The sequence below is a fragment of the Parus major genome, chromosome 1A (genome assembly GCF_001522545.3).
Source record: "Parus major isolate Abel chromosome 1A, Parus_major1.1, whole genome shotgun sequence".
NCBI lineage: Eukaryota > Metazoa > Chordata > Aves > Passeriformes > Paridae > Parus > Parus major.
The window spans coordinates 56,872,966-57,016,387 of record NC_031773.1 but is presented as its reverse complement, the minus strand read 5'-3'; the positions used below and the strand labels follow the sequence as shown (position 1 = coordinate 57,016,387).

The 143,422-nt window shown below is 43.4% G+C and overlaps 5 protein-coding genes across 14 annotated transcripts in view; 2 read left to right on the top strand and 3 right to left on the bottom strand.

The window, feature by feature from the left end:
* Positions 1-20,422, bottom strand: part of ITPR2 (inositol 1,4,5-trisphosphate receptor type 2) — a 241,806-nt gene extending 221,384 nt beyond the window's left edge. For both annotated transcript variants that reach the window (XM_015628084.3, XM_015628085.3), the window contains exon 1: positions 20,145-20,422. In XM_015628084.3, coding sequence (XP_015483570.1) covers positions 20,145-20,236 — 92 coding nt within the window. In that variant the 5' untranslated portion in view covers positions 20,237-20,422. The remainder of the gene's footprint in view (positions 1-20,144) is intronic.
* A 35,560-nt stretch (positions 20,423-55,982) lies between these two features.
* INTS13 (integrator complex subunit 13) lies at positions 55,983-74,186 on the bottom strand. The gene is made up of 17 exons (XM_015629084.3): positions 73,705-74,186; positions 72,378-72,609; positions 71,386-71,460; positions 70,436-70,638; positions 70,090-70,170; positions 68,207-68,297; positions 67,079-67,207; positions 65,378-65,462; positions 63,659-63,748; positions 63,101-63,190; positions 61,958-62,136; positions 61,030-61,200; positions 60,501-60,655; positions 59,323-59,553; positions 58,263-58,402; positions 57,477-57,612; positions 55,983-56,700 (listed from the first exon to the last, which is right to left on the bottom strand). Exons 2-17 carry the CDS (start codon positions 72,600-72,602, stop codon positions 56,661-56,663), a joined length of 2,121 nt encoding a protein of 706 aa, XP_015484570.1. The 5' UTR covers positions 72,603-72,609; positions 73,705-74,186; the 3' UTR covers positions 55,983-56,660.
* A 958-nt stretch (positions 74,187-75,144) lies between these two features.
* On the top strand, positions 75,145-86,435 carry FGFR1OP2 (FGFR1 oncogene partner 2). 7 transcript variants are annotated; one of them, XM_015628052.3, is made up of 6 exons: positions 75,145-75,269; positions 78,200-78,336; positions 79,484-79,601; positions 80,494-80,636; positions 83,628-83,741; positions 84,087-86,435. In XM_015628052.3, the coding sequence occupies exons 1-6, from the start codon at positions 75,266-75,268 to the stop codon at positions 84,222-84,224; spliced, it is 654 nt and encodes a 217-aa protein (XP_015483538.1). In that variant the 5' UTR covers positions 75,145-75,265; the 3' UTR covers positions 84,225-86,435. The 7 variants fall into 7 exon arrangements, with proteins under 7 accessions (XP_015483538.1, XP_015483539.1, XP_033370412.1 ...); XM_015628053.3 differs by having other exon boundaries at positions 75,152-75,269; positions 78,128-78,336; XM_033514521.1 differs by having other exon boundaries at positions 75,158-75,269; positions 77,809-78,336.
* Positions 86,436-89,039: 2,604 nt separating this feature from the next.
* On the bottom strand, positions 89,040-107,425 carry TM7SF3 (transmembrane 7 superfamily member 3). 3 transcript variants are annotated; one of them, XR_004497533.1, is made up of 14 exons: positions 107,113-107,425; positions 101,363-101,565; positions 100,971-101,125; positions 99,041-99,191; positions 97,796-97,916; positions 96,903-97,074; positions 96,428-96,605; positions 95,060-95,146; positions 94,572-94,652; positions 93,711-93,863; positions 92,500-92,597; positions 91,717-91,879; positions 90,506-91,248; positions 89,045-89,447 (listed from the first exon to the last, which is right to left on the bottom strand). XR_004497533.1 is itself a non-coding variant. In XM_015628049.3 (13 exons), exons 1-13 carry the CDS (start codon positions 107,400-107,402, stop codon positions 90,986-90,988), a joined length of 2,115 nt encoding a protein of 704 aa, XP_015483535.1. In that variant the 5' UTR covers positions 107,403-107,425; the 3' UTR covers positions 89,040-90,985. The 3 variants fall into 3 exon arrangements, 2 of the variants coding, with proteins under 2 accessions (XP_015483535.1, XP_015483537.1); XM_015628049.3 differs by having other exon boundaries at positions 89,040-91,248; XM_015628051.3 differs by lacking the exon at positions 101,363-101,565 and having other exon boundaries at positions 89,045-91,248; positions 107,113-107,243.
* Positions 107,424-112,352, top strand: MED21 (mediator complex subunit 21). The gene is made up of 4 exons (XM_015628047.3): positions 107,424-108,386; positions 108,631-108,745; positions 108,965-109,065; positions 111,621-112,352. Exons 1-4 carry the CDS (start codon positions 108,345-108,347, stop codon positions 111,795-111,797), a joined length of 435 nt encoding a protein of 144 aa, XP_015483533.1. The 5' UTR covers positions 107,424-108,344; the 3' UTR covers positions 111,798-112,352.
* The last annotated feature ends 31,070 nt before the right edge of the window (positions 112,353-143,422 follow it).

Genomic DNA, 143,422 nt, shown 5'->3' with positions numbered 1-143,422 from the left:
CCAGTCCTGCAAACACAGGTATGAATGTAAATCCTGGAAAACGATCTAAGGGCTTTCTCCATTTTGTAACACAAACAGCAATAATCCAGCAGACCAACTCATGTCACACAATGTAAAAATGTGAGTGGGAAACACTGCTCAACCAAAATGCTGACACTTTAAGCATTCTGCAGTGCGTTTCACACAGGAGATGTAAATTTCACATGCCTAAGTTTTTGGTTAAACCCCAGTTTTTCAGACAATACAGATAACAAGACCTCGATGTTACAAACTCTGTTATATGTCAGGATACCAAATGAAGAAAGGAACTCACCTCATTTCAGAGGCAAACAACGGGGACAAGCCCAAATTAGCGTGAACACAGGTAATTCCACTGAAATTAGTCAAGCAGCCCTTTCCTGCAGCAACTCAGCACCTGACCCAGTGCTTTTCATATCCTTCCTTTAGGGCACCTTCCTTCAGCAGCCCCAGGAGCTGTCTACAAGGCCAAGCACACTCACACAACACATCCTGAGCTCCCCCAGCCACAGCCCCTTTCCATGAGACGTGCAATATCCTGGCACTGCGTGCAAGCCTGGGCTTTACAGGAGGAACATGAACCCTTCCTGACCACCTCCTTGCCAAGGAATTACAGGTGCTGCCTGGTTTTGCCTTCAGATAAAAACAGCATAACCACCAACAAGCTTGTAGCCAGCATGCAGCCCCGATCCCAAAATTCTGCTGCTAGTTTCAGCCTTTACTTCTGCCCCTGGGGACAATGACTTGGGTTGGCAGGGATTCCCTGAATGAGGTCTGATCACCCTTTGATGTGTTCAGCTCTCACTGGTGGCAATGAGAATCGTGCAGGGAGATACCTCCACACCAACACATGCTCCAATTCTCTCAACAAAGGATTGTATGATTTTTATTTTAATTTTGCAACAATAAATGTTTACAAATCTTTGCAGCTGGGACGGGTATTTTTTGGATGTTCTCTTTGCTCTTCTCTTTCTTCAGCAGTAAGTTAAAAAAAAACCTTCCAAACAAAAAACAGCTGAGAAATCACAGCAACTTTATTTACTTTTTTTAAAACCTAGAAGAGCCAGTTTCCTGCAGGGAGAGATCATTTTGGGAGCTGCTCCAGATTGTCTCAGAGCTGCTTTCCCAGTTGCTGGGAGCAGCTCTGGGAGTCCTTTGCCACACCTACCCCCGACCTGTACACACTCGCTTGGAGAGTCCCACGTAGCAGCACAGAGCAGAAACCTGAAGAGGAAATGCATGGGAATGCTCTGGCCACAGCAGAAGGAGCTGGGAAGTAGGAGAGTCACAAAACAGCAGCCACAAGCAGGGTGGCAAAACAGTCACTTCTGTGCAAGTGGACAGGTGTGAAGTTAAAGGTGGAAAAGGAGCCCATTCTACTTTTGGGAACTTTCCATAATCATAAAGCAGGAAAATGACATAACAAGCAGGTTCACACCTCAAAACTGTTTTAGACCTTTCTCAAACCAACCACCAATCAGGCTGGCATCTCCCACAAGGAGGCTACACTCAACAACAGCCAATCTCACGTGCCCAAGGACTCTCCCAGGCTCTGAGGCACAGAAAATCCCACAAGTGCCCAGCATTCTAACCAGTGTGGCTGCACACTCCAGGAGGAGCTTCCAGGACCCTTCCAGCCCCATCCCTCCACAAGGTCTGCGAACAGTGCAAAAATCACTCCAGGAAACACTTATAGCAGTACAGGCTATTGCATCCAGCACCCCAGAGCACACAAGAGCAGATGTCTATTTGTTACCACAGATTTTTTTTGGTCCACCTGAGCTCTCAGCAATGACTCTGCTGAGCACCAAGAAGCTCTGTCTCTCTGGCTGTGCTGTCAGCTGTCAGTCAGACCACCTTCTAAAGCGTGTCTTAACAACAAGCTCTGTTACAAAGAAATGAGTTTGGCCTTTTCCCTTCAGGCCCTCCAGTTCGGCAGCATTCTTTTCAGCTGAAGGAAATGCTTCCAGGTGTCCTCGCACAGCTTATCCTGACACCTTAACAGAGGAAAAACACCTGCAAACAATCACTTTCTACTTGGAAAACTGGAGTCTTTTATCACTTACATACATTTACTGGGAATTAACTGGCAGAGAAACAAGGAAATCAAGTTTTCTAGAAAAGCCTGAACTTGGTGATACAATAAGTGGAACAATGATATCCACTTCATTTTTCCTTTGTAAGTGCAATCCTACTGTACACACATACACTTATCAACACTCATGCTACAAATCCCACAGAATTCATGGGTTTTAAAGATGCAGACTGTTTGACCTTGGAAAAAGGAGCATGGTTCCTCCTTCTTGATCAGTATCAAACACAATCTGGGCACACACAACGCACCTTCTCCCTCCTGTGCCAAAGTATATACCTCAGAAAGCAAAGGCAAGCCTGCTCCAGGGTTACACCTAACTCCTGTTGCAAAAGCTCTTCAAGCAATCCACTTGAGAAGAACTGTGATGCTATCACAAATTTTATTCCAAATCATGCAATCTTTGGTATCTTTTCGATTGGTCTCCTTCCTGATGCTGCATTGAGAGATATTAAAAACCCCTCTCCTTTCACTGGAAAGGAAAAGATTGTGTGTTCCTTGCTGTCACCACTGCCCTGAAAAATGTGAAAAATGGCCTCCAGCTCTGAGAGCTCAAAAACCAGGAGACCAAGAGAACAGATGCACACATGACTACTTTTTTTTTAAATCTCACCATTTTTCAAACCCCTCTCTTTTGTTTCTGGGGGATCTGACTCATAATTTTCAGAAGCAAACAGGAAGCACTGCAGACATCTCCAAGTATTTCCTCTCTCCACCCTTCCACCCACCCCTCTTGTCTTTTACATAATTTCTGGAGACTTTATTATTCCTTTTGCTATGTTAACAATGAAATAGCACTTTCCTACACCAGCTCCAGTGCACCAAGGTGCAAGAGACCCTCCTTTGCCCTGTTCCAAGGGAGAGATGTACTTCATCCCCTTGACAGGACAAAGCAGGGCTTTCTGTGCCTGAGGAAGCCAGGCCTTGGGAGCTGGCAGGAGCCAGCTGTGGGGAATTCAATCCCACTCCCCACAGCACAACGGGACCTGGAGCAGAGAAACAGGATGAAGAAGTGTTAGAAGGTAATGTGCTGGGAAAGCCTTTTTACCTCACTCCATTTATTACAGCGCTTCCTTTCATTGTATACATGGGAAAAAAATAACATTTCCCCTTCTGCACTCACCGGCAGGACCTGTCAGAGCGCCGGGCAAGCAGCTGCTTGGCAGGCTGGGCAGGAGGCGTAGCAGAGGGACAGCCTTGGGATCAGCTCCTCTGCACGCAGAGAAGAGCCCTGGCTGCAGCATACTGGGTTTTACTTTGTCCTGAAAGAAGTTCTGGATGCCCTCACACAACGGAAAGGGCAAAATCCAAGGTGTGGGAAATGGCGATGGGATGGCATAGGGTGCCAAGGCACGAGTGAGTGGGACAGAAACAACATGAGGGACGACAGGAGAAAAGAAATTACCTGGTTTGAAGAAGAAGACCATGCAGCTCCCACAAGGAACTGGAGCAAGGTCAGAATGTGATGGACTAAGTAGCCACCATTCCTTATTCCTGCATGACCAGCTCTCAACCAGGATGATGGGGACAATGCAGAAATGCAATGGAAAGCCACCAGTTTCCCTTTTTAGAGATGTCAGCTCTCTCTGGCCAGAGTAAACAAAGTAAATTGGATACATTTTAGCAGCTCTTCTCAGGAAGAAGGCATTCTGCTTTTCAGGGTGCTTTGGGTATTCCACCTCTTTGTGTCAGTGCAAGGTCTTAAATGCAATCACAGGCAAGCCTGAGACCCTGAGGTTTATTTTCATGACACCCTTGCTCCCACTGAGACTTTGTAGCAGCAACTACTGCACACTCTCCCTGCAAAGGGAACCTGGACACAAAAACAAGTGTACCAAAGCTCACACCTACTTTCAAGTTAAACTAATTGGTACAAGCAGGCCCCATTTAAAAAGTTCTAATCTAACACAGTGCAACAATATTTAGCACAGTAAAACTATTCTAGCCTTTTTCTTATCATTCCACAAAGTTCTCGGACACATTATCACAAGAGCTTAACCCACTGCCTGGCACATTAAGATTAAAAACCTGCCCACTGCCTCAGCTACTATTCCCAATTCATTTGTGCATAGTAAATAATACTCCACAGCTATAAGCTGATCTGAAAAGATAGCAGAGCACCCCACCCAAAAATTAGCTCCATTTTTATCACCTCCCCAGATTTTATGACCTAATCAAAAAACCAGTTGTCTATCGCTGTGGTGCAGCTTTGCATACGGTTATACAGTTCCTTCTCCAAGTCAAACAGCACCACATTGTCTGGGATAATCTCATCCACTCACATAAACAATTAGTCTGCTATATTTTGATTAACACTTCCGTTTAAGAGGACATTGAGATGCTTCAGCCTGAGTGGCAGAAGGTCTGGCCTCCTGTTCAAACAGACGTGCTCTTCCCAAGCTTCCCCCCTGACTGGAAATCCCAGCTGCCAGCCTTGCCCCAAGCACTGCTCTGGAGCAGAATTCTCCACTATTTTCTGATTTGACAGATGGAAATAAAACAGCATACCTGACACTCCTTTGAGTTACAGGACCCACAGATCACAACATTCAATAAAAGAACTAAGTTGACCCAAACTCAGGCAAGGGCAAAAATAAACATTCATCTGGGTCATTCATTTCACATTACAGCCTTTCAGAGCCTGAGGGTCTCTAAGCAACAGTCAACCCCGTTAGCACAAATCATCTACTAAATTGCTTAAGTATATGAGCTCATATTGCTTAGATAGGGCTGAGAGACACTCACATAAACTGTTTTGATGGGGAGCAGTAATGTGAAGCCACTGATAAAAAACAGCTTTCAGAGTAAGTGTACATCCACAGCCTCGGTGGTTTGAAAAACTGTTCACCAAGGCAAAAGACACAACCAGCTCTGATACCACAGTTTACTCACATATAAATTCTTCCATCAGTACAGTGCCCTAAATAAGATGTCAGAAGTTACCTGCTCTCTTTTGATCCATTAAGATAGAACCTAAATATTATCATATTTCTTAAAAAAACTGAAGCAGAGACGAGGATTTTTTCCACTGCATGTATATGCTGCTTGCTACTCTGGTTACTTAAAAGGACTACAAATTATTCCTGTACCTCACATTGTGCTGTTCATCTGGCTGGACTGCAACTTTGTGTCAGCAATTATGTGAGTTGGAAGGGATCTTGAGCCTTTGTTCCTTCTTTTTTCTAACCTTTAATCTGAGAAGGTTTTAGAACATGTTTTTGTTTATTTTTACCTTTCAAGTTTAATTTTTGTCATAGGAAAAGAGCACCAAAAATACCTATTTGTTTGTGTTTAAAGCCCTGTGTTTACACAACAGAAAAACTTGTCTCTAACTTGTCATCCTGAAATTAGAAAAAAGTATCACAGCACTTAACACACCAAAGTTCTGCTAAGTTCCTGGCAACTAACTTTGAAGAGATCCTGTCATAGCTGTAGAGCAGACTTTCAATGGCATTTAAATTAAATATTCTGCTGACTTACTCTGGCAACACATTGCCAGAAAACAGCTGACCAGAGAGTGCTCCGTTCTCTATCTGCAAGGGATAGCACAAATATCCAACTTCCCCTCCTCTCAGCACACTGTAGCCAAGGTGGAAGAAGTAAAATGAGACTTCACAGCACTCCCTGTAATCCCCTCTAGGCAAGACCCATTTGAAAGCAGCTGCTGCCACATTAGGGCTAATATGAATCAGAAATCCAGACACACAGAACTTCATCTGGACACCCAGGTGCCAGTTTAAGGTGGGAACAGCAGCCTTCAAAGAGAAAATCCCTCATCCCCAGACTAGGACCAAGCCACATGGAGCGAGCTACCAATATTCACAATGCACAGGAAAATCCTCCTCCCTCTCCAACTAGATTAAATAACCCACACCTCATTGCATTCACAATAATTCAGTCCCATTTTACATGGAGAAGGACTAAGAACTCACAGAAGGTGTTTAAGGTCCACCCTACAAAACAGATCCATATTTCTTTTGGCTGCAAAAATCAGGGAGAAAAAACTTGCACCAATTTTTTAACAGAAACAATGAGTACCTTCAACAGTTCTTAGGAAACAAGCATTCAGATTTGATCCCTCAAGCTACTAGTACATAAAAACAACCAAAACCCAGCCAAAACACAGAAATTCCAAAGCTCCTTCAATGGGTAACATCATCCACCAACACACATACCCACAGCCAAGATGTAGAGACCATTCTGACAACATCTGAAGATACTTAAAGACATTTCATCACTCAGGCAAGCCTGTGCATACAGAATCTTCGTTATCCTCAGAGGACTGAAGTGATTGAAAAGAAGAGCTGACAAGATATTTTCAGTCCTTTCGGGCTAAAGGGGTAAAATTCCTTTAGTTCTTCTATGACCTCTGCTAAACCAAGATAATAAATGAAAAGCAGCTACTGAAAAGAAAGCTCTCTTTCACCTCAGCTTGTTGGAAATCTTTATTCTTGATCTGGCCATGAACTTGGTTCTTCTTAGTCTATGCACTTGTCACATACTCTAACAGGGTAGACTATTTTAACACATATTTCAAGTACATAGTAAAAGGAAGCATAAAGGGCGATTGGAACTGAATTCTCCTTGATTCATTATGTCTCACTCAAATCCAGTCAATCCCTGGACTTCATAAGCTCGCCTGTAAAATTCCATCCAAGAGATGTTCATGTTACCAAACAGGCTGGAACAAGCTTTTCCAGCCTAGTGTTTGATCTTCTACACAGTCCACATCACCCCAAAAGTTCTTAATAATGTAGAGATTTGCTTAATATTGGAACAAAATAACTTTTGGAGTATGATTCATATTCTCATCCACTCCTGTTTTAAATTCCTCAAAAGCACTGGGACACAGTGCCCTCATTTCCTTGAATCTATAAAATAAGAGAGTTGAAGGTAGAAGTCCATAATGATCCTTTCTACCCACACCCATCAGCCTCTGGGTAGATTGTGTGTCTTTTCTGGAAGCCTGCAGTCTCAAAGACTTAGCAAAATACTTGGAATTCCAAGTTCTCCTTTGATCCACAGATGATTTACTCTTGTTTATACATCTACAAAAGTCATTCAGCCAAGTTTCTCCTGTTTGCAGTGCCCTTTGGTGCCTGACTTCACAAGAACTGGGTAATTTTGTTAAATAAACCATGACCATGCCAGTGGACAGTCATAACTACCAATTCTCTAGCAGAAAAAACCCTCAGCTCCTCAGCCATGCAATACAGAGATGCCTCCAAAGGACACTGTTGAGCTGGACTCTCTCTTTTATCTGTCTTGCCAACGTCACATTTCCTGCACCGTTTTCCACTTCCTGCTTACATGCCACCAAATCATACATTTTGCAAATCAGCCATGACTCTTCCAGCACCCACAGTTTCAGCAGTTTAAAAGCCATGATACAATTTCTGAATGAATACAACCAACCACCTGTGTGCTACCTCATTGCTAAATTCCAAACTTGCCTGATGAGACCAAGAAACCTTGATCTTGCCACTTTGAGAGGATGCTGCATTTTCAGATGATAACAAGAGCCCAGAGGTTTCACAGCAAGGACTCCTGTGAAAGTTTTTGGCTGATCTGATATCTGTTCCTGGAGGAATACATATGTCAGGTGAGTGATTCAGGAGGTTTTACACCTTATTCAGAAAGCTTTGCAAGTTATGAGAAGGAAAGAAAAAGTAATGCTTTTTTTCATCAGTCATTCCTTGAAACAGTTCCTTGATCTTCTGCCTAAGGCCATATCTAAGGCAAAGAGTTAATTTGGGTGAGGCATCAATTACCCCCAGACCTGTGAGCACCCGTGAGAGCACAGCCCTATTAATTCCTACAGCAAAATGTGTCGGCTGCCCTCAAGATGCCTCAGCATAGTACTGACCACGTACTTCTTCCTCAGATAAATTACAATGAAAACATCTGAAATTTTAAGCACCAAGAGGAGTTCTCCCCAAAGAGTTTTAAAAATTCTGTCCAACTTTGTCACCTTCTAAGCCACCCCTTGCCTTCTCATACCTGTGCTTCCACAGCTGAGTAACTGATCTGCAAGGCCATTCCTAAAGTCAAGTCTCTGCTGAGGCTCAAACACAAAGCAATCCAAAGCTCCCCTTTCCTATATTTTGTGGGAAAATAGATCAGAACCACTGCAAATATATTTCTGACTGACAGGGTGACCCCACCCTGCTCTTTGAAAGTGGTTTTATTTGCCACTCATTTCCCTAACTTGCCTGGACAGTTTTTAATTGTTGCCCATAAAAAGTTTCACTTTCAGCTGCAAATCATCACTCAAAGTGTCACTAGGAAACCTCTTTGCTTTGACTCCTCCTGATGCACCCAGCTCTTTTTCCAGATGGCATTTTTATTACTGCTTTAATTCTACCCCCAAGGCTTCCAGTTCTTGAATTAGAAATAATATCAATTCTCTCTGGTCTCTTTTCTTTTCTGTGATTGATTCTTGCACTATGGATCTATATGAACAACAGTCAAAAATTTACACATTGGAAGCTGGACCCATCCCATGATACCAGATTATTCTTAGTCAGAAGCAATTATGTCAGTTCTGGAGACTTAAGGGCTGTTTCTGCCATAAGGAAAAGTTTGAGACGGTGATTTTTTAAATCAGTCATTTGGAAATAGTTTTATAGAATCATTTAGGTTGAAAAATACCTCTAAGATTGTGTAGTCCAGTGAGTCCAAGAACTTGTGAATTCTTGTTTTCCTGAAGCCAGGACATATCAAGCAGCAGGAGCTTCTTTGATGGCAGTTTTCAGAGAGAAGAGTGCTCAGTGGCACACTCATTTTACTGCTCTTGGGTCAGCAGATTTTCTTGTCTATGACTGATGTTTTTCTCTTGTGTTCTTATTTGAGCCTATACACCTTGCTCGGATGATGCTGAATATCTTTCTAAGAAGTTTCTTGGGTAACACAGTCCAGTTTTTATGCAGCTTTACCAAGTGTAAGTGCTTTGGGTGGTGACTTCTATTCCTCCAGTTATCAGGTTGCAGAAAGGAAGCAGGATTTTCTCCCTCAGCTCCATTACAAATGAAGAACATTAATTACACTTATCAGTCAACAAGGTTCCCCCCAATGGGTGAGCATAACAATAATTCCAGCAAGTGTAAGACTCTCTTCAGCACACAGTTTTCTCAAAGTGATAAATTCTATATCTTTAGAGACGTACTTAAAATAAAACAACACAACTTTTGACACATAGGAACCTTAATGAACTAAATAGCTTTGTCACTACTGGTGCAAGCCCAGTTACTGGGAGATAAACCAATATAAAACAATTTATGCATTGAACAGCTCACCAGATCAATGCTTATAAAAGAGTACTGGCCCAGAACCTGGAGTCTTGTATTCCACAATTTGTCAACAACCTCACGCAAGTGGCTCCTCTGCTCGTGTCCCACCCCTTAATCCACTGTTTCCCTTCAAGCACACTTGAATCCATGCTTGAAAACTCAAACCAGCACTGTCCCATTTCCAGCTCTGCTCAGGAAAACAGTTCCATTAAGAGCAGCCTAATCACAGGGACAGTTTAATCCCGCACAGAAAGGAAATGGATCAGATGAAATGGAGAGTTTGACTCCAGCAGCCCCATGCACAGCACGGCCTCAAATGAGCTGTTATAGCCATGGTTTTACTGTATCCTAGATATTACAGCGGGAGGGGGTGTGGGACATTCATTGGTCCTTGCCTTCAGTGACAGAAAAACCTGTTCAACTACAAAAGTTAATACAGACAAGACTTAATTGCCTGCCAGGTCCTGACCTTGTTTTGTTTCTGCAGGAGAAGCCACTGCTAACACAAACTGAGCAAACTTGTGAGCCAGACCCTGCAGCTGCCCAGGGACCACAGCAGTGCCCTTTCTGAACAGCCAGGTGTCTGCCTCTGAGGGGTTTCTTGATCAAATTCTAATTTACCTTTTAATACTCCTGAGGATCTAGCCAGGGAAGTAAAAAAATCTGAATTTGTATCCTATTCAACAGGTTCTTTTAAAAAATTGTCTCACAACATCTTTGCAGTTTAAGTCCACAAATTTATATGCATAGGACCTATATCTTAAATCATTTATACAGGAAATAATGTTATGAAGTTTTGCAATGATTTTGTGAGTTACTTTTTCTGAGGAAAAGAATATATAATATCATAGAATGGCCTGGACTGGACGGGTCCTTAAAAATCATTTCTTTCCAACCACCTGCCATGGGCAGGGGCACCTTCCACTATCCCAGCTTGCTCAGAGCCCCATCCAACCTGGCTCTGGACACTTCCAGGGATGGGGTATCCACAGCTCCCCAGGGCAACCTGTGCCAGGGCCTCACCACCCTCACAGGGAGGAATTTCTTCCTGATATCCAATCTAAACCTGCTCTCTGTTGGTGTGAAGCCATTCCCATTGTCCTGTCACTCCAGGCCCTTGTCAAGAGTATCTCTCCATCTTTCCTGTGGGTTCCCTTCAGGCTGAACAATCCTAGTTCTCTCAGCCTTTCCTCACAGGGGAGGTGCTCCATTGCCTTAATCAGCTTGACCAGCCTGACACAAATAAATTGTTACCTCCTCACCACCAAAATTAAAAAATCATTAATTTTTTCTCTATGCTATTTTGTACTTTTATGATTTAAAGGCAAGGTTATTCTTTATAAATAACATACTACAATAATACATATGGATATCTACAGAAATACCTGAAAATCTTATTTGAAATTTGGACCTCCTGTATTTAGTGAAGCGATCAGCTTTACAGTTCTCATAGCAACACTAAAATCTAAAACACTTATACATTGGTTCAGGACTTAGGAAACTTGTTTGACAGTAAAGTTTGACTTGCTAAGTTCTGTCTTCAACCTGGGAAGCATTACAGATGTTGCCCTGCCTGATCTTTATATTGGCAAGCCTGATGGAAGACCTCACTTTACTCCACTGAAACTCCACAAAACTCTCCACTACACCCTGACTTTTCTGCTCTCTCTAAAAGCCAAGCTCACTGAGCCCTGTCAGATATGGAACAGGAGCTTAGGGATTGGCACCCTCACCAGTGCCCGACAGCGAAGCAAGGACAGTGCATCCAGCTGAAACTGAGACCACCTTAGCAAAAACTGATAACCTAAAAAAATTGTCCAAAACATCACTAACAGGCAGCTAATCTTTTTCACTCCACAGTTTGTTATTTTGGGGTGGTTTTTTTTGTTTTTTAATAAAGGATTTTTTAAAACCCCAACTTTCTAGGAAGGCTTTAAACTTTTATTCTTTGATCAGAGGAGTGAAACTTGCTTAGTAATGCATTTGAACTTTTTTCAGCATTCACAACTGAACAAAGATATGCTCTTAGTGTTTTCAAAAGTGATGTCCAGTCTTTCCTAAGACACTGGTTTTGCTTCCTCTTTTTTTATTGTTTCTGAACAGTAAAAAAATATTAGCCAGACTAAATAGCAATATTCAGTATATATATTATATTATAAATATATATATTATATATATTATAAATATATATCTATATATTATATATAGCAATAAATAGCAGTAAAAAAATATTAGCCAGAATATTTTAGCAAAACACACGAGGGAGGACCTGAGGATATCCAAAAGCAAGAGAGCTTAGGAGCTGAGATTTTACAAATCAAGTCGGGTATTGCGAGATCCAGGACGAAACTATACTGCTCACATCCAATTTTGCTGCCCTCTAAAGCTGCCAAGTTAAATTTTCCACATCACAGTGCTCAATGTGACACAACTACCTGAAATTTACTCTTAAGAACTGGATTACTTTCTTTTAACCATGAGAAGCAGGTATAAGAAATCTGGGGCTTACTAAGAGTTTAAGAAGTTGTTTCCATATTTCTTTGTGCTTTCAACTGCCCCTGCAGCACTGATTAACTTGTGTGTGGCAAGTGCAGGGAATAAAAAAGCTGTTTGAAATTCAAACAAACCTCTAAGAAAATCAAGATAACAAGCCCAAGCATTGAATCACAAGAAGTTTCTGTATTTTGAGTTTCATGTAAAGAGCCTAATTTCAGGGTTTGTTTGTTGATTTTCCTTTTAAATGACATTGATTTTTATCTGTCAGAGGTCAAAGAACAAAAACTTGACTACTGTTTTAATATCATGCAGAAAAGAGCTGGAGAAAGCTTAACTTGGTGTCAAATCACAAAATCACAGAGCAAACTGAGTTGGAAGGGACCCACCGTGATAACCACCACATTTGGATATGCTCTTCCAGCCTCCTGCCAAATATTTTCATATAAATTTCAACCCAGTACCTTCAGTCATGCAGTAACAATGACCTAAAGGGACATTTCAAATTAATTGCCCAAACTTTATTATATAAGAAAATTACCAAGTACCACAATTTGTTACATCTAGCTTCTGTTGTTACAAAAAGTATCACAGGCAATCTTAAAACTGCAATTTTTTTCTGAGGAACTGGCATTTTACCACAGATATTCTCTTGGAGAAAATGATATAATTCATTTTCCTGGACAAAGTCAAAAACCTTTGGAACAACAAACAAATATTCAGGTATTTGAAACCTCACCAGCCTTAGTAAAGGCCTCAAACATTTGAAATAGCAAAGTAAACAGAGGCAATGGCAAGCTGACTTCTTCCCTTTGAAAAGAACGAAGTTTGTCAGCAGCTTACAGAGCTATTTTCTCTCAACAGAGGCTGCAGATCTCTTGGTAACTGCAGCTCCTGCTCCTCTTCAGCCCCACTTCCCTTCTAACACTTGCACTGCTCATTTCTCATCCTAAATTCATCAACACACCTCTTTCTTCTCTTCATCATCCAGTGAGGGAGCACTGGAAGGACAGGGGAGGCCGCTTTCCTCACATTCTTTTCTGCAGCCTATAGCCCACTCTTCAGGGTCCTCTTTCCTTTGTTACTAAGCAATGATTAAGAACTGGTTTTAAATCACATGCTTTGGACAACAATTTGTTTCTACTCAACAGCAATCAAAACATGCAAACAAATGAGGATAAGAGGTAGACAGAAACTGAGGCACACAGAGTCACAAAACCATCAACAAGAGCAACAAGACCATTCCTGACACAACCTTTTGGCTTTAGTCCTAACAGTCCCTCAAAACTTGAAGCAGTACTTAACAGCAGACATGAACAAGTACATTTAACCCCTTGCTTTTTTTGTTTAACTCTGTTTACAAAGCCTTACTTTGCATGAATGTAATTTCTCAGTTTGTTTCGTATTTGAAGTGAACTGAGCTAAAACCAAAAACTATTTTTACTTCTCCAGAGATAGGGAACACAAAGCAGTTGGACAACTGAAGCTCTCCTGTGACCCCCACTCCCAGGAAAGGAACCTGGAAATATGGGAACTAGGATTCACCTCCCACACAGGTGAAGGTCAAGTCGAGGGCTCTTGGTGCCCCGTGTCAGCAGACAGAAGCTGAAACCAGGTAAAACTGCTGCAGGTATCATGACAGCCCACAAAGTCTTAAGGTGAAATCCTTCCTCTAATTATATCTGCTAAACCCAGGCAAAACTCAACAGGGGCAGAGAAGCACAAGCCCTCCATGCTGGAGAGAGCCCTGCAGCTCAGGAAGACTCTTGACACACATCTACAAGACTCTTGAGGGTTTTTTTAAATGGGGGTAACATGATTTTTTTGTTTGGTTTGGTGGTTGGAGCTTTTTGGCTAATCCTGTTCTCAGAAAGGCCATTTTACTTGAAACTTTCCATAGCAAAACATCAACTCCAGGCATCTACCCTGGGTCCCAAACACCAAGCACCATAAAACAGCTGAAATCAGGACCTGTGTCAGGAAGTGCCTACACATCTACATAGTGGTAGAATTGCTGGTTCAAGTAATTAGAGGGAATCAGATTTACAAATAACAAATGAAGGCTTAAAGGAATCAGTCATAAGGGGGATTATGTCTTTAATGGAATTAAAATATGCATCTCTGGTCAAGTGACCAAACACAGCACAGACAAGGTGAAAAGCAAACCTTCAACTACTGTTGATTTTATTTTCTCCATTTTGATATCAAGTGTATCAAAGTGATGGAGCTTCACCTGCATTCCTTTTCTGCTACAAGAAGTAGACCTTTCAAAGCAAGCAGAAACCAGACTTACAAGTGCAGAGGACGTGGCTTTGAGCTGTTTCCCAACAAACAGGCTCAGGCTCCAGCCGAGCAGCACCAGCAGTGGAGGGTTCCAAAGACCTTGCCATGCTGTGAAACACCTGGCTGAGCCAAGGTCCATGTGCCCCTTAGGAAACAATCTTCCAGGCTGGGCAAGTCAAAGATAGACTGACTTCTTCCTCTGCAGTATTTTTAAAATGCAGGGTAACTGTGGGTTCTAGTGACACCAAGAACCACGCAAAGGTGGTCTAGTTTAATCCCCTCACTATGTAAAAGCAAGCTAAATAAGACTTCAGGTCACACAGGTCAAACAATCTCCCCTCTCTTTCCTGACTACTCCCCACATCACACACAGCCCAGGTGAGAACTACAGAAGTTGTATGACCTGTCTCAATCCAAAATCCAAGTCCTCTCTTATTTCCAGTTACCAGCACACAGCTTACAGGTAAGCTCAGTTCCACATCAGTCAGTTCTTTCCCTAACCCCCATTTTCTCTCCCGTTCTGTCTGAGAATGAGCCCTTTGAACCAAGGATATTACATTTAAGCATACAGCCCCATAAATCATACTGCTGTAATTATGTCTAATGTTATGTTCCCTTTCACCGAGGCTGTGCTCGGTGAACAAGTAAAACTTCTGAAACAAACCTACTTCCCCTGGGGCTCAACTTCCCCTGCTGCATTCCCCTGAGGCTGCTTTGTGGAAAGCTTTGTCTCATTGTTTATTTAAAGATGGCACTGCTGTTAGAGTATTTGAAACAAGCATCAAAATAAGGTTGTTATAAAAGCTGGAGCAGTGCCTAATTGCTGGTGAGAGTGGATAATTACAGAGGATATGAGCTTTGATATATGGATTGAATAGCAAGGTATGCAAGATACAGAGGTGTATTTATATGCCTACATCTCCACTTACATGGCATTTATTGTAAGATCAATGAAAGTAGTTAATAATGCATCTAACAGAGCTTATTAGTTATCACAGAAAATAAATACATTGTGCAGCTGAAAAGGGTACATCACTATATATTCAAAGCAGCTGCAGAATTCAGACCAGGGCTGCTGCATTAGAAAGACAACCAAGAGAACATATTCTGAAAATGCCAATCCCAGAGTATTTAAGAAAAAAATCAGAATCACACAATCAAAACTGTCAAATTTCAATGGTTCTAACAGTCTAGAGGATAAAGTACCTAGGAAACAAAACATGCAAGTGCTTTTTCCCACAGAAAACCTGAAATTCATACTCCCGTCTCTCTTTTGGGTATTATTTGATTCTCTATGTGTCAGAATCAAATTATGATTAATTCTAGTTATGCCACTCTCACTTTCTTTGGGCTTTTTATTCTTTCCCGACTAATTACCTTTTTCCAGCTGGCACATGAAAGAAAAATTTGCTATTAATTAAAGGAGGGATACTCTGTTCCTTAACCATAGCTTACATATACAGACAGCAGGAGAGAAAGGTTGAAAGAATGAGTGCACTGATGAAAATACTACATTGCTGTCTCAGAAGCATCATCAGTCACTACATCTTTTCCCTTAGCACCATTCCTGAAGCCACCAAGATGATATGTTTTAGCCTTTGCTACGCTTGCAACATTTTCATTTATGCTGCTTCTAAAGCCATTTTTACTTAACCTTGTCTCTTCACAGAGTATGATTGACTCAACCCCTCTGTGAAGCCCAAGTTCAACAAAACAACTAATTCACAAAAACCCAGTGAAGGAGCCTGAATAAATCCGGAATGTTCCGAGTAAGAAAGTTCCAGCAAGCACTTCTACAAATTAAGAGAAGTTGTTCAAGAAAAACCAACATTACATGTAAGGAAATGAGTCCAAAATATTTTACAGCACAATTTTTGCTGCTAATTAGAAGTAAGTCTCAGCACCCCTCGTCATCCAGGGCCATCTATCACGGAGCAGGCGGGTCCTGCTGCATGCTCCATTAATTATGTTCCAGGAGATCTCTCACTGCACATTTATGAAGGTGAGACAGGAATGCAGCTCCCCATGGTGACTAACAGGCCCATCGTCAAACTGATCCTCATCATTGTCATTACTTATTTTTCCCCACCTCTCCAGGCAAGAATATTTTCTTCCCCTCATTGTACTGATAGGTGATTAATGCAGTTTTAATTGCCTCCATGCATCATTGATAGCATTCACAGCCAAAATACTGGGAAAGGTGGTCTCAACAGGACAATGTGAGATCACTAGACTCATTGCCTGGCCCTGCCACACATCTCCTGTGGGACATAAGGCCTCCAGAAGCCAAAACACACTAAAAGCTAAAGAAATAAGGGAAAACCCTACAGAGTAAGCACAGCTTAATGATCCACTATCAAACCTATCTTGCAACGACAGAATGCTACCAACGGATGTAAATTGCTTTTCCCAAACATTGCCTCGACTATCAGCTCATACATCCAAAAGCATTTTCATTTTTTAAAAGGAAGGAGGGCAGGTGAGGAAACCCAGAGTGCCTTGAGGTTGGAAAAGGCAGACTACACATCATCAGCACCTCAAAGCAGCATCCAAACCCAGAGAAAGCCCAAAGCCAAGAAGAAAAAAAAGAGCAGGAAATTTCTTGGGCTCTCAGTACCTCAAGAATCCAAAGGTGTGCAACAGGGAATGCTGAGGCCTGAAACCCTCTCCTTTACCATGATCCAGAGGTGCTCCTCTCCTTGCAGGATCCACAGCCTGGAACATCCTCCTGGAGACAGATGGTTACACCTCTTCTTCCAAAACTGAGCAAAACTGCTCTCTTTTAATGTATAGACCAAAGACCAAAAATTGGAGCAACAGTACCCAACTTCCCTGCTCCCATTCCACCCTACAGCACTAAACCCAGATGCAGAAGAGAGGTTCAGTTTCCTCTTCTGATTAAGAAGGATCAAAGCTGAAAGCAGAGCCTTCATGCTCACATCCAATAGCTGTTTATAGCACTGAAACCATTCAGAGACAAGGAGGGCGAGGGCAAGGACACAGACTTCTTCCACCTCCAAGAAGTGTTCCAAGCCTTTGGGACACACTTACAGAATGTAGTTCCAGCAATTCTCAAACCCTTTTTGTAGGGGAAGGTATGGAAAGGCACTCCTGCCCCCACCTAGCACCTCTCAGCATGCTCACATGGACACAGGGCCACAGATCTCGATTTCCTAAAAAGAGATGGTTTATACCTCCTAAACTACACCAGAGCAAGATTTCCACACTCAGGTTATAGTATATATTAACCTGGTTCAACCTGGATCTGGACAGCTCAGCTATACCTTCCTCTTGGCTTTTAGTTTCCTGGGAACACTAAGTAAAAATGTTGGCAAGTGAGGGAAAAATACTCCAAAATTCAAAAAACAGCCTATGCTTCAAAATCTCCCTCAAAACTCATGTGTTGAGCTGGATCAACCCTTCAAGGAATGATGTCTGCTGACATGAAAGACTTGCTCTGCTTGAAGAAGTGCCTTTTTTACCTTCTTTATAGAATGGCCTTGCTCATGCTTTAAGAAAAAATTAGCCTTTGACAGCTTCAAATTAACAGGACTGTCTCTCTGCTGAACAGTCACTAGCCCTGAGCTGGATTTCAAGTTTTTCAACCTGAGACTCCCCAGTGGGCTCAGTAGTTTAAGAGAGGTGCTGGGCAAGCTTTCAGAACAGCACCCTGAGCAGTCTGAGCAAGAGTAATCAATCAAGGATTCACATCAGTCAAATGAAGCAAGTAATCATTCCCAGTCCTACCCCACTTCATCCTTACCAACTAGAGGCACCTTTGGAAGGTGAGGCCTCCTCTTTCCAGAGATTTGCAGAGAACCTGCAGGTATGCAGAAGGTGCAGGTGTTCAGCAATGGTTGCACACCAAAAGTGCCGCTGGCCAAGCTTTTTCCCTGAACGTAAGAGGGTTTTCTGTCTCCTGTTTTGCTGCAACCAGACCAAAGGCAGAAATTGCAATGGCTGGCACAGATAATGTCACTTGGCATCATCATTTTAAATTTCAGACCACCAGCAAAGGGGTCAGCATTCCCATTGAGTTGCCATGGGAGTTTTCCACTGGAGACTTCAAGCTTCCCAGAGCTCCTCCACTCCAGCCTCCTGGTTCTGCAGCTGCCTTTACCGTGCCAGGGAACAGGGCACAAAAAAGCTGTACTGAAAAGCTGACTGAGGTACCTCAGCATTCTTGAACTCCTCTCTCATCCCACATAGTTTTCTTGAGCTGGGTATTCTGGCTAAAAGCGAGCCTGGATAGAAAATGTTGGCACGAGCTCATTTGTTTCTTCTAGTAAAGAGCTCCCATGCGCCCTAGGCAAGCCTGGATCTTGGCTTCTCCTCTATAAAACTGGGAGTAAATGTCCTGCCTTAACTCTGAGGGATCAGAGGAGGATCAGCAGTCTGAATCCTGTGATGGGGCAAAGCCAACATGTATTCAAGTGACACTTGTACAAGCACCAGTCACAACCGGGACATCCATGACATGAGCAGGTGTTCTCAGAAAGGAGGAACACAATGAAAAGCAAAAGCACGGCACACTCCACTTCCTCTGGATAGCAGAGCCCAGCAATGAGACACAACACCACCAACCAACAACAGACCATGCCAGCAAAAAAGGAAGTGCTGGGGAGAACAAGAATAAGAAACAATATCTAGCAATTAACAGCTGCAGACAGCAAAATTTTCAGATAGAATTTAAAGTTGTAAGAGTCAGCAAAACAAAAGATGTGAGACAGCACATGGGGACTCACGGAGAGACGAGATGCCAAATTAACAAATAGAGGAACACACCACGGAAAAACACTTGTCAAGAGATCAAAAGAGTGAATAGCAAGGATTGGATGCAATAATAAGATTTCAAAAAATATAAAAGGACCTTGAACACCAGCTCTTTTCCAGCAACAGCAGCACACCAAGTTCACCTAGACATTCATTGTTTGCATTTTTACACCAACAATCCTCCCATGGCAGGGATCTCAGAACACAGGGAGCCTAACACAAACACAGGAGCGATACCCAAGCTGTGATTAACTTGCCTTAGCAAGTTTCACTGCTACTCTAAGAGTACCACTAATATTTAAGCAGATATTTACTAGAGTTTGACCTGCCTTGCCAATCGCGTCACTTACAACCATGCAGCACAGGAGCTGTTTCCACTGGCAAAGGTTTCAGGACATGCCACAAAGTCACTGAAGCTTCTGCAGCTCTCCTACAAACATCAGAGGGAACAAATGCACCCTCGGGACAGGTCACTGCAACCGAACTACAGGATGGTTTTAAATAATGTATCAAGGTAAAGAAATGTATCAATATATCTCTCATACTGCGCTGAAGCTTTCCCTCCCGGATTCCAAAGGGGTCATTTTAAGTGGTCGCTGTTCATAAAAACCTGAAACAAGCAGCGGTTCAGTGAAGTAGCCACGGCTAAAATACATGTTTTCACCTCGCAAAGAGAAAGAGGTCACGGAAAAAGCATCCCCATGAAGCTAAACATCTGATTATAAATATCCCGTCACTGACAACCAGATTGTACTGGACACAAATCTGAAATGAAGGGATGCACATTTAACGAGCTGGTAACGACGATGAGCAAGAAAGCAAAGGTTTTGCCTTTTTATGTCTTTGTCAAAAATTCTCGGGCGGGCAATTCAACTTAATTAATTAATTACTTAAAAGGTCGGCTATACGTAAAGACCGCAGGAAGGCTTTTGGGCAGGGCAGAGAGCGGCTCTGGTGCTGCGCTCGGGGGCGCAGCCCCGGCAGGAGCCGAGCGGGGATCCCGGCATCGCCGCCGGCACGGCGGCCGCCCGGGCCCCGCTCGGGAACTTCTCTCATCTCCTGCCGCTCCCCATCACTTCCTACTTTCCCCGCTCCGCCGAGCAGCGCTGCCGCCCCTTCCTGTGCCGCTGCCGCCGGCGCTGCCCGCGGGCCGGCTCCGCGCAGCGCGCACGGCTCCGCCGCCCGGCCCCACTCACCCCAGCGTGCTGATGAACCCATTGACGGAGCCCTCCGCGTACAGGGACACGATGTCCCCGATGTATAGAAAGCTGGACATTTTCTCAGACATTCTGGTTCATTTTCCAGCTGGGTTCCGCGCTCCTCCCCTTCGAGGTCAAAAAATAAAATAAAATAAAATAAAATAAAATATTGAAATTAAATCAAAGCAAATGACAGCGATCCGTAGGAAGGCCGGGGGCTGTGGCGAGCGGGTGGAGGGGCTGAGCGCGGCCCCTGAGGTGCCGAGAGGGCTGACAGGAGCGCGGTGCGCGGCTCGGCACGGCCCGGCCCCCGCCCGCCCCCCGCGCCTCCGCCCGCCCCCGCCCCGCCCCGCCCCGGGCAGGGAACCGGGCCCTGGGCCGGGAACCGGGCCCCGGGCAGGCCGGGAGGAGGGCTGCCGAGACCCCCGGTCAGTGGTTCCCCGCGGGCGGCTCCCCGGGCTGGAACCCACGGCTGGAACCCCCTCAGCAGAGGCTGAGGGGCGTAGAGCCGAAACCGGGAGCGTGAGGGGATTGCGACCCTTCCCCACAGCCGCCCGCTCTGCTGAGAGAGTGGGTTTGGTATGGTCGCCAAAAGTGTCACCCTCTATTTCATAGCTTGCCAACTTCAGGAACCACAACTCCTTTAGTTAATGTTTTTAATGAGAAGCAGACCATGCTGCCGTGCTGTGCTGCATTCTGTTCACAGAGTCACAGAATGGGTCAGGCTGGAAGGGGCCACAGTGGGTCAGCTGGTGGCATCTCCTGCTCCAGCAGGGTACAGGATTGTGTCCAGACAATGCTGGAATATCCCCCCTGAGGAGACTCTCCACCCTCTCTGGACAATCTGTTCAGGGCTCAGTCACTGCCCAGCACAGAAGTTCTGCCTCATGTCCAGGTGGAACTTCCTGGGATCAGTCCCTGCCCATTCCTCTGGTGCCATTGCTGGGCCCCTGGAGCAGAGCCTGGGCCCTGCTCTGAGCCCTCCCTGCTCACAGGGACACCCAGGGCTGAGGGCCCCTCTCAGCTGGGGCTCCTCTCACCCCCAACGGCATACATTTCCATAAGAAAATTACCAGCAATTTAACAATATATAACCCCACCCTCAATGTAGAGAGCGCTCTGGAAGCCCTTTCTGCCCGGGCCACTGCAGCCTCCCCACGCTCACCAGAGTGGGGCTGCCAGGGCTCCCCAACACACCCAGCTGGAAGAGGGCACAGTTGCCAGAGAAGCTGCAGCCCATGCCTTGGTGGCCAAAGGGGCTGCACAAACCCCCTCTGCTTCAGTTCACTCCAAAACCAAGCCCACCAAACCACCATTCCAGTATTGGATGGAAGTGAACTCTTATTCTTAAAAATATTGTGCATTCTTTAAAGAAAAATGTGGTTTTCACTAACGGTTCTAAGAATCAAGCTATTTCTATTTGTTATGATTTTTCAGGTGTAATGTACCTAACTGAGACAGCTCTCCTAATTATAAGCAAGCTCAGTATTGTTAACCACTGTATTTAAAAAAAAATACTGTTTGGGATAAAAAGTGATAAAAAAAAAGTAACTCAGGTCTAAGTGCCTTATCAAGTACTAATTCTGAAATTTTAAGAATATTAAGCTAGTTGCAGGAGTGTGCAGAATGCTGGTAGTAACAAGCTGAGGGTTTCACACTTAGATTTAATCTCTCAGATCTACAACTTCCAACTTTATTTCACTTCTGAGCATAAATTGTTGAGATCAGAAATTATGCTTCTCCAAATTTAAAAAAAAAGGGTATTACCATCTAGATGTATGTTTTTCCATTCTAGAGGTCCCTCTTTTGCTCTTTTGTGGTGAATATATTGAGTTTGCCACTTTCTTTTGTACCCGCTGGGGTACAAAGACACCAGCAAAGACCCCTTCTATGGAGACATGCTGAAAGAGTGGGATTTGTTGAGTCTGTGAAAGCTCTGGAGAAACCTTACAGCACCTCCCAGTACCAAAAGGTGGCTTATAAGATAGCTGGAGAGTGACTTTTTACAAGGGCATGGAGTTATAAGGAGAAGGGAGAAAGGCTTTAAGCTGAAAAAGGGTGGGGTTAGATTGGATATGAGGAAGAAATTCTTCCCTGTGAGGGTGGTGAGGCCCTGGCACAGGTTGCCCAGAGAAGCTGTGGCTGCTCCGTCCCTGGCAGTGTCCAAGGCCAGGCTGGATGGGGCTGTGAACAAGCTGGGATAGCGGCAGGTGTCCCTGCCCATGGCAGGGGGTTGGAACTGGATGATCTTTAAGATCCCTTCCAGCCCAATCCCTCCTGTGACTCTGTGTACACACATATACAGGCCCTAGATCTGACACTGATCTACTCTGATTTGACTTCCCCAAATTTTTCCAGCTCAGTCTCCTGGAGTCACCACAGTTGCTAAATCCTTCTTGGAAAAGCCATATGAAGACAACGGGTGCCAGAGCCCTCATTCAGGAACCAGCCCTTGCACAGGAAAACAAAATATGAGGCCCTTCAAACTGCCCCAAACACACACAGCAAACCCCAAAGCTGGGCTAATTTAAAACACACCAGAATTAGAAACTGAAAGTCCAAGCAGCACAAGGCACCAGAAGGCAGAGAAGCTCTGGCTGCCTGCCCACGTGCTGACTACGTGAAAAGCACTGACCCAGGGGCCCCCAGGAGCCACTGCACAAAGGGCTCAGGTGTTTTATTTCATGGAAATGTGGTTCTGGACAGCTTGAGCTGAGCAGCAAAGGCTTTACAATGCATTGACAATATCCTTTGCCCTCCTGACCCTGTTTATCTCAGCCATTTTATACCAGGCTCTAATGGCCTAATTAAGATACTTTAGCCGGGGCAGTTTCACGTTTCCCAGCAGTAAATGAAATCCTGGCATGCTTTAGATCAGTGGGAGTATTCCTGAGAATGAACTTCAGAACTTGGCCAAGCAGCAGGATTGTCTGTCCTTGGCGTGCCTGGGACCAAAGCCCCACTTGGGACCATTCTGTCAGGAGGGGACAGCTCTGTTGCCTAAACACAGGTTACAGGTTATGTTTGAAATGCCCTTTGGTACCTGAGACGTCCCTGTGCATTGCCAGCAGCGAGGCAGGACTGCTGTGTCCTTGACAGCTCTGCCTGCATGGGGAGAAAGGGGCCCACAGGTTTTGCCATTACAAGAAGGTTAATTCAGGTCACTTTAGAAAATATTTGGCATATGCTTGCCATGGCAAAGCTGGAAACTGATAGGAGTCCTACACTTGCTTCTTCCCTCCCCCCCCAACCCTGCCACCTCCCCCCAAGGAAATCAAGGCACAAGCTGCACTCTCCTTCACTTCTAGGCTTGCTCATCTTGGCTCAAGCTGGATGGTGCCAGCAGCTGAACACGGTTGCTACCTCGCACCACTCCAGTGACACACATGGAATGAACTGGAAATCTCAATCCAAGGAGAGAAAACTGTTAACTAAAAATGAGTCTTGTGAAATCAGCAGTTTTGCAGAAAAAGTCACATCCCAAAGGTATTCGAGTATTTGAGCTTCATTTTAAACAAAATGTTGTCATTGAAACACTCTGATAATCTCATTGAAGTTACCAGGTGATTTGTATGCTCAAAATAAACTTACTCACTTTTGTTGACCAGGTCTTAATCTGGTAGAAAGATCACCCTGGAAAAGCAGACCTGAGGAACCCTAGCTCTTCTTGCAGTCAGAAAACATAAGTAGTGACAATCCTCCGGCATTTTTCACAAGCATTAACTCTCTTCTATTAAAAATAATGATTATGCCTCTCTGAGTGCTAGTTTTATGAAGATGGTATCTGGAAAAATTTAATTAAAAGGAAAGAGATTTTGTCATAACAAGTCTACATAGGAAAAGATAAAACAGGGTCAGAGATTAAAATGGAACACTGCTCCATTTATCTGGAGCAGAAATGCACCAAATGGGTTATTTGGATAAATATGGATATTTTTACTACAGTTTTAACCTTGTAATTACCTGCAGGGTGAAGGTGAGGCTGCTTAGTCAATAACTAACTGGGATATATTTTCCATCAGTTATCTCTGGTAATCTTTTCTTCCAAAGCTGGGAATGCAAGTTTTGCTGTGGAACAGGGCCCAGATGCAGGCATCATCAGCTAGTTGACATCTAGCTGACAGATGCCCTGGTGCACATATTCCTCTGTACATTGTAAAAGTGAGGAAGTCTTCTTTTCTCAGTTCTCATTTCTAGTACATTACTTATTTTCAGAGAAGAAAATATTCAAGCAATTTCTGCAGTGGTACTTTGACATTAAGTCTCTTTATAGAAGCATTTGACTGTATTTTAATGCAGGGAAATTTTACCTGATGTCTAGGTCCTAGATTTTGATGTTCGTTCCAGTGCTGAGACACAGAGAAGAAGCAGCTTATCCACAGAGAGGTCAACACAAAAACCCCATTCCAGCACTGAGCACCCACCTTAGATGTGAAAATACACAATATTAGAAGGTCTTCAGACTCCAAAAACTCACTGAGTTAAACAGGCCGATGTCATCCTATTCCTGCTCTTTTTCCACCCCTCACATCTTAGGAAGATGTCTGAATTTCCTGCTCACCTTGCCTAAACAGGGGAGGCTCCTGACAGAAGCTGAGCTTTCTATGCATTTGAAAATTGTCTGATTGGAGAGGTTTTAATCTCACACCTACACAGCCTCCCTGTTGGATGAAGTTACAGATACATGGGCCACTCCAAGGAAGCAAACTGAACCAACCAGAGTCTTATACAACAGGCAGCATTGATGTTTGTTTTCTCAAGACCAGAGGTTCTTTCCAGCTGCAGGGGAAAAGGGGGAAGAGAAGAATGCCTCTAACTGTTTTAATACAATAGATGGAGATGGGAACAAGCCAAAATCCAGGCGGGCACCTCAGAGCTTTAGCATGAAGCTATATGAAAATCTGGACTCAAAGCTTTGGGTTTGTTTCTCATCTTTCTTATACACAAGTAAAAAAATAACAATAAAAAAAGAAAAAAGAAAAAAGGAAAAAAAAAAGAAAAAAGAAAAAAGAAAAAAGAAAAAAGAAAAAAGAAAAAAAAAGAATTTCCCTACATTTCAATACTTAAAATCCAACTCTGATTTTAAAGCACATCTGTAGCTGGAGTATTTTTAATAAACTTATCACAAGCAATACACAATTAACAGCTTACTTGAGGAAGGCCTTTTTTTTTCAAGGCACCCAATGAAGATTCTCAGAGCAGCTGAAGACACACAGTACTTTGTGGCTGTTCATATTTGAGCCAGCCAAGCTCTTCCCTGAGCACAGTGGCATTTGAAAACTCTGGGATGTATAAAAACAGCTTGACTTGGCCCATGGGTTGGATCACAGAGCTCCAGAACAGCTCATTTTGACAGTACCCGCACACAGGAGTTGATTTACTGCTGGTAGAGCTTTGCTTTACCTATAGCAAACGTCAGAGCAGGAGCTGATTTCTTGAGAGATAGTCAGCTGTGGGGACTCATTTTGCCCTTTTTCTCCTTGTGAGACTTAGCTCTTTCTGATGCTGTTTCAAACCATATGTTGGTATTGGAGCTATACAAAATACCAAACATCTGGTTAAAAAAAAATTACACCAACAGAATACCCCTGGGGAAAAAGAGGCCTGATGGAGATAAATGTGATTTAGTAACATAATAAAGCAGTGAATCATGCAAAATAAGCGTCATTACTTGGTTGAGAATAATGAGAAAACCAGAATATGGAGCTTTCAGTGCTGGTTTACCTACTCCATTCAACCTGGCTTAGGCAGGAACAGGAAATTCCAGCTCAGTTCCTAACACCTTGTCTTGTAAAGGATTTTCCCTTGGAGGGAAACACATTTTTTTTAATGTTAGAAAATGAACACCTCTTGCAGGCTACCTCTTGGGGGTTTCACTAGGAAATGGGTGTGAGATTTGTATCCTCACTGCCCAGGCACACTGGGTCACATCTTGGTGTGAATGGACAGGAGAGCTGTCTGACTTGCTCTTTGCTACACCTGAATTTACAAGAGCTAATGTACATGTTAATTCAAGTATTTAAATAATCACTGCCAAAGAAACAAACCTAGAGATAAAGAAAACTGAAACTATTTGTGAATTAATACCTTAAGTAAAAGAGTATAGATTAAAGAGGAAGCTTGGCCACCCTTGTAGTTGTGGCACAACACAGCAGCTATGTAAATAAACTCCTGAGAGCAGCTCCAAGCCATTCCAGTGAAGATATTTCCCCTTGCCATACATTCGAGCCTCTCTGAAATCAGTTTCCAACTGTTCCACCACCAAAGCTGTCCATTCAAAGAGCCAAACACGAAAATCCAACCAAAGCAGAAAGCACAATGTGCCTTTCTCTGAAAAAAGAAAAAAAAAAAAAAAAAAAAACCCCAAACCAACCCCTGCAGAAAGGATGCTTTATTTAGAGGGTTCAGGAAGTTGAAGCGTTGCCTTCTATCAGCTCCTGACCGCAGAGCGAGCGTCAGGAAGCGCACGAAAATGAATTCACTATTCCTGCAGGGAGCAAGTGCCAGCGGCAACACCGGGTTTGCTTCCAACCTTGCAGCCCTCACTGCCAGCCCCCACAGGCTTGTTAATCAGCCACTGTCTCCTGGGGCTGCTGTGCTGCTTGGCTGCTTCAAAATGAAGCCTTTCCTTAACAAATAGAGGAAGGGGCAGATCCCTTGTTTGAATTTTCTCTTTTGCCAGCTGTCCTGAGACTTCAGAATCCTGAAAATGCAGGGGGAAAAGTGAATCATCAGAAAAGGGGGGAAAAAAGCCTGCTATAGAGGACAGTGACTGTAAAAAGCAATTGTGTTTTGAGTGCTGTTGTTAATACTGGCTGGCCCAATGGCAGCAGTTACAGTGTGGATACAGCATCAGCAATATACAGCAGTTCTTTAAAATAAATATATTTTAATATATTTTAAATATATTTTAAATCATGGAATATTAAGCAATATTCCACGTGAAGTCAATGTTGCCATTTTTTTTCAACTAAAAAACTGAGAAAATTTTGCAAAAACTTCCACAGTAGAGTCTAAGAAAAGCAACAGTTCTAGTAAGAGGTCTAAAAAAAATGCAGCTGTATTTCCAAGCTGGATAAAGTGGCAATTGTTTAGCAGCTAACTAAAAAAGTGAAAAATATCTGTAATTGCTGTATTATTGCAGTTTAATTGCAGTCATGGAGCTTGGAAAGCATACCTGAGGAAAATCACCCTACCTTTCCTAATTTTATCATGCAGAGCCACAGGAAAGATGCTTCAAACTTGTGGAAGCTTTATACTTCAGGGCTGCTTAAAAAGCCTTGTGCTTTTGATGTTTTTTCTGATCAGCAATTTTTTATTTCCTTTCTGAATAACTTTTGCAAAATAAACAGACCTCTGTTTTTTTGCCAGAATTGTCTCCTTTCACCAGCATGCTGGCCATGTTTGGCATGAATAAAGAGGGCTGTGGACAGCTTTTTTCTTTTTTGGGGCATATTAAAAATTACTGGGGGGGAAATTGTGATCAGTTTTGGTCAAGCAGCTGCCACCAGGCCCATCCTTCATGGGCCACACTGACATTTCTACTTTGTGGTCCAGGTTCAGGCAAGGAAACATCAGGAAAGACAGCTTTTTTTTTCAGGAGTACCAGTCTTCCCTCATGAGAGCAGGGGCCACAGATCTTCACCTTAAGCCCATTTTAGCTTTCAGATGGGTAAAATAAACACCATTTTAGGGAGGCAAACACAAGTCAACAGGCTTTGGGTAATTGGCACTGCATTTCCAGAGAAGTTGTTTAGGGAGTTGTGGAGTCATTAAAACCCATTTAAAGCCATTGCTCCTCTCCCTCTCCCCAAGAATTGGTGTTTCTCAGAAATGTGTTGGGAAGGGAAAATTAGAGATCAGGAATTCTATTGGTCACTGTGTCTTGAGATTTTTTTGGATGGGGAGGTCTAAGAAATCCTCTCTGACAGTCTCAAGCCTCCCATGCCCTCACCTCTGATCAGTGTTGGCTCTTTCCAATGTCATTTCTACTTTTACCTCTCCCAAATGCAGATTACTTTCCAGGACACTATGGAATTATTTAATTAGCACAGCCAAATGAGTGGGCTGTGATTCCAAGTAGACAGAAAATATATTTGATGGCAAATATGGACCAAGATTTGAGGTTCACACCACCATTATTTCAAACTGATTTTATGCTGAGATGAAGGAAGTACCCTATATGGGAGATGTTCTCAAAGGATTTCTGTCATCTCAGCCCATCTGTGCCCAGGAAATGAGAGCCTGACTAAGAATAAGAAAGGAGAAACAATTTTGTTGCCTTTTTTATAAATTAATATGGAATTATGGACATCATCAAAACATCACAGCACATTTGGATTCCCCATAATGGAGTCTCTCTCTTCCTACCAGTCCAGAATGCAGTGGGCTGAAACAAAAATCTTATCTAAAAGTATGTTGAATGCTGAACTGCTAAATTTATCTGGAATTTAAAAAAAAATCAAAACAAACAAACAAAAAAAACACCCCTGCATAATAATTACATGGAAACACCTGATTTGCTTTTTCATTTAGGAATGCCTTGTGTATTTTTCTCTGTCTCCTACCAGTATTTAACATTGTATTAAAGGCGTAAGACATGAGTCAGAAAAAAACTGCTTCATGTTCATGCCTTGTCCCTGAGAACTGGCGGGGTTTTGTTTGCATTTATTTTGTGAGTAGTTTTTAAATATGTTCCTTGTTTGGGTGTCTTCCTTAGCCACAACAAAAGTTAGCAGAACAGCGGAATTCTGAAAAGCTGAGACATGCAATTTCATATCCTCTGGCATCATAAGATTTAAATAGATCCATAATGAGGATACTTGATGAAATAAATCCCTGTTTCAGTGGATTTCACCTAAATCGGTGAAATAACCTCCTGTTTGATGTTTTGCATCTCTTCAGCAGTGGAAGTTAGAAATATGAAATGTGTTTAGGAGATTGGATTTTAACTAATCCGTAGGCAACAACAAACGAAGTTCATTAAAAAAGCAGAACCATCACCCACCATTTCTATTTTGTCAACCCAAAAAAGGAAAAGTTAGCAGTAGATTAATTATTTTACCAGTGAAACTTGTTTTTGCATAAAAAATACAGAAGAAATGCATATTGTTACCATGTCACAGGCAAAGAAACTGCTGGAGATGGCTAATAAACCCCAACATTTAAAATGCACATGGATACATTTCACACTGCACTTGCTATTATCTCTTCAGTGATCTGCAGAGATATTAAAGTGCTAGTTGAAAACAGATGCATGACATAAAAGTGAAGCCTGCCCTCTGACATCAGCACAATTAGCACCTCTGTTTCACAACCAGGCTGGGAACTGCCACCTCTTCAGTGGCAGGGACATAAAAACAGCGACAGGAGACGGCCCGCCTGGTGCACACACATTGTTCAACAGCTGCAAGCACCAAGAATGGGCTCACGATGTGTTGGACTGGATCACATCAGGGCACACTGGATGGGCATTCACCCACAAGTTTATTAGAGAGATTATTAATGTGAAAATGAGGGTGTAAAGGCAAAAGGGGGAAAACATACCGATTTCTATTAATTTTCTCTTAAGGTACAATTTGCTATCTGACATCTAGGAGAAAAACATACTTCCCGTGGCAACTAGAGGCTGTAGAAATCCCCTGGCAGCTGGCTAGTAGAGCAAAAGAGGAACAGGCAAATGCTTCCACGAGGAGACTGCTGAACCCCTCTCCAGGACAGCGAAGGGAGCAGAGGGTGTGGTTGGTCCTTAGTGCCATTTCTGCAACAGTGAAAAGCACCATTCCTGCAGCATTCCCACGCTGGGATGAGCCCACTCCTGCTCCCAGAACATGTTGCCAAGCTGTCATTTAATCATGCTCAGATCTTCCTCCCCATCACTCCTGTATCTCCTGTTTTCAGTCTCTGCAACAGCCACAAGGCCACCCCAGCCTTCCCTGGCAGGGACAGGTCATGTCTGGCTGCTGCTGCTTCCTGATGTCTTCATTCCTCCTTTCCAGCCCCTGGATCATGCACATGAGCTATGAACAGTGAAAACAGGGGATTTCGAAGGCCATGGAAATAAGCAGCCTTCCCCCAGCACCAAGAATCTTTCAGTGTATTTTGAGAGATAAAAGTTCCCTCTTGGCCAACTCAAACTGGTTTATCCCCCATTCCCACCGTACACAATTAATGAAACCACATTAATGAACATATTTTAACAACCCGCATGTGAGAAAGCAAACTATTGATTTGAGTAGGGTACAGCACAGGTGAGGAATGGAAGAACTGAGTGATCTGGGAAGATATTTTTTAATTAAGCCACTGAGAAGCAGGCATATAGGAAGATCTATTTATTTTATGACCCAGCTGAAGCACTTGCAGAGATCAATGAGATACTGGCTCTTAAATTGCCTTTCTGCCTTTGAAAAATCAGAGAGGCTCCTCTTTGAATCTCAATTATTTGTGTAAAGAGACTTACATCATGTAATCCAAAGGCACAGTGGTGGTATCTTCAAGTCCCAAGCTAGTGCTTGAACCACCAAGCAATCCTGGCACTAGGAAACCTGATGGATTCCATACTTTAAATCCCAAGGATACAACAGGACAGGGACGGAATGTTTGTTTTAAACCCATCCCATAGAAAATGAGGATGCAGGCTTGACTGACAGGTGTAGTCCTCTACAGACAAATTTGAATAAGCAGAGTTCTTACCACAGATGTTCCCCATCCAGCTGCCAGTATCTGCTCATCAAAACAACTGCTCAGAAACTCCACAGAACTGAAGGCAGAGAGCCCAGAGGGAGCAAACTAGGACAGGTCAGACACAGAATATTCCTCCAGGGTGAATACTCCTCCAGCAAGTTCTGCGCATGGTGCAGAACCCCAGGAGGGACTGCTATAGTTTACTTTGTGTTACAAGTTTTCATTTCTATTTTCACAGCTAGCATGGAAGCATGATTCCTTTATTGATGCTTAAGTTGAGAGGGTTTATATTGCAAGGTGACAACCCCTATTGAAAGGTGTCATACACATGGCAGAGAGGGAACTCCTTCACATGGGAGGTGCAGAACTTTGGGAAGGGCAGTGTTTGCTGCTTATTGGCAGGTATCCATCCCTCATCTCCCTCTAAAAGGTAACCACACATTACTCTACAGAGAAAGGAGGCTTGCTGCAAACTAGTAATTGGCATTTGTCCTTCACAGTGAATATTAATTCTTCTGCCACAGAGCCCTTGCCAGTCATTAGGACCTCAGCATGATGCACATAATGCACACCTCAGGCAGTAATTTCATCTTTACACGTGACCTCAGGTGAGGGCTGTGACAGAATAAGGAAAAACTAGCACACATATTGTTCAGCCCCTGAAGTGCAGAAAAATGTTTACCATTTTCAGTGGGCTTTTATCTCACTTGGATGTGATGCCCACTGTTCTATCCCAGACTCCCACGTCTGAACACACAGCCTCAGCTGCTGACAAACTCCACATCATCACACATCAGTTCACTGCTGCAACAAGGATGATCTGTATTCCCTGAACAAAATCTGTGAACTTGCTACAAAATTCTTACAACCTGTTTCCAGAAAAGTACCCACGTACCACACAACGCACAACAATGTTAACAGCAAAGAGATACCCACAAAAAATGAAAAGCAGGATTCAAATGAAAGGGAACACCCAGCAAACAAAAGAGGCAGCTTATGTGTTTCTAAGAAAGTTAAAGATAAATGGGCATAAACAGAGAACACAGGGAGCCATGCACGGCTTGTTTGTGTGTGGAATTAACTGACTGTGTATTGCATAAATCTCAGAGTAAATGAGATACACCAGGGAGATCTTTCAAGCTCTTTACTAGTAGTAAATCAGCTACTTTTCATTATTTCCATATATGCTGTTACTGGAAGTGTATTCAGCTAATTTTTAAACAAAGTACTTTCTGTACCCAAATGGCAAACAAATACCTGATTAAATGGAGAGATAGCATAGCCAGAAGATTTGCATCTATCTAACATCACCTCAAGTCATATAATTATGCTTTGTAACACCACTGCTAAGGGCTTGAAATAAAATTTCCTAAAGACAGAGATAGTAATTGCTCCAACATGAGGTTCCTAATTCATTTTTAAGTATCACACACAATCCTCCCCTAGGGGTGTTGTGATGCCTGAAGGTTCCCCAGTCTCCAAAACAGGAGTAAGTCTAACTTTAGCCTTTTGCACAGTATTTTGTGTTTACTGATATGAAAGTGTTTTGTGCAGGGTTTTTTTTGCTCTTCCCTCACAAATCTGCGTGCATGAAACTAAGGGCAGAACCAGAGGCCACAAGTCGTACTTGCTTCACCTTCACAGTGAGATGCAGCAAACCCACAGACAAATTGACAATCACACTCCTGGCACCCACTTTTCCATCACAGCCACCAGCTCTACAGAACAGCTTCTGGACCTTCAGAACCATGAAAATTCCACATCCACAAAGGACCCTCTTCTGTGTTTCCTCTCAGGAGCACTGGGGGTAAGACAACAGCTCCAAACCTGCAGGAAGATGATACCAGGCAGGATAGGTAAGCTGTGACTGCTCTGCAACTAGCTTAAACATTACACTTATGTGACAGATATTTGGGAGAGGGAAGCATTACTAGTCATGTCTTTGATTAGAGATAGGAAAAAAGGGAAGTAAATATAACGTGGAGTGGAAAATAATTTGGCTTGTGGCACTTATTTTACAGCATTTATTGATGATGGTTTAAAAAACATTTGTTTCTAACACCTGCACATCCTCTAAGATATGGCCTGTTAAGATGGTAAATAAGCCCTGTGGTAATTAAGTCTCCCCTGCTCCACCAAACACCTTGGGCACTATGTTTGAGGAGTTAACTTCCAGCCTCTGCCTCAAATTTGCTGCCTCATCCATCCAAAACCACCTGGCCTCAAGCATGGGAGAAGAAGAGAATGAAATCTTGAACTCCCAGCTGGAGAATATTCCTAATGTAGACAAAGTCCAAATAATTGCATTCCTCATGCTCAATTACATTTATTTGCTACCTGCTCAACAGATGAGACTCCTACATACATAGGAAACCTCTTGCAAAACAGATACAAGGACTGCCTCAAAATAAAGCTCCCTCCTCCTTCCCAGCTCCCATTAACTGCTCTGTCTCTGACCAACCCAAAATTACACTGGCTAAGCTGTCTAGATAGAGGAACCCTCCCCAAATCATGTTTGTCTTGGGGGGGATGAGACAGATGATGTTTCTTCCAGCTTTTCCTGAAATCACTCCTGCCAGGGACCTCTCCGGGGCTGCAGCCAGCTAAATCCTTGGAAGAGGGGGAATGTCCTTTCCAGACTCCCTAACAGGATAGTCCCAGTGCTCAGCAACAAAGTGGTGCAGGGGTTGTTAAGGGTTAGAACTTTTCTCCTATCAGAAGGAAAATAAGGAGCGAACCAGACAGAGGTTCTATTCCACCACATGAAACTAAAGTTGGTCCAGAGCTCATGATAAAACCAACTTTCATCAAAAAGCAAAACAAGCAAGCAAACAAAAAGACCTCCACAACAATAAAACCTACAATATTAACTGCACAAACGTTCTCCAGCAGTCTGCCACACCAGGATTGGCATGTGGATGCTGATGCTTGTACCTCTCTGATAATGCAGCTCAGAGGTGCAGAGTGAAGGCACAGAGAGGAACCACTCAGAGAACAAACCAAAGGCATGACAGGCAGCAAATCCACATGGCTTCTTCCCCCAAGAAACTGCCAAAGCTTATAGAACTTCATGGGGAGAGCAGAGACACCTTATCCAGCTCATGGATTCCCTAGATTGTCTGGAGGATTTGTCACTGCACACGTACCTGGTTCTCGTCTCTCCTCAAACACCCATCCCTGGCCACTGCCGGGGGAGAGGATTCTGAGCCAGGTGAATCACCAGGTGTCCTCATTCTTGCATTCCTGTCACTACAGAAGAAAATGGCTCAACTTTATCTGGTTTTAATAATTCTGATCTTAGTTCCACTTAACTTGTTTAGAAAGTCTAAGTTTATAAGGCAAGCTAAAACAATTTTGGCATGCAGCTTGCAAAGTGAGGATCATCACTACCATCAGCTTACCTAAGGAAAAGCCAATCAAATTGAAACACACACACATCATAGATAGATAGATAGATAGATAGATAGATAGATAGATAGATAGATAGATAGATAGATAGATAGATATGGATGTACACATGCATGGAGGGAGAGTCTTGTTGCTACTAATGGACAGAATTATCTTTGGGATTTGTCCTCAGTTGCAGCTGAAGGCTAGGACAAAGCAGCCAGGCTCTGCAGTACTGTTGAACTCTTTCACGCAGTGGAATTCAGACTGGTTTGTAACCTGCATGCCAAATTCCATTATCCTTAATATCATGTCATCCTCTTGGTTTTCAGCTGGGTTATCTCTTTGCTTAAAACTAAAATTTAGAAAATAAAATAGTAGAGTCTTCTCTGTGGCTTATTAAAGGTGGTGTCCTATTCCAAGGGTTGGATCTGAGCAAACACTGGAGCATCTCATCATTTTCTGTTACACCACAAGGGAGAATTGAAGTGATGACAAGGGCTGTGGTCTGCCAGCTCCTGAAGCAAAGCTGCAGCCTGGGGAGAACCACCTGATGAATTTAGGCCATGTGTACTAAATGAATCTCTGAAAGCACAGCAATCCCCATCACCACTCCCAGCAAATGTCTCAGACAAAACTTCCCTTCATGTTTGAGCTGGAATTTAGCTGGAGCAAAGAATGAATGAATATCATTTCTTGTTGTTTGAGTAGAGAAAGACACTGGTGATACCTGGCAGGTCAAGTATGCCTGTCCTGCCTCCTCCTGTGTCCCTGGTACAGGAACCAGCTGTAGAGACAAGATGTTTTGCTCAGATCATTCTTAGTAATTACCAAGACTCTCCTGTTTACCCTGTTGGAAACACCGGTATGTGGAGCGTGCACCTCTGTTTTACCCGCACTGGCAAAAACACACAGCGGAGATCAAGAGATTAAAGAGAAAGCTTTTTCAGCATTCTGGCTAGCTGCTCTGGAAACCCTAGGAATTTGGGAGCAAGGATGTGCATAGACAGGCCTGGAGCACTTCAAGCAGCTGTCAGCTTTGCCAGATCACCTCCTTCTTTCAGCTTCCTTCTTCCACCAAGCCAAGAGTGAGGACAAGACATCAGACTCCTTTAAAAAAGAAAATATGAAATTAAAAGCAGTGTGGTTATCCCACCACAGAGCAGCCCCTCAACAAGCACAGCTCTTGAAAGCCAGTGCTGCAAATGGGAGATTGAGGGAATTGAGGTTTCTGACTTGAGTTAGGAGAGGCCCTTCCCTCACCCACCAGCAGGTTCTCTTCAAAGCTGTGAGCTGACACATCATTTTCAGCATCATTTCATCCTGTGAGCCGTGCCTGGGTCAGCCTTCCCAGACTTCCCACACAGTTGTTTGCAGACCTGCTCTACCTCCAGTTATCCACAGGGGATCATAGAGCCCCTGGTTTTGGGGTAGCACAGGTTTACAGTCCCCAGTACCCACCCAGCAGCAGTGGGTCTAGTGGAATTATTTAGGATTTATATAGAATCATAGAATAATTTATGTTGGAAGGGATTTTAAAGATCATCCAGTTCCAACCCCCTGCCATGGACAGGGACACCTGCCACTATCCCAGGTTGCTCAGAGCCACATCCAACCTTGGACACCATCAGGGATCCAGGGGCAGCCAGAGGTTCTCTGGGTAACCTATGCCAGGGCTTCACCATCCTCACAGGGAACAATTTCTTTCATGCCTGGATTCAAGGTGGAGATTCCTCTTGATTTTTCACATGCCTGTTGTGTGCTGGTGAGGCAGAGCTGCTGTGCTCACCCAGACTGTTGTGGGGCCAACAGTAATGCATATCAAGGAGACACAGATAGATTTACACAGACTCTTTCATTCAAAATGCAGTCAACCAAACAAGCAAGACTCCAGCCGTTCTTCACCTGCCTGCACACAGGTGGGGGAAGGAAAGAGGATCACAGGAACTTTTGTAAAAGCACAAAGGGAATTCTTACAAGATGATTTCTGAAGCTCAAAAACTAGCTTGATCTTACAAGGTGTTTTGCTCCCCGGTATTACAGAAATCTCTGTATAGTTACAAAGAAAACACTCTTTTCTAGCTAAAGCCCAAGCTGCCTCTGGATAGAAGTCACAGAAGTACAGATAAGGACATGGCCTCTCCTGGACCACTGCAATGTTTAACTCTTCCAAACTGTTCATTTTTCCTGCACTTTCTGGCTGTGTTTTCCATGGTCTCATCATTTGCCTGTTTTTCATCCTCTGTGACCACTGCAGTTTTCTTTCTCCACTCTCTGCTCCTGGGCTTGTTTCTGCACAGGCAAAACCAGCAGCCAGGCTGTGGCAGATCAAAAGGTCCGAGCTGTCAGTATTCAAACCAGCTGCACAGCAGATAAAAGCAGTTTGCCCATGCTCTGCTCACTGTTCAGGCAAGGAAAGGCCATTTTACTATGTAGCACTTCATTGCAAGAGCCCCTGACAACATGAACACCCCAGCAGAAAAATCTGACCCCTCTTACTATGCCAGCTTCACTCTCTTTCACCCTTCTCTAGTAAACCCCAGTTTGGAGACTCCAGTGCAATAAAAATTGCTGGAGAAAAGAAGTCTTCAAGCATAAATCCAGCACAAAGCCTACAGCAGCACCTTAAGCTCTCAAAACAGAGAGCTTACAGGTGTCAAATTCCCAAGGACAAATATTCATCTCACTTTAATTTTCTGAGATGTAATTTATCTACTGAAAACAGAGCTGGTTAATCCCCGTGTGTATCAGCTCTTAAAAAAAAATAAAAAATTCTTTTCCTCCTCCTTTTTACAAGAACAACTAATACCAAGGATTTCAGGTTCCGTTTTTTCACCCATGGTAAAAAACAAAACCTCAGATCTAAAGACCATGAAGCTTTAAGGAAAGATATTTGGTTTCAAACATTGCATCTAAGGAAAATACTGATGTTGGGTGTTCTCCCTCAGAAAGATTTTAAGAGTTGTCTTTCTTTGACACAGATAATCCCATGGAAACACAAATAAATACTTATTTTTCTCCTCTTTTCAAGAGAGATGCCTCACACAGTAATTTTTTACTGAAACTGAGGTGAGAAGGGGGTTTAAGCATATTCTCCTGGGTTGATACTACCTTGGTGACCCCAGGACTCGAGCCCCTTGCTGCTCCTGGCAAAACGAGCAGTTTGCAATAACTCTTCCTTGCTTGAGGCCAATCTGGGCTGGGTTTTAGGGCTTGACCATGTCAGAAGAAAAATAATTTTTTATGTTGCTCTGGTCATCAAGTAAAATACTAAGGAGGTGTAGATTGAAAAAATAAACATACTTTCAACAGAAATAAACCTTATCCACATGACACACTCATGAAATATTCGTAACCACCCACCTCCAAGGCCTCTCCACAGCCACTTAGGGCTTGATGTGAAATTGTTCTGAGGGACAGAACCAAAAAAAGAAGTTATCGGCAGGAATTCTGTTAATTGTCACCAAAAGGCTTTCGCTAGATCATTTCCTGTGCCCTGGATCCAGCTGGAAGCGCTCTCCTTTGGGAAGGCCGGCACACAATCGTCCGGCCCTGCTGCTCACTGCCAGACAAATGGAGGAAACTGCAGCCTATCATAAATCTGTCAGTCATGAACCAAATGGGCATCATGAGGGCTGGGCTCCTCTTCCCCCCAATTATCACTTGGCAGGCACACAGAAACAGAGCTGGGAGATAAACAGCTTTTTTCAGGGGCCCGGTCCCACAGACTCAGCCTGGAACCACAGAACAGTCTGGGTTGGGAGGGACCTTAAAATCATCCAGTTCCACCCCCCTGCAATGGTCAGTGACACCTTTCACTATCCCAGCTTGCTCAGAACCCCATCCAGCCTGGCCTGGGACACTGCAGGGATCCAGGGGAAGCCACAGCTTCTCTGGGCAACCTGTGCCAGGGCCTCAGCACCCTCACAGAGAACAATTTCTTACATCTGGCCCAGCTTTCACCTCTTTCCATTTGTACCCATTACTCCTTGTCCTGTCATTCCAGCACTTTATGCAGAGTCCCTCTCCATCCTCCTTGTGGGCCACTTCAGATCCTGGAAGGTGCTGTGAGGTCTCCACACAACCTGAACAGCCCCAGCTTCTCTCAGACCCAAAGCTGGAGCGGTGAAAGAGGCCGATCCATCGAGGTGTGGGATCAGGGGAACCCCAGGAGACCTGCCCACAGTCCTGCTCTGCCACTGGTCTACAGGTGAGCTTAAAACATTTCTCCTTTAAAAAACAGCAATCAACCAACCAACCACCAAAAAAAACCCCAACCAAAACCCAAAAAACAAACAAAAGAAAATGCAAATCTTAGCAAAACCAAGACCAACCTCTTCTCTTTAGGTGTTTTCAGTGGATGAGCTAAAGATAATGATGTCAAGTAGTATTATTAAGCTAATTTATTTAATGCAAGCTGATCATCACTGTTTTGACATGTCCAGGCAGATTTAAAATGTAGGAAAGTAGGTAGAAACAAAGAAAACATTTGTGACTTTCAGTAACAGAAGAACCGTTCTGAGATTCCTTTCTCCAAGCAGCTGGTCCTACAAAATGTCAACATTTTCCCAACGGCTTGGTGGCAATTACAGATCAACAGAGGTAAAGCCACAGTGACAGCCAGACCTGAAGTCAGCAGGGCAAACCTGGGGTCAGAAGGGAAATGGAGACACCAAGAGGCAAATGGCAGGAGCTACAGAGGAATCTGGGAGAAGCAGGGAGGCCTGGAGTCCCTCTGGGATGTGGGCAAGGGGAGTCGGGGCCAGAGGTGGGCAGCGAGACGTGAGGAAAGCCCTTGGATGTAGGCAGAGTCCTTTCAGTAAATGTAGATGCCAGAGGTTGCTAGGCAGGGACTCGGTGGCTGCCCAACAACAGGCACACAAACAAACAGATAAATAAAAAATAAATAAAAGCACTGAAATGCTTTGCTGGTTCCTGCCAAGGGCACCTTGGACAAAGGCAGATACCAGCATCCAGAGTGGAGCTCAGTTCTGCTGGTTCTCGGTCCAGCACCCAGCCAGGAGGTCGAGGTGCCACTCTCACACTGCTTTCAAAAGAAAACAACAGACAGAGCTGTTACCCTGGAAACTTCCAGAGCAGGGGCTGCTGCAAGAACAGACATTACGTATGCAAATGAAAGCATCCAGGCACAACAGCCTAGGGAAGGGAAAAAAATGTGCAAATAGCCAGGCTAATATTTGCAGAAATAAGTGCCTGAAGTAAGGCTTCTCAATCCAGAGCTAGGACTTTAAATAGATAATTTAGTTTGCAGAAGCTCTGAAAGACTGCAAGAAAAGAGCTTGAACTTTTCATAAAAACTTAGGTAGTTTACAAAATGCCTTATTACAGCACCAAAACCTGCTGTTGAGACCTGGTGTAAAAACACAGCCCCACAATAACCTCTGCTGTCTTTTATAAGAGTGGCTCCAAAGTTCAGCTCAAGGCTTTTTGCATTATTTCATGCATAAATTCATTTCAGGCACATGGCATCTATACAAACTAAATGGGTTTGGTTTTCTCTGTCCCCCAAACTCAACACAATTTATAGCTCACTCACTTTCCCTCTGTTAAACTCAGTCAAAACCTCAAGAGCTGCCTTTCCACCCCTCTTTTTTTCTCCCTATTATACTGATAAGCCTCCATAAAAACCCTGGAGCGCCTCAACATGAGTCATGCACATACTTACCAGAGCCTTGGAGCAAGTCTCAACCAACTCTAAAATGTGACAAATTGGCTGTCTTTAGTGCTCACATATTAAATATTTAGGGATTACTTTCAATCCCCTATCAAAGATCTGGCTTCATCACTGATAAGTCATATAATTCCTGAAAGAGATGGAAGCAGTCACAGCTGCCTCTCTGTAGATGCCTCAGTCATTACTTTCACAACACTTTCCCTGAGCTGTGGTTTTCTAGGCAACACTTCACCTACAAAAGGATAACTGGCATAAACTGAAAAATAATAGAGGCAGAAACTGAATCCCACCCATAACTCTGGGCAACCAAAGGAAGCTGTAAACATTGTTAAGAGTGAACATAAACACTACTTTCCTGTAACTATCATAGAAACCCCTTTGTTTTAAATTGATACCATGCTTTCTTTCCTTCTTTTTTGTTACTCCTTTGCAACTGAGGCAGCCCAGCCTCAAGTGCTTTGCTGAGGATATGGATTTTTATTCTGCTCAAGTGCTTTTAGCAATAGCAGGAGCAGCTTGCCCAGACAGCTCCAAGGGATGCAGAAAACAAATGGCCTTTTTCAAAATAGGCTTCCAGGGACTGACTTCCACCTCGGTGTCATGAGGAAACAAAGCTTGTGCAATTGCAGAATTGCAGCCTGTCCCCTCCAAGAACCTGGTCCTCTCCCCAGCCAGAAAAGCCTGATCCCATTATTAGCCAGTTTAGAGCATTGGGAGCAGGAGGGACCTTATTGATGCCTTGGAAATTATGTTATTTCAAGATTTATTTGAGAACTATAAGTTGGCTAAAGGACAGAAATTCAAAACCATGTCCCCACTGAGGGAAGGAAAAGCCAAAAGCAGCCCTGCTCAGCTCCTGGCTGCCCTTCCCCGTGGAAAATATAGCAGAGGACAAAGCTGAGATCATTAAGTCAGAAGAAAGGGAACTGCAGAAGAACCTGAAGGAAACCAGACTCCATCAGCTGCACCACTCACACAGCAATTTGTTTAGTCAATTGCCAAAGTAAAACAAACATCGAAAGAAAAACATCTGGGAGGAGAAATTGGTGAGAGGGTTCTGGCTGTAAATTTCCTTCCTTTCCCCCATCAGTTAACAACAGCGTCTCAGCTTCTGCCACACCGAAAGGCACGGGGGCTCAGCTGTTATTTACGTTTGGGGAGAGCTTTAGTACTGGCTTTACAAAACAAGCAGAGGTGAAGGAGGTATAACAGCTCAGCTGCCCAGTTTTCAGCACTTCTGGAAGCGCCTAAGGGGGGAAAAGGTGCTCTGCACACCCGTAGCCAGCCAGCCTCTCACCCACTGGGTACCGCTACCATCTCCTCTGCAGCCTCCCCATCACTTCCAGGCATGACTGACTTCGCTCTCCTTATGACAAGATCCACAGCTGATCACATGGAAGTGTGACCTTTTTTCCCTTCTTTCCAGCAGAGAAGAGAGGAACGGTCTCATGTGAAGACCAAGCAATGTCAGCAGCACCTGTGTTAGTGGAGTCCAGCACTGGGTTTAGCAGAGAGCTGTGAGCCGCACTTGGGACTGGTGCCAGGGGCAGGGATGTGTCCCAAACTGTCACATCAGCTGAGAGCCAGGTGAAACTGAGCCCATTGAGTGAAGCACAAACCACTTCAGGGTTCTTACAGCAGCTGGTCTGAGAGCCTGCTCTGGGAAGGCGGCATCGCCGGCTGAATGCAAAGGCTGGGCCCAGGAGCAGCAGCAGGCACCATAAATAAGGTCCTGTCAGCCTGGCCATTATAATCCCTGTACTCCTTGTTTGGTACATATCCCACCCCATTTTGAAAAACCACACATGGTTGGAACTTGCACACCAGCCTCTGTCCTTCCCTGGGGTTTGTGGAAACCTCAGCTCTGTTCAGACTCCTCTATTTGACCAAAAAAAAGGCAAAAAAAACCAAAACAACAACAAAGACTGCCAGAAGACTTCAGTCAATAGCTCTTTTTGCCATGCAGCAGAGCTCAGAGTAGTCTCAGTTGACAGGATTTCTAAAATCCCTTTTGAAGTGACAGCCCATGTTGGTATTAACAGCTGGAGAGAGATGCAGTTTTAATGGGGTTTTAAAGGTTTGTAGGTCTCACAATGAATTTAACAGGTGTAAAGGCAAAAGCCTCCTTTATGAGCAGCTCTAGCACCTTCTCCGATCTCCCTTCCCACAGAGCAGTGCTACAAACAAAACCTTCCTACAACAGAGCATATTTATTCAGGCCAACCTAGTGCTCTTTCCCTTAAAGGAATTATTAAATAACTAATAACTTTGAAAAGGCCAAAATTTAATATTACTTCAAAGTTTATGAAAATACATAAACTTTCATGTAAAAATAAATTTGAATTTAACCCATTTCCCTCATTTTCAAAGAAGCTGAAATGGAAGATAAAAAGATGGCGCTTTAGAAAGTGAAATCATTGAAGTAAATTCTTTCTCCTCATTTTTTAGTTCTCCCAAGGGAAAAAAATACAACAAACAGCTAAGATGAAATAGTGAGGGCTTGTCTGAGCAGGAAAGCTTTATCTGCTAGATATGTAGCTGTAACTCTGTAAGTGCTTGAGTCCTTTTAGTACAATCTTTTCCAGCTCAGTTTAATCAGTTTGCAGTGTCATAAACTGAACTTTAAAGAGAAAAAGAAAACCATAGCTTGGGAGGGAAAAAAAATGCTTGTAGGAAAACAACAGTGTTCACATGGGTAGGTAAAACAAAATTTAACCTTGGTATAAAATCATCCCTTGACTTTCATGTTTAAACTTTCCCACATACAGAATTTCTCAGAGGAAACATAAAGGTTTGGGAGGGAAGTGGGGTGGGAAGTGAAAATACTTTCCCACTGCTAAGCAGAATGAGAAACACCAGCAAGTAAAGACAAGGTTTAAGAAGCAGCTTTCCCTCAGATGTTGCTCCTTTTTCCTTTCCACTCTTTCTCCCATTTGTTTTAAAATAAGAGCAAAAGAAATAAAACCCGAGGCAGCCACTTAAAGATAAAACACCAGCATGATTACAATTAATAAAATTGGGTGTGGGGAGGGGCTGCATTATTATTTTGAAGAAAAGGCATTAAAAGAAACCCAACCCTTATTCTGACACTTATCCCAGATACCAAACCATAACTTTCTAATTAATTCACATTTGGCAACACAGGAGTGCCATGGTTGTGACACACAGGTTGTAACACACAGGCTCCTTTCTCCCACCAGATTAATTTCCTTCTTTCCCAACACTCGGTTTCCAGGATTCTGCCTTCCAGAAACAGGCAACGTGTTAATTGCCACATTCCAAGCAAAAACATCTCCCACATCTTGCACGAGACTCGATGCACCAACAGCCAATTTGCAGGCGTATCTCCACAGGTTTCTAGGCAACCTCAACACAGGAGGCTATTCCTGGAATTTAATGGAAGTCAAAGGTGGAAAACACACACTGGACAATTCAGCAGAACCTATGCTACTAGCAGGCTTCCCATTATGTCCACACAAACCATTCTGACACTGCCTGGCAAGTTATCAACATATGGATTCCGGGACTGCCAGCACTGCCAGCTTCAGACATTGCAAAAATAATGAATCAGGCCACCAAAACACTGTTCTGAAGTCACCTCCTGCTTGCTGAGTTGGCTGGGGTTACTGGGAAAAGATCTAGGTTTCCTTTGCAGCAGAAAAGGGAGCTGGAATATCAAAGACACTTGAAAGGAAGTTAAAATTGCCAAGCAATTACTTGATTCCAGGTGCTGGGGATTTAACAAATACAAAAAACAACCTAATCAAAAAAACATTACCTTTGTGTTGCAGGCTGTAAAGCCATTCTGGGCTATTTGGAATGTTGCAGGAGACCCTAAACCCTGCCAAACAGGCTTGCTAAACATGGACTGAGAAGTATTGGACATTTGTTCCCCATTTCCTCTAAGAAAGAGTGACAAGAGAGTGCCTTAGGCAGGAGCAGCACAGGGAAACAAGACAGTCACAATTTCCATGTTAAAAGATCATCTGAAAAGAAAACAGAAGATAGTGTACCCTTCAGCTGTGTCCTTTGGTGTTTTAGATAAGGATTAAGGGGTATTTCTTCCCCCAGTTTCAGAATCACATTTGTATAAATGCAGCACACACCTGTAGGAAAAAGTGTCTAAAGCTAGAAGTGAAGCAAAATAAGTAAGTTATTTTTGTCTTTACAAGTACTTACAGGTACCCCAAAAGATCCTGTTTGATTCAGTGGCCCACCTTTATCTCTGCACCCTGGTCATGAAATCACATGAGAATGAAGTTATTCCATAAAACTTTTGATATTTCTTGGTTCAGTGTGGGAAAGATTAGCTACATTTGCTCCCAAGTTTGCCTGCATTAAGACAGAGAGTAACATTTGAGTTTCAGAGAATCATAAAGGGACCTTAAAGATCATCCAGTTCCACCCCCTGCCATGGGCAGGGACACCTTCCACTATCCCAGCTTGCTCAGAGCCACATCCAGCCTGGCTCTGGACACAGATCCTCTGGCCAGGGATCCAGGGGCAGCCACAGTTTCTCTGGGCAACCTGTGCCAGGGCCTCAGCACTCTCACAGGGAAAAATTTCTTCCTCGTATCCGATCTAAACCCACTCTCTTGCAGTTTGAAGCTGTTCCCCCGGTCCTGTTACTACGTTCTCTTGTACGAAGTCTCTCTCCCACTCTCATTTTTGTTTTCATCAAAAGCCATTTACCCAACAGACTGCCATGTGCCTCTGTTGCAATTTAGCAAGAACAATTCATTATGAGTTCAGTAATTATACAACTGTGAAGATTACAGAAGGGAGGCTCCAGGGAAATTTTAAGAATCTGATCATTTTAAGCCATTGCACATTTATGTGAGGTTTTGGTCAGTTTATACCCAGAACATCATAACAGTAAGCAGTGTGAAAATATTCTGCCTCACCTGACACTACAGAGTAAATACATGACATCTGCTGCTGTCAAAGCCAGGAGGACAAATGTTACTAAGGAGAGACAGGACCCAAACAGGTGGAACAGTCACTGACATTCCTTCACCTGAAGCAAAGGTGTGTCCATAGGCTTTGGATCCCTGAACTGGGCAGATGTTGCCCTTCCAGGGGTGGTTTGGAGTACTGTCAGCTCACAGCAACCAAGTATTCCCATCATTTCAGAGCATGCTGATGATTCATGCATGGTTACATGGCAATATTTACTCAGCTCTCAGGAGGCAAATTCATTAGGAGGGATTAGTCAGCTGTCAAGCACCCATTCCCTTGCATAAGAATGACATTCCCTAAATAAAAGTCCTCATCTCCAACGTGAACTTTTGCCTCACCACCTATTCCCTCTTTTCATATGGGGTGAATGAGGACTTGTCATTGTTTTCAGGGATTGCAGGAGAAAGGAACATGGGAGATGCTGACCATGAAAAATGGAGAGGTGAATGTAATAACTTGTTTCTTAGTGCAGCTGAGCATAATCAAAGAAACACAAACCTTTGATTTATTCAGAGCCAATCACAGTTGCAAGGGAAACAGACTTTGCTGGATAAAGATTCATCTTTGGCCAAATGCAGACAATGACATCAAGCACTGCACTCCTGTCAGTAGGGCGAGTGGGTTTCTGTTTTTTCTAGAGTATAGGAACACACTGCAGGCTCTAGCAAATCATTGTCTTTTGGCAGATATCACACTATTTTTTTCTTTTTGTAAAATTTGCATCACCACTTCTTGCTCTATCCAAAGCATGCTCCACTTGTGGCTAAAATGGAAGGGATCTGTGCAACAGAGCACAACAGAAAGCTTGGTGACTACTGCAAACACATCTACAAACAGATGGAAGAAAATACATGTTAAAAACCAGCAGAGCAGAACCTGATTCCTTGATAAACACCCACTGAGTTTGTAGGGCCAAAGCAAAGCAGGCTGTGGTTTTCAAGCCATCCTGCTGTCAGAGCTGTACCAAGAAAGAAGCACTCCCTGCCCTGCTGCCACAGTTGTCTGGCTCCAAAACATCATCCATGCTTTCTCAGTTGTATCATTTGAGCTAGTAAATGTTATTTTCTTCTTGTATGCTTTTCAATAAAGCTGTCCTAAGCAGGACAGACCAAGCATTTTGTATGCATTGCCCACCTAAAAGCTGGAAGCCACTCAGGTTTGTGAGAGCCCTTATTTATGCTTTTATCCTCTCTTGAAGAAGCAGCATCAAACGTAGCAAATCAAATTCCAGCCCTTGATGCTACAGAGCAAAGGATGATGAGTCTCAGCCTGCCTTTGTCCCTGTGATCAATGCCATTTGCCATACTCACCTTTCCCTTGGTTATCACTACACCACAAAATCCTGGCAGGTCGGGTTACTGCGCTGCTCACCTGGCTCTGCCCTATGCCATATGTTGGAGGCCCCCCTGATGAGGCCCTGGTGTAGCATTTCACCTCTGAGTGGGCATTTATCACAACAGAGACAGAGATGAGAGCAGCATCGAGACTGAAGGCAGCTGGGTTAAAAAGCATCATGAAGCAGCTTTGTGCTATGTTTTGTTTGCCCATGGAAATCCTTCGGCCAAACAGAGCAGCAATGGTGAGTACTGAAGCTTCTTAAAGCCCAGAGCCCTCCCCAGATGTCACTGTGACCCAAAGAGACCAGCTTTAACCCATGCAATGAGAAGCCTCGGACATTTGGCAGTGTTCTACTTGCTGATCTGAGGAGCACATGCCCATGGGTTTGGGTTTCTCTTTACCCTGCAGCTCCAGTAGCAGCACCCGGCTGCCGGCAGTGCTGCAGGAGGATGGAAGATGCCTGCAGGGACCCAGGGCATGCCCAGCACAGCTCTCCTGCCTCAGGGTCCCCTGTGCTGCCAGGGCTGGGGATCTTGCCCCTGCTCCCTCTTCTCTTTGCGCCACTGTCTGTCTGTGTGAGCTCCCCTGCTGAGGTTGCCAAGGCACTGAATAACAGATGGGAAGAAACAAAGAGCCCGCAAGGAGTAATTCCAGATGCAACTGTCGTCATGGGAAAAATATTCTATTATCCAGTGCCAGCGTTTGCCTTTCAGGGAAGGATAACTCAGTACAAGGTAATGCTATTCAGTACATTTCCTGGTACAATCCTGCAGCAAAGACATTCACTTTATGTTTAAAGGAAACTCACTAAAAATCTCCTTCTAGAAAGTGCCTCAGATGTACTAGAAACAGGTAGAACTGATAGCAAAAATCTCACCATCATTCACCTGCCAATGAAGCAGTTCCCTAGAAATAAACAACCTACATACATGTTTTATCTACAAACTGTGTAAAGAATTCAGGGTCTTGAAAATGGACATAAAGTGTTGCCACTATGCTAAAAAACACCCAAAACAAGTACTACATGAAAAGCCAAGGCTCTGTGGTTTCTAGGATTTTCAAAAGGATCAGTTGTGCCCGTTTCTGAACTTTTGTCCAGCTAGAGCTTACAGTATGTAAAACTGCAGTAGTAACACCATTTCTTATCACAAATTCTGTTTCTCTGCCATCCTCTAACGGAGCAGGTCACTTTAGCCAGTGGTGCAGATTTGCCAAAATGGTTGGAATTCAGCCCCAAAACAAACATACTGCAAGGGCTGCCAATGACAGGGGAGGGAGGAGCGTACCTGCTCAACCTTGCTGCCTCTGGAGGGGACCCTGACCAGGAAACACTGAGGGCTGCTGGAAATTTCACCGTCTATGTGAAGGACAGCAGTTTATCCTTGGAAATGCAGAACTTGAAACACATGCCAAACAGCTACAGGTGAGTACTGCTGGCCTCCATGGCTTCTGCTTTAATCAGTGAGGGGAGAAAAAAATGGTATTTTTCAGAAAAAATAGATGGGGTGCTCCCTAATTGCCACAGGGCGGGTTTCTTCCTGCTGTGGAAATGTGACATCAGAGAAACAAAACCAAAACAAAACCCCACAAAATATTGAACAAGTGCATGTTGAATATAAAAGCAGGGGGCTTGGTTGTCCCAGAACAGTGCACAGCAAACATGGGCAGGAAGACTGCAAGCCCTGCAGCACAGGGACAGTGATTCTCCATTGTACAGGTGGCATCCAACCTCCCTGCTCCAGTTCCTAACTCTTCTGTGAGCAGGGAGAGAGGCAGGCACCCAGTGAGGCTCCAAATTGCCTCCACAAAACACTGTTTGTTACCTTTGATGGTACTTTCTTAGTGTAAGTACCTACATTTGATGTCTAACAGACTGGGAATATCTCTGAAGTGAATTACTTCCTCAATGAGGACAGCATTTGGAAAATTCAGCCCATGCTGCTGTGTTCTTTACAAGCAATGGGATCAAACTTAGCAATCAGTGAAGTTAGTGGAATGTGAGCATTCATATATTCAAGGAGAAGGAAGTTTTGGATTAAGAGGTAAAATTGTGAGCAATGATTGACAAAATTCAAACAGGGATCTTCACAAAAAACAGGGAGGGGTAAAAAGAATTACTCTTAACCACTCTAATTCTGGACTTTCAATGTCAGGTGTGGGAAGGAAGCTCCCATCACTTGTGCTGAAATCATTCTCTCTGCTGGAGCAGCAGCCCTGGAAGTTCGGGAGCGCCTGTCTGTGGTGTGCAGGATGGCAGAGTACCTGCACCTGGACAGTTCCCTGCTGACCCTGCTGCAGCACACAGGCCCAGCAGCCAGGGGCTCACATGTCCTGGCTGAGGACACCGGGCACATCAACCTCACCACCAACCACTACGTGGGGCTCTCCTGGCCCGTCACGTGTGGGGGCTTTGCCCTGCTCCGTGAATTCATCCAGGTCTTGCAGCACAACATGAACTCACATCACCTCTCACGGCTGCTAGGGTATGAAATTGCAGGCTGGAGAATACTCAGGAGAGGGGAGTATGAAAGAAAGTCTCCAAGACTACACCGCAGGCAATTAATGATCACACCAACACCTGCATTAAAACCAACTAGAATTATCCAGAGACCAGATGCAGGAGAGGCTTCCAGACCTTTGTTCTTTCCTGTGCCAAGCCAATTACTCACACCACTTGTGCTATCACCTACTCAGAGCTTATCAACTTTCTGTGCAGAAAGTATAACCATGGCAAGTTACAAGATGCAGAATGATATCCACCTTGTAAGTCAGGAAAGCTTGGTCACCTTAGAAATGGACTCAGCACGGGACATGCCAACTAACCCCACAGTACCCATTATGTTTGCAGACTCTCATTTTCCAGATCTTTCACCTTCACTGATGACTAAAACAAGGCTTCTCTTCTCTGAACTGGAAGTGCTGCCTGCTAGAGCTTCTGGTACATCGTTGATGTTAGAGCAGCCAGAGTCTCACGTGCCTGAGGTAGTCTCCTATTTCCTTTCCAGTAAATCAGAGATATCCACATACCATCTCCTAGAGGACATCACTTCAGGCACAGAGCAGCTTTCCAGGCCATGGGTGATAAGTACTATTCAGGAGTGGCCTCACAGCTCAGCAGTGGAATTTTCTCCCAAGACAGAATTACACCCATTTTTGCCAGAATCAATGTCAGTATCGGAAGTGCCAGATTACAGCAATGAGGCAGAAAGCCACTTTTCAGAATTTGAAAAGTTTTCTGATGCAACCCTCTGTCCAGAAGCACTCCCTTCACTATTCCAAGAAGCTTCAGTGAGGGCCACAACTTTGTCTGGCTTCACATCTCCCATCAAGGACACATTCCCAGCTGTCCTAGCAAGCAGCAGTCTGAGCCAAGTGTTCACTAATGGCTGTGAACCTCAATCTAAACCTTCTATGACTATCCCACAGCCCAGTGGCTTTTCATTTGATGGAGGGAAAAGCACAGCTTCTTCTGTGGCCCAAAGAGAAGCACAGATCCTCTATTCCAAATTGATTTTCAGCGCTGAAGCCTCAGCTAGCTTTCCTCACACATTAACCAGACCTGTCCCTGGTAAAACTGAAGCAGCACCTCATGAACCAAGTCTGATCACTCTGTCCCACGCTGACACCACTCCAGTCCTTACTGTGCCAGAAGACTTTTCTGCCTTTCACATGTCCAGGCTATCCAGACCAGCAAATACATTTCCTCCTTACAGCAGCAGCATGCTCAGAACAGAGGCACAACCCACAAGGATTCTACCCAGTGGCACAGAAGAATTGCTTTCAGACAAAGATCTGGACACAAGTGGGATTTTGCCAAATGTCACTGAACCTACCTTGGAGTCACACAGCATTTCAGGCATCAAGCCAGATGCTGTAGAAGCACCTCTGGTGACTTTATTTAATGCCACCTCTCACCTGCCCAGCAGCATACCAAGTATGTTTAAGATTTGACTTTCTTTTTTCCTCTTTCCTGCCCCGAGTCCTGCCAGAATAGTTCAATACAGTTTCTAGTGCAAAAGCACAACTTCCCTGCACTAGGCATGTGCCAGCAGCAGTCTTCCCAATGAGGAAATGCAATTTTTTTTGCTTAGCTGGGACCAGATAACAGCTCAGCTGAATAATCAGGCCCAGCTTTGACCATCCTATCTAAGGAAATATATGAATCCTTAAAAAAGCTCCAAAGGAACACAAGGATGGTCAGAGGTCTAGAAAACATGTCAAACTGAAATAATTTATCTAGAAGACAGAAAATACATGGGTTTGTAAAATATTTTGGTTAAAAGATGAGAGGTGCTTTCTCAGAATCCCCTGGGAGCTAACACAGCACTAATGACGTTCAAGTGCAGTTAAGATGATTTAAGTTAGACATTAGATAAACTTTCTCACAGTAAGGATGATAAAACATTAGAAAAGATGCTTGAAGAACATTGAGGAGGGTTTTTAAGGACTGAACAATAAATATTTATCAAAAATGACACAGAAATAGTAGAGTATCCTTTGGAGTAACACATTAGGCCAGATGCACTTTTTAGTGTGCCTTCTCCAACTGCATGGATCTGTGACTGGCTGAAGTGTATAGTAGACAAATAAAGATGGTTTGTTTGTAGTGCCAGTTGGGTACATTTGTGGGATTATGCCCAAATCACCTTACCTTAAATCTGTAAAAATGTACACATGGTAGATTTTAAACAGTTATGAAGTGCAGAATTCAGAGCCCTTCAGAGCCATTTTATTTGTAAACCTTTATTAGACCTGCTTTAAGTCTGTACCCAAAGCCTAAGTCTGCAGACTGAGGTATTTAGGTTTGCAATCTGGTGTCCCAGCAAGCATCATGTGGAGAGAGACTATTTTACAAGAGCATATGGGGTGTGACAGGACAAGGGAATGGTTTCAAAGTGACAGAGAGAAGGTTTAGATTGGCTATGAGGAAGAAATGTTTTCCTGTGAGGGTGGTGAGGCCCTGGCACAGGTTGCCCAGAGAAGCTGTGGCTGCCCCTGGGTCTCTGGCAGTGTCCAAGGCCAGGCTGGATGGGTCTCTGAGCAAGCTGGGACAGTGGAAGGTGTCCCTGCCCATGGCAGGGGGTTGGAACTGGATGGTCTTTAAGGTCCTTTCCAGCCTAGGCTATTCTGTGATCTGTCAAAGCCCACAAATGGACAATACAGCCCTAACACATAATTGTTATTAGTGCTCTTGCAAGTACAGGCCATGTAGAAACATTAAAAAAAAAAAAAAAAAAAAAAAAAATCTTTCCTGTCCAGAGATAAAAGCGACTTGCATTCCCTCATTTTTTAAAGGGGAGGCTGAACTCCAGCCTGCTTCCCATGGTCCTTCCTGTGCTGGCAGAAACTGACATAGGTCTTCAATCTCATATCATAAAAGCTTTCAAACTGCATTCCCAACCCTGTAACACATTATTGATGTAAGATTCCTTTTACATAGATCTAAATGATCTTTCACCTTAAACTGTAATGATCTCACTTTCACAGAGTTGGGTGAGACACTGCTGCCATCACACCTGGATCCAAGCACCCGGCTGTTTCCCTCCTCTGAAAGACTACATTTTGTGGAAAGTGCGTGGATTCTTCCTCCATTTTCTGCTTCACAAGAGCTGCAGACAGTAACCCAAGGTAAAAACAAGTTTACTTTTCTGTAGCACAGCTTCTGAACACAGCTGCCATCCACCTTTCCATCCACCCTTCAAGGTGTCTCTGTCTCTTAGGTTTTCTGTACCAGAACCCATGCAGTCCTCAGATTATCATGACCAAAATATTTGTGTCCTCAATTCGTCCCTCCCTAATATTTACATTAGGTAATATACAAGGAGAGGATAATACAGGATGATTTTACTAGTCCTTGCCATAAAGTGTAGAAAGCACAAATACACAAGATCCAGAAATGGCAGGAAGAGAGCTTGTGACCACTTTTGTCACATGCTGCAGGAACTCCATGTTCTGATTCTTCACTCCTTGAGCCTGGCAGCAAACTTCACCTGACAGTCACAGGGAGATTTCCTTCCAAATTTGTCCCCACACTTTATTATCTTCCAGTTTACCTGGTGTCTGTTCCCAAATTCTCTGGAAGTTTGTTTGTTCTCTGGAACTCTTCAAAACAGGCAGATGTGAAGCATTCTCGGGAATCCCATCCCAAGCATCCATAGTCATAAAATCCCCCCCCAAAAAAAATCCATGGTTAATGGTGGAAATAGAAGATGAAACAGTACATGTTGTGGTATTTTTGTGTAAATGTTACTAGAATTAGATGTTATTGTTTGGGAAGTGGCTGTACAAGACCTGACTGATATTTTGAACTAGACAAAACAACATTGAGGATATTTATAACTCTTTAAATAAAGAGGTATTAAATATGCTTAACAAATTAGGTTAAGATGTGATCAAGGATAAGACTTTACTGATAAAAGTTTCAGTTTCAGTACACTCCACAACCCTGAGACTGACAAGATTTCTCTGCCATCACTCAGCAAGAGATAGCAGTATTTCCCCCTAATTCTTTCCCTCCCTTTTCTCCCTCCTCTCTAAAGGGCAAGCAAACACTTCCCCAAAGGTTGTTCATTCCATTAAATTCCTAACAGCAACCATCGGATGCCTGTTCTTTTTCCCTATACCTGCCAACACATTTTATGACAAGGAAGACGGCAACTCCACTCAGTTATCCCTACAAATCCTCCCAGCTGATGGCTCTCTGTCGGGATCCACGAGCTGGCTGCAGTTTAACACCTCCCAGCAGGCCATGTACGGCTATCCCCTAGAGATGGACTTCCAGTATTCCCCTCAGGAGTTTGTGCTGTCTGCCACAGATTCCGCAGGTCTGGCAGCCTGGCAATCCTTCACCATCGAGCTCCTGAAGCCTTCCGAGCTACCGTGCCACCTCTTCACTGTGCGGACCAAGAACAGCTACTCCTCTTTCCTGAGGGAGAGGAAAAGGGTGGGTTTGTTCCTGGAGAAGCTCTCCCTCTTCCTGAACTCCAGGAGCCCCAAGGACATTGTGCTGACAGCTCTCCAGCCCGGCTCCACGCTCATCTCCTGGTACAACAGCTCGCTGTGTGTAGGTGCCAACAGATCTTCCAGCTGGTGCGGGAAAGACGAAATCCAGCAGGCACTGGAGAAACTGAGAGTGCCAGCTGGGTCTGTGAGCCCACAGTTTGTCCAAGCAATGCTGCCAGAGTACAGAATTGATGTGACTTTCGGCATTTCCTACACAGAGGACTGCCCAGCCAGCACTAAGCCGTTCCCCAGGCCTTGCAGCAGCACTGGGCCGACACTCCAAGCCAAGAATGACTCCAAGATGCGGAGCCCCCGTGCCTTACTGAGCAGTCTTTTTGCCACTGCTGGTGTGGGGCTGGCAATAGTGGTCTGCTGGCTTTGCAGGTGTCCCAGGAGGATTCCTGGAGCACAGCCTGTGATGCTTCAGACAAACTCCCAGCTAAGCCACACTAATGTGGAACTGGATGCCCTGAGACCTCGTAAAGTCCCTGTACACGAGTGCAGGGCTTCACTTTCACCTCCATTATGGATCCCACCTTCAGGACCACTTCCCTCCCATGAGCAGCGTGCCAGGACGATCCCTCACATCATACCACCTTTCCAGCCACCAAAATACCGACTCCCTCCCCAGTACCCAGCTCTGACCACCCACCACAACCAGGGCAACATCCAGAGGCTTAAGTCTTAAATTAAATGGTATTAAGAGCAATTCTACAAAAAGACAAATTGCATTACAAGGTGCTATCCTTAACACTCACAAAAAACCAACATAAACAGGCAGTTAGTGATTTTTACTATGTTTTGATTTACAATAGGATTTGACCCACACCTGACAAAGAGGCAGTGGCAAAAGCAGTATCCAAGTGAAGCAGGCAAAGGCACCGCCTGCTGAAAGGCTAGAATTACAACCCTGTGAAAGTCAGGACAAGAAAATACACATCAAGCTGATGCTGGTGGGAACAAGGGGCCACAGTCAGTGCTGAGCAAATTGCACTCCATTGTGTCTCCCTGACTCAAATATACATTTTACACAGAAGAGGCAGAACTGTCACAGAAGAATCACCACAAAACATGATGGTTCCATTGAAATTCAGAGGTGCCACCACCTCAGTGTCTCAAGGGCATCTAGGAATTTTAGAATTTTTTAAAAATGCCTGACACTGTCTCTGTCCTTTCAGTCTTTCAAAACTTTTTAAAATGTTTCTATGAACACATCATATGTAGCATTTCTAGAGGCAATAGTAGCTACTGACCTCTTCCTGCTAGGCAATTTGGCACAATGTACCTTTAAAGATACATTTTAAAGCTCCAGGCCTGCCTTCTTTACAGTAAAACTGTCTCTTGTCTGCTTCCACCTGGGACAGCAGAGAATTCCTGAAGTTCTGTGAAAGAATTTCTGAGGACTTTTTAAACACTTTGAAATCCTTCCAGTTTAATAGATTATCATATACAAAATGCAATCCATAATTTAATTATGAACTGCATTTTGCAATCACATAATTACAGATTAAGCTACTTAAGCTCTTTTTAGAACTGACAAAACCTTCCCTAAACTTGAAAGCTGAGTGTGAGATAGGAGCCAAGCAGCACCAGCGCCACTATGCAGGACAGCAGAGTATGGAATACTGTTTCCAGAACTGCAAAGATCAACCCTTGCAGTCTCTTGTGTCCCTGTGAGACTCTTAAAGCACGTGAAATACACACCCACAGTCACCAGACTCTACTCATCACCAACCAGTCTGACCTGGCAGATGCTCCAAATGTGGAGAATGGAGTTAGTAAACAAACTAAACAAACACATATTTTAATAGCAGGTGCTATTAAATTTCTCTTCTGCTAATGAAATATTTAATTCCTGTGCATATTTTCAAGGCACATGAGGAGATGTAACACACAATCCAAGGCACAGGATGAGATTTTCAGCTCTAACTCTCCAGCCTAGCAAATTGCAGACCTGACATTTACATGCTCCCCAGCTTACAGACTTAAAAGTTCCTCTAGGAAACAAGAGAAACATCCAGTGATATGCAGTAAAATCTCATTAAAACAACCTAGAAAGTTATGAGAAGCAGTAATTTTGTGGCCTTTTTCTCCACCAAAACATTTCAGCTAGGTTATCCAGAGATGTGGTGATGCAGGACATTCTTTTTTCAATGAAGTAGTAAAAATATAAGCAACAAAAGTCTTCAGACTAGGATCTGCAAGTTACACATTGCTTCTGTGAAAGCTAAAAATATCTTACAGTATGACAGAAAATCATGCAAGTACTATTTAATCACTCAGTAAAAATGGTTCTAAATAAACCATTTTAGAGCTGAATAAAGGACTCAGTCACAAATGTTAAGTGAAGAATATTTATGTTCAGACCTATACATCATGAACTATGGTATTTAAAGTTGCAGGTGAATATATTGATTTAGTTTTAGAAAATTTCAAAGTTGTGTCTCAAATCAACTTTAAGATATCCAATCTGTGAGCCCTTCAGTCGCTTACAGAAGCCAGATGCAGATCAGAGGAAGGCTGACACACCTGGGAGAGCTCAGGAATTCATCTTTCCTTAGCCCATGTGGAAGACAACTCAAAATCTGACAAGGGCTCAGATCACAGACATCAGACGAGTTTTCCCAGTTGAGAATTCTACTCCCCAGTGAAAGAGGCTCTACTCAAAGAAACTGAAAACAGATTACCTACTTTTTCATTCACAGCCATTCATACTCAGTCTCTCAGACCTGTAACCACAAGTATTTTACAGAACACACTTCATCAAAAAATAATTATTAGCAAAAAACTTTATTGTACTTTTGCTTACAAAGCTCAACTCCAACACAACAACCTGAAAGGTTTTGCTTTCTAAAGACCATTTCTGTTCCATTTTTTGAAAGTCCTTAAACCAACAATTTTTATCTGTAAAACCCTTCACCCTCCCACCCCTCAGATGAAAACCAAGACTGGCACTCTCTCAGCTCAGTGTCTGGGTACTCAGTGTGCGATCTTTTCCATAATTCTGAGCTCCTGAGGCATCCTCATATAAATAAAAGGTACCCATGAAACAATTAACGATGTTATCAGCTTATTATAAATCACTTGAATTTAAATTTTTATTTTTTTTTTAGACAGTCATCATTGATTTTGAAACAGTATCCAATACTTCTGGGCAAGGACTTGAAGCTGACTAACGTTTTTAATTACTTGATTTACTCCATGGCAGCAGAGGTTGTCTTCATCTGAAAGCAGGACTGGAAAACGCTTCAGGACAGCTCCTATTTGCACACAGCTGGTTTAACGTGATATACAGATTTCATACTTCATAGCAAAAATAGGACTAGAAAAATGTAAAAACCAATCAAACCAGAGCTATACAGTTGTATTGAAACAGTACCAAATGCAATTCCAGCATTAAATATTTTTGCAATTTGGCCAAATTTTGTCCCAAGAAACAGAATTAATCCTCACTGTCGGCCTGCTTTTCCATTTTCTGTTGCTTCCATTCTGAAAGGCAAGACAACAACTGGTAAGGCTATTACCGTAAGAACAATCAACAGTTTAAAAAAAATCAGATTTAAATTACTTCATATTTTTTACTTCACTAACTGTCCTGTCTCTCCCTACCCTAATGTAAGCAATCTTATCTCCTCTTAATACTTCTTTAAGCAGCAATCCATATGTGAAGGAAAGGTTTCTGCAGAGATGCTGTGAAAAACCATCTATTATCAACTTCACCAAAATACAAAATGTTCATGTGACTGGAGAATCCGTTTTGAAAACTTAAGCTTTGGCCATTTTTTCCAAGGGCTTAATTTGCACCCTTCTTACACTAATCATTGTCTACCACCACCTGATTTCCTTCGGAGGAGGCTGGTTTAGTTTTCCAGTACTTTTTGTAGAACACGGACCACTGTCAACTTCCATTACAGCATAGCCTAAGATTCAATCATTTATTACCAACAATATTTCTGTATTAGACATTCCTTTGGAAGCTACAGCAAGCAGAAAATCTCAGCTACTGTTTAACTCCCTGAGATTTAATAAGAGTTTTGCTGTAGGGGTAATCCCTGAAGCCCAGGGAAGCCCAGCTCTCAGCAGTCAGGCTCGCTCAGCACAGATGAAAAACAGAAAATCAAACACTGCTGTGGTTCTCTATCAATGCTGAAAAGCAAAGGAATGTATTTAGGTATTTTAATCATCAAAAGAACAGTATCTAATGCTGTAAGCTCCACACTGACTACTGCCAAGATATGGGTAGTGATGCATTTCCTGATACACACCCATTTTCTTCTTTCAGATGTTGATACAGCTCAGCTTTGTTGTTGACAGAGTTCAACCGACCAATAAATTCCTGGTGTTTCCTAGAGTTGGCAGTATTAATTCTGTTGCTCCACAAAGACAGCAAAGACATTGGCCCTGAAATTGTAAGTAAAAAGAGTCTAAGCGATGAAATTTTTGAATTAACATAACATCTTAAAGGAATTACAGATTATGGTAATACAACACATTAAAACCACTAACATTAAACAAACTTAAATTAGGGGCAAAATAAATAGGAAATATGCAAAGTGATAATGGCTGAGGAGTTGCTGCACATGATATGGACTCTGCTTTAAATTCAGAATCTCAGCATCAGTTCAACCACTGATAGAAAATAACTCACTCTAAGGAAGAGAAGTCAGTCAGAACTGCCCATTCTGACAACTGCACTGCTTAGGCAAGGTGATTAATTATCAGCAGGAGACAGGGATTTCTGATACCTGCCCTCAAACAGCATTTCTCACATAGACCAGCTCAAAAAACACCAGCAGGAAATGGTGACAGGAACTACCCCCTGTCAACCCAAGAGTTGATAAGCAGACCCACACAGTGTCTTGGTATCTCCCTTTCTTCACAGACCTGGTGAGGTTAATATGTTTTCCAAGAATTTCTAAACAGCTAAACATGATCTTCACTGACTTAGCTTTAATTCTAAAATGACTCACATCATTACTTTAGAAAACACAGACTGATGCAACAGCATCTACCTTTAAAAGAAATAATCTGTTGCAATTGTTCTGGTTTACCTTTTGCCTTTTCAACTGTGGGCATTTCATCCATTGTAATGAGAGGCTTTTTGTTGGGGGGCTCAGGAGAATCAGGGGAGTCTTTGATAACTTCAGCTTCTGCCAGTTCTTCTTTCTCCCGATCCAAAAGACCTTTTAACCTTTATCAGAGGGAAGGAAAAGGATGAGGGAAAATATGCTTGAGTGGGACATAATTCTTGATAGCTTTCTGTACTCCTCAAAATTATACAGGACCCATACCATAAGAAAATTTCTTTTGGCTCCTTGGAGTAGGTGACAAACAATAGGGCATTCTAGCCAAATAATACTCTGTATAAAGCATTACATAAAGGAAAGGCTCTTAATACACAGTTTCACTTCAGTTGTTGAGACAATTGATGTCTGAATTTTGAAGGAAAGACTAAATAAAAAATATATATAGAAATATCATACAATTTCCTATTCTATTTTCTAGGTGAATTCAGATCCATTCACACCAAATCCCTTTTATCTGAGCCCCCATTTCTGTTCCACATGTGAAAGCAAAGTTGTAGGAATGACCTTTCACAGAAAGGCATGGAATGTCATCAGCATGGTGACAGCAGCATATATGAAAAGGCCCTCCTATCCTAAATGAGCCCAGCATGCACAAAACACATGAAAATTAAGCTTATTACCATGAGTTTTTTGGATCTCTCTAAAAAGCAGTTTGAAAGAGGGAATACAGAGCAGACTGACAGGGGCTTCCCACTTACGCAAGCTACAACAGCAACATGAATTACAGACAGGAGGTAAATGGACATTAATCCTGATGTTCAGTTGAAGAGAAGAGCCAAATCAAGCTGGGTTGTTTAATTAATCTGACCACTGAACTACCTTTACAGCCCAAAAGAAAACAACGGCTTGTCCCCCATTTTCAGCCAAGCTTTGGATTTCCATAAAGCGGTTTAATATCTAATAGGTGGTATGGTTATAATAGAATCCAACAGCAGGAACTCCTCAAGCTTAAACACCTGGCTAACTGGTCAACAGCTAAGAACTAAAGTTATGCTATAGTTTGATTTCACTTGAGAAAATGTACCTCTCTGATTCCTGCCACGGCTTATCTGATTCATAGTCTTTGCCCAATTTCTCTGACTTGTCCTCTTTGTCTTCTCTCTTTCTGCCTCGTTTCTTGCGCTCCTCCTCCTCTGGGGGTTTGCTCCTACACGCCATGAGACACTCAAGGACTCGCTGGTGTTTGTCAGAGTTGTTTATGTGTGCTCGGACAAGGGTCTCCAGCTCGTTCCACATAATGCGGTACTGCTCATCTCTGAAAAGGCCAGGAAAAACAGATCACACAAAGGATTGCCAAAATCATTAAACTACTGACTGAATGAATGCAGACCTCAAGAAACAAAACAGAACCCCCAAACCAAAAATAACTCCAAAGAGATTATCTGCCCTCTTGTACTGGAGGTCTCTCCACCTGTGATTACTCCATGCTTGAAACCCTATTAACACTTCCCAGTTAACACCCAGAATAAAGTTTAAATTGAAATGGATTATATCTATTGAAATAATATTGTTCCGTGAGATCTCATTGCCAAAAGGCACTTGTGAAATCTCTCACTGCTTGCAAACAATGAAATGTCAGAGAGCTATTCATGTACTGAGATGCAAATTATGACATTATTTGGGTTAATATAAGAAAGAATTGCACCACACTTCTGTCAATAACTCCCAGTGATGCAGGCAAATCAGGAGCTGAATTTATTTTCAGTCAATTATTGGAAATACAAGGAACACATCCCAATGACTGAGGGATCAGAATATTCTATGCTTATTTTAAAGAAATATCCCATATTCTAAATAAGTGTTTCAAAAGGATTCTAATGTAGCCCAATTTTAATGCATCATTCATTTATAATATACTTAAGTTTTCCTTTTTATTCATTTGAAATGATTCCACTTTATCTGTCCAATTCATATTAATTTCTTACCATTGCTGATAACTATCTTTGATTTCATATTTTTAAACATATTTAAATTCTTAGGTAATATAGAGGTTTTTTCCCAACCATACAGCAGTATCAGTACTGTTACAGCCCCTAAATAATACAGGTGGGAAGCATTCACAGCATTTAGGCTGTGCACATACAGCATTTAATTTACTATGTATTACTTGTAGCTGTATTTTAAAAACTTGGTATAAAAACATTGTCAACAGAGTATTTCTGAAAGTAGTCCAGCATCAACAAAGAGAGATATGCATGTAACCTTTTTGGCCCCTTTCCTCTGGTACCAACTGTTGAAATTGGCAGTGGATCGTTCTTCCTCTCCATGTCTACCAAATTGTATATTGTTTTTTGACAATTCAGCACATCCTCATCAGTCATTGCTTCCTTTACAATCACACTGGCTAGTGGCACTACCTGCAACACAAAACAGAAATGAACAAGAAAATGTGGTGTATGTGTGTCACAGGAGAGCAACAGGGACAAAAAAATTAAAGGCAATGAAACAACACACAACAAAACCCCACCCTCTTATCCTCAGTTAGTACTAAACTCTAAGCAGATGCCTTCTTTAACCAGCAGAATGGGAGCTGTCAGGTTCAACTCACTTCATTTAAACAGCATTCCAATAATCTACTGCATTAAATACAGAGATACTTCAGGAAAAATAAAGCTGGAATAAACTGATTTTACAGCAAGGGATTTATCTCCCCAGAGTTGGTATTTCATCAAGTGACAAGGGGAAACTTAATCTAGGAACAGAACAAATTTACACAGCCCAGGTTACTTACAGCTTGCATGTTGAAGATGGTGGTCTGAGAAATAATCATAGGCCAGTAACGAGTATGTTTCTCTAACTGATCTTTTGCACGTTCCAATGGAATTTCAAGACTTCCATCGATCTTATATCTGGGCTCTAGAAAAGGAGTTAATCGGTTTTCCCTCATAAATTCACCAAAATCCTAATGATAACCAAACAAGATACAATTAGGCATTTCTCTAACAAATTAACTTTCAGTGAAGGGGCTAAGCAGCTTAGACTTGCTTATCACTTTGTACCATCCCACTGCCACATCTGACCCTACCAACCACAGCCCTGTCTCTAGCTCTCATACATTAACTTACAGGGGAACACAAGAACAGGGGCACAGAAATATGGGGTAAAAAAAATCAATGCCTGGGTTTTGACAAGGATGACACTTCCAGCTCTGAAAGGTATTTCATGTATGGAAAAAGTTTTATTTTTCAAGAAGGAACTTCTGCTTGTTGACAAAAGATATAAAGGATGTGTTGAAAGAAGGATAAACAAAATGCATGTCAGCTGATCGTCTGGTATCAGGGTTCAAAGCTGTCAACTTCATCTTTTCTTTCTACTGTAAAACCCAGTCATGTGCAATCTGTCCTTTGACAACAAGCATGATATAGTCCTATGTGCAGCCAACCCACAAAAGAAACTTGTCAAGAAAAAATTTTTTCTAGAACCAGAACAAACTTCAAACACTCCTAGTGCATCAAGGAGGCATTCCTTGACACATGAAGTATTACATGAAGCAGGCATAACAATCAACAAATGTAGTATTTCCTACTGAATATATATCAAGGTTTATTACAAAGGAAGTTGGACCATGCAATCCACTCCAGCATTTCCTTCCCACATCTACTGCCCTGCATCTGTTGTCATGTGAGAGAAGCAGCAGTGTAGGACAGAAAGACCCTTACTGTGATCCTGTAGTCAGTGACCCTCCCACCGCAGCCTTCACTAATTGAGGGGGGATCTTCCAGAATTGAGCGGGAGCTGCTCAACACATGCAAGAAAATCTCTCCCCCATGGCTGCTGAGCATGTGGCTGATGACCTTTGAGCCAGACTTGCGCGGCTGTTCCAACAACACCGAACGACCTGGTGGAAGGGAGATCAGTTTCATTCACTCATTCATTCCTGCAATTTTAAATTTTGAGTAGCATAAATATAGGTTTGTGTTCAGCCAAGAAGAATCTGAACCCACCAAGGTGATGTTTTCACCCAGCTGAACAAGAAACTGCCCTCTCCTCATTTCTTGACACAGAACAGGGTATATACTCCTTAAAACTTTACAAAGCAACACCAAAAGGCCTCTCCCAGACCAACCTTTTTTACTATAGGATATTATTCTTAGGAAGAAATACATATTCATAAGGCATTCAAATGGCCCTGCTGCAGAAACACTCACTTCAAAAAGAAGTAAAATAACCTCTTGAGTAAAGGTATCAGCTGATATCACTTGCTAATGCTTAAAATGGGTACTATTCTTCAGAGAGAGAAATAAAACTGCCTTTGTCTTATTTTCAGTAAAATACACTAAGCATAAAAGGGTGCATTCTCCAAATAAGTTTCTTTTTATCAAGAAGCAAAAATAGCAAAAATCAGAAGAGTGAATGTATCTGAAATATGCTATTAATTTTGGTTCTAACCGTTTTTATTAATCAAAGGACACAATCACAATCTCTAGAGAAAAATAAGAAAAATAAGATAGAGTGTTGAATAAAACCACTGCATGTTTAGACAATCAAATAACTTGATTGAAGTAAGCGTTCCATTAAAAAGATGTTTGTAATGACATTTTGTTTGCCAACATACTAACCGCCATTTAAATACTTGTTCCTTCTTTACATCTTTCCTCCCATCTTTAATAAGTTTCAAAACACATTTGCCTTTGAGGACATTTAACAACTTTCTTCTCGTTTATAGGACATGTTAAAATAAAATTACTATTTTTACAATATATAGACATTACTGCTATACACAAACTGCAATGTGCCAAGTGCTCGATTTACAGAATTAAAAAATGTAACATTGACTAAATTAGCCTAGGACACAAACTTACCATTAAGGAGAAAGTTTGTAAGGCATGAAGAAGGTCTGCTATTTACATCTACTGGTGAAATTCTGTATGCTCCAGTGCAGTAGTGCAGTTCTGAAAAATAAAGGAGTAGAAAAGTTGAGTATAATCACAGAGACAGAAAAAAAAAAATCCACAAAGTAAAAGAATAGAAGAGGAGGAGGCTAGTCCACAATCAGCAGAACTAAAAATTCTAGATGCCTCTCAATCTAAAAGTCCTTTCATCATCTCCTCACTGGGAGGATTCCCAAGAATCCACAGCTCTGAGAATCTCATCCATTCCCAAGCCTTTTTTCCAGCAGAAACCCCAATTCTTTATCTCCTGAATTACTTCACTAACCAGTCAGTCTGCTCTTATTTTTCTCATCTGTATTTTTGGCCCTCTGGCTCAATGAGTCAACAAAAATTGCTAACAGTTAACAGGGTGCATGAGCTGTACAGCCACACAATTCCTATGTTACCTCAGACCTTCCTTGTCCTTCTCTCCTGTACTCAGATTTGTACAAGTTACCTACCAGTTCTGGAAGATTCCATGTCACCTACCCACACTGTTGGTTCGAGGAGTGCACCACTTCAAAGTCACAGTTTCCTTAAATGTGCCTTCTCTGCTATTGCCACCCATGTGGTTATCACCTGCAGAGAAATGCAGGAAAAGGGGGTGATCAACAGGAGTTTCTTTATTACAGCAAAACAACTCTAAACTTTTAAGGTACAAAATGAATGTAACATGAACATATACACAATATAATCTAAATTTAAAACTCAGATACTTAACTTTTTGATTTGACAATTACAAAGTTCCACATACATTAGTTCTATCAGTAACAAGCAATTTTTTCCTGCTAAAATGCTCAGGACTTCAATAGGCTATGCATTTTTAAATTTTCCACACAGAAATCAGAACTCTTAAATGCTAGAGCTGACTTTCTTGCACATATTATATTCCCAAAGTCAATTAAACCAATCTAAAGGCACATTTGGCAAGTTTAGTTTTTTTGGAAAAAGAATTTGGTCTCATCATCCAGTCTCTTTTCTATGTCAGATTCAGCCTGAATTCTCTCAATGTGTTCTACTGACCACAGATGCTTTTTTATTAAAGTATTATTTTAAATATTAAAATATTGGAATTACCTTATTATTAAAATTAACTGCAACAATTTTAGAAATTATCTCAGAATATCTAAAGGCCCAATTTACTTAACCTGACAATTCCTTGGCAACATTTCAGGGAAAAAAGACCAATGTAACTGAACTGCTGCTCTCCTAGCACCAGAGCTATTACAGCTGAAATATGTATTTAGAAACAAATGGAAGAATCCAAAATTTACAGGATTTAAGAGACTTTTTCCTCTCAAAGTTCTGATGGGAAAAATGTGAAAAGGAAACGCAGTTACATTTTGCTTCAGTGTTTTATTAGCAGACCTAATTCCTTGAGCAAACGGGTTTTGCAAAACTGCTTCTGAGCCCTGGCAATAAAGCTTTAAGATTTCAACATCATAACAGCAGTTCAGGTGAGGCTGTGGTCATTACTGACACACCCTATGCTTTTCATCAATCTTTAGTCATACCCTATAATGGGAAAAAAAGCACAAACTCCCCAAAATGGGGCTATTTATGACATTTAATTCTACCAATACAGAAGTTATAAGCTCATTTTTTAACAAACTTTTACATCAAGCAGTTTCCTCAACAAAATAGTTCTGCAAAAGGCAGGACTTGGTTGAGCTATTAAAAATTAATCTCACAGAAATCCTAAGTAATAATTCCAAACTTACAACAAAAAGATTGTAGATATTTCAAATACAATAAAAAGGCTCAACAGTCAAACAAGTCTTGTTTTTTCCAAAGCAATCATTGTCATAAATAGGTCTGTGGGATGTAAGTGATGCCAATTATTATTACTTAACAAAGTTCAATTGTGCAAGGCATAATTTTGCACGAATACCCAAAGGAGTGACTTCTGGTCTCTCACCTACTTTTTATATCTCAGTAAGAAGCTGGCATGCCCTTCAAATCTCACAGCAATACCCTGAACATATATGAATTTGACTTGTTCACTGATTGCTGTATTAAAAAATGTCAATAATGAGTAAAACTCCAATGCTAACATTACAAATAAAGTTACCTGAGTTGCAAGGAATAACTGAAATATTTTCTACTTGAGTCTGAAATTTACATGGATTTGAAGCTCACAATTTTTCTTTGTGAACACTCCCAAAGAGGCTGGTCAAAAGCCACCTTCAGAGGGCCATTTCTACTTACCACTCTTTAAAAAATCCACATGTGCCTCTTTGTGATGAAGCAGCTCCACATCATAGTTGGCTGATGTGTTGGCATGTTGTTCTTCCTTCAAAAGAGAAATGTAGACAGAAACAGAATTACTTTAGCTAGAGGTCACCATTTTCATAAATGAATGATTCTACATTTGCCTTTCAGTCCAGAAGAAAACAGTAAGTCTCCAAGTCAACGGGATTGCAATGTTGAGGAAACTTTGCTTTCTGAGCAGTTTAAAGATGCAGCCAACTACTTTTCCTCTTATTTTCTGACTCCCTATTCAGAAGCATCATGACAGGGGCACCAAATACAGGTAAAAACCAAGCTTAACTACTTTGTTTAAATTAGTGAAGTTAAGGAGACCTACAAAATGTTACATAAACACCAGCAGTTACAACTTACTGAGCAGAAACAAAGGCTCACTGCAGAGTAGAATTACAGTTTTCATAACCAAAAATCAAGAATCCAAACCAAAACCCACACTCTAAACTTACTATTTTTTAAGATTATGATAAGAAGTGCACTTGCAGCTGCAAATTTATAACTAAAAAAATGGATTTCTGTAAAGAGGACACTGCATCTTTAAACAGCTGCAGAGGATCAGCAAAAACAGAACAGTAACTCTGATAATTTACTCCAAGTTTTAGAAGAAAAATAATTTAAAAAAAAAAAAAAAGAGAGAAAAAACCACAGAGAACCCAACATAGTCTATTACTATAAGGACAGAGGCAGAAGGGAGAGGCACACCAGCAGCACACATGTCAGAAAGTTACAGACAAGGTATTTGCAAACTGAAGTCACATTTACACCATGACCCATGTCAAACTCTCAAAAGCTGTGAAAATTATTTTGACATCATGTTTTAACTTATAAAATCCACACAATATTGCCAGTTTTCAAAGATGCAATTAATGACTGACTGTTACAACTTAACGAATTTTTAAATCATGAAGGCTACCTGCCCATGGGTCTTTTTTTTGTTTGAATACTGACACTTCTGTCTCAATTGTCTCTTGCTGCCTGATCAGAAAATTACTGTAAACTTAACACCTGACATTCTAAACTAATTTCCCTCCAAGTAGCAAAAAAATTAAAAATATGGACATAACTTCTACCACAAGATGTTTAATTGAGTATCTTTCTTAACTAGGTATGTCGTGTCCCCTATTTCATGTTCATGGATCTTCAGAGTAGAAAACCCACTAGAAAACCCTAGGTAAAAAAGCAGCTTTTAGTTACAAACACCTTTATGTTGGGTGGGCATGATAATGAAACAGAGGAAAAAGATTCACTATGCCACTATAACGCACAAAGGTCAAGAATATCTAAATACAACTAGAAAAAGGCAAAAGAATCACAGACAAATTGATCTGAGGTAAACAAGACTGTATTTATATAAAGTAACACAAACAGAACTGAAGTAACGCTTGTATTGCTACATCAATAATTGAGATTCAGCAATACAACATTTTGTTCTGTGATCCTTCTTTACTTTTTTTCCCCTTCTTTATTTTTACTAACCTGATCACAGACATTGAATGTGGGCTAATAAAAGAAAAAAAAACAAAACAGAAAATATGATATGGAGAGAAAAACAATGTAAAAATTCAATTAAAATAAACATCAGAAGTTTTCAAACTAATTTAGAAGTGATGCAGATGGTTAACAGAGCTACAGACACAATATTACCTTCATAGGGATGTTAGTTATTGTGGTTGAAGCCAGATCAAAGTGTTGCTGTACTAAAAGATTCAGTTTTGTAGCCAGGTGCCTCCCTGCACGGACACTGTGCACTTCACTGGTTAGAACAGGAGAGAGCTGAAATAAATTGATATATGGAATTCATGATTTAGGTTGTGGTAGCATTCAACAATATAGATTGTTCAACTCTCAAATAAGCATTTATACTCCTAAAACTACCACTCAAAAACCCACACCAGGGGAAACTACCAAGCAAGAACCAAAAACTGTTTTCATTTGGAATTTTGAGCTTATGCCAAGTGCTACAGATGCAGTTCATACACATGGTAAAAAAAATAAAATTAGAAGTGTGCTAAAATATTTGAGTCACTAATTGTTAATAGAAAAAATCAGTATCACAACATGGGGAATAAACCTTAACAGCAGCTCTGGGCCTAGTTTTTACTTCTTTTAATGCTACTACTAAAAAGTTTTTAATTCTACTTTAATGCTAAATACCAGTAGAAAAGTAATTTTTAGATGTCTACCTGTAAGTGCATCATTCATACACAAGGCAAACAAACACAAGCCAGAGGATGCATTTGATTTTTTCCCTAGCCAGTAAGAACATTGGACTGGGGCTCAAAAACAGAACAAAAGCAAAAAGAAAAAAAAAAAAAAAGCAATAAGAAACTACAAACAACAACAATCCCCAAAAACTCCAAAACAAGAACCCAAACAAAAAAAAATACCAAATCCCAAGACCCAAACCCAGTGACTCTTAGAGAGGGAAGCAGTCAATTTGTCATCTTCCATTCATTACTTATAGCACAACCACAGAAGAATGAATCACAGGAAGGTAGCCCTTTATAATTCCTTCCACATACTAAATAATATGCAGCACTATATGCTTCTCATGTTAAGACATTTTTCTGGTGTCTTTTCTTACATAGAGAAGATTAACATGCAGAGCAGCCTGTCGATAGCAGAATATATTACAGATATTTTGTATGTACTTGGCTTCGAACAGCCACCACATGTGCTTTTGCTACTGAACAACTGTGAATAATTTGCACTATTTTCAGTCTGACATGGTTCCTAATCCTGGGATAAGTTTTCTCATTTTAAGCTACTCACCTCTTTTTTAGGACGATCTGAAACAAGGCTGTCTTCACCAACTGGGTATGTGTGGATTAACACCAGCTCACATTTCTGAATCTGCATTAGACTTAAAAATAAAAGCATTTTGCTCAGCCTACAATATGGCAAATTAATGTCCTAAAATTAAATTAATTCTGATATCTACAACACAGAACCATAACATATGTTACCAAGTTATTTCTGAAAGTGTGCTGCAGAAACTAGAGTACAGATACGATTTTCAAAAGCACAGACTTCAGCTCTTACCAGAATAAAAATAAAAGCCTAACATTTCTTGTTCTTCAGATGCTATAGCACTGTGCTTCTTTTTGGACATATAAATGGAGTAAGTCCTTAACTGGTGCAATCTGTTCAGCTTTATTCAGCTGAATATTGACACTACAGAGGATTTGTGTCTCCAAGTGTAGGTATGAATGAGGGGATTCCAGGGAACACTGAGAACAGCTACCCAAACACATAGAGAGAAGGGACATGAACGGGATATATGCTGATATCCTGATGTGGCTGTGTCCTGGGGTGACTTTATGATGCTTGTATCCCCAGTCACCCTGTTTATGTAACACATTAAGTTCTGCACCTTTAAGACTGGCTCTGAGAGCAAAGGGAGGAAAGAAGCTGCTGCAGCTTGTGTTCAGAAACAGCACTCACTCCCCCGCATCCTGCTCCTGGACCGTGTTGTCTGCAGCACGGACGGACAGCAGGACAGAGCCCTCCTTGGCTGTTAGTTTTTCAGCTAGCTGAGACAGAGAAGTTCCCCAGACTATTTTTTCCCTTGGATGTGTTCAAACCTGCCCTGGACTGAAAACCCAGAAAAACACCGGGAGCCTGTGGCCCACCAGGGCCTGGGCTTCGGCACTTTCCAGCGCCAGACGGACTGATGAGAACCTGAACAAGCTGAGCTACACCCCACGACAAGGACTTTTCTGGATGTGCCATCTCTTTGAACAGCAAGAGATTTTGTTGTTTAATATTATCCAATTTCTGTTAAATTAACAGGGTTTTTTCCACTTTTCTCCAAGGAAATCTTTTCCGGAACCAGTTGGGGGAGGGGCCACTTGAATTTGCTTTCTGGAGGGACCCCATTTGGAGGTTTTCTCCCAAATTTGCCCTAAACCAGGACAGGCTGGAAGTCTGGAGTGATACAGACATTGTACCACATCTCTACCTACAGGAATGAGACATCCCTGTCTTTACAATGGATTTTACACCTAATTCCTTGGGCAGGAACCTTTATACATGTATGAAATTGCAACTGCAACAGGAAAAAAAAAAGGAGAGTGCTGCTTCTGCTATTGAAGTGCCTGAGGAGCGATCAGGAATAGGATCTCAACCCACTACAACTTTACAAGGGAACACAATGCTCTGGCCAAACACTTCTGAGTTTAATTAGACAAAACATAGGGTGGAAAAAGACTCCTCAGACGAGATGCACTCTGTATTTCAGGATTCCTTTATCTCAAGGGAAGTTCCAGGCAGTACAGTCATTTAGAAACTAAAACTAGTTTCAAAGAATTTAGCTGTTTTAGTCAAAGAAAGATGAACAAAGTAATACAGTATTATCAAGAAAAACTGCTTCAGATGAATTAGTCATTAAAAACACAAAGTGTAACAAGGCAGTTACATGTCTAATTTTGGAGCAGATGTAGAAGGTAACAAGCCAAAGAAATCCTGTCCTATGAAGGAAGAAGAATGATAATGAAAAGATAATGATCATACATCAGCTCTCAGCCAACAACATCATGATTTACCACCTTCTACTTCATACAGACATTCATTCAAATAGTTCATTAGAGTTTTGTGACAGAAATACATCTGTATTTCCTAGAGAATATAAGAAACTCTGTAAAAAGCATACTCACTGGTCAGAGTTAGCTGCAAGCTTGTTGTGCTCATGAATGGTCTCCTGAACATAATCCTCCAGCATCCGAACATGGCTGTCACTACAAAAAAATGGTGGATTTCTTTTAAGGCTACAACATCAATCCTCCTGTTGAAAGCCACTGAATATTCTTCTTAAAATGGGAAATCTTTAAAACTTTTGGCTTTTTGCTGTCAGAACCTCGTAAATAAAACCTTTGGTGAGAAGAAGCTCTAAGAAAGACCTATGCAAAGAAGCTCAGCGCAGCCCTCGTCCCCACGAGGATGTGTGGAATTGCTGCGTAGGGGCAGGAGCCCCAGCACATCCACAGACCCCATCTCCCCCACCTCTTGGCGTTGGTGATGCAGATGATCCTGCCCCTGTTGCCCACGCGCTCGGCGTTCTCCATGAGCGTGGTGCGGGCCTCGTGCTGGTACTCGGTGATCTTGCAGAGCGCCTCGACGGCCGCCACCAGCCCGTGCAGGATGCTGCAGCACTCGGGGTCTGCCCGCGGGTTCGGCGGCCCCACCGCCGCCAGCGCTGCCATCAGCTGGGCGGAACAAAGACCTGTTAGCCAAAGGTACCTCACCTCCCACGGCTTCCAAACCCTCCCAGAGAAGCCGGCGTTTTCACACATTTGACATGCAAATTAACGTTGCCGGCAGAAGAGCAAATGGTACGATTAACGAGCATTAATTGGCAGCCTTCTGGAAAACATTTGGCCCTAAATTATCCTTTGCATTTCAATTTATTTATGAGGAAAAAATATTCTCATTTATTACACAAAAATACCTGACCATAATAACAGCTTATAACCAACACCCGAAAGACATTCTAACATTCTTAGTTGCCTTCTGCTTTTATTTTCTGAGAATTTGGAAATGCACTTCTTCCTCAAAGTAAATTTTTCAGAGGATGAGCCTTTTCAGTACGAAATATGACCATAAAGAGGATATTAACAATGAATGCATTTAACACAGGTTATTTGCCTCATGCAAATGGCTCCTCTAAAAAAGAGCTTAAGTTCAAGAAGTAGCATCAAATTACAGAAGAAATATGTAACCAATTTCTTCATGTTTATTTTAAATATTTAAGTCTCTACTTACAGATACTGGATTTTTTTTTAATTTTGTCTGTAGAATAATCCAGGTTCAGAGGCATCTATTTGAAATTCTGTTATACAACAATTTCAGACTAGATCCACCACCAATTAACCAGAGTTGTTTCATATTGAACACAATGTTTATTTCACAATAAAGTCTGAACTAAAAAATAAAAGAACAGTTACAAATTATACCTCCTGCAAGTTCTGATCTTCTTGAGTCCAAGAATTCAACACATGAGCCCCAGAATCACTCACAATGAAATTCACCTACAACGATCAAAAAAGCACATTAAGATAACAGCCATTATATTGTTACTTCCCCAAATTTAAACAAACATGAATTGCACTACTTGCTTCTGATGGTCTGGAGATAATGTGCAATGACAAGACAAACCCAAAATAACAAACCCACAAAAATCACACACTCCTGCTATATTCAGTTTTCCCCTTATTACTAAGTTTAACAACTTCTACTTATATTTGTGCACTATAAAATTCTCTACATCAAATAAGATTTTCAAAATATTAGTATTTTAAGAATTAATCATATTTTCAGTAGAATAGCTGCAAAATAAAGTAAACTCTAATACTGTAAACAGCACATCATTCTCCAAAGTCTGTCACAGTACATCATGGGGTAAATATCTACCGATATTTAACAAAAATCACTAAGAAAATAGGGCTTTCTAAAAAAGGAGCTGTATGTGCCAGCAAGCTCCCCACTTTTCCCAACTTGTAGCTCCAGGGTGATCCTACCTCTTCCTAAAGCCCAGAATTCCTTCAAAGGTGACACCAAAACCCTTATGAGCAGCTACCATATGTGTTTAGCAACAGAATTCAACTTGAAACAATACCTCACTCAAGCTTTTGTAAAGTCATAGCTCAGGAGAGCACAATAATAAATCTCTAAGTTGCCCAAAAGCACCTCTTCATGTTTTGCACCAACTTGCAAAGTGACATTAAGACAATGAAAGATTCCAAAATGAAATATGTAATGAGAATCATATACTCGTAAAACCAATTAAAAAGACTATACATATAAACGGCAAAAACAGAAGATTTTTAAGTGATAGATTATATTTAGTGCTTTATTCTAAACAACACAAAGATATTAAATGACTTAAATCATGAAAACATTCCTTATTGTATCAAGCACAACATGCAGCACAGCAGGCAGAACTTACCAGTTTCTTGAAAGGGAAAATATCATACATTATCCTACAGTACTCCATGGATGACTCCACCGAGCAGGTCCACAGGGACTTGGAGATGGGTGCCAGAGGAATGATGCCCTGGGTGCGGTTCTTCACTAACATATCGAATTCCACGTGCTGCCTGCATGATTCTGCCATGTAGGGGCAGTGATCCACAACAAAAACAGTTTTGTGGGACTCAGAAAATATTTTCATTTTCTTCCTGAAAGAAACAGACATAGAAAGCAGAAAGAAATTGCACACAGTGAAAAAAAAAAGAAAATCAAACAAAAAACACCATAAGATGACTCTGCAATTTACACATACATCCTAGAAATATACAAGTTTTAAAGTCCATATTTAGTAGACTACGTTTTTTATCAGAAGAAACCATTTTTTCTCAGGAGGAAAAATACAGAGAAAAGTGGAATTATAGTGCTGAAAAAGCAACAAAAATGCACAGCAGTGCTCTCCCCACTTCTCTATTTAAAATCAGCTTTGAAGAAGTACACAAACTGCTTCCTATATAAAGCTTATTTCCTAAAATAAGCAACATGCAAAAAAAAAAATAATTTGTGATAAAGACCTTTAAGTAGTATAGTCAGAATTTTAAGCCGATTTTCAGTCTTTGCTAAAAATACCTTATTTTTAAACGAATAGTTGCATCTGTACTGCAACATCTCACTGACAAATATACCAAGTGTAAAATTACAAAAAACACAGAGCAGTTACGGCTGGAAGGAATCTCCGGAGATCATCCGGTCCAAACCTCTGCCAAGGCAGGGTGACCCAGAGCGGGTAATGCCTTTATGTGTGTTTGGAAAGACTCCAGAGGGGGACTCCACTCCCTCCCCAGGCAGCTGCTCCAGGGCTCTGCCACCTTTTACGTACAGAAGTTCTTTCTCATGTTGAGGTGGAACTTCCTGTGTTTTAGTTTATGAACACTAATCCTCGTCCTGTCGCTGGGCACCACCGAAAACGTCAATTTCTAGCGTAAGAATTTATTTTTCTATCTAATTCTGCAGAATTACAGAATACACAAAACAAAAAATACATACAAGCTCATTTTAAAAAAACCCTAAAATATTAAAGCAACGAGGATCTCGGAAGTCATACGGCGGCTTCCTCGGGGGGAAGGGTGAGGGGCAGGCTTGGGCCCCGTGCTCGGCTGCAGCTCACCGCGGCCCCTTCGGCGAGAGCCCCCGGTCGCTGCCTGCGCGGCCCGAGCACTCGCAGCCTGCCCTCGGCGTGGCGGGGAGCCCGAGGGGCCGGGGCAGAGCCGCTGGAAAGCGTTAAGGGGACGGCAAATCCTTCTCACCTGGGCCGGCTCCTCCTGTGGTGCAGCAGCCCCGGTCCTGCTCCTCGTCGCGCCCGGGCGCGGCCGCGGCCCCGCTCCGAGGAGGAGGAGGGACGAGGCCCGCGGGGCGCCCTAGATGGGGCCAGGCGCGGGCGCCTCCGGCCGGGAGCCCTCCATGTCCCTGCGGCGCTCTGCTCCCCCTCCTCGGGCGGCTCGGCGGGGAGCGCGGGGCCCGGGTCCGGCCTGCGCGCCCGGCGCCCGCGGGGGTGGGAGAGGCGGCCGGAGCCCCCCCCGCTCCGCCCACCCCTGAGCCCGCGGGGGCCCCGCGCGGCCACGGGCGCCGCCGGCACCGCGGCTCCCCCGGGGGGAGCGCCCGGCCCCTGTCCGCACCTCCCCGGGCCACAGCGCCCGGCCGGGATCACTCGCCCGACATGCCGAGGCCGGCGCCGGCCCCGCTTACTGTTCCCAACCCCGATCCCGCCTGGGCGCGGACGCCCCGCCCGTCACTGAGCTCCCCGCACGGCTCGGGGGAGTAGCCCGCGATCTCGCGAGAGCACGGGGACGCCCCATGGGCGGCTCCAACGAGGCTGCCGTGTTCTCGCGAGATCGCCAGGCCAGGCGCACACACCGAGGGGCGGGATCTCCGTGAGTTACTCGTTTGCATGGGAGTTCTGTGTTCCAGTGTGCGGGGAGCCGAAGCATTCCCGCAAAATGCTTCCCGATCACTGAACCTTCACACTACTTACACGTTTTAAGAAACAGAAGCATCAGCGTTCACGGGGTGCAAGTTACGTAATTTGTTAAGTAGTATTCAACCCTGTGTGCTGGATGTGTCTCTGGCTTTCCACGCTCATTAACGCGCAGCCAGAGTTCTGTCCATTTGAGTCTGGGGTCTGTTTTTAGGAGGGTTCGGTGGTTGAGATCGCTGGCATTAACTTTCCCCCACTTACTGCTGACTTCACTCTTGATGATTCTCAACCACACAGCCCAGTAATTTCGGAATCGTCTCCCTTTTTTCTTGAAAGATGAGACAAGCATAGTCATAAAATCACACAATGCCCCGGACTCGGAGGAGCCTATTAGCCCATCCGATTCCAACCCCCTGCCATGGGCAGGAACACCTTCCGCTATCCCAGCTTGCTCCAAGCCCTGTCCAGCCTGGCCTTGGACACTTCCAGGGATCCAGGGGAAGCCACAGCTTCCCTGGGCAACCTGTGCCAGGGCCTCAGCGTCCTCACAAGGTCCTAATATCCAATCTATACCTATTCACATTGCAACTGCTTAATCTGAAGTGTCCCGCTACACCTGCTGATGTACAATTTAACACAAATCCCGAGATCGGCTCAAAGCCCTGCTCAAATCTGCAGTACTCGGGACCTGTAGCAGGTTGAGGCACCCTATCGCGAGATCTGGGGCCCGTGACTGCGGAGGGGCGTCCTCTCGCGAGAGCGGTGTGCGGCCGGTACCGCCCCCGCTCTACGGCGCCCCCTGGTGGGGACGGGACGGGACGCGCCGCCCGCCGCCATTTGATCTCGGTCGGGGCCGGTCCGGGCTCACCCCCGGCGCGGCCGGAGCCCCGGGCATGAGTAAGTTCCGTGGAGGGGTTCGGAGACACGGCGGGGGGTTGCCGTTGTGACCGCCGCTGGGCGATCGGGAGCGCGGTCAGATTTGCTTTGGGACGCCCCAGGGCCGGGGCGCCCTGAGGGGCGTGAAGGAGGAGAACACCCCTTGCCCCCGCCTCAGCCTCCTCTTGTGTCTCGGCTCGAGCCGATATCGCGATAGGCGCCGGTGTCACCCCTCAGCCTCGCCGTGGCGCCGCGGTTTGGGGGCAGGAGGCGACGCTCCCCGCGGTGACAGCCCCGGGACGCCCCTGTCACACCGGGAGTGCGGAGGGGACAGCCGGGATCTGTCACACCGGGAGTGCGGAGGGGACAGCCGGGACCTGTCACACCGGGAGTGCGGAGGGGACAGCCGGGATCTGTCACACCGGGAGTGCGGCGGGGACACCCCCGGGATGTTCCTGTCACGCCGGGACCTTTGCGCCAGCCTAAATTCCTTAGAAGTGCTTGGAAATTGCATTCTGGCTCAGCGCTGCCAAACTGGTCGCCGTGGTAACAAAACCCACGAGCTGTGGGAAAAGGTGGCTTCCAGTAAGGATAAAAAAAAAAGAAAGAGGCAGAAAGTTAGGAGAAGGCGGTGGTCGCTCAGAGATATTTATTCTTTGGCGTTGTTTTTTTTGTGTTTAATTTGGTGATGAAAGCCATTAGCAAACAGCAGGAAGTGACAGTGGGTAGTAGGAGTGTTGCTGGGGTGAGTTGGTGCTCTGCTACCTGTTGACAAGGTTGCACTAACGAGCATCTGTGCAGCTGGGCACCTCTGGGAGGGCTGGGCTCAGGACTCATTAACTTCAGTTCCCATAATCATGCTCATAAAAAATAATACATGATAAGAATTCGCTCAAATCAATTATGTTTGACTGGGTTTTTTTCCCACTCCCTTAATGTCCAGGCTAACTCACAGGTTTAGCTCAGTTTCAGGATCAGGCAAAAGTTTTGTTTTTCACAGGCAGCCAGAGAGCATTTTAATTTTCTAGGATTTGGACCAGTGACTTGCCCAAATGGTAGTGTAGTCAGGATTTGGGGCCACTGTGAATTACTATGATACAGCGATTCTGCTTTTTAAGGTAAAAATGGTGTCTGAAAACTGGAGCTGGGCCCTGACCTGACAGGGGACAGTGACTGCAGAATTTGTGGGCTGCATTCCACACGTCTTTCTGGGCACATTTCCTATGGAAAGAAACATCAGTGGCTTTGCCACAAACAAACTTCCTTTTCCCTGGCATGTTTGGGCTGAAGCAAAAATGAGAAAGTGCATATATTACACACACACTGTTTAAAACTTTATATGGATGCTGACAAATTATCAGAGGTGTTAAGTGCATTGTAGTCTGAATGCCAAATGTATTCCCAGCTCACAGAGAGGCCTCAGAGGCTTTGCTTATACTGGCCAGAGAATTCCTGGACTGCGAGTTGAGTTAAAGGCTGCTCTTCAGCAGCAACATGGATCTTACTAAATCAATTTCTGCAGCACTACAGCCAGTTAGCGTGGAAGGTCATCTTTTGTCTGGGACATTTCTGTAGGAGATCTGACTGGAGGGAGGAGCAAGAAAAGCAGATCCCTAAAAAACAGTGCAGTCTGATTCCTTTCTATGTCATATTTGAAAGAGCTCCAACTGCTAAGTCAGGGTGAATAAATTAACTACCTGTGATAGCACAGCAGTCTGCTGGAGATGTGGATATCGCAAATATATCATATGGAAAGTTAAATGCAAACACTATCTGATAAATAGGAAACCTGCACATGCCAAAATGCTGATGCTTTTGATAGCACATTAGTCCCAGAAAACACAGGTAAAATGTCTAAATGTGTAAAATGTTTGAAATATCCTTCCTTTTACTGCTTACTTGGGACAGGGGCAAAAGGTCAGTTGAGGCAAATTTGAGGATTTCTTTAAACTTCACTTAAAGGTCCTGGGCTATAATTTGTAAAGGTGCCTGAGAAAGTTAGAAAATTAACCTGATTTTTTTTTTTTTCATGTAGCTGAGGAAAGACTCAATCTTTAATGCTTAAAAAAATCTTTACTTTTGCAAAAGTCTGGCTAAGAAATGGATTTAGTTGATTCTTTCTGTATGTTAGAACATTTCTTAAACCAAATATTAACCCTGATATCATCAAGGCCCATAAATCTTAGAAACCTCTGTCCCTGCTGTTTGACTGCTGAAGACTGTTCAAGGAGTTTAAATAGATTTCCTTTTCAGTAGACTAAGTCCAAGATTCCTTAAAAGAAAATAAAAACATAGGCTGAAAATCTTGGTCTTGAAATTTAACCAACCAAGCATGAATATGAAAAAATGTAGTGTAAAGGTCAGTATTGTTGGCAATAGACATGAGTATTTTGCAAGTTTGGCAGTTCTGGCAATCTGTAATTCCTGCAAAAAGTGCTGCAGGTAGAAGGCAAATGTTTTAAGGGTGCAGTTGGTTCTTTTCATTAGCTGAGTTGTTGTTTTTCTCCGTGCTATTGAAAATGTCACAATTCCATGCAGTGATGTTTGTGTTCATTTATAGACATGAACAAAACACAAGCCTTTTGTCTTCTGAACTTTCCCTGAGCAATCTTCTCTACTCCATCAGTTTGACCTGCTCCTCCTCTGCTGATTTAAGTCATCAGAATCTTCCAGACCACTGTAATAATCCTTCAGCTTTCTCTTTTGTGCTGGATTTGTACTTGTTCTCCTGAAGTATATCTGTTAGGAGGGCACATTAAAAAAAAAAATAGCATTAAAGATGAGTGAGTTAATGTAACATTCTTTTCCTTTCTGTATCACTCTGCCAGAAGCACATGCACTGCCCAGTTTTCCTGTGCTCAGTACCCTGCCTCTGGCAGCTGATCTGTCCCCTAGGTAGCCGTGCTGTGGCAGAGGTGCTGCGGTGCCAACACTGCCTTTGTCGTGTTCAGAAATGAGCTGCACGATTGAGAAGGCGCTGGCGGACGCGAAGGCGCTGGTGGAGCGGCTGAGGGAGCACGACAGCGCGGCCGAGGCGCTCATCGAACAGACCACGGCGCTCAACAAGCGGGTGGAAGCCATGAAACAGGTCTGCCCTCCAGCCCTGCTTGCTCCTGGGAATGACAGCATTTACATCCTCTGGGTGCTCCTGTGCAGCACAGAATGAGCACGCTGTTGGGTTAAGCCTGTAATGTAGACATTATATTTTACATTTACATTACATTTTTAGTAACGGTGTGGCTCTCATCTAAAAATAGTTTGTTCATATAGTTTGAGACTGTGGAAACATTTTCACAGTTGCTTCAGTTTAAATATTGAAAACGGGCATTTATCTGAAGAACACTGGTAGAAATGGGCTTGGCATCTTACAAACCACTCAGTAGTGTCTCCTGGTTTGCTCTCCAATGCAATATACTTTCATTAATTTTAGCATGACCATTTAATCATACAGAGGCTTTGAGGTGTATTCTTCTGTACAGACTACTTTGTCTTTGCACTGTCTCCTTTTGTTTCCAAATAGTCTCTTGGGCTTTTGTGTGCTCATTTCTATTCTGATGTTAAGCTGCTCAAGCATGTTGTTAGATTGAGTGTGACTTTCACAAGACAGCTCCTGGGAAAACGTAAAGATGTCATGTGATTTTCCATATGGGACTTCATTCTGTCACTTTACTGAACCCAAGTATGTTAATGGGCCTGTAAAATAATAAAACCCTGCATGCAATTCAGCCCTGTAAAACCAGTCATGCAGAGGCTTCATAGCTTCAGATTGAGAGTATTACATTTCCCCATCTGTGGAGAGTCAGGATCCATTGACTCGGGCCCAAGTGACTTGTACCAACACAGTCTTATGGTTTAAGGTTTTGGGAAGCCACAGTAAATGTTGAGAGGTTAGTACCTCATGGTTTGTCTTTACCACATCTCTATGAGTTTTAAATTACCTGATGGTGAACTTGGCCTGCATTAACGGAAGGTTAAATAGCATCCACTACACACATCTAAGGTGTGAAACTTGTTTAAAAGCAAAGGTATGCTTTTGTGCCTCTAAAGGGCAGGATACCTGCAACACCTTCTGGTGTGTGTGTTTGATACTATTATTATTTAAAAGCAAGCATTGTCTTCCTCATTACAGACTGTGAGTGACAGTAGGAACTGGTGCTTTGTGACCTGCTGAGTAATACCTGCCTTTGGTTAATCAAATATGCTGTGCCTTGTTGGTTTGTTTTTGTAATAACCAGTACCAGGAAGAAATCCAAGAGCTCAATGAAGTAGCAAGACATCGCCCTCGGTCCACTCTAGTGATGGGTATCCAGCAGGAAAACAGACAGATTAGGGAATTGCAACAGGAAAACAAAGGTAAAATATAAATATTCTATCCTTTTCAAGCTCCAGCCTGTACCACTGGAAATAGTGAGACTTCTACCACTGATCTTTTTTCAAAACATAGCTGCAGAAGAAATTTTTTCTTCTCATTTCAATTTGTCAGTTTAACTGATCATAATACAATTCATGAGTCCTAAAGTCCAACCTCTGGGACTGATGACTGAAGAGAGATTTAGTCTCTCTAGATTTAGAAAAATTTACTTTTTTCAGTCCTTGTGTAAGCACAAGTAAGAAGATAAATAGAACTTAATTCTGCAATATAGCAATCTTTTTGGAGAAGTGTCTCACCACTGCTGAAAATACTAGGAGCAGCCAGGACAAGTTATGGTGGAAGCAGAGGAGTATAATTCCTTCTGGAATTCTGTACACTAGGAATGCACTGTTCCTCCAGGAAAGCCTAGATATTCTGACAGTTCCATTCAGCAAAGGATTCAGTGATCTCAGTTCAGATGAGTCTTAACTTATTTCAGGGGTTATTTATCCTTTGACTCAGTGTATTTTGAACAGAAGCATTTTCCAACTCTGGTTTCCACCAAGCTGCAGATTAAAACAGATTTGTGAATTCCTTCCTGCCTTTTGTACAGTGTGGCTTTTAGTGGCTGGGGTAAAACTGCTTAGCCACACTCCAGATGGCTTTTGTCAGCCACAGGAACTGAACACAAAGTCACACTAACAAAAGACTGATCAGGAATTGTCCCAGGCTCATCACCATCAAAGCCATTTGCAGAGCCTGTGTAGATTTCATGGTGCAGGGAGTGGGGACACAATTACAGGCTCATTTTGCTTTTTCAAGCTGAAATACTTGTGCATTTTCATTTGGTTGTCTGTGTTAAACTCTTAAGTGCATTTTGAATTCTGTTGGCAGAACTGCGCACATCTCTTGAAGAGCACCAGTCTGCTCTGGAACTCATCATGAGCAAGTACAGAGAACAGATGTTCAGGTTGCTTATGGCGAGCAAAAAGGATGATCCAAGTATAATAATGAAGTTAAAAGAGCAACATTCCAAGGTAATAACTTCATTGAGGTTTTTTGCTTTGTTTTTTAGTTAACACCTTAGTTTGTAGTGGATCAGTTCAAAGCTCACTTCATGTCCATTTTTGTGCTATTGTAGTACTAATGAGTCCTAATCTTTATAATCCATGCCATGCAACTCAAACAGGAAACTACTGGTTAAGTAAGTCAACTTTACCAGCTTCTCATTTTTTATAACTTTCAACAGGTAGCATTTCATTACTGCATTTGCTTAATTTACTTTTGTTTCACATCAGTCTTTAAGCCAACTGCCCTGTTACACTTTCAGAGGTTAGTAATAGTCAGACTTTTAGATTAGCTTTAACTTATGCTGTGACACCAATAAATAATTAATAAACTCGTGCTTAGGGAGAATAGGAGGAACAAGCTTTTTTAATTCAACACTCAAATATTTTTCCCCTAAATGCTGTAAATAAATTAAAAAAATTAAGAGTTCTTTTGACTGTTGAATAACTGAACATATACTTGTGTTTCCTGCTTCATCCAGTTATCCAATAGTCAAATATTGAATATATTCTAAATTTTGGGGGAATTCATTATTCTGGGTCACTAACAGGTCTAAACAGGAGTTTTTTAGCAAAGTATTACATTTCATTGAAAACAATCATTAGAGCAATGCAGCTGCGTAGATAAACATAAGTTCTAAGTGTTTTATAATCTTTGCCCTCAGGTAACTTAAGTTTGCAAAGCAAAGTTAGGGTCTGCTTACTGGCAAAACAGAATTTAAGAATTAGATTCTTTCTTGCCTGCTTAAAACATCCTATGTGTGTAACTAGTGCCATTGGTATGAAAAACATTATTGAGTTAGAACTGAATTTTTAACATAAAATTTTGAAAAATGACAGATATAGATAATTTTCAATAGAAGTTACCTCTGAATATGGTATAGCATCCAGCTTCAGGAGAACCAAAATCCATCCTGAAATGGACTGTGATAGTTCATTTAGGTGCACTTCAATGGAAAAACAGGAAAAAGAAACAAAAAAGAAAAAATAACATCTCACAATGTAATTGGAACAGGAGATTTAGGCTTCAACATTTTCATTAAACCTCTTCCTTCATGAATGCCTGATGAAAAACATTCATCACCCTTAGCCTGACACACAGGATTTCTGGAATTTCATTATTTATTCTATACCTCAAGCTTCATATTCAGGAAGATTGAATAACGTTGAAGCACTTTTTAAGTACTTCTCTCCTGTTATTAAAAAATCCATTATGCCTGAGGAGTTAAGCTCCCTGTTCCCAGTAATGCTGTTTTCCTCAAGTGCCAGCTGTTATTTTAGTGCCTGTTTACAGATTATTACAAGAGCACTGATTGATGCAGATGAAGAAGCACTTCCTTTAAATAGAACAACATTGTTTTTTGATAGTGTTGTATGCGAGAGAAAAGGGTGTGTTGCTAGTAGTGACCCTGATCTAAGCGTGCTGTTTGAATTTGCTCAGCTGAAACAAGGCCCTAAAATGGGTGTGGCTGCTTTTTGTTTCTTTATCTCTTTGGAGAGAAAAAAAAAACAACAATGTGTAGGAAAGAGAGAGACACAGAGGCTTTCACTGTTATTGCACTTTTTGGTTTTACCCCATCTGAGTTTTCCACATGTGTCTTCCAGAGCAGAGCCTTCCAGTTTTGTTAGGATCTGACCTAACATCAGTGACCTTGGAACAGGCTCAAAGGCTTATTGATCCAGAGCCCACACGAGCTGTGAAAGCAGGAAGCAGGGAGGACAGCAGTATATCTGAAACCCACAGCTCATACCCAGGCCTTCTCAAGGGTGCATCCTTGCCTGACCACAGCTTCCTGTCAAGCTAAATTTGGGAGCTCTTTAAAAAAAAAAAATAATGTTTCATGTCATCACCTGCATTGGAAACTGAGAAGATTTACAACAAGTTTTTCTTCGCCCCCTCACATTGAGAGTGGGCATTTTATAACTGCTTAATTATAACTTGGGCAATTGGAATGACAAAGAGGAAAGGGCTGATGTTTACTTCAGTAAAGGGTATTTGTTTTGGTCAGATAAGTTTATGATTCCAACTGAGGCAGTTCTTAATGATAGTTTGAAGGCAAGGTGATCATCTGCCAGCTGTATGGATCTCCCATCAAATTAATCTTTTAAAGGTGGGATTTAGCTTTAGTCTCTACTGTCCTTCATTTCAGCCCTCCTGTTCTGCTTTTCCTGATACTAGCCAATTAATATTTTGTCCAAAGGCCAGATCAGGCACAACTAAACTGGCATCATGGCAGAGTTGGAATAAAGGACAACTTGAAAAATGAAAGCTGTTGGAAATACCTTTAAGCTGCCTGGCTTAACTGAGCAGCAGTAAATATCAGAGGGGCACAGGCTTCTCATGAGGCATTGCAGGGAAAGGGGGCAGTGACCCTTCTTCCTGAATCTCTGAAGTCCAGAGCCCAGATAAGCTGGAATTGGAGGTGGATTCAAGCAGAAGTGTCTAAAATAGAGAGTGCAGGACAGGTTTGAGTTTTGTAATATTTGACATAGTAAGGATGACCACTGCACCTGCTCCTTTTTTTAGAGAGAAATGCCTGTCCATGGGCTGGTACTGGAGATCAGGTTTCAAACACCTGGAAAGAATGTGGCTTTCCCTGCTATTCTCACAGGAGTGGTTTTGCATATCCAAAACACACATCAGTTCCTGCTGCACCGGAGGGCCTGGTCAGGGCAAGCACAGCACCAACTTGTGGTTGTCCTTGGCCATTTGGAGGCCAGGGAGCACAGTTGGTTAAGCTTCCATCAAATTCCAATGAGAGGCATCACTGTGGGGCAAACCAGGTTTATTTAAATAAACAGGACTACTGTGGCTGCCCACACTGTAAAGTTAGAATTTGTTTTCCAGAATTGAGGTCTATGATAAAAAATGTCACAGCACCTAAACCACGTTTAATGCTTTGCTTTTTTTAATAATGCAGAAAATATATCAGTAAGGTATTACTAAATATTGTATCTCAGGAGCTGCAAGTGCACGTGGACCAAATTACAGAGATGGCAGCGGTAATGAGAAAAGCCATTGAGGTGGATGAAAGGCACGGCTGCAAAGAGCAGGAGCGCATCACCCAGCTCGAGGTGAGGAGAAAGCTGCAGAGGCACAGATATTAAAGGGAGTAAAGATCCTCCCAGGTGTTTTATGGAGTTACTGTCCCAGTCAGTCACTGCTGTTATGTTGCCTTGCAGCAGCAGGGGAAGCACCACTACAGCTCAGTTTCAATGAGGGGATGCTTAAAGCCCATCTAAGAGAGCAGGAGGGTCAGAAACCTCATGTGCTCCCTTGGAGAAGATGACAGATACAGCACTGATTTCAAATCCGTGTTTTACTCCTTATGCATTAGTTTGGAGTAGAGGGGAGGTTTTAACAGAAACCCTGATTTCTTTCTGGAGCCTTTTAACATGTTTTTCTCTCTCTGGTTTTAGCAAGAAAACAAAGGCTTGAGAGAAATTCTTCAAATCACTAAAGAATCTTTTTTGAACCTCAAGAAAGAGGATGCATCAGAGAGCACATCCCTGTCAGGATTAGTGACAAGCAGTGATCTGAGCCTGAGGAAAAGCTAAGGACTCTGGGAATCATCAAGCTTCAGTTGCACATTTAAACCAATGGAGCATCAGGGGGCACTGGTCAAGCACTTGTTACTGAATAGGGCATCAGCAAGAGAATGCATCCAACTCCAGCTCAGTGGCTTTTATACTGTATAACATAAATTCAGCTGGTATTCTGCACTACCCTCAGTGACAGATTGATTGCTATAGATCTGACCTCAGTAGGAAATGGATTAATGCACTTGCTGAATTGCAAATTCTTTTTATATGAACTTGTTTTACAGATAAAAGGTGAGATTTCAAGTAATTTATATAAATTATTGGTCATACAAAGTTCAGTGCAACTCTTAGATAATAAAGGTAAAATTTCAAGTCTAATCTCTGCCTTAGAAAATAGTAACTTATGAATATGCTTTGTGCATGATCCACATAGCATTTTTTCATTTTGTTTTGGTTTTAATAAATTCTCATTTTGCAACAAACCTCTTTGATAGGCAAGGAACACAGGCAGCATAAAATTTAAGGATTTCTGTCACTTAGCCTTAGGGTATCACTTTCAAGGCCAATTTTTAAACACAAGGAATGCTGTCAATCAATAGTTTGGAGTTTTTAAATGAAAAAAGATTCTTTCAAATATGTGCACTGAATTGTATTGTGAGAACATGGAAAGAGCTGTTCCCACTTTGTTGTTCTCAGGAACACAGGTAGCAATACAATTCTGCCTCATCTTTTACCTTTAAGAGAGGAAATCCAGCTCAGTTCTCAGTCAGTAAGAAGCCACATGAGTCCCATGTCTTCTCCAGTTATCTGCCCAAACTTCCTAAGTGAGGAATGGCAACTGGAAAGCACAAAAGCAGTGGAAGCAGAAAGGGGGGATGGAGGAGGGAGGAAGCAGCTTTGTGGCAGAGTTGGCAGCAATTAATACTTTTAATTTTATTTTCCCTGGTACTAACTAGTCATCAAGAAGGTTTTAAAGTGAGTTAAGCAGAGTGAAAGCTGTCAGCTACAGAAAACTGTGGCACTACAGCTGCCACCCACAGTTTCACATTCTGGCTGTTCAATAACCCACCAAGCAACACGAGCTGAGCTATCCTGAAATCAGCCACCACTTAGTCAAGTTTGATTTTCAGTGATGACAACACAGAAGTAACTAAGCATCCAACACTTCAAAGCGTGCCAGCTTCAATACAGCTTCCTGTGCCCCAGCACAGCTTCCCTGAGCTCTAGGTAAATGTTCCACAGGCCTAAGGGGGAACTTTCAGTGGCACTGAACAGACGTTGGAACAGCATAGTACCTTTGTTCTGTTCTCTCTGAACAGAGAACTGCTCCTTCCTGTAGTGCTTTTAAGAGGAAATAAGTGAGAAAGGAGCATTAGCAGGCAGTAAATGCTTTTTCAGTGAACTAATAACACGTGCTGAAAGGACAGGTAAATCGGGTCTCCACATTCTCGGTGCCTGCTTTAGAAGTGGAGAAGCTGCTGCTTCTCTGCAGAGCACCTTGGCTTCCTGCTAGGCTTAAGAACACACTGAGGACATTTACATACCTGGAAAAAAGTTACAGCCATTTCCAGACCTGTGAAACAGCTGAGGGGAAATTCTGGGGGAACATTTTAGCTCAAGCTCAAAACATTCTTGTCTGCTTTTATATTATCTGTAAAACCTTGCCAATGCTTCTCTAATTCAGATTTTGCATTTTTGCTGTGGCTTGCAAGCTGCTGACTTACCAGAAGAAACACCTTTTATCAGTGGAGTGTTCTATTGTTGCAAATTTACAAGGAATTTTAGCTTCAGTTGTTCTTGTTTCTAGAAGCATCTTTTCAGCCATGCACTGGTGTCAAGAGGCATTTCTGTCCATTTGATGCTGAATTCAGTTTAGTGGCTGACTTCTGGTTTGGCTTCTGAATACAGGAGAGGGTTGTTGGTCTGTGGCAGTACTTTGAGGTTGCTCTATTATGAAATAATGCTTGATTAGTGTTTATTTTTGTAAATTTAAAAAAAAATGTGACTTAATTTATCTACTCCTAGTCTTCACATTTGATACGTCTCCCCTTCCATTCCCCTACCCTGATCACTTTAGGATTTTAAAGAGCCTTCACAGTGTGTGGAGTGACTATTTTTCATTGCATACCTGTTATTTTTGTAATGCAGATGGCTTGAGAAGGATTTATGGCTAGAATTGTGTACTGTACAGTAAACTTATTTTATCAATAAAGTTGACTGAAAACACGGATGTCTCCATGACTGAAGCAAGGTACTCTCTCTGAGATGAGCCTTGTTGGCAACACAAGATAAAGAATAACCGAAACTGTTTTATGTGGCAGCTGAGGGCAGACTGAAACTAAATAAAAGCTTTGAACAGCCTTGACTTTTTAAGAAGCACATGGGATTAGAAGATTGTTAAAATACAGAACTAATGGCACTGTTTTCATGCAGAATTACATGTACTGGAATCCCTGTGTAAATGCCCAAATGAAATTTATACCGGCTTAGGGAGTTTCTTTAAGTACTACTTCTGCTTAAAAGAGGAATTTCCAAGTCTACTGTTTGAGTGTGAAACTTGATCTTCTTGGAGAGCCTGGAGTCCGAGTGCCCGGGGCACTGAGGCAGAGGGAAAGTGAGACCTTAAAGCTCATCCAGTGCCACCTCCTGCCATGGGGACACCTTCCACTGCCCTGGGCTGCTCCGAGCCCTGTCCAACCTGGCCTTGGACACTGCCATGGATAGGACAGCCACTGCTTCTCCAGGCAAGTATTTTTTAATTTTTATCAGTTCTGCGATAAATCAACTGCACCCATCTGTTACCCAGCCAAGCTGATAAGACAGCACAAGTCAATTAAATCCAGGTTTTAGTGGATGCTGTGGGCAAAACTACGCCCAAGTCATTCCTTAGCTTATGGACCATTCAGCACAAGAGGGGCTGGACAGGAACTGTATAGGAGGAGGGACTGAGTTCCTGCTGCCTCTAACCACCTTCCTGTCCCCAGACACTGGGAGCCAGTGTGGCCCTTGTATCAGGGAATTCCCTCGTTTCCCATCTTCAGAAAAAACTCACCCAACAACTGCCTTAACCAGCTGCCCAGCAAGGAGGGAAACACTTCATCATTGCAGTCTTGGAAAGCAGCACTTGCTGGTAGCACTCCTCAGGCACCAGCCAGAGAGCAGGCACAGGGGAAACCCACCAACTCCAGCTGCAGTTTCTTCCAATTTCCCAGGTGAAGGGTTACTTCTTCGAAGAATGGAGATGATTTCCCTGCAGTGTTCTCAGCACCAGAAATCCCCCAATCCATATTTGAGAAGTCAGTTCTTGGACACCAATAGACCTTCCCTTTTCCAATACTACATTCAGGAACACCGTAAACAAATTTTTAAATGACTCATCATCTGCAACTCATTACACTCCTGGCTAAGCAAACAGCAGCTGCCTCCTACAATTCTCTATCTGTGCTGCTTTTCTCCCCACATATGGCTTTCCCCCTCACCCTCAGCATTCAGGATTAAAAAAAAAAATGGAATCCAGCTCATTTTGAGCATATTAGATAACCTGTTGTTACACCAGGTGAAATGGAAAGTTGGAATTGGTGCTTTTTCTGATGACACAGCCTTGTGAAGATCTGGTTCCACAGCAGGCAGGTCAGTCTTACACAACCCTCTTCAGCCACTCCCTCGTGCCCCCAAACTGAGCTTGTTTATTGCTCTGGTTTGAAGTTGACTTCTCCCAGCGTGCAAGGAAGCACAAAGCTCTTCATGCTAAGCAGGAGTCAGCTGGCTGCCTGGAGCTGGGGACTAGAGCAGACAGGCTCAGAGAGCAATAAAATAAATATTATAAACAACACACAGAAGTGTTATGGGAGCTGCTGTTTCCAGAGAAAACTCAGACACCAGAGCCTACTAATCCATGGTGTGGGAGGGGACAACAACCTGATGGAAATCAGCAAAATTCAATATCAATATATCAATGCATTCCAGTCTGGGTCAGGGCACGGTAACCTAACACAATACTCAGCTTGCATACCCAAAGGCTCAGTGTTTCTTATGCTGACTATTCACTGCATAAACCAACCAGGAACCGAAGTTCCACTAAAGCTCACCCCAAAAAACACTATCAAGATCACTGCAGACCTACAGCTGCTGGCAGGTTGGAAGGCAGACAGCTCAAAGGCTCAGTGAAAACTGCACATTTTGAGAGTGGAGCCTACTGATTTCTCTGGAGGAATTCCCTCTTTTTTGGAAGACTTTCCAGATCAAGGCCAGCTTTAGGCAAGGACAGAAGGGAATCACAGAATCATAGAAGGGTTTGTGCTGAGAGGGACCTTAAAGAGACCTTAAACAGATCTCACCCTGGATCTCAAGGGGTACACAAAAAAAGCCTTGAAAATACCTCTTTAACACTGCAGTGGATCAGTTCATGTGTTCTGATCATCACCACTGTTACTCACTGTGTCTTAGGGATTATGGAAGAAAATTCCTGAACCATCTCTTGGCAGAACTTAAAAAAAAAAAAAAGGAAACAATCTCCAAGTCAGGATCTCAGAAAAAGAGTTCAAGGCCCACTTCTTCTAGAAGATTCTTACGTGATCTTGCAGACCTGTTTTCAGGCGAGAAGGGGATGACAACCATTTCTTTGTTCTCTAGAGCCTCATCTGAAAAAAGCTCTCAAAAAAAAGCCTCTCTGGACCACACACTTCACTTCTCTCAGTGGCTTCACAGAGCACTCACCACACTCTCAGCCTCTGGGTGTCACTGCAACGCCAGCCAAGCTCCCCCACCTCAGCCCTCGGCCAGAAGAAATTTTTCAAAGTAAACTCTCCCAGCAAGATCAAAGGCAGAGGCTAAACTGTAGAAGCATCATTGAAAAGACATCTTTATTATAAAAGATATAGAAAATTAAGAGTTAAACTTGTTTCTTGCACAATGTAAATCGCAGCAGTTATAAAAACCCACCATGGTAAACATGTTTAAGAGCATTTCTACACCACAGAAGTGTTTGCTGCTTGCCATTACACGTGGCAGAGACATGCTCAGGATCAGTGTGGGGAGGACGGACAGAGACCCAGGGAAGAGCTCCTTGCTTACCCCATGTGCCACACAACAGCACAGGGAAACAAGACCCAAACTGCAGGATTTCAGCCTTGCTTTGCTGTTTGAGGCAGATGGTCCAGCTCCAAGCAATGACAGGATTTGTCTTTAAACATCAGAAAGGTTCAGTCACCTCAGACACTGTCTCTGAGTTCTCACTCCCTAAAGAAAAGCCATTTAAAAGTCATTAATTCCTGTCTATGCCAGGGTGTTTTAACTTCCAAAGAAGTTCCCAGATAAAGTTCTTTTGCCAGTTTCCTCAGCAAGAGCTGTTTCTTACAGATTTCATACCAAGAATTTAAAGTGGTAGTTGAGAGCTTAGGCTTCCACCCCTGGGGAATTCCCTCATGGAGGCTCCATGCAGGCACCCAAGTGACCACTTGCTTCACCCAGGCAGGACTGTGCACTTGGCTGCCCTCAGTGAAGGTTCACACACAGGGAAAAGGAGGAAGAGTCAGCATACCCTGTGTCAAGGTACAGGATGTGGGACTTGAGCCATCCTTCAGTGCATGACAGACCCCCACTGGAGACCAGGATGGGGTACAAGGGACAAACACGGTAAAACACCCTCAGGTCTCCTTGGGATAAGCCAAAAACACATTGTTCCAGTTGACATTTTGATAGTGGCTCTTGGGGTTTTCTTTAAGGAAGAGCATAAAGCCACCACATGAGATTGGTCCCTCATCTCTTTTTATACTACATTCTGCTTTGGGCAGATGCAATTCAAATAGGTAATGAACACATTCAGTCAGCAAGGTTCCTGATCAGTACCTTGCTAGCTGAATGCTGTTTTCATCCCTTAAAGGCAAAATTAAAAGATGATTAAAAATAAATCATTAGTGTTCCAGGCAACTCCAGGGGGAAAAAATTGCCATTGGCTACAAAGAGCTTACTTAGTTTTTTCTTTTATGACAGCACCATCAAAAAAGATACTATACCAGAATAGAAACAAGACACAGGCTGTTCAGAAAGCAAACAGGGAGACAAAACTCTTGTGTGCTCTTAGCAGCCATCTCTGCACAGAGACCAGATGACCAGCTTGCTACAGAACCACCCAAAGTAGAGGGAAAAAGTCTTAGATCAGATCAGTCCCCATTCCCCACAGTGCACACATCCAACAGTTAACTCAGTGCGGTTTCAATTCAAGTCACTCAGTTCAGCTTGCAAGGTTCAGTAACACTTCTTGGAAACCAGTGTGTCTGCAGCCACATGTTTTGTACCTGTATTAGAAGGAGATGCTCAGTTCCTGCGGGAAGAACTCCCTGTATGGCCAGTCCTTGTCCCCTCCCCTCACAGCTAGACAGGCTGACCACTCTTGGGAGCGAGTTGGGAGCTGCCTCAGCAGACATTTCCACATGCAAGGGCACAATCAGCAGGTTGCTTTCCAAGGCCCGTTTCATATTTCACATACCCAAAAAGCAAAGTAGACCCCACAGGATCAATGCCTGTCCTTGGCCACAAGTACAGAATTCTGCAGGTGGACACAAGCAGGTTGAAGCAGGCAGAGTGTGCCACAGAGGAGTCACAAACCGCATGTAGTGTACTGGGCAGGTAACTGCTCTGCCAAGCTGGGCACGCAGCAATCTCTTATTCAGCAGGACAAATTAGCAGTGGTAAATTCTGCACCACTGGCTGGTTGCTGGCAATCATCTCACCATTCCCAGATCCTCCCTCTCCATTCCCACCAGTTATTTGGCAGGTTACAGAAGCAGTGGAGTTCTCTCCCCGGCTGGCTGATCTTTCTGGAAGAACTCTTTGATATGCAGCAGCTTGTTGTGGATCCTCTCTCTCAGGGGAGGGATGTGATGGCTGGGGTCTAAGACATTGGTGCTTCTACGCTCCCTTTCCCTCTTCCAGGTGAGATAGGGATGTGGTGGGAAAGGCATTTCACTCCTCTCCCGGCGGAGCTGCACAGTGACCCCACTGAGGGCCAGCATCACCCACACTGACAGGATGATGAAGTCTGGAGAAAGACAAACAGATTCCTGTAGCAAAGCAGAACATTCCTTGCTTTCCCAAGCACTAACACTGAACTAGTTTAGTGACAGAAAGGAATGAAGTATCATCCCCACATCCTCGAATGCCCAGAGTAGCTCCATACAGAGGCCAGGATACACAGGGAGTTGGGAAGAGTCCCTTCCTTGTATTAGGCCTTTGACTGCCCACTCTGCACACTCCTCAGCAAGCTGCCAGCTCAAGTCTGAGCAGCACCTTTCACAATGGCCTTTGTCACAACACCAGCAGGAAGGTTCCTGCCTTGGAGTCTACTCAGTATTGCTTTTGAAAGACTAGAATTTCTCATGTGGATGTTAAATCTCACACTGTGCTGTGTTCTTTCTCCATCCCCTTCCTGTCCTCACTCACTGTTTACCAGAGCCAGAGAGGCAGTGCTTCCTCCTAAAAAAGAGAATAAAGTTTCAGGAGGACTCACCATTCCTTTGAAAAGGCACATTGGTATAAGCTCTGCTGAAGTAATTGTTGAGGACCCTTCTGAGCAGGTCCAAGGTGATGTAAGCAAGGCTTGTGTAGACGTAACAAGCAATGGCCAGGACCACTGTATAAGATCCCACTATTCCAGAAGCCAGGATGTTCAGCTAGACAAGGAGAAAAAACACAGCCTTAGGAAACTGATGAACACTCTTTATTCCCTACCTCACTAGGAGAGTAGAATCATGGAGTGGCCTGGATTAAAATGGACCTAAAAGCTCATCCAGTTCCAACCCCCTACCATGGGCAGGGACACCTTCCACTATCTCAGCTTACTGAGAGCCCCATCCAACCCAGCCTGAACACAGCTTCTCTGGGCAAGTATTTTGTAATTTTTATCAGTTCTTTTGTGATAAATCAGCTGCACACATCTGTTACCCAGCCACATACAGCTGATAAGACAGCACAAGTCAACTAAATAAATATAGATAAAATAAAATACATAAAATTTTATATTTTATATAAATATAATTTTTTTTTATAAATAAAAAAAATATATTTTAGTGGATGCTGTGGGCAAAACTACACCTAAGTCATTCCTTAGCTTATGGACCATTTAGCACAAGTGGGGCTGGACAGGAACTGCCTGCAACTGGCCCTGTGCTGAGCTTCACAAAGATGTGCTAAGTTTTCTGTACATATTTCACGGGGCAACGTTTTGCATTAAGAAGTCTGACCCCCCCCCCTTCTCCCTCTCTCCTTCTGAGGTGAAAGCACAATTACTTACAATTCTTGGACAGCCAACAAAAAGCACTGGAATCATCAAGGCTACACAAGTAAAGGTCACCCAGAACACCACATCGTCACGGAAGACCCTGTAGTCTCCTGCCAAGACACCATATTTACCAGTGAGAGAAACATTTCCTTTCTCACAACTGTTTGGGGGCCAGCTTTTTCCCCAAAAAATTCTGTACATTCAGAAATACCTGGAGTACATTGTTGAAAAGCCCAGCTTCTGAGCTCAAATCCTGACTGTTTGAAGATGTATTGGAACAGTCGTTCAAGAACAGAAAAACTGTCCCAGTTGAGCACAGGTCCTGTAACCCTGTGCTGGAACAGCAGATCTTTTCCACAGAACAAAGATTTTTGACAAGGTACACACATTCCTCACCTAATAAGAATGAAAAGTACCAGAGTACTGCTGCCCAATAAGAAGCTGTTTTGTTGCCTTTATTGGTTTCTAAGCTAAAAATCTGCATCTGACTCCAGAGCATGATGCAAATGCAGCCATCACAACACCACTGGGCAAAAAAGTTCTTCTGAGCTTTAGGAAAATTAAACCCTTCTTTGCTCTCCCTGCCTCCTAAGGCCTGTGGATTCACCAGAGGGGACAAGATGACCTCCAGCTGAATCACTGCTCCACTTTAATGAAGAGCAACTAGGGACTGCATGGATTATCATGGAATTATGGTGAGTCAAACACAGATGACTGGAGAATGAAAAACTGTCCCACCAGGGGACCTTAAAAAGAGTTTGGAGACTGAGTATTACAATAAAGTATAGCTGATGCTCTGATGTCCCAGAGGGACTCCAGCTCAGCAGGCTTACTGGCTTTTAAGCAATTTGTCTAAGGCCTTTATGCCTGAAGCCTTCAAATTAGACTTTAGATTTTCTACTGGGATTTGTTCTGGACAGAGAACAAGAGAGCAAGCACATGCCTGGAGCAGAGCTGGTGTTACAGAGATGGCACACAGTTTAAGTAGGAAGAGCCACCAAGTTCTCTGCAAAACAATCAAGTTTCCTCTTCCCCAAGTAGTTTTAATTACAGCACAACTGAAAGAAGCTTTCAGGTACATCTCTATTCCTCCCTGCACTGCAAAGGGAAAGTTAAACATCCCACTAAGATAAACCAGAGTGTGCCATTCACTCTTGAGCCTTGCAGCATGCCTGCAGCACAGCAGGAACACAGCACTCACCAAGCAGAGGATTTCAGCTTACCTAGGGGAGTGAAGAAGAGCGTTGATGAGAAGAGAAATCCCAACACAAGTCCAATAACAAACATGCTGAGCAGGACAGAGCCAAATCTCCACCAGCTCACAACCAAGAGCAGGCCTCCAATAATTCCAGCCACCGCTGTCAAAATAAGACGCACTGAAAGAGAGAAGAGAAAATTCCAGCATTCTGGAAACTTCCATTCCTGCAGTAACATGTTCAGCAGCTTTACTTACATGCTTGTTTGGCTTTTTTCAGTGAGTTTTCAAGAGGTAACAAATAAAAGTATCAGCACATGCTTTGTGTACTTCACTTAGATGCCAGCCAGCAGCTGGGGATGTGCTGCTGAATGAGTGGCAGGAGGGCTGGAATGGAGGCTTTGGTACCATGGATATCAGTACTCCAAGTTCCCAGGGAGTTCAGGTAGCTACAGCTGTATCTGCACACTACTGCACATGTATCAAAAAAAGGAATTCTATGAGGTGGGACAGATGGAAAGAACTAATTCTGTCTAGTATAACAAGCTGGGTACAGACCACCTACTTCCATGTTACAGATGCAACCTGTATTTGATCTGAACCAGAGGCCCATGCATTGTGAAAGTAGGAAGAAAGTATGTTGCAAATTTTCAGTTTCCAAACCCCTCTCTTCCTTGGATAGATACAGAAATTAAATCCAGCTGTTAATTCTGCATCACCGTGATGCTAGAAGGAACATTTACTCTGTTATATTTTCAACTATTACGACAGAGCTCAAGCACCCAAGCATCCTTCCTGTAGATGGCTAACAGCCCAATTGAGATTGTACCTGAAGGGTTCCTAACAAGAGTTTGGGAAGAGCACAGGATATCCTGACACATCTACTCACCATCATAACCAAGGCCAGTTACCCTTGTAATGAATACAAAGAAAATGAATGCTGCAACAATGAAGCCCATGAAGAATAAATCTAGAAAAGAAGGACAAAGTATTTAGCAAGCTTCATATTGAGCCCACTTCAGTGGATCCTCAGACATCTTTGTATTACAACAGGGAAGGAATGCAGCAGCTCACAAAAGGAGGGCAGACAACATTTTGTTCTCAACAGGGGTGTCATCAAACACTACAGATAGTCCAAAATGATATCTTTATAGCTATATTGCCCAACATACATCCTAGTTCTAGGTTTCTCTTCTTTGCATCCCAGAAACTTCCAGTCTGATCTTAAAGGCTCAGAGCCTATAAAAGCAAAGCAGTGAACCTAACTGGCACAGTATCACTATCAAGTGAATCTTGGTAATAACATCACCATTGTATGTTACACAGAGTAACATTTATGAAGCTCCAAACAGACTTACGAGATGAAATACTCAGTACCTGTTTTCCAGAATCTGTGTCCAAAAAAGCAGGTGAAAAGACCAAGTATACCAAAAGCAGTGAAGAATACTTTGGTAGAGAGTTTACCTACAATAAAAAAGGTAGATTTAGTACAGCATTCCACCTAGTAGTCTCAACAAAGAGGTTAAGGTAAGATCAGGTTGCTGTCACAAACTTTACTGACAACTTGAGAGCTGCCACTCTGTCAGATTTGCAATGCCTGAACTAACAGATGGCTTGGTAGGATCTTCAACAGAACATTGAAATAGTCCCAGACTGATTAAGAAATCAAGAGCTTCCTCTTATTCAAGAGGAGTTTCTGTAAGTAGATGGAGCTTGTTGATAATACAGATACACATTTGCCTGAAAATTCTCTGCTCAGGCTTAAAAAAAGGCACATCCAGTCATCTATAAAAGGCAGTGCTATGGGATTAGTGACCCAGGCAGCAACTATAGGCTTAATCACTGCAGCCTTCACCTTTTGTCTCCCTCTCATACATTTGCCATACAACAAAAATGATCATCAGCATCCCATTATGGCCCACCTCTGTCTTCTATTAAAATTTTTTACTTATATTTAAGCTATTTGTAGAAGTAAATAGTATTTCCCATGTGCTCTGAATTAGAGAGCTTTAGCCTAGGTAATTTGTCTCACATTGTCATAGGACAACACTGAGTTTGACAACAGTCACTTGTGTTACAGTATATAAGAAAATAATGAGAACAAATCTTACTTTATAAACCAAATTCTACTAATTACATGAGTAATTACTCATGTCCCTTCTGCATTCATAATGGGAGTGGCAGCTTTGCTCTGTTTCTGCTCAAATTCCACCATTATATAGCTTTGTACAAAGCAGCATGACTTGGCAGTCACTCCACTACTGCTGACATTATCTTCATTCTTATTTTAGATGACTGCCTTCTTTCAAAATACCTGCAGGTTACTGATTCCTGTTAGCACCAGCACAGTTACAAAAATCGGGCTGGAGCCTAACCCAGTCTGTGTTTTATTAGCTCAGTTTTACATCCAGCCTCTGCAGACCTACAAATTATTTGAAATTATGTATCCAGTTGAAAAGGACAAAGCTGGGGTGGCACTAGAGAGTTCAGAGTTACATTTGCAAGCCACATATTAAAACTCCATTAAGTTAAACCTTTAATTGCAAATGATTCTTCTTAGTCTTACTCCATCATTCTAGACTTTCTCCTCAATCAAGAAGCAGACTTCATCATAAAGTAACAAAATAGATGCAGTGCAAAGCAAAGATCAGCACACATTGGAAAAATAATCTTAAAGCACATCCAGCATGTTGGAGCACAACAAGCTGCAGAGGAGTGGGCAAGGAGATACAATTCCCAACTTACTGAGGGAAGAGCAGTTATCTACCAGGTCAGCAAAGCTGCAGGCATATGTATGCACAGGTATGTACGCAGCAGAACTGTTCCAAAGAGGATCCCACACCACGACATTGTAGATCACACCTTGTCCAGGAAGTGATGAGAAGTAGACATTGGTCTTGTCATCAGCTGTCAGCGTAAGCATCTGCAAAAGTAAGTATCTGTGTTAAAGGCTCACAGGATGGAACCCTTCCCTCCAAAACTACTGTGTTTTCTGACAGGGGAGAAGATTCCCCCACTCCCTGTTTTGCTCCTCGCTGCCTGAGGGCACAGTTCAGGTTCCCTACCAGCCTCCTGACCCAGGTCTGGCAACACTGCCATTCCACGCCCCAGCAGGGCCACGGAGTCTGCTTATGTCTCCCCTCCAGGAAGACAGCACAGGGGAGGAGACAACAAGAGAGCACCACTGCCACATGGCTGATACCCAGTGCTTCAGGCTCACCTTAATGCCATTGGCTCTGATACTCTGCACCCCAGACATTTTCCGAATGTGGCTCATGAGCACCATCTCAGACAGGTCATTCTCGGGCAGGAAGTACTGGTACACATCATAGCGCAGCCGCCACCGGGAGCTCTGGCCAGTCTCTGAATCACAGGAGGGGGGGTTTGCTCCTCTGCAATGAAAAACACATCAGCCACGTGCCCAGCAGAAGGCCCCAAACCTTAACATTCATTTTCAGCAGTTACCTGTCCACAGTGTTTGCCTCTGCTCTTTAGAGGTATGCACCAGCAGCTAACTCAAAACTGGACTGTATTTGTGAGCACTGGACATCATCACACAGAGTCACCCCGGCACAGGGGTGGCTGTGCTGATACCTGCCTTTACACTTACAGAGGCTTCCTATGAACTGCCATAACAAGAATTCAAAGAGGCCACAACAGCCACAACATTACTGTTTGTCCTTTCATGCAGTTCTGAACACAGTCTTCCCCATTCCCTGCCTATCACTTGCAACACCAAGTTTTTAACTTGAAGTCTCAAGTTAAAAAAATTCTGGGTCATTATCATGCTTTAGTACTAATAAATAAATAAAACTGGCTGTAACATACAATTGAGCCTCAAACAAATTAAGCTGTTACAAGGAATGGAAAGTCCAGAAATGCTTACATTTCTGAAGTTGCATAACCTCCCCCACAAGATGTAACTCTCAATTTTTATCTCTCTCATGCAGTACCTCCTTCCCCTCCTCCTTTTCCCCATTTACATTTGTTGCAGCAAGCAAGATTCCTGCCAGCAGCTGTATGGTTCAGCTGTTACAGCAGGGTCTTACTTTAGCCTTTTGGCCAAACACAGGACAAAAGGTCTTGCTCAGTGCACTGAAGTTTTCCACACACCTGGTATATCCCAAGTTTGCAGGGGCAAACTTGATGTGTATATCAACCAACGTGTAGTCCAGATAAAGATTTGGATCCACTTCCAAGTCAAATTCTAGATTGCAGCCCCCAGGAATAGGATCTAGAACACAGAAGATACCCGCAGTTATGCACCTGCAGGCACAATCCGCTTGCTGAGCACAGAAAGGTGCTGGCCCTGCAGGCAGCAAAAGGGTCTCACTGCAGCCTGTGACAGGTCCCCAACACATGGGAGACTCCAGTGACTGAAGTGTTGGAATGGAAGCTCCTGTAAGGGACTGCACATGGGTCAAGGCAATCCCAAGCACAAACACAAGCTGGGTGGAGAATGGATTTAGGGCAGCCCTGAAGAAAAATACTTGGAGGTGCTGGCTGATGAGAAGCTTGAAATGACCCAGCTACATGTGCTCACAGCCCAGACAGCCACCAGCATCCTGCATGCAAAGACAAGTGGGCAGCAGGGTCAGAGAGGGGGGTTCTGCCCCTCTAGTCTGCTCTGGCAAGACCCCACCCCAACACAAGAATGATGTGGACCTGCTGGAGTTAGTCCAAAGGAGGACCATGAAGATGACCAGAGGGATGGAGTATCTCTCCCATGAGCAGAGGCTCAGAGTAGGGGTTGTTCAGCCTGGAGAAGGCTCTGGTGAGACCTTTCCAGCAGCCTCCCCATACCTGAAGGGAGCCTACAAGAAAGCTGGAGAGGGAATTTTTACAAGGACCTAGGGTGATAGGACAAGGGGGAATGGCTTTAAGCTGAAGGAGGGTAGATTTAGATGGGATATGAAGAAAAAGTCCTTCCTGTGAGGGTGGTGAGGCCTGGCACAGGTTGCCCAGAGAAGCTCTGGCTGCCCCTGGATCCCTGAAAGTGTCCAAGGCCATGCTGGAAGGGGCTCTGAGCAACCTGAGGTAGTGGAAATTGTCCCTGCCCATGGCAGGGGGTGGACCTGGATGATCTTTATGGTCCCTTTCCAATCAAAATGGATTTGTGATTCCATGATCACATGTACCACAGTTTTCTATTCTAAGGCTTAAATCATAGCAAGACCAAGGAGTACATCCTAGACACAACTCACAATTCAGCAGTGTCAATATAAAACTTTTCAGCCCATTTCAAAAGAATTTCTGGTATCCCCATCAGATTTCCACTTATAGATGTAAGACTGAAAGGTCAATACTGCATTCCACAATGACTTGACTGAGCAGAGCTGGCGTGCCCTGAGCACGTACCTTTCTCCATGTAGGGAATAGAGATGGCAGTGCTGAGCACCTGGCCAGCATCCAGGGCACGCACGTACCACGTACACACGGTCTGCTCAGGCCGAAGGATGGACACCAGCCCTTTGTCTACCCCAATTCCTGAGCTGTTCACCGATGGAGTCTGCACAGAAACAAATGATAGAAACAAGTAGTTCTTTTTGAGAAGTTTTCTATCACAGTTTGATAATATTTATGTATTTTGATAATATCACAAGAGCTCTTTCCTGCCACAAACCTGGCAGGAACACACATCAGTGCCAGTTACAACAGATCAGGCTTTGCCCAAAATGTACTTTGCCCAAACTGTGCTTGGAATTGTCCAGCTCCACTGTATGAGATCTGCATAGGCCTACTTCTCAACCCTGTCAAGGCCCCTCTGGATGGCACCCCTAGCTGGTTAAAAAAGGGAGCTCTGACACCATGCACTGACTGGCTCAGGCTCAAAAACCCAAGTGACAAGTGTGGGATTACTAAAAAGCTGATAATCACAAGCAAGTTGCAGAGAAATCTAGCTAGTAGATCTGGCAATGGCTTGACTTGAAAAAACGTAGAAGGACTGGAATATGCCTCACAAAATGTTGTAGATGGCAGCAAGGAAGTGTTCTGGGAACCAGCATATAGAAGCACCTTCCTATCTCCACCAGAACAGAGATGATTGTATGATAGCTTCCTTAACACCAGCAATGCCAGATGTTTTTGAGGCCAGACCAGTTACTGACCAGAATCACCATCCCTTCCAGAACTAGGGCTCTTGAGGAAAGATTAGGCAGCAATGACAGTATCACAGTCTCTCAGCTGGAACAACCAGTTGACCTGCAGCTACATTTTCAGCATGGAAAGTGCCTTTGGCCAAGGCAGTCACAGTTACCCGAGGCAATGCTGTAAGGAAGCGCACTGGACCTGGCAGACCTCAAAGTCTGGCTCAGCATCATATTTCTAGAAGCAGGCCAGCCCTAAAAGCAGTACAGCTGCATTTATGTATCACTGCCCTTGGCCTGGTAAGGCCCATGAATGCAGCAAAGGATTCTACAATGGCAAGCAAAGACTGAATAGGTGTAACAGTAATGCCTCAGCCCTGTAATCCTGGCTGTTTGACCAGTACAAGGATGGTGGAGCTGGGTGACTTGTATTACAGGCCATTCATCTCCTAAGATTCCCAGGATACATCTTGGCACTCAGTATATTCTGATTTCAAAGATGCTGGTGGAGAGAGGGGAACTGGATTGCAACTGTTAGACCTGCATCTACCACCTTCAGCTTAGTCAACGTTCTGTTCAAATACCAGTGAGAGCCTCCCAACACCACAACAATAAAAATCAGTATTTTAGATTAGGCTCATTTTGTCCCATCATTACTGGGATCCAGGGTATAGCAGAAGGAATGCTTTTATTGTTGTCTAGAAGTAGCAGCTTTCACTGGAGTATGTGGAAGAACTGCTCCATGTGTTACCAAATAAGAATTAGATTCAGGACAAGGAGCTGGGATAACACATCATTATCTGCAGTGGTTAGATCCAAGCCATGGGATCAGCAGAACTAAACATCCCCAAGTGACCATGTATGGGGCATCTGGCAAACATACCCATCTGGTTTTAATATGACAAGCTGAAGGACAACAGACAGTAGAGCTACATGACAAAAGCATCACTTCTACCAAATAAAGAGCCTTGAAACATTTTCAAGCCAGCTCTGACATTCCTTTAGCATTCAGTCTTTCAAAACATCAGCTATGACATATAAGTACAAGAAAGTATTTCTGAAGCTACAGTAACACTGTCTAAAAGCCAAGTAGGTAAAAGACACTCATTATTTATACAGCTTCAGTTCAATATTCCTACATGTACCAGAGCCAAGTCCTTTGTTGAAAAAGAGACAGCACTTAACAGAAGTGACACTCTTACCTTATCAAAGGATATCACCACATCACTCTGCTGGGCATGCACTTGAAAAATAACCACAGTCACGTTGCTGGCAATGTTCCTGATTACAGCTTCAACTGGATTGGTCTGGTTAAGTAGCACATTTCTGAATTTTCCCAAGGAGAGCTCAAGAAGACCTGCATTACAAAAAAAACAAAGATACAGGGTTTTTTTGGTCCAGAGGGAAGCAATTACCAGGGAAGCCTGGAAGTTTCCAGTAGCCCAGTATTAGTCAGCTGGGAACAGAGCAGGATTTTGCTTTGTGCTGCTTTCATCCTGTAAGCTGTACCAAGCTTTCAGAGACTGCTGCACACAGAGTTGTACCTGCAGATACAGGCACAGCCAGGGTACCTGTCCTGCAGCCTGGCACTCACCTGAGGACAGGGACAGAGCTTCCCACCAGGAGTCAGGATTTGATACAGCTGAGCTCACCAGCTCAGCCAACGAGCCAGCTACACTCCAAAATGTCAGTAAGAGAAGACACTGAAGACTGTCTGATCTTTGGCAGATACAGGTGGGTATGTTTGTATCAGCCAGCCAACTTGCACAATATCCATCAGACTTTCCAAGTGAATTCCTACAGACCATGGAAACTGGAGTCAAGTTCCAGAAGACAGAGTCAAATCTGCAGTTTATGTACATATATTTACCCAATTTCAGCTATTCCAAAATTTTTGCTGCCAAATGGTTTTTAATCATTAGGACTGCTTCATCCCCATCTCTAGACCTAAAAATCTGACTAATTGTTTCCTAGACACAACCTACACCATCTCTTCCTACAATGAGCATAACCCCATGATCCACTGTCATTTTAGTTTAAAGAGAACCACATGACCTAGGATATAAGATCTTTAAGAATCAGCTTTGGCTTGCCATTCAGGTTCTGCAAGCAAGCCTGGCCTCTCCCTGTGCTGGGTTCTGCAGGGGCAGGGAATGCCAAGTGAGGAAAGCGAAGCAGCCACACAGAAGCCACAAGATGCTTTTTGGTCAGTGGTTGCAACCAGACTGCACAATGCCTTCCAGTCTTTTCCCTGAATTCTTCTGCCTGCCTCTGTACCCAAACAGACCTAAAACTTATCAAGCCTGAACACACACACACTTCCTCAATGAAGTTGCCTCTGGTAGAAAGGGTTTGTACTGCCAAGTTCCCTAACACAAAGTCAACAGCAGCACCATCCAAGAACTCTTGTTGGTGACACAGGGGGGCTCCCATTCACAAGGGAGGGAACAGTTTTCTTTCCTGAAACTACAGGAAAGAGCAGTGCTCTCTAACTGCTTTCCTGTTACTTTTCTCTCTCTCCTACCAAGAACTGGCATCATTGGCCAGTTTCTTTCCCTCTTGATGTGTAAATAGAGGGGTGCTCCCACCCTCATGCCCCCTCCACTCACTACACAGTGAGGGAACTTCAGCCCTTACATGCTCACTCCCAAAATTCAATTAATACCAGCATTGCATCACCAATGAAATCTCAGCTAAAATATGAGGGGTCATAAACCATTTGTGAGGAAAGAAAGAGTCTCCGTTTTTCTGTTCCATCATTTGTAGCTTGTGTTAAGGTAGAAGTTTCTACACCAAGTTTTCACACAGTAGTTAACGTAAAATTCAAGCTGCAAAAAACCCCAGCTTTGTGTATCCTTCAGTTTCTGAGTCTTCAGAATTCCTTGAGCAGCATTAAGATATCCTCAGATCTTTCTTCATTAACTCAAGTTCTACCAGAAATGCAAGTAGTGGTATGAATGCTAAAGAAAAGCATTCAGAAGGCACAGACTATACACCGAGAAATTTACAGTGAAAGCTTACAATGAAGGAAAAATATTTCTCTTTGATCTTTAAAATCTTCAACAGAGCTTCCTGAACCACAAGATATTCACAGTTCAATGTTCTTTTAAGAAAAGCAGCTGAAACTGTACATTCTCTGTGTGATCTACATCAAGGGGAAAAAACCACATTGCTCCACCTTGTTTCTCACCTCCACTCCGTGCCCATACCCAGGGGCCTATGCATAAATAAGGACACACACAGCCACTACTTGAGCGTGATCATGAGACTCTAAATGTCAGAGGCACTCTCTCAAGTTTAATTAGCGTGGTGAATTAAGGTATGGTGTTCTATATTGCTTTCCTGTTTGCATAACTGCTCCAAGAACAGTGCATGTGACACACATTACTCCAAAGTCTGGGCACAAGCGCAGAGACTCAGGGTGAAGAACAGGAACATCTACACCCATCACACAAGTAACGTTCAGCTTGCTGTTCACAGGCTCCTTGAACCACACCTCCGGCCAGGCCTAAAAGATGCACTGCAGAGCAGCAAAACCTTCTGTGAAGTTTTTGGAAGAGCAATTCCTGCACAGCCACAGAACCCTTCCAGCCTTCTCCATCTCTGTCATTTGAACAAGTTGTTCCTGGTGCAGTGAAACAAAGGGAAGATGGTGAGCAAGACTAATTGATTAAATTAGCAAACTCACAATTCACCAGGCCTATTGCTACCACCAGTTCTCTGGTTCTAATACCAGACAGGTATTAGACTCCCTGAACCATGGAGTCTTGTCAAACATCCTTTGAAGGACAGAAGCAGAGACCTCGATGACCACACATAGTGCTGGCCACAGCATACAACCTTCTCCTTTGGGCAAACTTGATCTGCCTGGAGGTGGCCCACCAAACACATCTGCAGGACCACCAGCACAGTTAACACCAAAGTGAGAGAGTTGATCCAGGAAGTCAGCAACAGACAGGAGCAAAATCCAGGCATCCCAACTTGTTTTATTGCTTTCAGAAGTGAAGGTCTGGAAACACTCTAAGGTGTCAGGCTATGCTCTCTTCCTTGCCCTGTAGAAAGAGCTGCAACATTCAGTGCACATCAGCTCAGTTTTGGGTTAGATACATGAGAGGAACCCCCACTATTACAGAGCTTATCAACTGCACAGATGCTCAAAGGAAGTCAGCATTACTGAAACCGAGCAGCTGCAGAGCAGAGATGGAGCACTGAGCATGGTTATACATACTCCACATACATCACCAGAACTGGAGCACAGAGAGTCCTGCACACAGAACTGGTGAACAGAGCAAACAGCCCGCTCTGTCACCCCACACTATCTTCTGTCTCACATGATGGGCAGAACCAGTAAAGACATTAAAGAACTAGAACCCCCTGGAGCTCTTCTGAGATCAAAAGTCCTTATTCCTAACTCTAAACAAGACAACTCCACAGCCTCTGCACTTGTTATCCCTTCCCTGTGACACACAGTTTCCCGAACAGGCTACACCCAGCTTGAATCTTTTCCATTGTGCTGATTCAGTGCCAGGCTCTTGGCTCCTCTGATGCTTTGAGTAAACCACATTTCCAGCTCCAATAGCCAAGTGTCTCTCCCCATCACCACGGAGCAGTTAACCACACAGGGTTCTTGAAAACACCTAGCAGTCCAATTTCCAGTAAGAAACACAACTGAAAAAATTCTACCACTGCCCATACAGAGCAGTCTTCACTTAGAGAGCCTTGCTCAAACCTTACGCTTCCCTCTGAGAGGTTCTGTGCAGTCAGAGAAAACACATTTCTACTGGGTGCCAAGCACCTTGCAGTGGATGTGCAGAACAACCTGATGTAAACGAGCTCCAGGAGCTAAGGAGAACTTTCAGTGCAGGGAGTATAACAGCAAGTAGTCACATGAAGACATTTAATGAATATGAAGTGCAAGCTCAGACTGACTCAGTTTGAGTAAGAAAAACATTAGCATACAGTTACTTAACAGAATAAAGCCTGGAGCCATATCCTATCAGACCTGCAGGCCGTGCAGACACAGATGATGGGAGAGTCCAGCTACAAGATCTCTGTCTTCCCATACTATTGAACACCCCAAAAACTACAGCACCTACCCCACTCCCAAAAGAAGCAGGAACATTTCTGAAAGCTTCTGAACTTTGTCTGTGTGTGTACTGAGACTCATGCTTAGAACAGCTTAAAGGAGAATGTGGCTTGTCACCACCTGTGCCATTCCCATCCTAAAGGACTATTCTGTTCACCAGGCTAGAGGTCTTTACAGCCTGAAAAGTGAGGGAAGAGTTATGTGTGAACCTCTCATTATAAAGTATCATCTCTGTGTAGACTAAACAATTGGCACAAACACGTTTCACCCAGAATAAGCTCCTTTTACAAAAGCACTGCTCAGTCCTGATTACACTATAAATTCACTTCAGTTTTTCCAACACTGAAGAGCCTGGTTTGGCTCAATAGCCAGCTGAACTCCTCAGGAAGATAGAGCTCCCTGGAAGGCAACAAATACAATGTACAAAACACTTCTGCACAAAGACCAAATTTGAGGAGCCCATCAGAAGCCCAGAGAGGCAACACAGGCCACACAAAGATTTTACTAGTCAGCACCTTTAGAATGAAGCAGGATCTTCAAGGATTAGGAGTTAGCAGAGCCCATCCCTGCAAAGTGGGTGTCCACAACTGAATAACACAACACAATTTCAAATCAGTGAACCATTAAGCAAATGGACTTGTTTAAAGGCCCTAATGGTTAGCTAAACTCTGGTACACAAATTACACAGCTTATTAGCTTTTTACAAGGGAAATACTTTTCCCCTCCACCCTCAATCATGCAAGGAAAAACACAACAGGTTCCTTTAAGGCAAAGCAGTTTGCTTAGGTTCATAGTTACTTTGCCTTTTTACATATTGTAAAAAAATTACTCAACACATGACCCATTTTCATCAAGTCCAGGAGACAAACTGCTTGTTAGCATCCTTTAAGATAACCATTAAGGTCTAAGAACCCTGAGCCTTCAGTCTCACACCTGCTTGCCACCATCAGGTGCCCAGCCAAAGCAAGAAACAAGGAATACTTGGCTCTCCATTAGGATCTTGGGCATGAAACTTGGGCAGAGAGGAGCCTGCCACACCTGAGACTGGTTCCAAACGCTGTCCTGCAGCCCAGCAAAGAATCCCAAGAGTCTCCTTCGGGACAATTAAGCTCAATTTATTCAAGGCCAGGTTGGGTGGGGCATCAAGCAGCCTGGTCTAGTGGATGGTGTCCATGGCAGAGGGGGTGAAATAACATGATCTTTAAGGTCCCAAACCATTCTACGATTCCATGGTTAGAAGCAAGTGTAAAAATAAAGCAAAACCAAGAGGGGGAGGCTTATATCAGCCCTAATACAAAGGACTGGTTGCTTATCTCTGAATTATCTCTGAGAGGAAGCTTTATTTTTTCCTTTATTTGAACAGATAAGAGTTTAACCAGAAAAAAAAAAAAAAAAAAAAAGGGACTGTAAATCTTCCCAAACTATATTTATAACAGCACACTCAATTCTGGATTCCTATTTTAGCCACATGCAGAACACAGGGAAATTACAAAAAAAAGCCCATGCCAAATAAAGTCAGATTTCATCAGTACAGACAACAAGTAACTTTATGAATCAAGCTGCAAACGGTAGGTTTTGCTCCTTTCTCTAATTTCATAGCAGTAGTTGTTTTCAACCCACCATCCACTAGGGTGGGGGGAACCCGTGACCACCTGTACATGGTCGGGCGGAAAAAAACCCCAAGCAAACCAAAACAAACCTACTTTTAACCATGTTCCCTTTGTCAGGTAAGCTCATGTTGATAGGTAGCGAATGCCACCTTGTTGCTGTACGGGGGACACAGCCCTACATCAGCCGCATCAGCGTACAGCATCCCCGCAACGGCGCGGTTCAAATCATTCCCAATTATCCATGAAACAGTTAAAAGTATGGCGTTCACAGAAATTAAGGTGCAAAAATATATATATATATATATATATATATATATAAATAAAAAATAAGCGGATAGGGAGGGAAAAAAAAAAAAAAAAAGAAAAAAAAAAGGGTGGTTCTTCTTGCTTGCATATAAGATTAAGATAACCATGAATAAACACAGCGTTTCTGCAGCGCCGCAGGCAGCCTAGCTCCGCACCCCTGCTCATCCCTCCGGCCAGCGGCCAGCACCGGGGACACTCCAAAAGGCTCTGCAGTCGCAGCAAGCCGCTGGACATTACCCCGGGCACAGCCCCGCGGCTCCCGCTACGAGCCGGGCTCCTCCGGCCTCCTAATGGCGGCCACAGCCCCGCGCGCCCCCCCGCTCCGGCTCACACCGCCCTCACCTGAGGCTCCGCCATGGCGCAGGACCCCCACGAGCAGCAGGAGCAGCGCGGGGCGAGCCGAGACCCGCATGGCGCTGCGGAGGGAACGGGGAAAGGGGGCTGAGGCCGGGGAAGGGCCGGACAGCCGGGGCGGGACGGGCGCTGGGGGCGGGGCCCGCCCGGCAGGGGCCGCTCCCGCCCCCCTCAGGCACCTGCGGGAGGGCCCTGCCGGGAAGGGCGGGGGGAGCGCGGAGAGGGAGCGCTTGGCCGCAGTAGCAGCTGCGAACTCTTAAAAATGCACGGTGGAGCATGGACTGGCACCCTGGGACTTGGGTTTAGCTACGGAGAGTGAAAAAACCCCGCCTCCCAGCTTACGTAGGCAGGCAAACAAAATCCTCGCCCAATCGCGCCGTCGGGAAAACGCTTTGAGGGGATTAGTTTGTGTCATTGCTGCACCCACAGCATCAGTGGCAAGGCTACAGAGTGGTTATTTACAAAGACTTGTAGTGACAGGATAAGAGAAACGGCTTGACACTGGCGGAGATGAGGTTTGGATTGGATATTAGCAGAAACTGATCCCTGTGAGGGTGCTGAGACTCTGGCACAATTTGCTCAGAGAAGCTGTAGCTTCCCCTGGATCCCTGGCAGTGTCCAAGGCCGGGTTGGATGGGGCTTGGAGCAAGCCGGGATCGTGGAAAGTGTCCCTGCCCATGGCAGAATGTTGGAAAGAGATGATCTCTAAGATCCACCTGGGAGAAGGCCGGCATTGTACCCAGCTGTCAGAGATAAGAAAGATGGGCACAAACCGACTGACACGAATGGCATTTATTCTCCAGCCCCTGGGCTCGGAGGCCGGATGCTGGCTCTGATTTGGCTTGTTGGGGACATTACACTCTGGCTTTTTTCCCTGCTCAGATCGGGGCTGGAGTGGAGCACCCGAGCGCTGCTGCGGCCTTCAGCTGGGATCAGAGCGACTGCTGCACAGCAAAAGCTGCCCAGGCCGTGCCAGGGAACAGAATCACTTAGGTTGGAAAAGACCTCTGAGATCATCAAGTTCAGCCTGTGACCGAACACCACCGTACGGAGCAGACCGTGGCACGGAGTGCCGAGTCCAGTCTCTCCTTAAACCCGCGCAGGGGCGGTCACTCCAGCCCGTCCCAAGGCCTGCCCGCCCTCGCTGGGAACCGTTCCTCCCGGCCGGCAGGGGGCGCGCGTGCCCCGGGGAGCCGCGCCTCAGGGGCGGCGGTGCGGCCATGGCGGACCGCCTGACACAGCTGCAGGACGCCGTCAATTCGGTGAGGCGGCCGCCGCCCCCGCTCCCCCGGGGCCGCGGGGCACGGCACGGGTTGCGCTGCCTGTGCGGGGATGTGGTGATGCGGCTCCCCGCCCGCAGCCCCCCAGCCGGGGGAACGGCCGCGGGTGTGGGGTGCGCACCCTCCGCATGGCGGGGATGCTGGGCGGGCGGGGGTGCGCCGTGAGCTGGAGGTGGCTGTAGCGGTGGGGCAGGGTGATTAACGCGGTGTTAATTGGTGCCGGCAGCTCGCGGACCAGTTCTGTAACGCCATCGGAGTGCTGCAGCAGTGCGGGCCCCCGGCCTCCTTCAGCAACATCCAGACGGCCATAAACAAGGATCAGCCCGTGAACCCCACAGAAGGTGAGTCCGGTTTCCTGCGTCTCCTACACGCCAACGTGGTTCGGTGTAGTGCGCTCGGGAATGCAAAATCCTCGGCAAAGAATTCCCCTCGTAGCTGGTGGAGTGATGGAGTCGAATGGATGTCGGCTGCACTTTCTGCATAACATTGTGACAGCAGAGTTGTGCTTGTTTCTAATAATTCTCTGAGTGATGGCCTGAGTTGTACTGTGTTTTGTGCAGAGTATGCCCAGCTGTTCGCAGCTCTGATCGCTCGCACTGCCAAGGATATCGATGTTCTCATAGATTCCCTGCCCAGTGAAGAATCCACAGCAGCTTTGCAGGTAGGACTTTTCCTAATTTCAGCATCAGAACACTCCTGAAGACAAACTTCCTCCTTTTTTCTTAAACAGATTTTTTCATCTCTAAGCCAAATCATTACTGAAAAATTATTTTGGTACAACCTGAATTTTTCATGAGGGTAGCCTTGTGAGTATTTTGTAGGCTTAGTGAAAATTTTGAACTTGCATCTAGTTCTAAGTAAGATTATAATCGGTGACAATAATTTAGATTCAGTTTTCTAATAAAATGTAAAAAAAAACTAGGTGGTTTTGTCACACCACAACTATACTGGAAACTACTCACCCTTTTTTTCAGATATTAACAGAACAGATGGAACAGTGCTGATGCTTTGTGCATTGTTTTATTCTTTTTTTTCCTCCTTAGGTAATATTTCATAATTTTTCACATTTCATTTTGTAGCCGCAAAACCAGCACTAAAGAACTGTTTTGTTCTTTCATATTGTTTCTGGTTAGAATTTGCAGTCCTTGAAGTTCTTCAGCTCTGTCACAAAATAATTCCATCACTTTTCAATAACAAGGAGTCTTCCTTCGAACCAGTCAAATTTGGGTTTTATTTGGTTTCTTTTTTTTTCTGTTATTTCACAGATTTTACCCATTAAAACCATATTTTATTTTTTTTCTTTTTCGACTCTTAATGGCTGGATTTACATAAAGTATTTTCTTTTTGGAATGCATAAAGAATGCATACTGCTGTTTTCCTGACAAAATTGATGATCACCTTTAAGATCACCTGCAAGTTTTAAGCCTGCATTGATAGTCTGTAACCATTCAAAAGTGAATGGGCCAAAGAGAAATGACTTGGCAATGGCACCACGTTTGGATTTAAACAAAGGAGGTTAAATTCGGGAACTTTGCTAGTCATGGTAATTACTGTGCCCATCCTAATTGGGCTCATTAACACTAGCATAATTTTCTGTTCAGTGTATTTTTAATAGCTGAAGACAGATTTCCTGTTACGGGCAAATTCCGGTTTCTTCCATGACTGAACAGTGTCTGATCAAAGTGGCAGCTGGTGTGGGCAAAGAAGCTCCTTCCAGAAGGAGGAGCTGGTTATCCAGTAGGGATATGCTTTCCTTAGAGGTGATACTTCAATCGTTTCTTTCTGTCTTCATTAAGAACCTCATGTCACAAAATTTTCTGATACTTTCTGTCTACTGTGGTTTTAAGATAAATTCGTTTGGATTCCAGTTTTGATTTTTATTTTCTGTTGCTTAATTTGGTGCAGTATTAAATATTCTGGTAGTCTTCAAAGAAATGGTGTTGAAGATGCTTGAAACAGTCTCAATATGCACTATAGGTTTTGTTGAGAAGTGGTAGATAATACTTGATTAATAGAAATGTACTTAGGCTGATCTGCTTTTTTTATACTCTAGTTGTCTTGGTGTATATTTCAGATCCAGAGTCTTGTCTTAAATGATAAAAGGAGCTGCTAAACTAATGCTCAACACAATTTACTTCCCCCTTTTGAGTTGCCTTTTGGTGAAGTTGATAGTACAAATTCTGCTGCAAGCTGTAAAGTAGTTGCAGTCAACTATTGAACAAGGGAACCTTCTTTTTTTAGGGAGCGCCAACCGGTCCCTCAGCATCCTTGAGTAGCAATGTTGCTTTAGGGTTCTGTTGAAGATCCTTGCTTTTCCCTGTTGCCTAATATCAAAAGAGGAAACTCTTGCAACACTGTTAAAGTAGTAAAATAAGAAGCAGGCCTTTATTGGAAACTTTCAAGTGTCCCAATGATCATGGGCACACCCAGCATCAGAGTTCTATGATTTTATGAGTTTTACAAATTAGCATATAAATATTGTACAATTAAATGATTACATGGTTTTCCCTGGGTTCTACCCCCACTGGAGTTGTTCCATGTTGCCTTCAGCAGCTGCAGGATCAGGTCCAGAGAAGCTACAGTTACCAGTGAGTGGCAGGGGACACCAAGGACATGGGCTTCTGCTCAGGAAACCATTTATTCAGCACGGGAACAAGCTCAGAGACAAAGAGCCCCGAACAGAGGCAGCGGTGATGGGTTTTGAGGGACAGGACCAGGGTGGAGTTCAATGTCAGGGACCAGCAGGAGCATAGCAATGGAGAAACCCCAGGGACTTAAACCCATTGAGAACCTCTGGGCTGCCATCCCATGAGGGGTCTGGGGTGGAGTTTCTTCCTGGGCTCGCAGGGCCTATCCTTTGAGGCAGAGGACCGAATGCCCTCTTGCCCACGCCTCTCACTTTAACAATGCTTATCTGAAACTAAATCTTTGCCTCCCTGTGCGGGGGCACCTCACAGTTCCAGGGGCTTATTTGACCCCTTTCTTGTGTGTTCTCAGATTCTGGTTGGAAAACAAAACGTCTTGGCCAGGCTTCTTCCTAAGAATTAGACTAAACAGAGTTCCAAGGATGCATTAGAAGGGTTAACTTATTGTTCTAAGGGGAAACGGTAGGAAAAATACTAGAACTGTGTGATAGTAGCATCCAGAGCTGCGAATGTTTGAAAAATACATAAAAACACAAAAATCTTTCGGTATCATCTCGGTTTTGCTTTGAAGGCTGCGAGCCTGTACCGGCTGGAGGAGGAGAACCACGAGGCGGCGGCGCGGTTGGAGGAGGTTGTTTACCGCGGGGATGTGCTGCTCGAGAAGATCCAGAGCGCCCTGGCCGACATCGCCCAGTCGCAGCTCAAGACGCGGAGCGGCACCCACAGTCAGCCCCTGCCCGACTCGTAGCGCCAGGGGGCAGCGCGGCCCTGCCCAAGAGCCTCGGGAATGCCTCTGGATACACCGGGAATAGATGGGCTGGCCCGGCCCTCCCGCGGCTCTGCCCTGAGCTCTGCTCCGCGTCGGGAGGGGCGGCTTTGGCACAGTTTGGCTGCGGGTTTTGTGTGAGAAACGCTTCTACAGGGGCTCTGTTCTGGATCTGCGTGGATGTGTGATGTGTGTTTCCTCGAGTTAAAAAGAGCTTTCTGTTCACCAATATGACTTCAGTCGAATTTGTTACATATTAGAAGTATTTGTATAAATTAATCCCACTATGGTCGTGGTATGTTTTTTTTGTAAGCCTCAGGCACATATGAGTTGGCCAGAGTTCCCTGGAGACAGTACTGTGAATGCAGTGATGGTCATCTGTTTTAATTAACAGCGCTAATAATGTTGATTGGCTGGTTTACCACCCTTTACAGAGCATATGAAAGGATAAGTAAACTCTGATGTTTACAGAGTGATTGTTCTTGTCATTGGCATTGTATTTACAAAGAAATAAACCTGCAGGTGTCTGATACTGACTGATACTGATTACTGTTTGTAATTCACAAATGAGCCTTTGAGTCCCTTGTTGCCACTGACACACCTGCTCTTACTTGCTTGTGCTATTTCTCTGCTTTTGCTGATATTCTGTATTCTCTTGGCAACTGGTGAGTGCCTCTAAAGCTGGCACTGATGAGGAAGCATTGGATGACTGGATAAAAATCAGCAGTGAGAAAACTGAAAATAGCTTATTACATAAAGTTGCTTTTTAGTGTAAGCACTGGCTGCCATATGAATGCTGTGATCATAAGCAGCAAGATTCCTGTTGTCCCCAAGGCACTCTACAGAGGTGTTTTTATCTTCACACACTTGATAACAGAATGAATTTTTGCTCTTTGTTGTAGAACTACAGAAATACTAGTATCTCTTTTGATACTTAAAATAAAGCAACACCAAATCAGTGGCTAATGTAGGGCTCAATGCATGAACTCGGCGTTAAACTTGGTCATTTTCTGTTGTTTTGAGTTACCAACCTTGTTATTGCAAGGTGTTTGTTGGCAGGTAGCATTTGCTCATTTCCCAATCAAAACCACCTGTTTCATCATATTGGCTACACTGTCATTGACTTGAAAGTTACACATGTTGCTAATGCACCCAGACACTTCAGAGCAATTCAAAAATGCCTTTAGTGTACTGATCCTTAAGGAATTAGATGCAGCCTCACACTGGACTGCCCCAGTGAAAGAACAGGTATAGCACAGTACTGTGTTTTGAGGATTAAAAAAGATAAAGGTGTTCCTATCTCTAATGCTAAAACTGGAAGTACTTAATGAGACTGGTCTTTCGTTGCTTAATAATATTTTATGAAATGTGCATATCTTTAGTCTTAAATTTAGTTTGCTGTTGTGAAACTCTTGCACTTTCAGATTCTGCAGAAGGAAAAAAAGAAATAAAGAATATGTTGCTAGAAAAGGGATTTGATTTTCATAGAAGATTCCCTGTTACAGCTTAACATGTCCATCAGCTCACACTTGTTAACTTGGAAACTGGGGAAGACTGTGTACATCTTCATTAACCACAGTTCAGTTCATAGTTCAGTTATGACACTTCTACTTTTCAGTGCATTAGAAAAAATGGAGGAGTCACAGCATCATAGAATGGAATGGGACCTTAAATCTCATCTCTTTCCAACACCCCTGCCATGGGCAGGGACACCTTCCACTGTCCCAGCTTGCTCAGAGCCCTATCCAGCCTGGCCTTGGACACTGCCAGGGATCCAGGGAAAGCCACAGCTTCTCTGGGCAACCTGTGTCAGGGCCTCAGCACCCTCACAGGGAACAATTTCTTCCTCATATCCAACCTAAACCTTCTCTCTGTCACTGTGAAGCCATTGCCCCTTGTCCTGTCACTCCAGGCCCTTGTCAAGAGTCTCTCTCCATCTTTCCTGTGGGTTCCCTTCAGGCACTGCAAGGCCACAGTGAGGTCACCCCAAAGCCTTCTCTTCCCCAGGCTGAACAATCCCAATTGTTCCCTCAGCCTTTCCTCCCAGCAGAGCTGCTCCATCCCTCTGATGCCCTTGGTGTCCCTGCTCTGGCCTGGCTGCAGCAGCTCCCTGTCCTTCCTGTGCTGGGCCCAGGGCTGGATGCAGCCCTGCAGGGGGGGCTCAGCTGAGTCGGGCAGAGGGGCAGAATCCCCCCCAGCCCAGCACAGGGGGGCTCTGGGTCCCAGCACACACGGCTGGGGCAGGGCCAGCTCCCCCCCACAGCACCCCCAGGTCCTTCCAGGGCTGCTCCCTCTGCTCATCCCCAGCCTGCAGGCATTGTGTCTTCCCTGAGAAGCCTTGCCTGCTTCCCAAATTTTAATACCAGAGAGAGGGAGACGGGGTGGGGGGAACAAAGCAGCTGGTAACAAACATATCAGATAACCTGGGAGAGAGTTGTGAAAGGAAATTCAGGTTGAGACGAGAATAGATGGAGGTAGAGCACATGGGGAGAAAACAGAAGTGTTGAGCTATGGTTCTGCATGTTATGTTGTACAAGGAGTACTGCCCAGTGAACAAATTGTGCTTTGAAGAAAGATAGTAGAGAGCATAATGGAAAATTCCTTTGAAAAACAATCTCAGCCACTTTAAATGAGCAGGAGCATCTCACGCTGAGAATCCATACAGCCCACTGGCAAAAATGTTGGAATCAATTTAGTAAATATAAGCAACTGATCAAAGCCTAGTCTTTACTATGAACAACCATGCTTGGAGGAAAGGAACACCTCACAGCAGCTGTTCTCTTTTTGAGAGACAAGAATACAGAGAAATTAGTACACTTGTTTTTAAAGGTACTAGGAAAAGTTCATTAACATTATTTTAGCTTAATGTCTATATGAAGTTATCTTGGCTTCTATTGCAGATGATCTTGGAGGATCTGGGAGCTTCTGCTGTGAGTGGCATGGGAAAAGTGTTTTGGTCATCCCCACAGACCTGATACCAAAAGATTTTGGGTGTTTTCAACAATACAGGCCAGAGACTGGCAGGCTGGAGAGCAGCTCTGCTCAGATGGAGCTTGGGCCTTGGCACACAGCAGGCTGAGCATGAGCCAGCAGCTGGCCCTGGGAATACAACAGGCCAGCAGCATCCCGGGCTGTGTTAGCAGGAGCACAGCCAGGAGATCAAGGAAACCAATCACTTCCCTGTGTTCAGCATGTGTTGGAGTGCACCTGGAATGCTCCCAACACCTGTGGGCCCCCAGGATCAGTATGGGCTGGAGCACATCCCCAGGAGGAGAGGCTGAGGGAGCTAGGCTGGGAACAGGAATGGCTTTGGGACTCCTAACAGCAGGCTGCTCATGGGATGGCTTCAGGGACACCTAACAGCAGCCTGCCCACACCTATGGGGGCTTATGAAAAGACAGGGCCAGGCTGCTCACAGTGGTGCTTGGCAGAAGGAGGATGATGGTGGACAGAGATTGGAGCAACAGAGGTTCAGACTGGTCACAAGGAAAATCTTTTTCAACATCGGGACAAGTAAATTTTGCAACACAGTCCCCAGAGAAGCTGAAAATCCTGGGATGTTTTTCAAGACTTGGATGCTTAAAGCTCTGGCCAACCTCATTGACCTCACAGCTGACTGACCACTGGTCAGGAGGTGGAATTAGACTCCTCCTGAGCTCTGTCTTCATCCTGTGGATATGAGACACATGCACAGCTTCAGAAAGAACCAACAAACTGTAAAGGAATGTTGTGTCCCCATTATAGAAAGGCAGATCTGGAGGGCAGAAAACTTGAGGTATCTCATATCAGCCTCATTCCTATTGATGAGACTTTGTGATGTGCTGGGAGGCCACTGAGTTGACCTTATGTGTGGTGTGAAATTCCACGCTGTAGTGACCCAAGTTTCCAACAGGTGCCTTTGGAGAGTGTGATATGCAAAATCCACATCCTACACTTAGAGAAAATTGATCTGTCAGATGATGCTGACTCACTGTTAGACAAAGGCAGACTCCTCTACAGAAAGAAATTGTATTTGTGTTTTACATAGCTTGTTATGTCGTCTTACATAAGAAATAACAAAAGCCCAATTTTCAGGCATCAAATCTGAGGGTAGAGAAAAAGTTTTATTTTAGCTTTTTATTTAAGATCTATGGAAGAAAACTTGAATAACTTTTATTGACTTAAAAACAAATTATTGATTGACTGGCAGTAACGTTTTACCTGAAAACCATGTTCTAGCAACAAAGAGCACAGAAAACAAAGTTTGCCAGCTTTTTTTTCACATTTTATGTATGTCATACACTGTTTTAGGTGCTTGCAGTAAGTGGCATCCACAGTGGAAATGATCTTCAGGAAGTTTCTGTCTGTTTCAATGTTTTTAGTGTAACATGCTTTGAAAGAGTGCAGCTTGACAATGACTTCACGCTGTTTGTGTACACTTAGATGCAGGGCTTAGGTTTATTTTTGTCTATTGGAAAGCCTTGTAGGCTTGTTCACTGTACCTAGACCAGGAATTTTATATTCTTGCTGCTGCTGCTGCACTCAACTGGCATGGACAAGTAGCTGAACACATTCACCTCATGTTCTGAGCACAGAGGATTGTCTATTTTACAGCTGTTTACACCAGAACCCTCTTTCTTCTGAATTTCTGTTTGTACCTAACACTCAAAAAACATAACACAACAGTGGAAACAGTTTTCCACTGACCATTTTAACTTGATTTTTGCTTACTGTAAATATTACTTGGGTCCTGGCTTTAGCTTCTTACACACTTCACTGAAGGCCTAAATGAATTAATTTTCTGAAGTGGAAATTTGTAGCTGAGTAGGGACTGTGTAATTTGGCTCTGAGACATCTTTCCTCCACCCCGCCCACTTAAAAAGAGAAGATTGGAATAAAAGCACTCTTTCAGGAAAAAAACGTACTCCATTCTATGGCTGTGTGGGAAAGCAATTAAATGTACATTAACTTTCCACAAGTGCTAGAGAAAAATCCCAATTGTTTTCTCAAGCCATGATCCGAGAGAGAAGCCACATTCTTTAAAGGAAAGCACACCTTTGAAGCTAAGAGCTCAAAAGAAGAGGGTTCTTACACTTGAGATTGTGGAGGCGGGGCTTCTGTAGGAGTTTCTCCAGTGCTTTTTTCAAGTATTGCAGAATGGTGAATAGGAAAAAGTAACAGTTTATGTGCTTGGTGCCTTCCACTGGAAAAAACAGGGGATGGCAGATTTGATTTCAGTGCTGAAAAAGGTGGAAGTAGAAGGAAAAATGTCTGGGCAGTCTGGATACAATCGTTCCCAACCTAATGAACCTTGCTGAAAAGAAAAAAATCTGCTTCCCTTCCTCTGTTTTCTTTCCAGAGGTATCAGAAAAAGCATGGGTTCTCCTAACAGTCAGCCTGCCATTTTATTTTGAATGTTCATGTCAACAAACAATATAAGCAAGGATTAATTCTAAAAACTGGGCAGTATTCAGATAAACCTCACTGGATGTGCCAGTGAGCACCCTGGGTATTTACGGGACTTGGGATTGAAGGCACAGCTTTGGCAATGGAGGTTTTCTCTTGGTGGTGTTTTAAAAGCTGCAATAGGCTGCTGCTAGGAAGCTTTCCCTGAGTGGTAGTGCAGTGAGGATGCAGTAATTTGTCCAACTTCTGCTACAGAAAAGCCACCAGAATCATCCAGCTATTGTCAAATGGTGATTGATGGAGTGGAAGCAGATCCTGTATTTCACTGGTACCAGCTACGTGTGTGTAAAGCTAAGGAGGCATCCTGACTGTCCTTGGCACATAAAGTGGGACATGTGCCTCTCTACAGCTTCTGTGTGATTTACAGAGGCACAGTGTAAAATGATGGAAGGGAAACACTGCAGAGAAGAAGAAAAAACATCTTGGGTTAATTCAGAGGAGGTGAGTGAGTGTCTAATTCTCACCTCACAGCAGATCTCCTGGTATCCCTCTTCCTCACTCTCTGCAGCATCAGTCAAGGCTAGGGCTGCAGCATGGACATGCGTTCACCCTCAGCAATGCAGAAGTCGAGGCACACCTAAATTTGATTACTAAAGGATGCATGATGTCATCCTCCTTCCCCAAAAGGCACTGAGTTTGAACATAAAATGATGGAACTGGTTCAAATTACATGGTTTTAATTTGTACTGTGGTAGCCAGCTATGGAAAGGTGCCTACAGTGTATCTGGGTGGAGTGTTCCAGCTTGCTTCAGGCATCAAAGAGCCCAAACCTGAGTGCTTTAGCATAGGAGAGCCGACATTCCCAGGCACTCTACAAGTCCTGAGGCTTTCAGCGTGCCAGACAGATCCATGGGGAGCACAGGGTGGGATCTGCCCTTTCTGGTGTTGGTCAACAGCAAGAGAAATCCTTCCTGTGGTTACAACAGGCTGGTTTGTGTGCTGAGAGGGAGTGAAATCCTCCAGTGAGGCAGAAGCAGCAGCTCTGACTTGTTCTGGTTGTGCTCAAGTGTGTGAAGAGCAATTCCGCTCTGGCATTAGTATTTCTCAGAAGAGAGCAATTGTGTTTGGCTGCTTCCTGTGCAGGTATTTTGAAGCAGCTTCAGGTGAAGGAGAAGGGATCCACTTGCACCTGTGTGGTTCCTTCCACCTGGTCCTTAATTGACCAATTAAAGGTAATTGAGTAATAAATCTCTGCCAGCCTCTCTAACAGGAGAAGGAATTCAGGAAGTGAGGCATGATAAAAGGCAGTGCTTTTAATTTCAGGTGTAGCTGGGTAGTGAGGGATCAATTTTCTTTTTCACAAAAGTTGTGTCATAAGCTTGTATGATTTAATGACATGGCATCTGTAGATGCCAGTGATCCTGAACTGTGTGACTTGTTCTTTATCACTAGGTCATATTTAATTGCCTGCTGTTAACAGTGGGTGTTAACCTCATCTGAAGGCCGGATTTTGATGGGCTGTGGAATACACAGTAAATTGTAGGCTAAAATGCATAAACATCATTCCTTTCAGAGAAAATCTATCAGGAAGAATCCTATGGAGCAGAATCAGAAATGAATCTGATCATTAGAGTAATTAAGTGATAATATTTATCACAATAAGCAAGATTGTGCCTATATCCTGCACAGCTCTTTCTGCTTTGTGGCTGCTAGAATAAAGTTACAATAATGTAACTTCTGAAATAATTAAGTTAAAGTGCAAATAAGTTGTTGTTCCCCTCATAAAGAGACTTTGTGGTTCTTTTCTGTACATCCCCTCTGACACTGAGAGGCAGCAGAATTTTGGCAGTTAACTGTTCGTTTTCCAGATTCACCTGTGTTCAGACCAAGCATGTTGTGACTTACGGCTTTTCAAAAAGACATCAGCCCCAGCCTTAATAATAGGGATTGTTAAAATTCTTTGTTACCTCTTCATAGCATAGAACTGGATTACTTCTTAGATTATCCAGGCACTTCATCTAACAAATCTCTTACTCCTTTGGAGAATTGTGCCCTTGATCACCTATGCTCACTCCCTGTGGTTTTCCAGTATTGGTGGCTCCAGGGCCATGGTGGTGTGGTTTCCATGTTAGGGTTGTGTCACTGGATTCTTTGGAACTAAACAGGATGTGGTGCTGTGCAGTTGGTCTTGCCCATTGTGTCAATCCCTTCCACTTTCATCCTGTGTTTAGCCCTTGTTACGTTAATTCTGACCAGTGTACGCACAAAACCTGATCTCTGGTGTTTGCAGAGATTTATTACTCTGCCCCACTGAGGTCAAAGGGGATGGGATTTCCCAGAAATGGGACTGCATTATTGCACTGGAATGCTTTTAAGGAGACATAGTACTGCACAACTTTTAATTCTCTTTTTTGCTTATGATTCATTATCCTGACGTACTCAGGAACTCCTGACCAGACACAATAGAGGCAGCTGCTGCACTGGCCAGAAATGCATTGTTCTGGTGTTTTAACCCTCCTTAACCCTGTGCTGAGGAGAGGAGTGTGCCAAAATTGGTTACAAGAAAGCACTCTTCCTTGGGACCACCTGAATGGATTCCTTTCTTTCAAAATCTTCAGCTCAGTCCTTTGACAGCACATCCTCAGGCCAGTCTCTTAGCCTAGAAGAACACAGTTGTAGAGGACAAAGAGTCTCTGTTTAAACTGTTTATGGTCATGTTCGCCTTACAGTTTTCAAGGGATACCCACACACCATTCTTGTCAAACACTAGATTCCATGCCAGGATTTTCTCTCAAAAATGTTCCACCTCGCCTGGAATCACTCACATTGTCACTCCTCCAGACAGACAGATTGAGAATGCGTGGATGTGGTTCATGTTCTAGTGTGAGTCAATATATCCAAGGGGAGGGGGAAGTCTCAGCCTCCAGTCTTTGCACAGAGATGCAGAGTAAAGGTGGGAACGGGATGCAAAAATTCACCATTCCAGAACAGTCTGTAACCCCAGCTTAAATAACTTCAGATGCTGAGCATGGAGATGAATGAAATCCAATTTGAGAGACTTCAGGGACTTCTCAGATTCACTCCACAGGCACAGCTTTTAGAGGGATAGAATTCATGCTTCTCTTAAGGATAGGTTGGCTTGACCTACATACTCCTGCAACAGATGCTTGAGAAAGGAAGCCCCTAGAACAGCTAGATTTGGTGGCTAATTAAACGGAATAAACAAAATTAGAAAACACAGGGTGAATATTGTGCACAGTGTTTTATTATTGCAATAATAAATTGCACTGATACCCCATCTGGAGGGACAGGTGTTACTTTTCGCCCATCCAAACCCAGCATTTTGCCTTGGAGCAGTGGAAAAGTATTTCTTTTGTCCCTTGTTGCAGCAGCTCTAAGCAGATCTACCCAAAGAACCACAGAACTGCTCCATTTCATGCTGGCCACAAGATGAGGTGGCATCAGCTGAGGACAAAACTGGCCTTTGTTACCTGGGAGGGTGGCAAATGTGTGTTTGAGGGGCCAGGATGGCACATGTTACTCAAAATGAGTCAGGTCCCTCAGTGCAGACAGGGTCTGTGTGTTCACCATGCTCCAGCTGTGCCTGCAGTCTGACAGGAAAAAAGGACCAGGGAAGGACTAGGGCCTGCTGTAATTCAACAGCAGCTTAAAGAGGAGTTGTGTCCCGTTGTCACCAGGCAGGGCCAGATGTACAACAATGACCAAAGCCACAGTGTCCTCTGGACATGACACTAAAATATGAAAGCTGTATTTTTAGAGTTTCCTGTCTGAGGCTGATTTTCTCCCCCATGCAGCCAGTGAGGTGTCACCAGCTCACAGACAGCACAATAATGCTCCAAAATCCAGGAAACCATTTAATCAGGATTTTAAAGCTCACATGCCTTAATATTGCAAAGGATGGAGGTATACAATAAATAAACTTCATGAGATGGGTTTAAGTTGGCGGGAAAATAGCCTGATTGCCTGAAAGGTTGAGAGAGCCAAAATCTATCAAAAATGTGCTTTAATTACTCTTTGTATTAATACCTATGTCACTGCTGCAGCTTTCAGAAAACTATTTTTTGTAACTGTCTCTATTTGGAGGTAGAAAAAGCAGTCTAGGATGACTCACAAGTGTCTGGAAAGGCCAGAATACTTTTCTCCTTGCATGTTTCATCACAATATTTTCAAGAAATTATTGTAGAGTGATGTCACTCAAGGAAAATGTCGTTCCACAGGAGTCCACAAGTTTGCCTTTTTAAAGCAGGTTGAATAGTTCAGTCAGTCTGAATGGTTAAGCTGACCAGACATTTCTCACTGATCACAACATTTTCTTTGATCCCTTTTCAGAGAGGCTGTGGGACAGCTTTTGCAGATCTACGTCGTTCCCAAGTCTGCTGTATTTACTTATCACATAAGTTTGGAGATACCTACTTTGACATATCAATGTTAAAAACAGCTTCAAGTGCTGAACAGGGAGAAGAATAATCCCATTTTAGAGACTTCAGAGGCTTCTCAGATTCACTCCACAGGCACAGCATTCAGAGGGATGCAATTCATGCCTCTCTTAAGAGTAGGCTGGCTTGACCTACATTATCCTGCAACAGATTTTAACCAGGAAGCACCCAGACACAGCTGGCCAAATTTTGTGGATAATTAAAATAAATAAAGTACAGATAATAGAAAGAAAAAGGTGAACATTGTGTACAGTGTTTTGTTCTTGAGTACTGAAGTCACCATATCAAACTTTAACAACTTCTCTTTCCTAGGGCTGCTCCACCTGAGAACTAGGGTGGATGTCTATATGGAGGAGTCTGGTATATTGGTACCTCTGCTTCTGGTCAGTGAATCATGTGCTTGTCCCACAGTCCCTGGGGCCAGACTCTTATTTCTAGACTCATGAGAAATACAGATGATTATTCTAAGCTGAGGTATGTCAGGACAGCAAATGATTCCTAGTGTCAGAAGATGGGAGATAGAAAGAGGGAGGAGAGTAATTCACCAATAGATGATAAATATTGCATACTGCAGGCATCACACAATTGTTAACCTACTATCTCTACATCTGGTGTCCTTGACCCATCACCCCTTCTACCTTTACACTGAGTTGAAGCTAAGGCAGCTGGATTCACCAGCTTGAGCCCATAGATGCTCCCCCCCAATCCAGCATTTCCTACATCCGCTCTGCAAAGCTTTTCACATCCCCTCTTTGCCTGGCAGGTGCTGTCTGTGTCTGCCAAAATCCTGTGGCACCTTGTGCCGACCACTTCCCTGTGCTTCTTCAAAGGCTCTCTGCCCTTGAGGACCTGGCACAACTGTCCTCCCAAAACCCATCAGCCTCACAGCTGGTCCTGCTGCCCAAAATCCTTTCATTCTGCTGTGGAAGCACTACTTCCTTCATAAAAACAGAGCTGCTGTTTGAGGAGAGAGAAGCTGTAATCAGGAACAGAGGAGATCAGAAACTTGTTAGCCATGGGCTTTATCATACTTGTTATCAAGGGCTGGAGAAGACTATTCTTTGCCAGAGGGAATAAAGGGAGGGGAGGAGAATAATTTTTGTCTTCACCCATTTTCTCCCACCCTTCCTAATTTTTTTTCTCCCTATTACTTGTGAAGGTTGAGGTTTCTGTTGATGCCTTGCATCACTGTGAGCTTATAGTTCCCTCCCAGTCAGGATAGATATTGTGTGTTCAGCAGGCTATGGGATCACAGTGATTTAAAACAGCTCAAAAATATGGAAGCACTGTTCCCCTTGAGAGGCTCTGTCCCTCTGTGATTTTAGGTACAGTATTTCCCAGGTGTCACTGCAGGTCTCCTTAATGGCAGACAAGCAGTTTGCTGAACTTTAGGTAAAGTGCCTCTGGCTTTTTTTACAATACAAAAATAAACCTGTCCTGACCTCTTTTGAACCCATTTCTTTGGAACATGATCTCCAATGATGTTGGAGGTTTCCAAAACCTTCCAGGAAGCATTTTAAGTACAGTGCATTAGACTTGGCCTTCTTTCTGAGCCTGATTCAGCACTTACATGTGCACAGCCTGGCCTGTTGGTACAATACTATTCTCTCCAAGCTGTGCACATCTTGAACTGCCTCTGCTGGGAAGCGATGGAGCTGTGTTTCATCATGCTCCCTGTCTGCCCCCAGACTTACTGCAGAAATTAATGATCCAAGCAAGGGATTAAATCAATCCAATCCCAGCTATGTATGCTCGAGAATGCCAGTGTCAGCTCGGGCTACTGTAGCCAGCTCTGTTTATTGGTCCATGCATAGTATGCAGTAAAACACCAGCTTGAACCCAAATGCCAGACCCTAGCATCCCCAAATGACAGGGAAAAGTGGATCCAAGCATGCCTTTAGTGCAGCCAGCTTTCCCTCAGCTTTGGCTGAACCCCTTCATGGCTCTGCTGGAGGGGCAGAGTGAATGTTCTAGAAACACAGATGGTTCCTGCCCCCTCAAAGGCAGCTGCTGTGTTCCTGTCACCACTGGCCCAAAGCTGGTGGCTGTTTCTATAATCCATCATTTCTGTACCTGAACTGGGCACTGGGCAAGCCTGAATTTACCTGTCAAGTGCTCTCTAGATTCCCAAGTGACACATTGCTACATGCTATAAAGGGCTTTTCTTTTCAAGTATTACACACAATTATTCCTGGATCTGATCCATAAAGCAAAGGCAAATCAGGGTTGATAAAGCAGTGCATGCAGTAAGGCTTTAACTCCTAATTGTGCTTTCCAGCTTTACCCTTAAATACCCAAACCCGATCCTATGTCTTCTGCATATAAATATATACACAGCCACCCCACACACATACAGTGTTTGTCTCTGAACACAAACTTGCAGCTACACTTAAAGTTTTAATATTCTTTTATGTGTGACTGAAAGATAAACTGTAAAAAAAAACTCAAGGAAATTATGATGATTAGGGATCATCTTACTGTCCTACCACTTGTGTTCCCCCCCTGAGAAATTTCTCTAGGTTGTGCCACAAAGTGAGGACCACTAATGACTGAGGCTTCACTGTTTGTCAGTGCATCTCCCTCCCACCACAGTCTCCCTCTTTTCTTGGATCCTCCTCTCCTTGTGTGTTTCCCCGCCTTCCCACTCATTTTCTCACAGGATATGAGTAACCATCACTGAAGTCAAAGTGAGTTACTCACTCCTGCAGCAGAGAGCTCAGATCCCTGCAGTGCACACTCTGCGGGATCACACCAACAGTGAGTGCCTGCTCTGCAATGGGAACAAGCTCTGAGAGAGCCACCTTGCAAAGTTTCTAGCATTTCATGGCTTGAAACTGCTGGGGGAAAAAAAGCCCTCTGAAATGCTGTTTCATGTAGTCATACAGAATCAACCATCTTAATTGAAAAACTGTTGTTATATAGATGTGATAAATGTTGTTATATAAATAATGCTTCATGGAAAAAGGATGATAATCTTGTATTTACTATGAGTTTTTTTATCACTTTTTGGTTTTGTCAAGTGCTTGTTTTATTTTTTTTTTCAGTTCTGTATCACTTTGTCCAGGAAATTGTTCAGCCACTTTCTAAAATGAAGCTGGAGTTCAATGGGCATGTTTTGTATTTACAAAAAATGTCTTATCAGAGCTAGAAGTATGATCAAACTGAATTGCCAGATCTGAATAGTTCCAGTCATCCATGGCTAGAACTTGTTAGAAACCTTCTCAAGTGCTTGAATCTCTCTCTTCTGCTCTAGGAGCTCATCTAGAGTGAAGTCTGCCAACGGATGATAAATACAAGCAGCAAGTAGGGAGCATAGTGTCTGTGGAAAACCAAGTCACATAACCTTCTCAGACTGGCCTGAGAAAGTGGCCCAGGAAATCATAAGGAGGAATCAAAATAATCCTTAGAGACAGAAGACAGCCTTGCAGGTGTTGTTTGTCAGTTTCTGGTTTTCTTGCAAGGTCAAGGGGTTGTGTACCCCACTGACCAATGATGGTGATGTCTTAATTCACTGACCAATAAGAGTTTTGCCTTTGCAGATCTTTGTGTATCTGTCTATAAAAGAAGATCTGGGATAATAAACCTTGCTCTCCTGCTCAACTCACAAGACAGTTCATGTCACTACTACCTCACTGTTCCCAATACAGTATAACACTCTGCCCTTCAAGCAGACTAGATTGCATGTTTAGATATTTACTCACACTTCCTTTTGAGATACAGACCTCTCAGAACCATGGCCTCACAAGTCCTTTTGAAATTTGCTGTGGAGCAGATACCAGACAACAGCAAGTGCTTCATGATGGTCCTGCTGCATCCTCAGGGAACAGCCTGGAAATCTGGCTGATGATGATCAAGAGAGGAATTTTTTGGAGAAAAACTTGCCTCATGCTTTCACATGCTTGTGGTGGGACTTCAAAAAACCCTTTTTAACTCCAGGACTTGGATGACAAACTAGAGCTGAGAAAGACAACCTCTCAAGAGGGTTTTCTTATATGGAAAACTCCCATTTGGCTGACCCTGCAAGTGATAAAACTCTGAAATCTGTAGTAGCATCTGTGGTTGTGTCTTCAAAACCAATCTAGGTAGCACCACAAAGAAACAGTGGCACAACAATTCTGGAAAATATCCACTCTTAGTATCACTGGGGGGAAGAAGCAACACTACAAAAGCTATTTCACAGAAGTACATGTGATTTACCATGCACAGAATTCACAGAATGACTAGGTTGGAAGAGACCTTCAAGATCACTGAGTCCATAGAAGACCTATAAGGGTTAAAGCCAGAGGTAAACACAAACACCTGCAATTTTCAGAATAAGAGCATAGAAAAGAAATGGAATTTTTCAGTCTGAGTGGCTTAGAAGTGCAGTCTAGGGAAGTAACACATACAGCACAAAAGATTTCTCTTTTATTCCTGGCTTCACAAAAAAGGTGAGATAATGATACAGCTGTCAGAAGCTCCAGGTGTTTGTCAGAGCTTTTGTGCTCCAAGAGGTTGTACTCCTAGAGAAAATCCTCAGGATTCCTGCAAATCCATCTGGAGTTAATTAAGCCTTCTGGAAAGAAAGTACAGAAAGGCCGTAATGCCTCAGGTCACATCCGAGTTCCAGCAGAGACGCCAAGGAGCTGTCTGGAGGTTCACTGACATCTCAGAACAACCCTGAAAACACTGCTCTCATCAGGAATGATTTCTTTGGAGGAGCAAAGTCTTCTTATGGAGCCTCCTATGTCAGTGCTCCTTTTTCTGCTGTCTTCACTTGCTCAGTGGTGCAGCTCAGAGTTCTTCACATTCAGGACAGCATCTGTGTCATGGTTTTAAAGCAGTAACTAGAAAACTTACTTATTTCTTGCTGTGAGATATGGATTAGAACAAGAGCAAAACAGGCCTAAAACTTTAAAGAAATAAAGAAAGTTTATTAACAAAACTACAAGAATAAGAACACCAGAATAAATTTCTAGAAAACCCCTTTATCCCCCACTACTTAACCATTCCCTCATTCACATGACAACATAGAGACAACAAACTTTGGAACTCTGGTGTCTAAAGAGTCCCCAGTTCCTGCTAGAGTCTTTTCATCAGTCTCTGTAGGCAAACAGAAGTCTTCTTCTGCTAATCTATGGAGTTTCTCACAAGAAAACTATTTCTGTTATAGCTTTCTATTTTTCTGATGTCAGCTGCCCAGAAATCTGTCATCGGATTTTCTCCTCCCATTTCACATCACTCTGAGGTGTGTATGGGTCAATGAGTCTAGGGATGTCATTTTTAAGAATGAGTTATTGAAAGGCAAAAGTTCTCTTCATCTGTTTCTGTGAGCTTCTCTGGAAACAGAAATTTTCTCTTTGCCTCAAGCGGCCTCAAATCTTTAACTATTACTTCTCCCCTTCTGTTCCAGCATCTCACTGTATCATAATTACTCCACCTTTTGCTCAAAATCCAAACTTTGAACACTCCATTCCTCCCTATATACTCTATCATGAATTAAAAGAGTTTTTTCAGAACATTATTGTCCATCTCCATAGTTTTAACAGAAAAATATTTCAGCTTAATTAAAGCATCTCCTTATTTTCTACCTTTTCTGAAGCTTAATTATTTTCTTTACTGTCTCTGATAGTTTATAAAGTCTCTTTACATGTTGATTACTCTCTCTTTCTTTCTCTGGAAAAAAAGGATTAATCTGCAAGTCTCATCTGGGTAATGAAAAGGTTAAAATCTTGCCCAGGCTTTGTAGATGGTTCTGTGTCCTCTGCCGGAGCAGAGGCTGGAGTTGTCTGCGATGGAAGATCCTTCATGGCTGCTCTGGAGAGTGTGGTCACTGTCTCAGCCTGCTGCAGGTCAAGAGCTTTTTTCTTTCTTTACTCGGCAGTCTCTGCTGAATTCCATTGTTATAAATTTGTATTGTGATATTGGCTTTCGCAGATGAATATTATATGTTAAATACTTTTTAGCTATGTATGTACTTTTTTCTTGCTAACAAGTTTTAAGCTTAAAAGAATTTCCTAGGTACGAGGCAAGGAAACCCCAGAGGGCAAGGACACTGGGGCCCAGGCTGTTATCAGGAGAACAATAGAGCCCAAACTGTTATCAGCAGAAGATGTGAAGCCCAGCTGCCCTCAAAGGAAGGATGACGGGCCCGGATTGTTATCAACAAGTAACCATTTGCAGAAGAAAGGAAACCAGACTCAAAATAATGGTGGTCAGCAAAAATAATGATGACCAGCAAGAATAATGATGACCAGCAAAAATAGTGCTGACCAGCAGAAAATAAAAATTGTGCAAAAGCATATTCTAAGAAGGTGGAACTAGGGAGGGGACATGCTTTGAATATGCATAAAATCCTCACAGCAGGAGGGGATAAAAAGAGTGTTCCCAAGATACCAGGTGTGTTCCTGGCAACCTGCCAGGGCACCCGGCCGTTTTAACCCTTTGCTTTATTTCTTTTGTCTCCTAATTGTCTTTTGTTTATATTAAACTTTTTATAATTTATTAAGTGAATCTCATTTTTAATACCATCACGGCAAAAACTGCAGCTGAGCCAGGGACCGGCCTGGCCCGGCCTGGGCCTGGGTGAAGCCCCGCGGGCCCCATCTCCCAGCCGGGAGCCATGGCAGGCCCAGCCCAGCCCTGGCCTGGGCTGCTTGGCTTGGTCAGGGGATGGGAAGCCAGCTAAAGCTCAGTTACCTTTCACAGCCAGGAAACCAAGAGACAAAGAAATTCCCAGGCTTAGGTCTTAAGGTGGTGTTCACAGCTTGATCTCACTTTTCAATGGTTAAAACTGCTGTCAGTTCTCAGAAATGGCCAGCTGTTGGCCAGGAGAGAAATCAGCTTCCAGCGGTTTTAACTTCCTTAGGTGTTTCTTTTTGTTTTCTTAAATGACAATCTATCACAATCTCCTTTTCAGGAGTGCTGTCAGGCTCCCAAAATCTCTGCCAGAGCTGGCTCTAACCTTTAGCTGCTCCTGCCCAAAGAAGAGCTGAGAAGCACTTGCAGTGCAGCACTGAAGAAGGTTTTCACACCTTTTCCCTTCCCTTTGGGGTTAAATCCCAATCTCGAGGAAGTCAAAGGCTGAAATTGCCCTCCCTATCAGCCCTCCCAAGGAATATCTTACTAGGAACCTACAGTGATGACCACTGTTTGCCTTGAAGACTCCTTAACCAATCTCTTTATCTTCCTTTTTTTTAGAGATCAATCATACTAGTCCTTTTCCTGGTATAAAATCATATTGAAACCAAAAGTCTTGGAAAAGACTTTGCAGGCTTTTTTTATTTTTTCTTTCTTTCTTTTTTTTTTTTTTCTGTAGGAGGAAGGAGAGCCACACCATTGGCAAACTGATTGTTTTCTCCCTGGAGAAACATTTTTTCTTTGCCTTAGCTTTTGCTGTGTTTCAAACCTTTGAAATAAAAACCTCTTTAATATTATTCATAGCCAAAGCACTAAAGAATTTTTTTCCTTCATAACACACACATTGATTTGTATCCTGAAACAGTTTTAAGATAGAGAAGGAGGCTGAAGAGGACAAAGAAAGGGTAGGAAAGAGAATTAAAAGGACCAGAGAGAGATGGGGTCACTTTGAGGATCAAAAAATTCCTGAATTCTATTAATTCTGTCTCTGCCACAGGCTAATGAGGTAAACAACAGGAACAGAGAAAAGTCTGGCTAATTCAGGCTGTATACTATGGTTTACATTGGGTGAGAAAAAAACCAAAAAACAATAACTGAGAATAAACAATGTAGCAACTTGGGAAAACATTTAGGATTAAAGATGTGTATACTAAAGATGTGAATCCCTAACTCCTTCAGGGAGAAGCTAGAAAAACAGTATTTATGACACTTCCCATAAATGTCTCAGGAAAGCCAAAACATTTGATACTTTATTCTTATTATTTCTGAGCAAGAAAGCCTGTGGGGGAAATGGAAATTTTTACCTATGCTGTCAGAAAGCAGAGTGCCTTTGCATGTGTGTGTGTGTGTGAGAGTGTGTGTGTGTGTGTTTATATAGCCACAAAGCCAATTTGTTTTTAAGCTTGAGGGTCACCATTAAGCAAAAGATCACGGTCACAATATTGAGTTATATTTAGGGACAAAAACACAACAAAGGAACAGGATAGTCTGTATTTTGTCAGTGTCTGTGACATTTTTATTGCCTATTTGTTATTGCAGTGTTAAGGGGAAGTCACTGAAGCATACATTATTATTCACTGCTTCATCTTCATTCCATATGCTCCAAACCAGTTAAATGTAAAGTTTCAGACCAACTGTGGTAAAGTCTGCACATGTCACAAGTGATTTTCCATCCAGCCCTCCATTCGTCACTGTCCCAGAGATAAAGTTGGGTTCTGCCACCACTTGACCTCGTGCTTTTCCTCCTAGGAATCCTTGACTAAGAGCAGCCACGTGGGTAAAACCCAGCCAGGTTTTTAAACCCTTTCTCTGCTTACCAGTTATAAATTAATTTTCATTCTTTGTTTTTAAAGTCAATATCAACCTGTCACAAGGGTTATTGATATTCCCTGAATGAGCATCCATTAGCCAATCATTTCCACCCAAATGAGTCTTCCCAAGCTGGTTCACTTGGTGCTCTGCATATTCCAACCTTGGAAAGAATTATTTAACAATGCTGTTATTATCAAAGCAGCTCTATTAAACTCAGGAGAGCATCATCAGAAGAGTAAATGTAACTCTGTGTAGGTTTTGAAGGACTGTGGGAGAGTGCTCAGCAGATGGAATTTCCCTGTCCAGTCATGCTTGCCCCCTTTGTCAGTTATTTCCTGATGAAGCTGCCTGTATCTTGTCATTAAACAGCTTATATCTGATGAAGATAGTGCATAGGAATAAGTTAAATGGCAGCAGTTACCTCAGACAGATGTTGCCACAACAAATTCTGGCTTGCTGCAGTTCAGGTTGTTTCTCTTTTAACTTACACTTCTTTTGCTAAATTTGTTTATCCCAAATTGGAGCCAAGAAACTTGGAGTATCTCTTCCTGTTGCAGCAGTACCACAAGGGATCCTTCTGAGTCTCACATGGAAACTTGTGAGGCTTCCAAGAATGCTTACAAGTCAAGGGGAACATTCAGCTTGACTTGAATGTTTTTTTTCTTCTGTTTGAAGCTATGAAATTGAGATTTCAGATTTACTGAGCAAAGGAACCCCTGTGCACTTATGGAGAGAGCACCTGACAATTCCTCTGGCAGTGGCAGCTCCATGGGGGCCAGATAAGGATACTGAAGCTGACATTCCCTCACACAGACCTGGAAATGTTAGTAAATGGGACAGTTTTGTTGCTGCAGCAGATCCTTAAGTAAGTGCTATCTGTACTTTCAGTTTACATTTTTGTAAATGATCATTTACCTGAGCAGTTCACATAATCACTAGGCTGGAAGAGACCTTCAAGATCATCAAGATCACCAGCCCTAACACCTCAACTAAACCATGGCACCGAGTGCCACATCCAGTCTGTTTTTGAACACATCCAGGGATGGTGACTCCACCATCTCCCCAGTCAAACCATTCCAGTATTTTATCACTCTTTCAGTGAAAAACTTTTTCCTAATATCCAACCTATATTTTGCTTGGCACATCTTGAGACTGTGTCCTCTCATTCTGTCAGCTGCTGCCTGGAGAAAGAGACTGACCCCCACCTGAGTGTGATAGGTGATAAGGTCACCTCTGAGTCTCCTTTTCTCCAGGCTAAACAACCCCAGCTCCCTCAGCCATTCCTCACAGGGTTTGTGTTCCCAGTCCCTCACCAGCCTCGTTGCCTCCTCTGGATGTGCTCAAGCGTCTCAACATCCTTCCTGAACTGAGAGGCCAGAACTGGACACAGCACTCATGGAGCAGCCTCACCAGTGCCGGGTCCAGGGGGAGAATGACCTCCCTGCTCCTGCTGGCCGCACTACTCCTGATCCAGGCCAGGAGCCATTGGCCTTCTTGGCCACCATGGCACACTGCTGACTCGTGTTCAGCTGGCCGTGAACCAGTCGCCTCAAAATTTGCCTGTCCAAGTTAATCCTACACTGGGCTTCACTGTTAAGGTTTTCTCCTTTTCCTGGGTATATACAAATACACCCAAAACCATCCTTACACAAAAGCTCTTCTAGATTAGACAGGAATTTTATGTAAAGAAAGTCCAGACTTGTTTAATACAAGGTCTCCTGGCATGTTTCCAGACAAACTTTGCACGTTCATGACAGGCACTCTGAGAGCTTGGATTTGGGTTTTTGATCTTGATCCTTCAGGATCTGAGTTCTTAGAAAGAATATTGGATGTGACAGTTTCCTGTGATCTCAGCGTGGGTCTTCAGGTAAGACTGCATCCTCAGCCTTTCTTCTATCCTTAGGTAAAGGAGGCAAGAACAGAAGTGGGTTTGGCCATGGCCATATGTTTATTATACTGATAAATGCACAGTCACTCTTTCTGGTAAGACCTGCCCTTTCCCATCACTCCAGAACCTGCTCCCGTGTTTCAGGGAAATTATGAGGATACAACAGAAGTAATTTATTTCCTTTTGCTTTCTCTGGCTGATAACACACTGAACTGACTTCCTTACATGTGTGTTATTCCTGCCGCCCTGTGAATTGCAGCCTGAGAGAAGGGTTTGTGCCTGATTTTCTGGAAAACATCAGCCACTTAACCAACTTGTCCCCTCAAGGATGCTTTTCCAGCCCAGAACATCTCAGTATGATTACAAGACAAGCCACCGTGCACAAACGATGACCTTGCATGTGCCAGGACAAACAGACTGGTTTGTCATCTGCAATTTCAGAGACAACAGCTCAATACTTCTCACTCAATGAACACTGGTTACATTCCCTTCCTGGGACTTCATTTTTAAATACTTCCATTTCAAGGAGTTCAGAAAAGACCCAGCCCTTGCCTCAGACCTGAGTGGTGCACAGTATTTATAGAGGCCAAATATCCATTACAGATGTGCTCAGCTCCAGAAAGAAGAACCATATAAAAATGAAAAAACATTTTAAAAGGATTTAAAAGGGGCAACTCTGAGAATTAAGTTCCTGTAAGCTGGATGGAGGTTGCTGATGGGTGCCAGGCCAATAGTTCAGTGCCTTTGCAGAAAGGTTTGAGGAAAGCCTGCCAGCTTTGCTCAGCAGCAGAGCAAGGAAGGGCAGGAGGAAGAAGTTCAAAAGCTGATGGCACGTGCAAAAATTTCTATTTTCTAATAGAAAGGACCATAACATCTAGCAGATTAAATGTAAAAATAAAGGTAGCCAAAAAGAAGGACATTGAAGAACAAAACACAGAAAATATCCAAACTAATGATGATTTTTTTTAATAGAATCACAGAATCATTCAGGTTAGAAAAGACCTCCAAGATCACTGAGTCCAACCTCTGACCCATCCCCACCTTGCCAACTAAACCAGAGCACTTAGTGCCACATCCAGTCATTTCTTGAACACCTCTAGGGATGGGGACTCCACCACCTCCCTGGACAGCTGAGAAGGTGGTCAGCTTCCAATGGCTGACCACCTTCTCAATGAAAAAATTCTTCCTGATATCCAACCTGAACCTTTTATAATCCTGGTCAGAGCACAGCTGCAGGGACAGTGAGGAGTGTGAAGATGTGTTGCGTTCATCCCCTCCTCGAGCAGCAGTCAGGGCCCTGCAGCACTTTTCATGTTGAGTGCTGTAACACTTCAGTGCCATTCTTGGAGTCTGCCCACTGTTACCGCTGAAGATCAATAGATCACGCGAACACAGGTTGAGTTGTGGTGCAGAAAGAGCAGAGTTTATTTTTCCTCCCAGGATTTATAGGCTTCTGACCATGGCCAGGGATTGGATGGTCAGGATAACACTTTCCCACTGCACTGGCCATGAGAAATGCCCATCACAAGATGTGTAACAGAAAGAATGTACACATATCTATGTTTACAGTTACTGTCCTGGGAAAGTCCTTAGAAAACCATGTCAGCAAGCTCAGAAGCTGAGTTTTCAGGGCAACATCTCACCCTTTTAGATTTAACAAAAAGAAATGAAAAAAGAAAAATGAACAAAGAAACTAGCAACATTATAAACAATCAAAAAAATAAATAATATGAAAATACAATACTCCATATAATCAGAAGGCTGTAATTTCAGGGTGATATCTCACCCTTTCGTTATTACAAAAAAAAAAAACAAAAAACAAAAAACAATCAGAAAAACAACAAAAACCCCCAAATAAATGACACAGTTGTCCAACATCAACACCTGCTTGTGGATGGCTCTCAATTTGGTCACGGAGGCAGAATCCACAGCCAAATTGAAAGGTGCCTGGGAAAACTTATGAAATGCTATGACAGCAGTCTGTAATTCTATCAATTGGGCTGATCCAGCCTCATGACTCTCAAAAAAAAACCTAAAAAAAAAAAACAGCGACATCAATGGAAAGATTAATGTAATAAACTTGAGGAGCAGAAACTGCTCACAGAACCTCCTCCAGCATCTACAGTGCCAGTGGGTCAGTGTCAGAGGTGACTTTAAAATCAGAGTCCCCCTTTAATAGACCAAACAAGGGAGACAGTTCTGTCGTGGTCAGTCCATATAAGGACACAACCATGTAAAAGTCCATTAATATTTGGACATCATTCATGCAGTGTCTGCACTGAATGCAAAAATGATAATTGCACCTCCAAATGCGGGACTGTTTGTCCCAAAAATGATTTTGACCCTCAAATAATTTCAGGGAGGTTGTAGAGACGAGCAGCAGGAAACTGCTCGCAAACTTCAGAGAGGGATAAAGCCCCATATCATCGGCAAATGCCGGCAAATTTTGCATGCCTTATGGCAAAGTCTCCATTGATATCTCTGTGTGGGCTCAGCATTAATGATAGTTGGCACCAGAAAGGCAAATTTTGGTCTGTCAACGGGATGCAAAGGAATTGTAAAAAACAATCCTTCAGATCCACAATGAGGACTAGCCAATCAGCAGGAAGCATGGCAGGTAAAGGCATGCTAGCCTGCAACATCCCCATGCTTTCCATCATAGCATTAACTTTCTGGAGGTATTACAGCAACCCCCATTTCCCAGACTTCTTCTTGATACAGAAAATTATAACAACCCCCATTTCCCAGACTTCTTCTTGATACAGAAAGTTATAACAACCCCCATTTCCCAGACTTCTTCTTGATACAGAAAACAGGAATGTCCCAGGGATAGGTCGAAACTGCAGATCACAGTGATCCAACTGTTCTTGCATGAAGTCACGGGTGGTGACTAGTCTATCATGAGAGAAGACAACAGAAAATGCTGAACAAAGAGTCAGTCTCAAGTTCCTATTTGTGTTGAATGTGTCAGCATTGGGTCCATCAGCAAACTTGACAATCATGATGTCCATGCCAGTGTCAAAAGTCACGGAAGCTAATCTCTGACAGCATCTCACCAAGGATGGACAGGGTGCAGACCCGTTCAGGATGACCCCTGGTTGTCAGAATAGCAGTCCGTGAACCCAGGGAGGTCCAGGGAACCTGAAGCCACCATCTCCCCACAGCTGGGTCTCAGCTCTGCGAATATAAAACTCAAAAGGCACAAGGTGAGCAAATCCAGGTCCCACAGGGATAGGAACAGTGTCCCCTAGGTGAGCAATGGTGCTTTGGGCAGTGACATTCAACCACGCCACAAGAAGAGCACTCAAGCCCTCACCCACCGGACCAAAGCATTCAGAAGCACATGGAATGCCTGATACACTCAGCTGCACAGTCATTTTTCAGGAGGACAAAGCCCACAGGCCAGCCGAAGAGGCTCCAGCAGCCTGGGACCCCTGGCCCGTCAAGGCCACCGGCTCTTCCCCCGCAGCATCACCACCCGAGCCAGTGTTAAACACCTCAGGCCCTTGGTCTGCCACCGCCGCAGGAGGCGACGGAGGAGGGGTGGCTCCAGCCGCAGGCTCGGGTGATGCCCGGGAACCTGAGGTGGGGGGGTTTGGAAGCAGTTTGGCACAGCCCGCTCCTGAAGCGGGGGGGGACCGGGGTGCCGGTACAGGCACAGCCTGCGAAGCTGCGGCACCGTCCTGCTCCGCTGCCAGGGAACAGCCCGGGCTCGCAGGGGGAAAACCCGGCAGCGTGGGGTCAGCAGAACCCGGCCCGGCGTCCGCAGCACTTGCAGAACCCGCCTCCACGCCACACGAATCCGGAGCGGGGGGGGCAGCGTGTGCGGCTGCTGGCACGGGGTCCGGGCCCGGCCCGTCCCCCACCGCGGGGTACGGCACGGCCCAGCCGCAGCAGGGACACGGGATAGACCCTGAGGCATCCCCCAGAGGCAGCGCCGCCCCCCGTTCAAGCAGCCCCCCATCGGTCTGTGCCGGGAGGGCACACGGAGGAGGCGACCCCACCCCGGGCTTCCACCGCCGGGGCGCCGACTGAGGCGGGGCTACACCCCCCAGGTCCGCGGCGCCCCCGACGGCCTGCTGGCAGGGCTCCAAGGCCACCTCAGGCTTACACCGCTGTGGCGCTGGCTGAGGCGGGGTCATGCCTGCCGATCCCACGGAGCCTCCGTTCAACCTGCTGGGGGCCCCGGCGATCCCGGGAGAGCAGACCTCGGGACCCGACCTCAGAAAGCCACACCTCCGCCAGATCCCGAGCAGCCGGAGCAGCTGGGGCTGATAACCAACCAGCAGAGAATCGATCAGGGAATCCCCTACAGTGTCCCAAGCTGACGGCGAAAAAATGGCTTCAACCACAGGGAAAAACCCCTCAAGTCTGCCATACTCACACAATTGCTGGAAGTCAGCATACGAAACATCAATCCCCCTCTGATCAGACATCGCACGCCATATCTCCAGAACCAGGCCCTCCGTAAGAGAAAGCCCAAAACCATCCATAGCCACAGGCTAGACAGTACCCTGTAACACACGTGCAAGACACGGCGGGGTTCACCAGATGTTACCGCTGAAGATGAATAGATCACACGGACACAGGTTAAGGTGTGGTGCAGAAAGAGCAGAGTTTATTTTTCCTCCCAGGATTTATAGGCTTCTTACCATGGCCAGGGATTGGATGATCAGGATAACACTTTCCCACTTCACTGGCCATGAGAAATGCCCATCAGAAGACGTGTAACAGAAAGAATGTACACATATCTATGTTTACAGTTACTGTCCTGGGAAAGTCCTTAGAAAACCATGTCAGCAAGCTCAGAAGCTGAGTTTTCAGGGCGACAGCCCACCCCCAAACCAGCAGGTCTAATATTAAATACCTTTTCAGATTGCTTCAGAGGTGTAGTTGGAAATATGAAATGACCCTCTAAGTTGTGTTACAGCTCTGTGACAGTGTAATCCATCCTTCACAGGCTTTCAAATATTTACTTCTTCACTGAAATATGAGATTAGTATTATATTACTATGAGATTAATATTATGCTGCTTATCTCATCTCCCATAGCAATGGCAAATATTCAAAATGTCAGTGACACACATCCAGACAAATTACTATCACCTGCCCTCAAATTCTGTTGTTAGAAAATAACGCTTACTTTGCAAAAATGAGATTTTCCTAAAAATTCCTTAAGATGTCCTAATGATTTTTGAGCCAGAAATAAATAGACAAAAAGATCCCTTTGAGTGGTGCATTATTCATTTTAGAGAGATTGTGGAAAGCTGACATGCTTCCTTATTTATTTTTGGGAAGGAAAAATTTCATCAGGTAATGCAGGAGAAAATATAGTGTCACATTATGCAAGGGAGGTTTAATTTAAAATAATAAAGTACTTAAAATTCACTCTCTTGCTCATTCAATGAAGTACTCAGCAATTCTAAAGCTGGAAAAGGCCATTAGTATCATCTGATGTGAGCCTTTCCGTAACAGAAGCAACTAAAATTCATCCAATTTCCTTCAGTAATGCATTTTTTGGTTAAAGCCTGGTTTGAGAAAAGGATCTAGTCTTGATTTAAAATCTTCCAGAAGAGAATTTGTTGTGTTCCATATTAGTCTGCTCCAATGCCTAATGGTACACAAAAGACATGCATTTTATTTTTCCTGACCTTATGTACCATCCTGGTCTGGTTTTTGCCTTCTGTGAAAAGGGAAGGATGAGCTCATCCCTCAGTTACATATATTTGTGTCTAATGAGATTTGAGTATAAAAGTGGGGAGAACCAGAGTTTCAGAACTACAGAATAAGCTTCAGGAAAAAGTGAAGAGGGGAAAGAAGCAACCTCTGGTAAAGTTGCTCTAGAAGTGTCTGGAGTAAAGGCACTGTGACTGTAGATCAGTTCATGCCATCAGGAGGGGAGAGTTCTGTAGTCTTCACTAAGGAAAATGTTCATTAGCATTTATGGGAATTTCACATTTGTAGTGACCGATTCAGGTTTATGGCATTGCTTTCCATATTTAAATGTATTTTAAATGTTTCTCCTAAGTGCCAAATACTTTTAATTTCTCTTCTATAAGCATTTTTTCTTACTCCATTGTTCTAACAGCATGAGTTGTCTAGTGCAGTTAAAGACATTGAGAAATCTGCCTTTCTTAACAGAGATTTTACAGTATCAAAGAAAAGGGGTTATTACAGATTCAACACAGCCCTTGAAGTGTTCTTCTGCTGAAGACATAACTTCCTGTTGAAATGTTTTCCTGAATCAAAGCCTTAATCCTCTACACATTTAAGTCTGAGTGATGGCAAATCTAGTGTTGTGATCCCAGGCTCTGAGATAAAACCATGCACTATCTAACACTGCAAATCCCTCCATGGCTCTTCTTGCAGGGCAAACCCATGGTGGGGCTGGGACCACACAGTTTTGTTCCCAAAGAATGGAAGTTCCCTGATATTTCTCTCCCATCCAACCATTGTGCTGCTGTCCTCCTCCTCAGCAGCTTCAGCTCCTATACCTGGATGGGAAATTCAGTGTGTGAGCCCCAAGCAGCAGGATATGGCTCAGGGTGGAGCTGTTTGTGTGGCTGAGGCAGCTGATCCACCTTGATGGATCAGGAGGGCTCAGGACAGCCTTGCCCAGGGACATGGAAATGTGTGGCACTGGAACTATTTCAGTGCCTTTAGGGGGCAAAACTGACCTAGCAGCTGCTGGTTGACACTTTGAGATGTACAGATATAATGTCAGTTAATAGAAGAATTCCTGCCTCTAAGCTATCTTCTTTACCTTACAAAAAGCAGATATTCTGGCTAAAATGTTTGTTACTATATTTTTCATCTTTTTTTTCTACTTAACTCCCCAGGTAACAGCACCAGTAATCCACATCCCAAGAGTTCTTATGACTGTTTTTATGTCAATGCAACTGCAGAGTGGTGAGGACCGTTTTCTCAACAAAATGAATTCTCAACAAAAAAATTCTCTGCTAAAGAATGGCAAAGTGAGGCTCATTATTTCTTCCCGCTGACAGGCCCAGTAATACACCATGAAATCATTTTTCCTCCAGAAAAATTATTATGGTAAAAGGAAAAGTCACTGAAAGGTTTGCCTCTCAAAAATGAACAGTAATCCAGCTAACTGGAAAAGCAGAGAATTTATTTGGCTTTTGAAAGAGCACAGCGTGTATCAACTGCACTTGGATTTCTATGTAGAAACACATGAAACAATGTCATTTTCTGGGTTCACATTCACTGGATGATTTTCCAGCTAACAGTCAAATATTTCAACTTTTTCCAGCTTGTCAAATGCAAAGGCAGTTTCTTTTCACCACAGAGGGAAAGCAGCAGATGCTTTTTTCTACAGCCTCAATTAAGCAGATGCTGATGGAGGATGAGAAGACTTTTGATGTTAAGGCGTGTTCTGGCAGCAGTCCTAGTCCTCACCAGCTGATTTTAGCAAATTGGAAATAAATGTGCAGGATGAAAATTTCCAGAAATGTATTTAACTGTCAATGGAATGAGCTTTCAATGGACTTTTTTACCATATTGGCAGACCAAAAGCAACTCTTGTGTGCATCATGTTCTGTTTCAGAAAGTACATTTTGACCCATGGAGAACTTCACAAGGGATGTCCTCCAAAATTCAGGAGACTTTTCAGAGCATAAATGGAGGCAGGACACAAACACTACAAGTTACACTGTGGGCCTGTAAGAAATTTCGGGCCTTAACAGGAGTCTGGAAGGGTCTGAGTTGCCAAAATAGCATAAAAATAATGATGTTTATAAAGCATCCTGCCAGTGGGATGTTGCAACAGAGCTGTTTTCTTTCCTTCAGAAAAAGTTCACACTCATTACCAGAGTCAGTGATTTTCCCGGATACATTCATTTGGCTCCATTTCCCTAAGCTTTCCCACCATGCCAAAATAAATGCTTGCCAGAGATAAATTCACAGATCTGGCAGGCTGGGAGGAGTCTCAGGAGATCATCTTGCCCAACATCCTGCACTGAAGCAGGCTAAATGTATCTGGACACCACCCTGACATTTTTATCTTCACCTTAAGGAATCGATATCCCTGGGTAGTAATGCTTTGCCACACTTTCAGACAGATATCCTGATATCCTGCTGAAATTCTTTAGGTGAAAGGGAAACTGATTCTTTTTTGCTCATCCCTAAATGGACATGCAAAGTTGTTGCCCCATCTGCATCAATCCTTTCCAAGCTGCTGCAGTATTTCTCAATATTTTCTTTTCTACCCCTCTTATGCTGGTTACTTTCCTGTGCTTTTCCCTTGCCTGTTTCTACTTACTGCTTCCAGCCAAGACAAAGGGCTCCAGCTGGCAGTTCACTGCTACCTCAGAAAGTGGAACAATTGCTACTGCTGCCTATGGAAAGCAAGTTTTATTATCAGAACAAAGCTCTTCTCTTCCTCAGCAGTATCTGATTATTGACATGTACCTGACTGGAGCTCTGTAGTGTGGATCACAGAACACCAGAAATGTGAGGGAATAGAAGGAGACTCTCTAGTGAATAACACCTAGAAATCTTCAAAAGATGTTTGTCTCCCTTGTTCTTAAAAAGTATCCAGCAGGAGATTTCATTGTCATCATAGGCAATCCATTCCAGTGCTTCGCTGTCCTCACATTTAAGTGTTAAGAGACAAAATGCAGTCAGAAAAATCTGCTGTGATGCTTCCTAGCCGATAACTTCCATTTTTGTGCCTGTTTACTGAATTTCTCCTCTGAAAAGAGAAAGACTTTGTCTTTGCTGAATTTTAGCTGCTTTCATTTCAGATTCTCTCTGTTTTCAAGCATGTGTTGAATTCTGATGCTTGTGTCCACAGTACTTGCAAACTTGATTTATTTTCCCAATTCCTAACACTGTGGCCATATTCTCTTGCTGTCCTCCAAACTGAGCAGTTTTGAACAGAGCCAGGGTCAGAACAGAGCATCATAAAAGAGCTGTGAGCACTCTTTGGAAGCAAGTTTCCAACTACTGCGCACCTTTCTTCTCACAACCACATCAACACTGTATTTTCTTGGTTAGCTCTTGGGAGTGTCATGAAAAAGTGGCAGAAATGTCACTGGGATTGAGATTATACCACTTGAGCTGTATCCTCATTTTTGCCCCTACTAGGCCACTTAAACAGCCAAAGGCAGAAACTCCACAGGCTTGACATGATCCATTCTCAACAATCCTTGTTGGCAATTTCCTTTATCAGTTTAGATCATTGAGGTACTTACAAAGTTATTTTTTAATAGCTGTTTCAGAAACTTTTCAGGAATCAAAGTTACACTGACAGGTCCAAAGAAGTAATACCTTCTCTTGTGTAAAAATACAGACAGCGTACATATCCACAGAGTTTCCAAATTCCTCATTTCACAATCCAGGTCTCCTTTCCTACCTGAAATACTGCTGCAGTTTGCTCAGAACTTTTTCCACCATCAAATTATGACCTCCTCAGAGGCTCAAGCATTGCAGGAGTGACATTTCCAGGGTTTTCCATTGCTGAGCACTTCTTTGCCAGATGTTTCGTGACAGAAGGTCTAAAAGGGATTTTACCCCAAATCAGTAGACACTGCCCCTAATCAGACACTGATGCCAGAATCTCTCTGAGCAAAATCACCAAACTATTTTTAAGAAGACAAAAATTTATGTTTTTTTCTTTCCCACACAAAATCTTGGAACTGAAGAGTTGTTTTGTTTTGATTGACTCTTTCAGGGGAAAAAAAAAAAATGAATGCAATTATAGGAGGGTAAAAAAGGTAATGTCCTGGGTGGGAAAACACAACTTGAATGGAAGTTTGCAGTGCTATTGTGATTATAAGTTTTCCTTTTTGCAGTGCCACATGGAAAAAGAACTTTCTGTCCCCCACCGTGGCTTCCATATGAACACTTTAGAAATGTTAAGGTATATTCATATCCTTTTCCAGGAAGCAAAAAATATTATTACTCCTTTCTTACAGTCAGGAAACCATAAAGAAGCCTTGTTCAAGGTCAGAGTGAGTCAGCAGAGAGCAGAGGATGAAATTAAGCTACTCTCATGTTTTAGTAACTCAGCCTAGTTGCTCTCCTTCTTTTTCCCTTTCAGATAGTGTTCACCTGGGTAATCTTATCTCCAAACCAGAAATGCTCCTCACAGGTCTGTAGCTGAAACACTGGTGAAGGGCAAAGGGAAATCAACCTTCTCACTGGACAACCACCTTGGTTTATGCTCCATTGATTTACAATGCCCTACATAAATGTTAGGGGATAGTTACTGAAGTTACCTCTCATGCTGCAGGTACTTTCTCCAAAACATAGCCTTTTGAAATAGATGTGTCCCTTACAGATGAATTTACGGGGTGAAGAGTCCCCTACATTCCCTGCTTTAGTTTTAAAATTTGAGCTAAAATGGAAGGGATAAAAATCTGAACTGACACTGCTTTACAAAACTCCCAGATTCCATTCTGGAATCGCAGCAGGGATTCAGGTTTCCCTCAGCCAAGTTCCCATTGCTCCAAACAGATATTAGGCCCTTGAACTGACTGGTGGCCTCACCTCAAAGCACTGCAGCTGAATGCTCCAGAAGAAAATAAGCTAAAAGCTTGTGATGCACTGGACTGTGGGGAGTGAAGAAGAATTTCTAGACATGCTCTAAGCGTGCCTGAAGAGCAAACAAGTAACTGCATTTCCCTGCCCTCAAACCAGTCATGGTCTGATCAGCCAAAGCATGTGTTTGGCAGATATTAGACGCATATATTCAATGGTCTTAAGCTGAAGTGGGATAGTTTAAATTGTATATTAGGAAGATATTGTTCCCTGTGAGGGTGCTGAGGCCCTGGCAGGGGTTGCCCAGAGAAGCTGTGGCTTCCCCTGGATCCCTGGCAGTGTCCAAGGCCGGGTTGGATGGGGCTCTGAACAACCTGGGATAGTGGCAGGTGGCCCTGCCCATGGCAGGGGGATAGAATTGGCAGATCATCAAGGTCCCTTCCAAACCAAACTGCTCCATGATTCTGTGATTTTCTTGCCTCATTCAAAAGAGAGAATGTTCTTTTTATCGCAGGGATCTGTGTAGGTGCATTCCAATTGATGGAATCTCTAATCCTGCCAAAGACTGTTGTGTAGATAAATATTCATTTGCAAAAATACACTCTAAGTACCATTCTACCTACTCCCAAACTTCTCAGTGTGCACAAGGTGGGAATGATCTTGTATTCATGCAGAAAACAGACTGAAAGAAGGAGCTTAGGTGGCTGCATGTGAGACACATTGTAGTTGCCACTTTCATTCACTGGTTTGCATGCACAAGATGCTTGAAAAGTCTGTTGTACAGAAAAAGCCTTATCTAAAATGCTTTAGCTGAGAGATAAGCTCAAAGGAGGGCTGTTGGAACATTAGGCGAGAAAATTCACAAAGGCTCTTTACAAGCCTGGGGAATATAAAAGCAACAGCAAATTAGCTGTGAAGCAGCAAAGCTTTTCCCTTTTATTCACTTCC

Coding starts and splice junctions, on each gene's coding strand:
- INTS13 (XM_015629084.3), bottom strand. CDS start 72,602: ATGAAAATATTTTCTGAGTCCCACAAAACTGTTTTTGTTGTGGATCAC. Junction 59,554..60,500: donor AGAGGAAAGGGGCCAAAAAG/GTTACATGCATA, acceptor TGGCCTTTTCAG/AGATGAGCAGTACCGCATTA. Junction 58,403..59,322: donor CCGTGGCAGGAATCAGAGAG/GTACATTTTCTC, acceptor CCTCTGATAAAG/GTTAAAAGGTCTTTTGGATC.
- FGFR1OP2 (XM_015628052.3), top strand. Junction 80,637..83,627: donor TAAAAGAGCAACATTCCAAG/GTAATAACTTCA, acceptor ATTGTATCTCAG/GAGCTGCAAGTGCACGTGGA. Junction 83,742..84,086: donor AGCGCATCACCCAGCTCGAG/GTGAGGAGAAAG, acceptor CTCTGGTTTTAG/CAAGAAAACAAAGGCTTGAG.
- TM7SF3 (XM_015628049.3), bottom strand. CDS start 107,402: ATGCTCCACCGTGCATTTTTAAGAGTTCGCAGCTGCTACTGCGGCCAA. Junction 95,147..96,427: donor AGATAACTGCTCTTCCCTCA/GTAAGTTGGGAA, acceptor TTTTTATTGTAG/GTAAACTCTCTACCAAAGTA. Junction 91,880..92,499: donor TTGTTGGCTGTCCAAGAATT/GTAAGTAATTGT, acceptor CTCCTTGTCTAG/CTGAACATCCTGGCTTCTGG.
- MED21 (XM_015628047.3), top strand. CDS start 108,345: ATGGCGGACCGCCTGACACAGCTGCAGGACGCCGTCAATTCG. Junction 108,387..108,630: donor TGCAGGACGCCGTCAATTCG/GTGAGGCGGCCG, acceptor TGGTGCCGGCAG/CTCGCGGACCAGTTCTGTAA. Junction 109,066..111,620: donor AATCCACAGCAGCTTTGCAG/GTAGGACTTTTC, acceptor TTTGCTTTGAAG/GCTGCGAGCCTGTACCGGCT.